Source organism: Plectropomus leopardus, chromosome 14 (genome assembly GCF_026936395.1).
Source record: "Plectropomus leopardus strain MGB_pleo_1.0 chromosome 14, ASM2693639v1, whole genome shotgun sequence".
In the NCBI taxonomy this organism is placed as follows: Eukaryota; Metazoa; Chordata; class Actinopteri; order Perciformes; family Serranidae; genus Plectropomus; species Plectropomus leopardus.
This window is the reverse complement of record NC_142189.1, coordinates 29,347,084-29,465,139: the sequence shown is the minus strand read 5'-3', so window position 1 is coordinate 29,465,139 and position 118,056 is coordinate 29,347,084. Positions and strand designations below refer to the sequence as shown.

Genomic DNA, 118,056 nt, shown 5'->3' with positions numbered 1-118,056 from the left:
TGCAGAAAAGTTTATGATCTGTTCCCCCAGGTTAATTACTTGTTCCCACAAGATGATTAATTGGATACCACAAGATGTTCCCTCAAGATAATTTACTTTGTCACACAAGTTAATTTGTTCTCACAAGATGTTCCCTCAAGATAATTTGCTTTGTCATACAAGTGAATCAATTTGTTCCCACAAGATCATAACTTGTGCAAACAAGATGATAATTTGTTTCTATAAAAAAATCAACTTCTGCAAACAAGATGATTTGTTCCCACAAGATATTTAACTTGTGCACAAGATATTTTGTTCCCATTAGACATTAAACTTGTGCAAAACAGATCATTTGTTCCCACAATATAATTAACTTGTTCGCACAAAAGTTAATTTTTTTCCACCATATAATCAACCTTTTCCCAAAAAGATGATTGACTTGTGATCATAAGATGATCATTTTTTTTCCAAAAGATAACTTGTTCCCAAAAAAGTTCATTTTATTCCACCATATGATTTTTCCCCACATTATAATCTGCTCTCACAAAATGATCATTTCTTCCTGTAAGATAGTTCACTTGTTCCTTCAAGATAACTTATACGTATAAAATAATTAACTTGTACCCACAAGGTAATTCATTTTTCTCACAAAATGATTGAGATATTTTGTTCCCATTAGACATTAAACGTGCACAAAAAATAATTTGTTCCCACAAGATAATTAACTTGTTCGCACAAAAGTTGATTTTTTTCACCATATAATCAACTTTTTCCCAAAAAGATAATTAACTTGTGTGCACAAGATAATAACTTCTTCCCACAAAAGAATGAATTCTCCCCACATAATGATCGCTTGTTCCCACAAGATAATTAACTTGTTCCCACAAGATAATTAACTTGTCCACACAAGATGATCATGTGTTTCCACAAAATTACATGTGCCCACAAAAAGGTATTTTCCACCATGTAATTAACTCTTAACTTGTGCACACAATATGATAAATTGTTCCTGCAAGATACTTTACTTCTTCCCTTTAAGATAATAACTTATAGGCACAAGATGATTGTTACCAAAAAATAATTAACCCGTTCCCACAAGATAATAAAGTCTACCCATGAGAAAATAACTTGTTCCCAAAAGATAATTAACAAGATAAGTTATCCTTTGAACACATGATTAAAAAAAAACCTTTTTAAAGTTAATTGGCTCTGTACTTTAGAGAATCATGAATAGTTTTAGGTTAATTAACCCCATCAAGCTAAGAGGCCCACAGTCTTTTGATTTAACCATTTCAGCAATATGTTGCTTATTGTCCTTGCAGAAGAATCCCTCCTCTATACTCCCTCACACACAGCAGAAATACAGAGGAGGAAAGTATGTTTTTGCTCCTGTGTTTCCGCTGTAGAGCATGAAGTGAAGGCTGCTGGGAAATATGGCCGTTGACATGTTTTGTCTAACTAATTCTGGCATAGCGGAGTACAAGCCGTTGTAGTATTTCTCTCATGTCTGCTCCTGTTTTAGTCAACATTTTGGAAATGAAAGCGCATCACCCAAGCTCGGAGAGACGCTTACATTTGTGAAAAGTTACGAAACCGTCCGGCTAAAAGCAGCCTTGCTCTCAAACCCTACAGGGAGAATAATCAAAGGATGTTTCGCTTTGTTTCAGTAGGCAAGTTGTACTTTACTTTACTTGCAATGTCTTCATCGGGCCTTGATGTCCACGCTGCTATCAAAAAGAACCACTCAAAAAATCCTTATCAATTAACAGCTTTTCACCACTGCTGCCATGCGGTTGTTTGCGGTTGTCCTACCGTATAACCCATTCAGTCTTGATCAAAGAATATTTCAGAATAATCGTGTTTCGGTTTTCCCTTCACACAATGTTCTCTGTGTACATGCGTTACTTCAGGGGGGGAATCGCTGATCAAAGACGTGTTTGTGTATTGTTCAAATAAAACACCAGCAAAGAATTGACAGATTATTTATTAAATTGAGCAGCGTAAACTTGGAGTGACATCATGGTTTCCTGTGCTCCTCTTGCTCTAGAACTGAAGGACGACGCGGATGCTGAAAGTTAAAAGCGGATTAGATCCTGTTGTTTAAGGCTTAAAAAACATTGCTGACTCTTGTAGTACTCAGATTTACAGAAAGACTTCTTATGGAGATAATTATTACCAAATCCTGTCTTACCATCACGCCTCAGCTTTGTCCTCAACAGAGGGCAGCAGTGACGCATAAAAAAACAAAACCCAGAGGGACACTCGACCGCTGCGCACACTAACTTTAACATATACCTTAAGTCGTGGCTTACCATTTCCCAGCATGCATGAGATCAAAACCATCAGTGATCTTCTCAAAGGGCAGAGTGTGAGTCACAAATTCATCCACTTTGAGCTTCTTGTTCATGTACTCCTCCACCAGTTTGGGAACACTGTCGACACTCTTGTATCCTGGGAAAAATGTAAATGAGCTCATTAAACAGAGGAAAGTAGTGATGTGCGTTTAATCAAGCGCTTGCACAAAAATGTTTATTTTATCTACACAGCCACAAAGGACACAAAGTGTGCTTCTGTGAATTTGAGCAGAGCTGTTTCTTAGTGTAAAATAAGCCCTTTCATATTACAGTAGAGCCTCTTTTTTAAAGGCTAAAATGTTTGTACATGTGAAAAAAGTATAAAAGATATTTATAAAACACAAGTTACACAACGAAGCTTCCGCAAATGTGAAAAAAATGAAGGAATGATTGTTTTAAATCTACACCTACACATTTTCAGAGTACATGCTTGTGTTACAGTCTGGCTTAAATCCAGAGTCACGAAGCACTGCAGGAAATTAATGACTCCTTTACTCAGAGCTCATTATGTGTATTCAGTTTGGAATTTCAGTCATCGCAGTTTTATTAACCCTTAAGGCCTGCTTTAATATTACACACTTGTATCGCTCTATGCACTTTTCAAAATCAAGATTTAAAAAGTAGTATACATTAATATGATTTTCTACTTTCAGTGAGGTAACTTTTTTTTTTTTTTTTACCAACATCAGTCCTAATTATAGATATCAAATTTTCAGAATTTTAACCCTTTAAATGCCACCGTTTTGTCATGATGCCACCATTTTAGATAAAAAGAAAAAAGAATTATTTCCAGTATACTACATGCTAAGTAGATTTTTTTTATGGTCACAGCCTGGGATATGTCAATGAATCAATATGTCATTGATTTTTTAGTTTTTATTTTTTGCATTATTAGTTTTTTGTGCAATGTCAAGTACTCATACACATACAGGCCACATACAGACACAAAATGCAATTTTAATCCTTGAAAAAAACCCACCAAAATTGAATTATTTTTGATATTCTAAATGCGAAGTAGTTTTTTGGTTTTTTTTTAATTACAGCTTGGGATATGTGAATTATTTGCAGCAACATTGGTTGTGATAGTGCACCTAGTGGAATTAGCCTGTAGCGGGTAAAAAATAGTAAAAATTTACAAATTCCAAGGCAAAAGCCCAGAATGACACCCAGAAATAATACAGTGCATGTTTTTATGCTTTGATGCTTGTGGGATCAAACATTACAGTTTGAATGGGCTTTAATGGTGCATTTTTTTTTTGCACTTAACAGTCTCAATGTAACAATTTAGTTTCCACGGTGTATTTTAGACGTATTGTAGGAGCTGAGCTGAAAATTCCAAGATCAAACAAAAAAAAATATTTATGCCATAAAATGTATGCCATATGCATGAACGCAGCCAAAATGATCAAAAAATGAAGAATGAAAAGCTCTAAAAATAAAATAAAATACGCCTGACAGTCCCTAAGGGTTATAATATTTGGTACTACTTTCTACTTCAAGTCTTCAAGACATAAGGGAGACGTTTAGACCAGAATGGCCAAACTAAAAACGGAAAAGTCTTTCCTTTGCGTTTAAAAAAAAAAAATCAGCGTTTATATAACATAGTGAGAACAATCCTCGTGTACATGGATCCGCAAAAAATCCCCGAAAACACTGATATGCATGCCAGGCCAGTAGTTGGCGGTGTACCTTTGTAATGACACATTATAGAAGAACACTGCGCACATGCCAGTTGTCATGGTGATAGAAGGGGTGGCATTCTCAAAAAGTAACACTCTGGAACCCAAATTCATAAGTTTGGGTTTTCAGGCCCGCAAAACAAACAGCGACAAAAGTTGAATGTTTTACACAAGAACCGTTGTGTAAACGACCTCAGAGACTCAGGCCGTACATATAGTATAAGTGAACAAATCACTGAACATGCATCGCTCCCTTGCAGAGAAAGTATCTGAGAAGGTCTCAGGCTTGAATCACTCACAGTGAGTCCCTGAACATTCCTCGCTCAACTGAACTTAGAAATGAGCAAATCATTTCAGGAGGTAATTCAGTTTGTCACTCCAAAGATTCATCCTTTTAAACAGAACTGAGATGCACACACACACGTGTGAACTCATGTAAGGCATAAAAAAATCATGTGACAAATAATTCTCAGAACAGCTAGCTTGTTACCTCCAAAAGCGGTGCCTTTCCAGCTGCGTCCCGTCACCAGCTGGAAGGGTCTGGTGGAGATCTCTTGTCCGGCTGCTGCCACCCCAATAATGACGCTAGTGCCCCATCCTTTATGACAGGCCTCCAGGGCTGCCCTCTGCCACCAAGAGACAGTGTGTCAGGACAGTATCACGTAAACCTGGTCCAAATACCACCCCACCGCTACCATAACCTCACATGGATATATGGACATTGCCATATCGGGTTGATTTCTATTTCTTTTCAGAAGGCTTAATATACGGAAGCCCTTAGCGGCAAAACATTGATAGATTTTCTTTCCCTCAATTGTCCCGAGATAACGAGATAAATTTCTAGAGGTCTTGAGGGAGCAAAAGTGTGTTTTCCTGGGAAAGCGAGATAATTTTCTCAAAATCTCAAGAGAGCAAAAGCGTATTCTCCTGAGATAACGAGATCATTTTCTCAAGATATCGAGAGAACAAAAGTGTGTTTTCCCTTAATATCGGGATCATTTTCTGAAGATCTTGAGAGAACAAAAGTGTGTTTTCTTGAAATAAGATGGTTTTCTCGACATCTCCAGATAACGAAAGCGTGTTTTCCCGAGATAACCAGATAATTTTTATACAATTATTAGGTTTTTGAAGTGCTTCTAACAGGTCATTTCCCTTTTTTTTGTTAACTTTTTAAATTTTTTAAATTAATTTTCATGTAATTTTCTTGTACTTTTTAGTTAGGCTATTTCTTGCTAATCATTTCTTTTTTCACTGCCTTCTTTTCATGTCCTTGAAAGAAACCAAACCAATTGGCTCAAATTTCAAAGGGTTTGGCCATATTTATTAAGGTCATGTGGTTATTTAGCATGCAGAGATCAATTATTAATCATGGGATCTAATAATATCATGTGGTTATTATTCCTCCACTCACCATGATTGCCACATTGCCCACACATTCAAAGGAGTAGTCCACACCTCCGTCTGTCATCTCTACCAGCACCTCTTGGATTGGCTTGCTATGGTCCTTCGGGTTCACTACATCTGTGGCACCAAATTCTTGAGCAGTTTTAAACTTATCGGGGTTGAGATCGATTCCAATAATCCTGGCTGCCCCGGCTGCTTTACAGCCCATGATTGCTGCGAGGCCCAGCGCCCCCAGGCCAAACACGGCACAGGTTGAGCCGGCTTCCACCTGCAGGGCGAGGGACAGGAGAGGCAGGCACAGGTCAGCACATTTGTGCAGCTATTAATGACATGCATGGGAGGGAAGACAAGAATTACGTTGAATGGAACACCTTAAATTCATGCTTTGTAATGATTAGTAAATGAGGCAACATATTTTGCATGTGCCTCAGCTGTGTTTTCGCATCACGTAAATTTTAAAGGCACACGCTGGCTCATAAACAATAAATAAAAATTAAACAAATTAAATCCATATTAAAAATGCTCAGAACAGCTTGGTGAAGCTGAAGGCACAGGGGTGTTTTGACCTAATTACTGACAATGCTCACAGTGACAATGTAACATGCTCATGTTCAGTAGGTACAATGTTAATCGTGTTCATCATCTTAGTTTGAAATGTTAGCATGCTAAGAATAGCTGACATTGATTGGAATGTGATTCCTTATTCAGGTATTGGGCAGGCCCCCAATAAAATCGTAAAAAAAAACATAATAGTATAGTATGTTGTCCAAAAACCTTAAAAAAAAAAGTCATCATATAGTATGTCATCAAAAAATAATGGAAAAAACCTCATAGTGTGACAAGACTGAACTGGAACTGAACCCAAATACACGACACCAGATTTAAAAAAATGTCAAAATAAACTTTATTTTATTTAAGGCAGCAGTAAAGTCTTTACACAGGGCAGATGTAAAAATCAAAAGCACTCCAAAGAGGATAAAAGTAACAACAGAAATCTCTCAGATGAGGAAACAAAGCATCAACAAAAAATCACTCCTACGAGGTATCAAGAAAACAAGAGTCCAACAAAGTATCAAATAAAAATAGCTTCCAAAGCTGAACAACACAAATGAGCGAGCAACAACAAAACTTGACTTGGGCATGAATATAGCGCTGGTTCACTGGCAGACAAGACAAGACGAACCAGCACAGGACAAAGGGAGACGCAGACTATATATACACAAGGTAAGGGGGAACAGGTGGAGACAATCAGGGCGGGGCCGACAATCACAAAGGCGGGAAAACACACAAAGGGAGGAAGTAGGTAACGTGAAATGAGAGGAGAGTTAGGATTTCAAAATAAAACAGGAAATCACAAGACAACATAGACACAAGACAAAAAATAACTGAACACAATTTCCTTGACATGACATAGTGTCATATGATAAGAATCAGCGGAAAAAAACATCATAGCATCGCATATTATCAAAAATGTCATAGTGTAACTGCACTATGTCAACCAAAAATCATTAAAAATGATATAATAGAGTGTATCATTGAAAATATAATTAAAAAAACGTGAAAGCGCCCTTGTATATGTCACAAAGAAATCATTAAATACGTCATTGTATAGCATGTTGTCCAAAAACCAAAAGGAGAAGTCATAGTACAATATTTCAGAGAAAATTCATGAAAAACATCAGGGTATAGTATGACATTAAAATTTCATAAAAATTGTCATAGAATAGTATGTAAACTCAGAACCTCGACAAGCTATAACATGTCATTTTCAGCTGTTTTTTTGACATGTCAAAATTCGATGTTTTTGAACATACTACACTGTCATTTTTAGCCATTTTTTTGACAGACTATATTATGACATATTTGGCTGTTTCTTGCACTTACTATATCATGACTTACCATGACAAGCTATAATATGTTGTTTTAAGCTGTTTATCGACATGTCAAAATGTGTTTTTCACCGTACTAAACTATGTTGTTTTCAGCCATTTTTTTTGACATGCTACATATAAGGTTTTTAGCAGTTTTTTAGACATACTATATCATTACATGTCTCAACAAGCTTTGATATGTCGTTTTCAGCTATTTTTTCGACATGCTATATTATGACGTTTTTGGCAGTTTTTTCTACTTATTATACCATGATGTGTCTACACAAGCTACAATATGTTGTTTTCAGCTGTTTCTTTCACATGTAAAATTTGACGTTTTGCAATGTACTATACTATGTCTTTTTCAGCCATGTTTTCGACATGCTATATTATGATGTTTTTGGCTGTTTTTTCTACTTATTAAGCTTTGATGCGTCTACACAAGCTATAACATGTCATTTTCAGCTATTTTTCTGACGTGCTGTATTATGATGTTTCTGGCTGTTTTTTCGACTTACTATACTATTACATGTCTCAACATACTATACTATGTTGTTTTCAGCCATTTTTTCTTAATGTCAAAATTTGCAGTTTTTCGACTTCCTATACTATGTCATTTTCAGCCATTTTTTCTTCATGTCAAAATTTGCAGTTGTCCGACTTACTATACCGTCGTTTTCAGCCATTTTTTTCAACATGCTATATTATGTTTTAAACATGGTATACTATGAAGTGTCTCTACAAGCTATAATATTTCATATTCAACCATTTTTCAACATGTCAAAATTTTCAATCTTTTGACATACTATACTATGTAGTTTTCAGCCATTTTTTCGACTCTCTATATTATGACGATTTGGACCTTTGTCAATCTATACTATGAGGTATTTCTTCAAGCTATAATATGACGTTTTCAACCATTTTTTGGACAAAATTGCTATTTGCTATGTCTCTAATTTGTTTTCAGCCATTTTTTTGACATGTAATCCAAAAAGTCAAAGTATAATGTTGCTCAAAAATAATCCAAAACATCATAGTATAGTATGCAGCTCAAAAAAGTCACAGTGCAGTATGTCAATTAAAAAAATAATCCAAAATGTCATAGTATAGTACATTCATTAAACGTTAGTTCATTAAAAAACCTCATAGTATGATGAAGCTCAAAAATCATTCAAAACGTCATAGTAAAGAATGTTGCTCAAAAATCCGCAGAACATTATAGTATAGTATGTCACTCAACATTGTCAAAAACATCATAGTATAATATGTCGCTCAAAATGCATCAATGTCATAGTATAGTAAGGCGCTCAGTAATCAGCAAAAACGTCATAGTATACTATGCCACTCTAAATTCATTAAAAAACCTCAGAGTATACCATGAAGCTCAAAAATCATTCAAATCGTCATAGTACAGAATGTGGCTCAAAAATCAGCAAAAATGTCATAGTATAGTATGTCGCATAAAAATCAGCAAAACATAATCGTAAAGTATGTTGCTCAACATTGTGAAAAACGTCACGGTATTCTATGTCACTCAAAAATCATCAAAAATGTCATACAACAGAATGTTGCTCAAAAATCAGCAGAACATTATAGTATAGTATGTCACTCAACATTGTCAAAGACATCATAGTATAGTATGTCGCTCAAAATTCATCAATGTCCTAGAAAACGTAGTATGTCGCATAAAAATCAGCAAAACATAATCGTAAAGTATATCGCATAAAACCCAGCAAAACATTATAGTTTAGTATGTCACTCAACATCGTCAAAATCGTCATAGTATAGTATGTTGCTCAAAATTCATCAAAGTCATAGTATACGTAGTATGGCGCTCAAAAATCAGCAAAAACGTCATAGTATACTATGTACTATGTACTACTATGTACTAAAGACCTCATAGTATACGATGAAGCTCAAAAATCATTCAAAATGTCATAGTACAGAATGTTGCTCAAAAACCAGCAAAACATTATAGCATAGTATGTCACTCAACATTGTCAAAAACGTCATAGTATAGTATGTCGCTCAAAATTCATCAGTGTCATAGAAAACATAGTATGTTGCATAAACATCAGCGAAACTTAATTGTAAAGTATGTTGTTCAATATTGTCAGTAACGTCATAGTATACTATGAAGCTCAAAAATCATTCAAAATGTCATAGTACAGAAGGTAGCTCAAAAATCAGCAAAGTGTCATAGTATAGTCTGTCGCTCAGAAATCAGCAAAAATGTCATAGTATACTACGTCGCATAAAAATCAGCAAAACATAATTGTAAAGTATGTTGCTCAACATTGTCAAAAACGTCATAGTATACTATGTCGCTCAAAATTCATCAATGTCAAAGTATAGTATGGCGCTCAAAAATCAGCAAAAACGTCATAGTATACTATGTCACTCAAAATTCATTAAAAAACCTCATAGTATACGATGAAGCTCAAAATTTATTCAAAACGTCATAATACAGAATGTTGCTCAAAAATCAGCAGAACATTATAGCATAGTATGTCACTCAACATTGTCAAAGACATCATAGTATAGTATGTCGCTCAAAATTCATCATTGTCCTAGAAAACGTAGTATGTTGCATAAAAATCAGCAAAACATAATCGTAAATTATGTTGCTCAACATTGTCAAAAACGTCATAGCATACTATGTCACTCAAAAGTCATTCAAAAGACTCATAGTATACGATGAAGCGCAAAAATCATTTAAAACGTCATAGTACAGAAGGTAGCTCAAAAATGAGCAAAAATGTCATAGTATAGTATGTTGCTCAGAAATCATCAAAAATGTCATAGTATAGAACGTTGCATAAAAATCAGCAAAACATAATCGTATAGTATGTTGCTCAACATTGTCAAAAACGTCATGGTATACTATGCCGCTCAAAAATCATCAAAAATGTCATAGTTTAGTATGGCGCTCAAAAATCAGCAAAAACGTCATAGTATACTATGTCACGCAAAATTCATTAAAAAGCCTCATAGTATACGATGAAGCTCAAAAATCATTCAAAACGTCATAGTACAGAATGTCGCTCAAAAATCATCAATGTCATAGTACAGTATGTCGCTCAAAAGCCAGCAAAAATGTCATAGTATAGTATGGCGCTCAAAAAGCAGCAAATACATTAGTATAGAATGTCACTCAACATTGTCAAAAACATCATAGTCTTGTATGTCGCTCAAAATTCATCAGTGTCAGAGTATAGTATGACGCTCAAAGATCAGCAAAAACGTCATAGTATATTATGTCACTCAAAATTCATTGAAGAACCTCATAGTATACGATGAAGCTCAAAAATCATTCAAAACGTCATAATACAGAATGTTGCTCAAAAATCAGCAGAACATTATAGTATAGTATGTCACTCAACATTGTCAAAAACATCATAGTATAGTATGTCGCTCAAAATTCATCAATGTCATAGAAAACGTAGTATGTTGCAGAAAATCAGCAAAACATAATCGTAAATTATATTGCATAAAAACCAGCAAAACATAATCGTAAAGTATGTTGCTCAACTTGTCAATAACGTCATAGTATACTATGTCGCTCAAAAATCATCAATGTCCTAGTATAGTATGGCGCTCAAAAATCAGCAAAAACGTCATAGTATACTATGTCACTCAAAATTCATTAAAAAACCTCATAGTATACGATGAAGCTCAAACATCATTACACATTAGTACAGAATGTCGCTCAAAAATCAGCAAAAATGTCATAGTATTGTACATCGCATAAAAATCAGCAAAACATATTCGTAAAGTATGTTGCTCAACATTGTCAAAAACGTCATGGTATACTACGTCGCTCAAAAATCATCAAAAATGTCAAAGTATAGTGTGTGACTCAAAAATCATCAAAAACATTATAGTATAGAATGTCTCACAAAAATCATCACAAACGTCATAGTACAGAATGTCGCTCAAAATTTATCAACATCACAGTATAGTTTGTTGCTCAAAACTCATAAAAAACATCATAGTGATAATTAATAAAGACACCATTGTATATTATGTCGTTTAAAATTCATCTAAAAACCTCATATTATAGTATGTCACACAAAGACCATACAAAATGTCATAGTATGGTATCTTGTCCAAAAATCCTCAAAATACGTCATAGAATAGTATATCATCCCAAAATTGTGAAAAAAAAAACATCATAGTATAGCACATTGTCCAAAAACTGTCAAAAACGTCACAGTTTAGTATGTATTCCAAAGATCATCATAAATATCCAAGAAAAGTATGTATTCCAAAAATACAACACAAACTTTATAGTATGTCGCCTAAAAATCATCACAAACGTCACATTATAGTATGATGTCAAATGTCATCCAAAAATCATCATAAACATCATAGCATCGTATGTCATCCAAAAATAAACATTAACATCATAGTATCGTATGTCATCCAAAAATAATCAAAAACGTATGTTGCTCAAAATTCATCAATGTCATAGTATAGTATGTCGCTCAAAAACCAGTAAAACATCATAGTATAGTATGTCGCTCAAAATTCATCAATGTCAAAGTGCAGTATGGCGCTCAAAAATCAGCAAAAACGTCATAGTATACTGTGTCACTCAAAATTCATTAAAAAACCTCATAGTATACGATGAAGCTCAAAAATCATTCAAAATGTCATAGTACAGAATGTTGCTGCAAAAATCAGCAAAACATTATAGTATAGTATGTAACTCAACATTGTCAAAAACGTCATAGTATAGTATGTCGCTCAAAATTCATCAATGTCATAGTATACGTAGTATGGCACTCAAAAATCAGCAAAAACGTCATAGTATACTATGTCACTCAAAATTCATTAAAAAACCTCATAATATACGATGAAGCTCAAAAATCATTCAAAATGTCATAGTACAGAATTTAACTCAAAAATCAGCAAAAATGTCATAGTATAGTATGTCGCTCAGAAATCATCAAAAATGTCATAGTATACACGTCGCATAAAAATCAGCAAAACATAATTGTAAAGTATGTTGCTCAACATTGTCATAAACTTCATAGTACACTATGTCTCTCAAAAATAATCAAAAACGTCATAGTATAGTATATCAACCAAAAATCATCAAACAGTATATAGTATAGTGTACCAGTATCATCACTATAGCTTTAAAACTGAGGTACAGTCTCTTAAATCCAGAATCGTCAGCTGGTTATTAAAAATAATAATAAAATAAAAAAAGAATATGCTGACTTTAATTGCATTGCGAATGAATACATTACCTCTGACAGCTCTAGTTAAATCAAACTGGTTACAAGATGCATTTTAAAGGGGTTCTTAGTGACTTCGATGTCTAATCATAGAGAAATTAGGGGCGGCGGATTCACCTTGGCAGTGTTTAGAGCAGCTCCATAACCCGTGGTGATGCCACAGCCCAGCAGGCACACCTTGTCCAGAGGGGCCCGGGGGTCCACTTTAGCCAGAGAGATCTCAGCCACCACAGTGTACTCAGAGAATGTGCTACAGCCCATGAAGTGGAAGAGGCTCTTGCCTTTGCAGGAGAAACGGGTACTCCCATCTGGCATCACACCTTTGCCCTGAGTGAGCCTGGAGAACAAGACATTAGCACAGATCTGACATCTGATCAGACGCACAAGGCAAGAGTTTTATGTTCATCTGCACAGTTGCACATGATTTCACCCTGGACATTTACCTTATCTTTTGACACAAATTGGTTTTGGGATTCTTACAGAACTTGCACTCTCTACATTGTGGAACGTACAAGGGTATAACTGTGTCCCCTACAACAGAAACAACATGTTAGAGCATTTACATGACATGACAACATTCCCTAATGAGGACAAAAGAAGAAAAAGAGAGAGAGAACCTGGCAGGAACTTGGTGACTCTCTCTCCGACGCTCTCCACGATGCCGGCTCCCTCGTGGCCCAGCACTACAGGGAAAACTCCCTCGGGGTCGGAGCCACTGAGCGTGTAGGAGTCAGTGTGACAGATCCCTGTGGCCACGATCTGAAATAAAGGACAGTGATCTGATACATGCTTAATCACCATGACATGCTCTTATCTGCTGTGATGTGGTGAAATCAATCAGTTCATTAATCAAATGATATCAGTAATAATTAAAATCCTTTACAGCTGATATGTGAGAATGTTTTGTAGTAGAGGTTATATTACTGATGTAAAGACTGTATTAAAAAGAGCAGAACTTTCTTGCTCAAGGTCATTTATGAGTACAATAACTGTACAGCAAACTCTTTTCTCTTACAACATATCAGCAGAAATGTCTAAAGGTGCAAAGTGCACTGTAGTGTTGGACTTTAACAGACTATAAGTTAACTTTTAAGCAGATCTGGTTATCATATGGTAATGATGATAAAGACTATACATTGTAGATACAGCAGCTTATCTGAGAAGAAAAGGTAGCAAAATCAATGTTTCATTTAACAGTAATAGTTGTGCAAGAGTGTCACTTTATCCTTAAAAGACAATGTAATGTTGGGGTCGGATATGAGGTCAGAATAAATCATTAAATGGCACATCAAACGGCCTAGGCCACTACCAGCGATGTAGGCTTCGCTTCAACATTTGGGGGACACGTGAAGCAGTTCTGGGGGTCCTCCACTGGAAACACTTATTTTCTTGTGTTCCAGTGAATTTTTTATGCACCAATTTAAAATACATGTTTCTATTTATGTAAAAGAAACACAAAATGCAGGCGACAATGAAAATGAAAATATGAGAATAAAATTGCAAAAGTGCACCTGACACATTTATTAATTTGGATTTAGAAACACTACTAACTGTGTCAGAACCATTATGCATTTCTATTTAATTAACAGACAGTGCTAACCACTGCCCTGCTGCTTGGCACTGTCGCCTCAAAGCAAAAGGGTTTAAGATTCAAACCTGCCAGCCAGCTGCGGTTCTAAAATGAATTCATTCATTCAATAAATTCATAAAAGTCATTTTAGGATCAGTTTTTAATTTCTTTAAATTCTCTTTTTATTTTTTTGGCTTACATGACTTATTTCTCTGATATTTGCATTGTGTAAATAAAGCACTATTGTAACACTTTTGTACAAAACTGGGCCTGAGATGTAGAGAAAAGCACCAAACACGTGTTGGCAGTCAGCAACGGCAGAGAAGTCCATTCAGGGAAAAATCACATAAGTAACAAAGTCCATCCATCTGAGCAGAGTCAAAAACCAGGTGAACAAACAGGAGGCAGGGAAGCATGAACAATGAAAACCTGGCAGCTCAATGGAGGAAACTCACAGGTGAAACACATGAGGTAATCAAAAAAGGTGTGCAAACTCAGGAAGTAAAGGCAGCACCGAACACAATGAGAACATATTTCAAAATAAAGCAGGAAGAGGACCCAAACATCATTTGTTAGTAAACATTTTTATGGTGCAGACTCTGTTTCAGAACATTTAAAAAAAAATAAAAATCTGTTTTTAAAAGTAACAGGGACAACACTGACCATTTCAGAAAGGGGTGGGGACATGTCCCCAACATCCCCACACCTACTTGACTGATGTGTGTAAACCAAATATAAGATCAGTGGTTACACCTTGGAAACAACTTAAAGGTGTGCCTACATGCATGGGCAAGTCATAAGTGCAATGCAGTACTTATACAAATAGTACTACACCCCTACTAAGACGTCATTATCAAAATGAGCATTTTTTTTCACAACTTTAAATAAATATTGCACTTGCTTTACATAACTTTAGATAAGAAGTGTACAGTGATTGACGAGATTGCACCAACCAATTTATCTTGCAGATGCACAAATCTTTAGTTTCAATAATGAATACATCAGTCCTGTTTCATTACCTTGAGGCGAACTTCCCCAGCTTCAGGAGGCGCCACCTCCACCTCCTCTATCATCAGAGGTTTCCCGGCCTCCCACGCTACCGCAGCTTTGCACCGGATGACCTACAAGACAACATCCAAGAGCTTCAGTAAGGCCTGGAATCGCTCATGATAATGGCTCTGTGGACATTTAACCCATTCAGTGCAATGGAGGAAAACATGGTGCAATAGTCTTATTTTACTGTAGAAGTTAGAAAACAAGATTAGGGTCAGATCACCATCAAGTCTCTTATTCTGTTTCTCAATAGGCTGAATATATAACAAAAACTCCCCAAAAAACAATGAAAAAAAAACCCCTTTGACCCTGTTCCCCCCATTGTTTGAAAATATTGCAACAACAGGAAGCCTCAGCTTGCACTAGAATATACAAAGAGCCCTCAAACAGAGACACAAAACTCTTGCCTATTATAGAATGAGCAACAGAGGGTCTGTTTGTCTTTTACGGCTGTTAAATTGTAACAAATGTTCCAATAAATAGCAGATCTAGCCCTGCTCTCCATACCCCTTCTCTTGTACTGTAAACATTCACTGTGTTCTGTAAACACTTGACTGAGCAAAGGAAGAAGTCCTGGCAATTTTAGGAGTGTTAGTCGTCCAGAATGGCTCAAATCTATTCAAACATTAACTAAAATTTAAAGCCAGCGTGTTTACCTTTCCTGCAGTTGCCATGTTGTGTCACCACCGGGCTCTCACTCACAAAGTTAGGTTAGAGTGCAGGTCTTATCTAAGTTAAGACCAGTCACAAAGACGGGCTGTGGGCGTGGAATGTGGGCTGTCCAAACATTTTCTGCTTGTCTTTCCACTTCCTGCAAACCTCATTTCATCCATCCAGTGATTTAACAGCAGTAAAAAGGAACAGTATTTAACAAAAAGCAAAAAAGGTATCATAGATATTGTATATGTAAGTCACAATTTCATGGAAACTCATCCGTAGATTCTAAATCCCAATTATGTGCAATTTAATGAAACATCTGAGTAAGGAATTTTAAGATCAATACTGATATGCACTGATACTGTACTATACTGTACACTGCACTGATACTGTATCCCCCGCTCGCCCTGATCGTGGTCTTGGTCCTGGTTGCGCCAATGCCGTTATCATGCCTTTGGACACCTCCCTATCAATATACGTGAGTATCAACTCCCACAATATCATCACAGAGTGCATTTGATAATTTCACACCTATCATTATTGTAATATGACATGCATATGTTTCTATTATTGCTGTGCCTCTCTCCCCCTCTCCCCCCCTCTCCTCCCCTCTCTCTTTCTCTTTCCTTTTTGCCACAATTGTATTTAATTTGTTATTTACGACATCTATTGCACGTCTGTCCGTCCTGGAAGAGGGATCCCTCATCATCCTCTGCCGCTTTTCCTGAGGTTTCTTCCCTTTTTTCCCGTTACAGGGTTTTTTTTTTTTCGGGAGTTTTTCCTTGGGTGATGTGAGGGTCTAAGGGCAGTGTAAAGCCCACTGAGGCAAACCATGTTTTGTGATAATGGGCTCTATAAATAATATTGACTTGACTTGACTTGACTTGATACCACAAGTATTTATTCACACTATATCATATATACCATATCCTAAAGTTTGAGTGTGATCTGGGCAGGATGAGGGCATAGGAAAATGATGTTTGCCAACTACCCTGACTATTAAGAGACTGCAAAAATTAACTCATTATATACCATCAAATCAATACATATACACTGACTAAAATTGAAAACTTTTGCTTAGCCTGTATATTTGTACTGAGGCTGTGCCTTAGTTCAAAATATATGCTGGGGGAGGGTTATTGTTAGCCAGCAGTCGTTCGTTGAGCAGAAGCCTGGCTTAAAGAACGGTGGTTTCAGTAGTGTTTACTGTGCTGTATTCCCATGCTGTAGGTAAGAGGACGCTGGTTGCTCTTTGTCCTTAACGAGCTAGCAGTTCGGTGCCAATTTGAATTTGTTACTCATTTGCTTGCCAATGTTGTTGTAGCTGATGGTACTAACTTGTCTAATCTGCTCTGCTCTTAAGAGGAGTTGTGTGTCAACTTGGAGCAGGCCATATGAGCAGAGCAGAGAGGCATTTCTGCTATTAGGAGAAAGGTAACACAAAGTGGTGAAGGGGCTAGCAGCTGCATGATCCTTTCTTGCTAGTGGGGCCAGAGAAAGAGCGAGAACTCAACTGGAGCTATGTTTTTGAAGACACCTTGATGGAAATCGTTGCATAAACAAGACAAAGACTTGAGTGACTTTTTAGATTTTTTTTTCTTACAAAGTTGGTAAATAGGGCAAATTTTCAGAGTTAATTTGGCTGTCCTTTGTCTGAGAAACAAAAAGGGGGTCTTGGTAGCCATTTTGAGTGGGCTGCAGTTGCAGGAAAGGCCTTCCCATGTCCACTTTAAAACTGCAGAAATTATGCACTCATCTGTGGAGTTCAGTGTAATAAAAACCAAGTTAGCTGTTAGCTACCTTCCCCAGTTGGTTAGCACAACCATGAGCACAGTTGCAGAGTACTCCCAAAAACACTCCAGCAGCTCTATGTGCACAAGTAACATGACACAAAAAAAATTGCTTTGCATTCGGTGTGAACACTCCATAAGAGTCAAAATGTATATCCAGAGTTTTTGCAAAGGTGTGTGAGATGTCTCTCTTCTCCTGCCTAAGAATAACAATCTTGATTTCAGTTTTGAAATCTATGGAGGCCGAGAGCAGTCAAGGTTTTAATTATTTTATATCTTATTAGATTTAAGATTGAAGCGAGAAAAACACAGTAAATCTGAACAAAGATGCTGCTGAATCAGTTTCTGTTTTCCCAAGGTCACAATAATGAACAACTGGATCCAACCATGGTCTCTTACAGTTTCTGTAGCAAACAGAGAGCAATCATGAACAGTAATTTCTTCACCATAAAACCTCACAGTGCCGAACATCAGCTGATATTTTGTTTGCTTATATGGTCTTGTCATTTCATTTAGTGTGCCTGGTGTCTGCAATATTGGATCCTTTATTATAAATTCTTCAATAAACAGGCAGAAGTTGCTTGGGGACACATCCTGGAGCCCATCCTAGCAAAAATAATTACAGTGCTGTCTACCAAGTTGAAAAAATGTTGATATGATTAGGCTGGTCTGAGTAAATGTGAGGGAAAACAATTTGGACACTTATACGGACACTTAAAACATAGTTTAATAGAGCATTTGGAGACATGATAGACAATGCTGTCGACATGTAAATGCTATGCTTGTGACAAACAACACAATAAAACTAGGACACAAACAAGCATCTACAGACCACTGACACTGATTTACTTCAGGATGACTGAAACCAACACAGTGGGCTTATTGTGGCGAAACATTCAGGACTGTCTGAATGCTGTTGAAAGAAAATAAATGATAAGAATATTACTTTCCTTGTGATGCTGTTTAATCATGAACAGTGAAAAATGTAGGAATTTGAACCTACCATTTACCTTGCTTCATGAGTTCAGTGGCATCGTTGACCTGGTCCAAAGTCATGTAGTGAGTGATGAATTTATCCACCTTCAACTTCTTGTCCAGGCAGGTTTTAACCATCTGAGGCACAGCATCCCGACCCTTGAAGCCTAAGACAGAAAATTACAAAATAGGACCATGAAATCTTATCCAGAATACAACTTGCCAGATAATAGCATACATAACATAAGAACATAGCCATGTAGTTCATTAGTCAGTAGTGTTGGTCATATTTGTCTCACCTCCAAACAGGGAGCCCTTCCATGTGCGTCCAGAGATGAGCTGAAGGGGTCGGGCAGAAAAGTCTTGCAAGTTTGTCCAGCCAACAGTCACGCTGACACCCCAACCTTTCACACAAGACTCCAAGGCACTGCGCTTCTGAGAGAAAAAGCACAAAGTCAGGGGGCTTGGAACCAGAAAACCAGAAAGGTGCTGGTCCAAATCTCTCGATAAAGCATCAACCTCTAGGTCTGAAAAACCAAGCCAATACACAAGTGCCAAAAAGTGCCATTCCTTGGACAGCCACTTGAGGATGCCTCCAGAAGCAAGTCAATCCCCATCAAACCCACGTTAAAATTCTCAACTTTACAGAAGATATAAAGATGTTTACAGCCTGGTACAATAAACATTTCTTGTTTCTATAGCTAATATCAACCTTCATGACAAAAGTACGGGACTTGAATTTTTAAAAAACTCACCTGTAAATATTTTATTAAGAGTTAAAGTTACGCATATTTAAGACCATGGATGCTTTGAGTGACAGGTTGTCTCTTAGGCATCACCAAGGTCTATGTGTCACATTTACCAATTGGTCCTCCATAGCTCCATCCACTCTTCCAAATATGATCACTCTTGGCTCCAAAAAACCAAGATGTTAATGACCAGAATGCTTAACTTTATTCTGCAAAACATCAATCCACAAACAAATGGGTGACATCACAATAGCTACATCCATTATTTTATACAAGCTGTGCTCTGGACTACCTGAGGAAATGTGGGCTGAGTAAATTAATGAATGACTCTAACCTATTTTTCAATAATAATTGATTTTATTTACAATAAAGATTATTGTTTCAATACCTAGGTAACAAATAGGAAGCGTCTCTTCTTTATGTTTAGGAACCAGATTAAATCTAATCTGCCTATGACTAGCCATGATCTACATTCCCGACCCATTCCAGGGAGTAGTCCACTCCTCTGTCAATCATCTCAGACAGCACTTCACTGATGGGTTTCACGAAGTCTGTTGCGCCGAACACCTTGGCCTTCTCAGCCTTCTCTGAATTGATGTCAACAGCGATAATCCTTTTGGCTCCTGCAGCTTTGCAGCCCATGACTGCAGCCAAACCCACAGCTCCCAGGCCAAACACAGCACATGTGGAGCCCGGTTCCACCTGAAGTAACAGTCTTTGGTTATCATGGTTGTTAAGGTCAGACATGTTAATGCTCCATGCAGTAATTATCAATGTAAAAGTTTTGTGAACAATAAAGAACTATAACTTCAAGACTTTGTAGTCTGAGCAAGAATTTCGATACAGAAGTGGGCAACTCAACACAAAAATGTCTTACCTTGTCGTTTCAATCTAAAACAATGATGTCAGTGTTCTGCAACATTCAAGCATACATACCTTGGCATTGTTAATTGCTGCTCCATATCCTGTGCAGAACCCACAACCAATGATACAGACTTTGTCCAGAGGGGCAGCAGTGTTGATCTTAGCCACAACCATCTGGTTAACCACAGTGTACTCAGAAAAGGTACCGGTTCCCCCAAACTGCAGCACCTTCTTCCCCTTACTGGAAAAGCAGGACTCTGGGGCTGCCATCACATCATAATGAGCTTTAGACCTGAAGGAGAATTTGTTTTTGATGTAAAAACCTGAAACACAATTTGAGTGCAGCTCCTGTCAGACTAGATGATTCACTGAATATTAGCAATATGCTTATAATGAAAAATCACCAAACAAAATCAATGAAGATCTAAACTATCTGTCCTGTCGTATCTTTAGACAGCACTTAAAGTTCCTACACTGATAGGAACATGTAGAATACACTGTATCTGTTACCATATGAACACCTAGTAGGTATGAAACCAAAGGATAGAACGAGATGATTTCTCACCTTGATCCGGATCTCGTTGGCCTAGGGTGGGGCTACCTCAACCTTTTCCATCATCAGAGGCTTGTTTGGCTCCCAGGCCACTGCTGCCTAACACTTGATGACCTACAAGGCAGGAACACCACATGAAGTTACTCAGCATGAGATATGACAACTTGGGGACTGTTAAACCATATTAGAAAGGGTTTATAAAAAGAGTCGCAATGCCATGACCCTTTGTTAAAACTCTGAATGCTTTATGTACTCAATTTGATCCCCGGCTCCTCCAGTCAATATCTATCCTTGGGCAAGATACTTAACTTAAATTGCTTGCAATGGCTGTGCTGTATGTATGAATGGTAAACTGTTGGCCAAGGCTACCATACAGGTAGCCTTGGCCAACAGTTTATGCATGTGTGAATGGGTGAATGTGACTTGTAGTATGAAATTGCTTTGAGTTGTCAAATAACTAGAAAAGCACTGTACAAGTGCAGTTCCATTTACCATAAAGCAACATTTTGCCAGCTTTTCACATTTATAAAATGCAACATGCTGCATTAGCAATAAGCAGGTTATAATGTAGCAATACTTTTTGCTATTATTCAATGAAAACACTCATTTAGAGGCCCATTTCAGTGTTGAATCAACTGACTGCCACATTTTAAAAAAGTATTTTATCAAGGGAACAAATGGATTTCATATCCTCCATAGAGTTTTAACAATATGTTAACAATAGGCGATTTCATTGTCTCATAGTTTAAATATAAAGTCCACATATTAGTTAGCTGACTAACATGAGTTTCATTATTAACATTATTAACAGTATAAATGAATGAATATAGGTTTACTAAATAAACCACTGACTTAATGAGTTTGTTCCCTCTCTCTCTCTCTCTCTGTCTCTCTCTCTCTCTCTCTCTCTCCCTCACACACACACACACACACGCACACACACACACATTCACCTGTACTTCAGACTCAATTGAATATAATAAATTATACTTCCAAGGTGCAGTACATTTATGTAAGTATGTTATTTATGTAAATATGTATTGTCTCTGAAGGCGATCTGGTATTTTTGCTTTATTTCTAGAACAAAAGAAGATTGTAGACAACAACATACAAGCACTTTAAAAGATAATAATAATAAGAGGGTAAAACTTAAAGGTAAAAGGAATAATTATGAAAAAAAGCATAATGGATATTTTACATGAACTGTAAGTTAAAATGTGAAAACATAATGTGCCTGCAAATCTGTAACCAGATATACACTGAAAGGTTCATTTCAGGTATAGACTTTGTGGGAAACCCATTCACCCTCCAGCCAATGAATCAGCCCCATAAACATGAGCATAATCTGCACATAATACAGAAGCACAGAAGAATGGCAAAGGAATAATAGTCATGCAAATTATATCCATGAGATACTATGAGGTTACATTTTAGTTAATGGCCTGATTTTCGGGTTGTGTGTGTGTGCGTGTGTAAACAAAGTACAGAGGTCTGTCATATGACTAAGCAAATATTTATTCACATACCACAGAAAACACAAACAGCCAAAAAAAAAAAAAAAATCACATCGCACACATGAGTGTCCACATGCTGAATTATACTCACTTTACCAGCTGTGGCCATTTTTGCTGTAAAGATAAGAGCAAACAAGTGAGAGGACTTAAGAGAAGAGAGCAGTTGCAGGATAGGGGTGGAGAAGAGACAACAAGAGACCGTATTTATGGCTTTATATTGCATCAAATAGTTGGGGGGGTGAGGGGGGGTTGTTTGTGTCAGGGAGGACCAAGTCACTAGGAATTAAATAAAAACCACACCTTTAAAAAAAGAAAAAAAAAAAGGTTAGGGTTGGCTTCTATGCCTGGCACAGGCACCTGAGCTTGCACGCCTTAAGGTAATAATCTCTTGCAGTCGAGGTCTGATAACATTTGGCTAATATTACAAAATGTCATGTTTGGGACTGTTAACAAGCCTGATAAGGTTGCATTGTTTTGATTTAGCAAACACTAGCCATCATAATTTGGATGTAAGGTTAGGCACGCAGTTAAACATTACATAATTGTTATTACAAATTTCACCTGTATAACATTGGCACTTTGGGACTGCTTTTTTAACCTACCATTGTAACCATTTTGCCAATTACTGCAACATAAGCTCCTTAGCCAAACTGCCAACTAACTTAGTGTTTAGGGTTGGGTACCAAACTTTTAAGGGTACTGACTGAATTAGATCAACACTACTGAACACTGATTCATGTTAAATCTGATGGATCAAAATTTGGTACCTGACAGCAGATCTGGGTTACAATGCCAGGCTTGGATAAGAGGTGCAAGCAAAGCATCCTGAAGCCTGAAAGCTATCGATGGAGCCCCGTGGCCACTGTTGAATGCTTCATCCGTCAGCTTCCCAGGGAGCCAAAAAGAGCCAAAACAAACACTGTAGTAATGATCAGCTGCAAAAGTTTTTTAAAATTATTTTAATAATAGCCCAGCATCACTGACACTCTATCACTCTCCAATGCCTTTGCTACCTCTGCTGAATCAAACTCCTCAATCACCAAAGGCTTGTTGGATTCCCAGGCCACTGCTGCCATGCACTTGATGACCTACAGCGCAGTGACGCCACATTGATTACCCAGCATGAGGTATGACAAATACTACTGGGAAATGTTAAACCATATTAGGAAGAGTTTCCAGAAAAAATAAAAAAAATAAGCTACAGTGCCTCAACCCTTTGTTGAGGGTTGCTGTCAGCTTTTCAGATTTATTGTAAAAGCAAGATGCTACATAAGCAATAAGCAGGCTATAATGTTGCAATCTTTTGTGCTATATTTCAAGAAGATTGAAGATTTTGTTTAGGTGAAATACTTAATGTACCTCCATATCTATAACCAGATAGCACAATACAACACAGAAAGGCAATGAAATGCTCATTTTATGTATTGAGTTTGTTTTACACTCATGCAACATCCAGCCAATGATTAGCCTTATATGCAGAAATGTGAACAGCGTACAATTCAGGAGCACAGAAGTGTCATATCAATAATATTCATGCAAATTATATTTTTAATGTTTTGTTCTGTTAATTTTAAATGTGTGCATAAACATAGAGGCATGTCATAGGCAATTTTCACAAGCAATTTTCATCCACACATGGCAAAAACTAAACTAAAATAAAATAAAATTAAAAAACACCACATAAATATGAGTGGCTACATGTTAAATCATACTCGCTTTACTAGCTGTGGCCATTTTTCGATGCAGAGATAAGAAAAATAAAATAAAATAAAAAATAAATAAGAGAAGAGTGTTGAGAGAAAGGAGAGCAGTTGCAGGATGGAAGTGGGGATGACATCAAGAGACTGCAAGATTTTGTACTGTGTTTGTAAAGTCTGGCATACATTTAGATGGGTAAGGACTCTAAACTGTTTTGACTTTAGTGAGAAACTACCATTGGTTGGCAGTTACTGTGGAAAAACACTTTATAGAGTCATGTTATCAGGTACTTGAGTTCCTGGGCAACAAATGTTAAGCCTGTGTGAAATAAACAAACATCTTTACAGACTTATGGACTTAAAAGATACAATGATTCAAGGGAACAGTTTGAGAGTATTGTGAAATATATTTTTTTCCTGACTGAGAGATAGATGGGATTTATTCTACTCCTGAAAATTCTCCCAACTTTTCATGTCAAAGGTCTTTAAGGTAGATTGGAAGTAGATTGGGGTAAATCTCAAGGAGGAGCCAAAAATCCACTCAAATTGCACTGTAAATTCAAAATAGCTGACTTCCGGTTGAGTTAAGGGTATGGTTTTAAGAGACCTTGTCTTGTAATATACAGGCGTGCTGGTGTGTTTGACAACCATATCAAAGGGAACACAGGACAAAGTTAACGGTTTTGTGCTGTGGCCTACATGTCATGGGCAGACAGTGTGGTGTTATTGAGTAGTTTGGACCACACAATCTTCTAAATGGCCCAGCTAACCAGTTTAAAGCAGCTAATTAAATGTTGTCCCCGTAAACTGTGGACATCCCCCCTTAAAAGTTTATTTTGGTCAGTGTGACAGTCTATACAGCCAGAGAAAGAATACTGATGTGAATGCTTCATGTAAGGTTTAATTGGCTGGACTGAGATAAGATAAGATGAAATAAGATCTATGGTATTCCCTCAAAACAAATGCGAAGCAAGGGGATTCATCGGGAAACAAATAAATACATTTTTTTTTTCCTGTTTCCTTTTTTCCTTAAAGGAGAACACAAGACAAATTATCTGTGAGATTATGATAATGATAATAATAATCTGTGATTATCATTGTCCACTTGTGCATGATGCCAGAGCAAGTCAGGATGAAGTCAAACACAAATTTAACTGGCATACATTGTGTGGCAATCAGGCATGGTCAGTTCTGCATATTCTGGCTCACTTTAAAGGAGTCTAATAGCTCTCTGAAGTTGGCCTGCTCAAGCAGCCAAACTGAACTCGAATGAAGAAGGCAGCCATGTTAGCACCTTCAGCAGATGCAAAGTTTACAAGCTCACTTTCCAAACAAAGGAGAACAAAGCCAAGTTGGCAGCAAAATGCAAACTGTGCAAAGACATACACAGTGGCCAGATTTCTCTGGCCTGCGCCATGGGAATACAGCACAGCAAAGACTGCACTGGGACTACAACTCGTCTAAGCTAGGCTCATCCACAATGGAAGACCACTGGCTAACAAGCTGACCAACAAAACAACTCTTCCCTCCATTCATAGACTGGGCATAGCATTAGCCCAACAGTACAAGTTCAGCATGACTGTAAACTTTTGTCAGTGTATGCGTAACATGAATTTAGTTGATGTTTTTCTGTGAGTTTTATAGTTGTAATCACTTTGTAGTCAGGTTATTGGGTAGTTGCCATTGCCAAAAATAATTTGCTACATAGCTATAGCTTTACACAGAGTCTTGCATGCAGCTTAACATCCTTTTACTAACCCTGCACCTTTACACAACCTCCCTCTACTTAAGTGGCCATCTTTAATTCGGCCGTCTTATCTCTCCTGTCATTCATTTTGTCCATGTTTGTTTGCACTCATTCCCACACACACAATTTATGTCCTAGTCTTTAGTTTGACTTATTTAGATTGTAGGTTTGTGCGTTTCATTGTTACTTTTGCTTTAGTGTAAATAAATACCTTTGGAATTCTGCTTGCTGTCTGATTAATACTGCAAGAAAGTGGATGAATAATTAAATATTTCTTATAACCATTTTAATACTTTTAACTACAAGGTCCCAACATCAAACTTAATGCAATGCATCAAAGAATTTTATCACGATAGTTTTGAGACCTAAATGCAATCCAAGGACAACATAAAACCCATATATAATCAAGAGTGTATATTTTGCTTTATGAACACCTGTAATGTTGAGCTTTTCCTTAAACAAACACTACAGTGGATTCTTACAATCTGCTTGTCATCCACTCACTAGTTTCTAGTGTTCAAAGTCAGGCATGTATAGTGCATATAATTATCATAATAACAAAAGGTCCTTTTATAATGTTACATAGTATTATGTATGAGTAGTTTGCTGAGATTTTGTTTAGTATAGTGAATGATTAAATAATTATTTTGCGTAATTGAAAGCAACACAATAATCTTATTGTAGAGACACATTCAGCACAGTCCGGATGCTGTGGAACAAGACAAAAGGGAAATTAGCAGGTTCATTTATCAGTATTGTTGTTGAGTCAAAAATGGCAGCAAAAAAGGTATACAGTACAAATCTACCATTTCCCTTGCTTCATCAGTTCAATGGCATCATTGATCTGGTCCAAAGTCATGTTGTGAGTGATGAATTCATCCACCTTCAACTTCTTGTCCAGGTAGGCTTTAACCATCTGAGGCACTGCATCCCGACCCTTAAAGCCTAAACCACAAAAAAAAGAACATAATGGCTTATCCAGAGCACACCTAGTTAGATAATTGTGAAACATAAAGTCATCGCTGGTTATTTACCAGAGATTTATCAGTTAGTGGTGATGGTCATATTTGTCTTACCTCCAAACAGGGAGCCCTTCCATGTGCGCCCAGAAATGAGCTGAAGGGGTCGGGTAGCGACGTCATTCAAGTTTGTCCAGCCAACGATCACGCTCACACCCCAGCCTTTCACACAAGACTCCAAGGCACTGCGCTAGATGGAGAAACAGCACTAAATCAGTGGGCTTGGAACCAGAGAAGCGTTAGTCCAAATTTCTAGACCATCTGAGGAAATGTGGGCTGGGTAACTTAATGCTTGACACTAACCTCTTCTTGACTTTGATTAGAGGAGAGATTATTGTTTTAATTGTTAGGTTACAGATAGATTACAACTTTCATTATATTTTTAAACCAGATTAAATCTCCCTACCATAACTCCCACATTCCCGGAACATTCCAGGGAGTAGTCCACTCCTCCGTCAGTCATCTCAGACAGCACTTCACTGATGGGTTTACTGTGATCCTTGGGGTTCACGAAGTCAGTCGCGCCAAACACTTTTGCCTTCTCAGCCTTCTCTGGATTGATGTCAACAGCGATGATTCTCTTGGCTCCTGCAGCTTTGCAGCCCATGACTGCAGCCAAACCCACAGCTCCCAGGCCGAACACAGCACATGTGGAGCCCGGTTCCACCTTTAGTACAACAGACTTTTGTCAACATGGCTCTTTAGGTCATGATTGTTTGATGCAGTAATAATAAATGGAGAGGGTTTGCATTTCATAATTAGTGATCACTCATTCAGAGGCTTTCCAATCTAGCCAAGAATTTTAATTGAAAAGCCTTTCATGTACAGCCCCCAGGAAAACATGAATAAAAGCAAAGTGCAATGATTTGCAAATCTCTTTTGACCTGTATTAAACTGAATACAGTCCAAGGACAGGATGGTTAGGATGTGTATATTGTTGTCCTTGAGAGACTGTCCTTTCTCCTTTAGATTTAAGTTGATAGCAGACTCTTGACCTGAGGAGTTGGCTCTCCTGAGTTGTGGTATTCGCTTATGGAGGGGTTGTTTCATTTCCCCAATGTACAAGTCTGTGCAATTCTGGCTGTATTGCAATGCCACATTACTCTGCTCATTATTTCTGGGTGGTTTGTCCTTAGGATTGGACAAGCCTCTGTCTCATTGTGTTGCTGGGTTTGAAGTGAACCAGGATGTGGTGTTTATTAAAGATCTTCCTGAGTTTCTCAAATATTCCTGCAACGTAAGGAATGACAATGTTCCGTTTTTCCATCTCTTCGTATCTGCCCGCTCTGGATCTTTTACAAGTTTTGATGAAGGCCCAGTTGGGGTAGCCACAGTTTTTGTGCGCTCTCCCGTTGTGCTTCTGTTCCTTCTCCTTCCCCTCTTTCTTTGATGGCACAGTCTCTGTCCGATGGTTTAGGGTTCTAATAACCCCCAGCTTGTGCTCCAGTGGGTGGTGAGAGTCAAACAGCAAGTATTGGTCTGTGTGAATGGGTTTTCTGTACACTTCAATGTTGAGGCTTCTATCCTCTTCAGTGTGCACTGCACAGTCCAAAAAGGGCAAACTATCTCCTCTGACATCTTCCCGCGTGAACTTGATGTTGCTGTCCTCAGCATTGATGTGTTGTGTGCAGGCTTCCACTTCCCTAGTCCCCAAACATGACTGTATAAAAGATATTATGAAAAAAAGGGCTTGGGTACAAAAAATTTTCGGAGCAACATGTGCTGCCACTCACACAATGACTTTTTCAGGGATGTCCCTGCTTATTCCAGCGAGACAATGCCAAGCCACATTCTGCATGTGTTGCAACAGTGTGACTTCATAGTAATAGAAACAGGCACTAGACTGGCCTGCCTGCAGTCCAGACCGTTCTCCTATTGAAAATGTGTGGTGCATTATGGAGTCTAAAATAGGATAAAAGAGACTGTTGAGCAACTGAAGTTGGCAAGAATGGTAAAGAATTTCACATTTAAAACTTCAACAATTAGTGTCCTTAGTTCCCAAAAGCTTCGGGAGTTAAAAGAAAAGGTGATTTGACTCAGCAGTAAACACGCCCCTGTCCAAACCTTATTGGAATGTGTCGAGTCATCAAATTCAGAATGAGTGTATACTCACAAAAAAAATTAAGTGTATGACTTTGGACAGTGAAAATCGTGTCTTTGTAGTGTATTCAATTACATCAACGTGTTTTACACAACATCCCAACTATTTTGGAACTGGGATTGTAGTTAAAATTGTCAAATTTATGGGCACTTAACACAAAATGTTCTGTTTGTTTGTTGTTTTTATCTGAAAAAATAATGAGATTAGAATCTGTAACAGTCAAACATACACACCTTAGCAGTATTAACTGCTGCTCCATATCCTGTGCAGATCCCACAGCCAATGAGACAGACTTTGTCCAGAGGGGCGGTGGGGTCGATCTTAGCCACAGCCATCTGGTTAACCACAGTGTACTCAGAGAAGGTACTGGTTCCTGAAAACTGCAGCACCTTCTTCCCCTTACAGGTAAACCTGGAGTCTGATGGTGACATCACATCTACACGAGCTTTGGTCCTGAACGAGATAGTACAATTTTTTGACCCCCCAAAAATCGGACAAAAATTTGAGTGCTTCTCCTGTCCTTTTAGAGCATTCCCTGAATACCTGCAAGATGACTAGGGATGAGTGCTCATTGTGCTTACCACACATCGCACTGGTTGGTCTTTGGACTCTTACAGAAGCGACATTCTCCACACTGGGCGATGAACAGAGGGATGACCTTATCTCCTGAAAGACAAAAAATTGTTTCCATGTGACAGTCAAATAAGCAAATATCCAAAATGTTGTACCACTCCAAACTGACCTGCCTGAAATTCAGTGACTCCAGGTCCAACGCTTTCTACAATGCCAGCTGCTTCATGGCCAAGGACTACTGGGAAGCCTTCCTCATGCATATTCTCCAAAAGGTGGTACAGGTCTGTATGACACACAGCAGTTGCCACAATCTGCACCGAAGATGATGAAGGGCACAGTGTTTATATCAAATGTAACACTAAATGGACCAAGCAGGTTTTTTAAGATAACAATATGCTTTCATGGCTAGTGTGTGGCAAAGTGAGAATAGAAGAAACCAGTGCAGTAAAAACAACATTGTATTGGACTAAAATTTCAAGCAAAACTGGTGTGTCTTCCCCTGTGCCAAGCATTCTGCACTCAACGAGGACATTATCACATTCACATTTAAACCTAGACTACAAGCCCTTCCCATTGGACTCATCCTTCCCATCTGGAAGTCATTGAGTCATTGTTTGCATCAAACCATGGACATGATCACTGAAAGAATGTCTCACATCTATGATGGTTGTCATGCTTACAAAGCTTGTCATGACAGAATAGTGGAATTTATAACAAAGTTGACAACAAGGGCCTTAGTGAGAAAGTACAAACATTCCTGCATCAACTTTCCATGTTTGATTTATGTAACAGTACCCTGGCACCTTTTAACATCTGTCTACCAATAAACCAGGTAGCGTACAAAGAGGTTGGTCTCATCATTTTTTTCAGATAAAAACAACAAACAAACAGAACACTTTGTGTTAAGTGCCCATAAATTTGACAATTTTAATTGTAACCTCAGTTGGTCTTAAAGGTTGGTCAGGTTGGTCTTAAAGGTAGCCTGAACCTTTAACTTTAATTTTTAGGAGGCCTTTATTGCCAAGGTAATTAAATACCAACCCCTCTTAATACCACCTCAGAACTCGGATATAGGTGCACAGGTGTTTGTTTTTATATTTTGCAGCCCAGGAAATGTTCACAGGTTGGTCTTAGAGGGTTTTCAGAAACTTAGGAAGGCCAAACAGAGGGCTTAATGGCTTGGCAGCAGCCAAATGTGGCAGAGACGGTGCTACTTATATCCCTGACAAGTGAATGCTATGTTTTCTATTTTGAAAACTTACGTTACTGGTCCATGATTTTCCAAATGTATCCTTTTGTACCTCTTACATTTGTGTCCTCGTACAGATTCTTTTTATGTGGACATTGGCAAACTAAAAAATGTGTGTGTGCGTGTTCTGGTAGTGGATGTCCCTCACCTTCATGCGGATCTCGTTGGCCTGGGGCGGAGCTACCTCAATCTCCTCAATCACCAAAGGCTTGTTGGGCTTCCAGGCCACTGCTGCCTTGCACTTGATGACCTACAAAGTAGTGATACCACATAAAATTACACAGCATTAAGAATGAAAAATATTACCGAGGTGTAACAACCATATTTGGAGAACTTTCTTAAAAACAAACAAAAAATAAGAGCAACATTACAACTATCCTTTGTTAAATATACTCAATTCACTGGTCTGAGTGAAGAATTAGTGAAGCACCATATGATCAGCTTTTCACCATATCATAAAAACAACATGCTACATTAGCAATAATCTTGTTATAACGTTCTAATCAGTTCTGCAGGCAGGCATTTCTCTGGAAGCCAATTTCAATGTTAAATCAACTGACTGCCACACTGCAAAAAAAGTATCATGTCAAGCAAACAAATAGGTTTCACATTCCATGCAAACAGCAGGGGGTTTCTATGTCTCAGTTACAGCTGCTTCATGTAAAAACAAACATAAAAAGCAACAGGCAAGTTTTTTGACTAACACAAGTTTTATTGTCAACAGTATAAATTAACTTGAGGTCTGCAAGTAAAACATTGAATAAATCAGTTATCACAGCTTGTATAAATCAAGCAGTTTGCCTTGAATTCATTAGCCTTTCTTGGGAGGATTTGTTTTTCAAATAGCATGCCTTTTTTTCCCCCTTCTGGCTTCCTATCCCCTCAGCGTTGCCAATATCAACAGATAACACGAAAACAGGCTGTATGGTTTCAATCTGTGTGCAGAGTCAAAACAGGACATGAGATTTTTCACTGAGGCAGAGACACAGATAAATAGCAATAGACAAAGATGGGGGATTTTGAGGTAAAGATACCCTAAGACTTAGCTAATACATAACAAATAATTCATTGCAGTCAAATGAAGATTTTTTTTACCTTGTTTATGTGACATAATTAAGGAACCTGCAAATCAACTTTGTATGACACCCATCCACACTCCAGCTAATGAATCAGCCTCATATAAACACGTGAACTGCACACAATTCAGGAGCACAGATCAATCTCAAATGAATAATATTTCTGTAAATTATATCAGTGTGATATTGTTACTTTAATTTTGATGTTTTGTTCCATTATTTTCAATGTGTGCATAAATACAATGGTGTGTCATGTGACACAGGGCATCATTAATGCACACATTGCAAAATAAAAAAATAAATAATACATTAAGAAAAATAATGAAAACACTATTTTTAAATTCTACTCACCTTACCAGCTGTGTCCATTTTAGCTGCAAGGAGTAAAGGAGGCGAGTTGAGAATGAAGAACAGCTGAAAGACAGGAGTGGGGAGGAGACAACAAAAGAGTCTAGCTATGGTTTTATACTGTGTCATTATAGTGTGGGAAAGTCAGATGGGCAGGGAGTCTAACTTGTTTTGACTTTAGTGTGAGACTATGATTGGTTGGTGGTAAGTGTGGGAAAATATTTCATGAGCCCCTGCAGCCATGTTATCAGTTTGTAGACTTCCTATACAAATCTAGGCAGTACTGTGGAACCTGTGTGGAATTAACAAGCAGCTATTGAGACTTTCCGACTTACATAAAAGAAAGTGATTTTCGTAATTGCTTAATGGGAATACCATACCATGTTATACCATGCCATATATAACCAACACAACCTGTACTTATCATTCAAACAGAACTTGTCAGGGCAAGTCATGAAATCCACACCTCTCATCATCTTTGCTTTATTCTCAGTGGAGGACAGCAGTGAATGCACCTTTGCCACCAATAGAGGACAGTATCGCATCAGCCTGATCCAAACAGCACCTGACCTCAACCTCACCCTTACCCTTATGTCTTTGACCTATGATCAGTTTATTGTATTTAGAAATTTAAACTTCATAATATTATCAGTAAAGTGAGAAATTTTATTCAACGAAGCCCTTAGCTTCTTGGTCATGATTCAGATGGTTCATTCAGTATACAAAAAATAATTGGGGACATTTTACATGATCGGAATCTTCCGCTCTTGATCCACCTCTTATACTGACTTGTTGTAGTCCTTTGGGTTTACCATATCTGTGGCACTAAACTCTAAAGCTCCCGGATTTTCTGTTGTCGGCCGCATTTTCAGACCTCCAGAGTCCTACTCTTCTCAAAAAGGCTCCAACCAATGGCCTTGGATCAGACAAAACTAACCCACCAGAGTGACTACACCTAAATCGCCTGCCGGGTTATATCCTGAACCTTCTTGCTGTTCAGTGACGGTGCTAAGCACTACACCACCCTGATGGCCTGGGTTTGTTATCCATCCATTTTCTTCCCCTTACCTGGGGCCAGGTCAAAGGGGCAACAGGCTGAGTCTAGTATTCCAGACGTGATTCTCACCAGCGACACTTTCCAGCTCCTACTAGGGGACCCCAAGGCATTCACAGGCCAGAAGAGTTATTTCAGCTCAAAGAAAGGGAAGGACACGGCCAAAATTATTTATAGGCTTTTATATAATAAAAGAACCTCTTAATTAAGATAAGATAATCCTTTATTAGTCCCAGTGGGGAAATTTGCATTGTTACGGCAGCCATGAGGTACAAGATAACCAGCAAAAGAACGGTACAATAGTAAAAAATAATTACAAATATAAAAATATTAAATAATAATAAAAAACAAGGTGTCAGATATTATAAGAAAACAAGGTGCAAAAAAAGTAACATAAGGTTACAAGACGCCAACAACTCAACAGTCTAAAAATATGTACAAACAGTATGTACTCCAATAAGGACATGACTAGATGACTAGGCTTTAAAAGATGAAAATAGATGTAAAGATGTAAAAATAAGTATTTATCTGCTTGATTAATCTCAGTCAAATGGAAATACTAATGTCATGTTTGATAAACTGCTGAAAAGGTGTGTTTTCACTGTTACTCCTAATGCTGCTTTACTGTTAATTGTTTTCCAGCATGGGTAGCCAAGAACAACTTGGAGTGCTCAGAAAGAATCACCTTATGTGCAACAAGATGTGATCATCTGCCAATGATCAAATGCTGAATTACTGCCTTATGCTAGACTTGATTGGCTGTATTGTGGTATGCAGAGCATATTTCGTCAAGCTGCTGCAAAACTAGGGGGTGCATCAAGTAAGTATTTAATACGAAATATAAATTTCTTCCTTTTGGTTTTCGAGCTTTTCTTCAAAGAAGAACAGAGAAAAAGTAATTTACAGAGCAGATATGTAAGCTGTAGCACACAAAAAAGCAATTTGATTGTTATGTCTTATGTTTGAATAATAATTATATTAATTATTTCAACACTGCACACCAGTGAACTTGTCTGAGTAAATCTGACCTTAAACTGTTTGACTGACAAGAACACTTAACAGATTGCAAATTGTATTTTGTGACATGATAGTTTTCATACTCACAGTGTTCAAGTGACATACAAAACAACCTACAAACACATGACATGTTTAGCTTTTCTTTGTATGAACACTTAAGATGATCACAATCTACAGGTAATCCACTGAATAGTTTTAAATGTTCAAGGCATGTGCAGTGTGCATAATTCAAGTATTTGTATACTAAAGACAGTTCATGGGCAAGGCCATAATTTGGTGCCTATGATGAGAGAATTTCTTTAGTACCACTTTGTTTGTAGGTTCCATATAAGAACTTGTAAGTTCCTATGTAGCAATATATGCAATAATTAAGCTTATAATGCACAAATTTCCCTTTCGGACTATAAAATATGTACAAGAATATAAACAGGCTCTGAGTTTGTCTGTTCTGAGCCACTGGTGTTGCTCCATGGAGGAGGACCTGCTCCCCTTAGAGGCCTCATTTCCAGAACTCATCAATTCTTCTTTTCATTATTCATGCATCTTGCAGGAATTAGAGCCACCGTTCCATGAATTTTTGCATGATGAAAGATGAACTGTACCAGATATCTGATATATTACTAAACTTGAATGTCTTGCCTGGACATTTATCATTTTGGTGTCCAGGCAAACCTGTAGTGGTCTTTCTGTCCAAATGAGCAGCAACAATCCCCCTCTTAAAATTCCAGTAGACCAGATAATTTAGGAGACTGTAAACAAGGACATCCAGAATGCCAGATGAATCAAGGCTTCCTGCCTAAAAACTGGAGCTTTAACCTGTTACTATCTCACTTAAGTAAACAGAAATGAGTTTCTGAGGCAACTCAGGGACACGACAGGCAACGACTCTTCAGACTGTTTCAGTCATCAAGATCTACAGAGGCCCAGGATATAAAAGGAACGGGCAGATGTAAATGCCTTTGTAGCGCTTATGGAGAAAAAACTGGGTAAACCATCAAGGTCCAGATCAGTTTGATATCATCAGTCGTTTCACTGGAATTGCTGTGTCACCAGACATAGCTAATGACCTGCTGCAAGCTCAACAGACTAAAGGGTAAGCATCTCAGAAGTTCAGAAGTGAACGTTGTGAGAAAGAGTCACCAACAGGCAAGCTCAATTACAAAATGACAAAATTCAATCTGAAGGCACTCACAAGTATCATGACAAATGATTGCATAAAACAAGCATTAAACAAGGCATTGGTCTTGAGATCTCTTCGGACATGTGAGCATTGCTTTGAAAAACAGAGTTCTTCACACTAAAGATGTCCTATAACATCTACTTGATCCATTACCTTAGGCATTCTCAAATTGAGATGGCTCATTGTTGAAAACTAACAAAGCCACTCATGCAAGAGGAAAGAAATCAGCACCAGTGGTTGAAGACACTGGAGAACACTTTGCACGCATCATTGATAAATGATCCTATTTCAAAACTGAAAGGTGATGGCAAGACATATGGCAAGATATTGCAGGTTCTGTGCTGAACCTGGCGCTGAATAAAGGATGAACCAGCAATCGCAGTGGTGTTTGATGTGTACTGGAAAACATCAGCTGAGAAAGAGATGCAGTTGTGCATCCATTCTGCATGGATAGACAACTGATGACAAATGTATGCTTATAATAAATATAACAAATAAATTTTATCATTGAATAACAAAGATGTATAAATACCCAAAGGAAATCCCAGACATTTGGGCTCTTCTCTGAAATGGATGAGAAATATCTTTTTACTTATCTCTACTGGTATGCTTTAAGACTGAATGCAAGGAACCCTGGCACCAATGGTCATCCTGGCACAAGGTCTGCAAGTATGTATGGATTTACAAGCTCCAAACTGATAACCACCACAAAAAGTGCAAGCTACAAACCCATAGTAGTCAAAGCAGAGATAGAAGTTGTTAAAATGGCTGTCTATGATGACAATAATGACAATGATACCGTAAATACTGAATATGAATACTCAAGAATAAATATCAGTATGCTGGTATAATATTTTGTGATGATAATAACAACAATCATTGGTTAATGAGTTGATGAAAGATGTGAAATACTCCAATTTTATTTCATGTATGACATAGTCTGTTAAAATAGTGTTCTTCAGTCTTGGGGTCAACAGCCAAGTTTGTGACAAAGCAACCACATGGGAGGCATTATCATGTTGAAATGACAGCCCGAGATACAGCCTTCTGCAAAAACCCAAACTAGAATTCGCCACCTTTGGTTGGCACCACTCAGTGAAAATTCTGTTCTGGGCCAGTGGACGGAGTGATGACTTATTTATTAACTTTAGGATCAATGAAGGCAAGATAGTGGTCTTATTGAGAAGAAACACTCAGGACTGCCCGGATGCTGTGGAAAGTGAAAAAAGAGAAATGAGAAGATTTCCTTATCTGTTATCATTAAGTCGTGGATGGTAAGAGAGTATAAACATACCATTTGCTGTGCTTCATCAGTTCAATGGCATTATTGATCTGGTCCAAAGTCATGTTGTGAGTGATGAATTCATCCAGTTTTATCTTCTTGTCCAGGTAGGCTTTAACCATCTGAGGCACGTCATCCCGGCCCTTAAAGCCTAAACCACAGAATAAGAACATAGATAACTGCAGAACATAAATCCACAGCCATTTAGTTACCAGAGATTCATCAGTCAGTGGTGGTGATCATATTTGTCTTACCTCCAAACACAGAGCCCTTCCATGTGCGTCCAGCAATTAGCTGAAGGGGTCGGGCTGAAAAGTCTTCTAATTCTGTCCAGCCAACAATCACGCTGACACCCCAACCTTTCACACAAGACTCCAAGGCACTGCGCTAGATGGAGAAATAGCACCAGTGGTCAGTGGTCTTGGAACCAGAAAGGTGCTGGTCCAAATCTCTGGATTAACTGTTAAATTTGGGATGAGTAACTCAATGAATGACACTAAGCTCCTTTCCATTAACTGCCTCTGGAAAAGTTTGTTCAGAAGTAACACCCCTTCATTATATTCTTGAACCATATCAAATCTAATCTGCATACCATGACTTCCACATTCCCGGTACATTCCAGGGAGTAGTCCACTCCTCCATCAGTCATCTCAGACAGCACTTCACTGATGGGTTTACCGTGATCCTTGGGGTTCACGAAGTCAGTCGCGCCAAACACTTTTGCCTTCTCAAACTTCTCTGGATTGATGTCAACAGCAATAATTCTCTTGGCTCCTGCAGCCTGGCAGCCCATGACTGCAGCCAAACCCACAGCTCCCAGGCCAAACACAGCACATGTGGAGCCCGGTTCCACCTGAAGTAACACAGTCTTCAGTTATCATGGTTCTTTAGGCAATGAAAAGGTTTTTTGGGATTGAAGAGTCTTTGGGGCATACAAAATGTCTCCTTCAGTTGTTTTAATCTAATACAATGATGTAAGCAATCTGTAACAGTTAAGCATACATACCTTTGCATTGTTAACTGCTGCTCCATATCCTGTGCAGATTCCACAGCCGATGAGACAGACTTTGTCCAGAGGGGCAGCGGGGTCGATCTTAGCCACAGCCATCTGGTTAACCACAGTGTACTCAGAGAAGGTACTGGTACCCACAAACTGCAACACCTTCTTTCCCTTGCAGGTAAACCTGTCCGGGGGTGCCGGCCTGAAAAGATAATCTTATGAGGTAAATGACCTGAAACAAAATTTGAATGTTGCTTTTGTCATATTATCGACAAAGACAGATCTATACTTTATATTAAATGGTATCTACAAGCAGAACCTAAAGTGACTACACTGATAGAGATGTGTTGAAAAAAATGTTTTTGTAAATAAACACTTGAACACACTCAAGAAGAATGAAATTAGAGGTTGAGAATGGGAAAGGAAATGGAGTGAAAAGGAGGATATGAGTGCTTACTGAGCTCACCATCCATTGTCACACTGGTTGGTCTTTGGACTCTTACAGAAGCGGCATTTTCTACACTGGGCAATGGTCAGAGGGATAACATGGTCTCCTGAAAGACAAAAACAATGGGTGCGTTTGGAATTGCATATTCTTTCTTATCACTTTTAGTAGATACTATGGCTGCCCTTGCAAAGGACGTACTGTTACATGCAGTATGCACACAATCAGGACATACTACTTCTTCATCATACTGTACCCTGAACTTTCTCTTGAACTCTTTCTCATATAACTGTTACCATGAAGATAAAACAAATAGCCATTCGCCAAACTCAACCGAGAGAGAGGTTAACGCGGAGAGCTCTGCGATTGTTACTTAACAACGTTTAACTTTTAAGTCACTGTGGACTCTAACATTATATATTCATTTTATTAGCCTACATATGCATTTCTCTATCATTATTTTCATTTAATTTTGTTGGTGGCTATCTGTATGATTTTTTTTGTTCACTTAAACAATATATTTTGCTATTATTACCATGTGACTGGTCATCATTCCCTTGAATGCACTGTCATTTATCATTGCAGCTTCTGTCAGCTATCAACCAGCTGTCAAAACGTGAAAAGGCTGCAGCTGCGCAGAGGATTGTGGGTAAGAATAGCCGGAAAAGCATGCTGGCTTGTATACTGCAAAATGCGGCCGGGTGTATTAGGACATCCTGTTACTTTTGGCATACTGCATTTAACAGACTTCATATTGGGACATACTAAATCTTTTTCTGGCGTACTAAATAGTATGGTAGTATGGGTATTAGAACGCAGGGAATGTTGCAATGTCAGAGTCACATTACTTTTAGTCCCACTTTTATAATGGTGTAAATGGAAATATTGACTAAATGACACAGACGGGCCTCAGTTTACATCTCTCATACAATAATACCCCAGATAGTAATATAGCAGTTCTGTTAATGTATGGATTAAATTAACAACGTATTATTAGTTGCAGTAGTTAGGGAATGTTGCAATGTGAGAGTCATCTTACTTTTAGTCCCACTTTTATAATGGTGTAAATGGAAATACTGACTAAATTGATCAAATGAACAACTTATTAGTGTGCTCTAAAGGTTTTGGTCACTAGGGCAAGAACTTTTGGGAAAAAAAACAAAAACACGACCAAGCTCTGTACTCACACACATATGTTGTACCAAATGAAACTGACCTGGCTGATATTCAGTGACTCCAGGCCCCACGCTCTCTACGATTCCAGCTCCCTCATGGCCAAGGACTACTGGGAAGCCATCTTTGGGCATACTCTCATAAAGGTGATACAGGTCTGTGTGGCATACCGCAGTTGCCACAATCTGCACCAAAGACAGTAACCACAGAATGGAAGACAGCAGGAATTTTATTTAACAATACACACAGGAGCAACGTCACTTTGTCGCAAATTGGTATTAATACAGAAGAGTCATGCACTGTCACACATGGATATGTGATAAAGATAGCACAGAGGGGTGCTGCATATCTCAATCTTGTCATGAACCTTGCATTTTTTTAAGTCATAGTACTGGATCCCAAACTTCCTGATGGGCGGCCCCAGGCCATTAGGAACACTGGTGTCACTCGGAATTGTGCGCTCAGCCCTCTCCTGCACTCCAATGTTCAAGCACGGCTCCTTAGCCACCTGTAGGTTCAATGCCATCACGTTTTCTGAAACATGGCTGTCAATACTTGATCATCAACAGTGATGAGACCACCTACAGAGAGGAAGGAGTACTGACACCATGGTGCCAGGACAACAACCTCCATTTCAACATTAGCAAAACAGAGCTGACTGTAAAGGATAAGAAGCAACTGGGAGAGGGACATGTTCCCATCACCATCACTGGGACTACAGTGGAGAGACTCAGTAGCTGCAGGTCTCTCGGAATTGTCATCGGTGGGGATCTGACCTGGACTCGCCACACAACACTTTCCATGCTCAATTTTACATTCTGCAATTTCTACAGGTGGGTGCACCATTGAGCACATCCTGACCAGCTGCATTGCACTTAGTATGGCAACTGAACTACCCTCAACCATGAAGCAACACAGGGTGATGAAAACCACTCAGCTAATTACCATGATAGAAGCTGCCATCCATGGAGGACCTTTACACCCATCAGTAGTTGGAGGGAGTCTGAGATGTAAGAATTTTATTTCCAAAACTGCTTCACTGTAATTGTTGTATCACCAGAGCGATTCCAAAAGCTCTTGCAGTGCTACTTTGACAACTTCAACATGCGTGTCACCTGTGGAGACTTCACCATTGACTGGCAGAGGCTCGCGGTGGGAATTGTCACTGCATACACAAACTCCATGCGCCTGTTTTCTGCAGCGATGAACCTCCTCATCAAGACAGCAGAGAAGTTGCGTCAGGGGACAAAGCTGGCAAGCGGCATCCAGCAGGTAGCTGTAAGAGCGTTCATGGATGACCTCACCATCACGGCAAGATTAGTAGTGGAAGGAAGATGGATGTTGGAGGACCTGGTTGAGCTCACCAAGTGGGCACAGATGGAGTTTAAACCTGAAAAATACAGAAGCCTGGTATTGAGGAAGGAGAGTGTCCAGGACCGGTTCCGGTTCAGAATCAAGGATACCATCATCCCGACAGTTAAGGAGAGACTGGTGAAGAGCTTGGTACAGGGCAAACCTAAATGATAAGCAGAGTGTGATGGAGATGCTTATCCAAACAGACACCTGGATGACATCCCTGGAGAAGAGCGGCCTACCCGGCAAGTAGAGTCACCAACATGGGGTACTTCCCCGACTGCTCTGGTCTCTGCTTGTCTATGAAGTACCTGTCTCCACCGTCAAGGGACTGAAGAGGATGATCAATACGTATCTAAGGAGAGGAGGAGTGTACCCAAGAAGCTTTTGCTCCTTTGGACTGTACATCAGTGGTCGAGGAGTATAAAGCAACAAAGACACGACAGGCCATGATGCTGCGAGACAGCAAGGATGAAAGGGTGCTGCAAGCAGGCATTGTGGTCAGGACGGGCCGCAAGTGGTCAGCCAGCAGAGCACTGACAGAGGCGGAGGATCGACTCCATCATGCTGTTATTGTTAAGACAGTAGCCCAGGGCAGGCTTGGACTGGGTTGCTCAACCAGAACAAACTGAAAAAAGCTGATCCAAAAGAACAACAAAGCATGGTGCAGAGAGAGATCTGGAAGGCTAAGGAGGAAACCTGGCATGTCAAGGCCGTATCCATGAAGAGGCAGGGCAGCTGGACAAGGTGGGAGGGAATACGAGAGAGGGCCCTGACCTGGCAGGAAATCTGGAGCGTTGGAAGGACATTAGATAAAGTTCTTGCTGTGTTGATGTCCCGCCTACTCCATCAAACCTCCACACATGGGGGTTGGCAGAGAGCCCCAGCTGCATGCTCTGCAGAAAGTCAGCTAACCTGGAGCATGTCCTCTCATCTTGCCAGTCAAGCCTGGCAGACGGGAAATTCTGGTAGTGGCATGACAAGATCTTGGCTCAGTTGGCAGATGGGGTAGAACAGGCAGGAAAAAGGCTGAAAGAACTTTCCAGCGGGCCCCACTTTATCAACTTCTCCAGGTCAGGAAAGACTGCAGCAGCACGACGGAAGAGCAAAGGCACCCTGGCCTCAGCAAACGACTGGGAGATGCAGGCTGACCTGAAGAAACATTCCAAATTCCCAGAGGAGATAACCCACACTAGCCTCAGACCAGATATGGTCATTTGGTCTAGGGGTACCAAACAGGTGGTGCTCATAAAGATAACAGTACCCTGGGAAGAGAGGACTGAAGAGGCGTATGAGCGCAAACTCAAAAAATATCAAGCCCTTATCCTTGAGAGTCAGCAAAATGGGTGGAGGGCCTGTAACCTACCAGTAGAAGTCGGCTGCAGGGGCTTCGCTGGGCAGTCACTCTGGAGAACACTTGGACGGCTGGGAATCGAAGGTGTGGCCAGGAAGCGGCTGGTAAGCAACATCACCAGGCAGGCGGAGGCAGCGTTCCGTTGGATTTGGATTCAGTGGGAGGTGAGGTGGCAGAGCCAACCTGTCGAAGTCCCAACAGCATAGAGTGGGGTGGTGGTCAGCAGGGGTAGACCCAGGACGCTGGATCGGCTGTCAAGTCCTCCTGATGTGTCATGGGCTTAATTTGATGAAACATCAAAAGGGAGGGTGCCCATCTGATGACCTGCTGTAGTCACTCAACTCTTGCCAGTGCTGATACCTGAAAGATGGAAGGAGACAAGAGAGCGATGCCACTGGCCCACAGATGGTGCAGGGCAGGCTACCTGTAAAGGTGGGTCGGTTGGGAGAACCATATCGTATTTTGCATATATATATATATATATATATGTATATATGTGTGTATATATACGACAATAAAATCAGAACTGGAGGTGTGTATGTACATGTAGATGTCTCTCACCTTGATGCGGACCTCGTTGGCCTGGGGCGGGGCCACCTCTATCTCCTCAATCACCAAAGGCTTACTGGGCTCCCAGGCCACTGCTGCCTTGCACTTGATGACCTACAGGACAGTGACAACACATAAAATTACCCAGCATTAAATGAAACGTATTGCCATGACTTTTTTTTACAACTCTTAACCCTCAATTCACTATTTTGACTGCAAAATAGGTACAGAAACATATTGTCAGCTTTAACATTGACTGTAAAATTTACTGTAAAAAACAACATGCTACATTAGTAAGATACCCGATACAGAGTTGCAATCCTTTCTGCCATAACTTAAGGCCAACACTCATCTAGAGGCCCACTTCAAACAAGAAAACTGACTGAAACTTTGGAAAAAAAGGCAAGCAAACATATGGGTTTTACATCCTCCATAAACATTTTAATTACTTTATGAATTTATAACTAATTTATGTCAACAGCAAATGGTTTGGATCTCTATTATAAAGCTGCTTCTCTGAAACCAAGTTTAAAGTCTACACAATGGTTATTTGACAAATATAATTTCTATTACAACAGTATTAGTGAATGTGGGGTCAGTAAGTAAACCACTGAGTACACCATTTGTAGAGATTTGAAAAATCCAGTCGTTTTTTGATTTTGATAGAATTCTTAAGTATCTCTTTAATACACTGTGGAAATTTAGACAGACAGAGATAGAGATGTGTGTATATACATATATATATAATGCCGTAAAATACTGCAATAAAATGCAGTTGCTTATCTATAGTTTATTGCATTGATGATATTCATGTACTGCATAATGATAAACTATATTACTGAGTTTCATTGCTTTCTCGTGTTTAGTGTTATTGTTGTTTCAACTACAGCACTCTATCTTTACTGTGTGCACTTTGACACAAACATGTCAAACATATATTGTAAAATTGGACGTATTAATGGACATATTCCAAGAAAACCATCTAATAAAAAAAAACAAACAAAAACAAATAGAAACACCACATAGACGTAAGTACACAAGTTAGATAATACTCACTTTACCAGCTGTTGCCATTTTTGCTGCCAAGACCAGAGAAAACAAGCCAGAGAGGAGTTAAGAGAGGAGAGCAGCTGCAAGACACGAATGTTGGGAGGAGACAAGAGACCCTGGACTTTAGATTTATTGCCAACAAAGTTTGACATTCAGATGGGAAGGGACTTGTTATCACTTCCTTGAACTCCCAGATAAGCAGATCTCGGTAAGAGACTTATACACACGTATGAAAGACTCACAAACACTAAACACTCACACACACAGTAGGTCAAACACACGTCCTTACCTATCCAGACCACTCCATATATCTACAGGGTATAACAGCGATTATTTACTCGCATTTCGCTACCACGGAACACAGTGTAACTTGTAAATATTACAAACACGAGAACACTGGAGAACTCTTAGTTCGTTTCCAGCTCACAGTACATCATTTTTACGTTTCACAGCACCGCGGTGAGAGTTCAACTGTCTTCCGTTAAAAAGTAACTTTTGACCGGAAGTTTATGGTAAAACATTAACACTTCCAGTCCATGCTTCAAAATAAAAGCAGCAGTGTTTCCGCTTTGTTGATTTTTTTTTTATTTTTTAGAACAATAGAAGAATGTTACCAACAGCAGCTTTTACTAACTTTATTGTAATAGTACGTGATTCAGCTTGATCTAAACAGCGATTTATTTAGCTTTATTATTACCTTATATTATTTAAAATATAAAACTTTATTGTAGCTTAAGTTTATTTAGGTATGCAAGCCAAGTTTAGCATTCCATCTCAGTGACAATGCAATTCAAAGTGCTCTTAAGGTAACACTGTATAGAAGTGCATTTAAGCAAAATAAAAAACTTCATTAAACAGCAAAAGCATAAAAAAAAATAAAAACAAGCCAATATTATTTTTGACTTGCAGTTTATTTTATTATAACTATTTTTTTTAAATTGAGATCATATTCCAACCATGCAACCCTTCGCAAAATGGAATAAGCAGAGTACACCTGAAGTATAGTGCATCTGTTTGTGATCACCACAAAGACCCAGCAGTGCTTCTACTTCATTGTCTTAACAATAGTTCAGTATATTGGGATATATGTTTTTGTTTTTTTGTTTTTTTTCTGAGCTTGATGACAAGATCTAAACCATCTCCATATCTGTACAATAAATATGAAGCTGCTGCTTAGCATAAACTGTTAACCTTGCCCTGATCGGCATATAATTCCTCATTAAGTGGGGAATGACTGTTTGCACATATCTCCAGTCTTTACGCTAAGATAAACTAACCAACTGCTGACTCTTGCTAGGAAAGTGAATAAGAAAGAAAGCAAATAAGTGTATCTCAAAAAAAATGTGAACCATATGTTAAATTTAGCCACAGTGGTTTGCGATTGGCAAAGTGAGAAACTGTCACAAGAAAGCCACTTAAATGAAATTTGGAATATGACTTCAAGATTTTGCAAAAAAAAAAAAAAAAGAAAAAAAATATCTAAATCTCACTCACTGTATTTCACTGTCTTATAACTTTATTTTTTTTTCCTCACTTGTTTTTTCCTTTTTCCTTTTTATGTCTACAGAATGCTTGTGCACCATGTAAAGCATTTAGAATTGCCTAAGTGACTGAAAGGCATTTTCAAATAAACTTGCTTTGTCTCACCAACTCTATCATTCTCTCAGCAAATCCAGTCTCACACCTCTCACCCCATCTCAGCTTTGTCCTCAACAGAGGGCAGCAGTAACTTGCAATGGACAAAACCGAGAGGAAGAGTAGACCGCTACATAACAAACAACTCCAAAATATTTCTCAAGTCAAGACTTTCCATGTTCCAGCATTCATGAGAGCAAAACCATCAGTGATTTTCTCAAAGGGAAGAGTGTGAGTCACAAATTCATCCATTCTTTGCTTCTTGTTCATGTTGGTCAGTAGAGACAAGTACTGATGTGTATTTTATAAGGTGGCTTCATAAAATTATGTCTATGTGAGGGCCCAAGAGTCACTTTTGGCGGCACAAAATCACTGTTAATGCTGAGCCGCACTCTTTGCTTACATGAACGGCACAATTGAAAAGAAAAAGGCATTACTCAAATACTATGAGTTACAGTGATTTACATACTCATCTCTAAACAACAAAATCTTGACACCTAAGATTCCAGTTCCCACCCCATGATGACGCTGTTGCCTCATTATTTATAGCAAGGCTCAAGGCTGACCTCTGCCACCAAGAGACAGCAGCATATGAACACATAACCAAAGAGCACCTGACCATTACCTTAAACTCACCCTATTTTTTTAAACAATGTTCAGTGTAGAGTACTGATAAATTCTAATTTAGACCAGGACCTCATTAACTTGTTTGGTTCCCCATGTGTCAACTGTATCTATGTTTTAATCTCTTGCTTCAACTTTCCTTCTGTTGCAGCCTCTTGGCCATGTCGTCATTGTAAAAGAGAATTCGTTTTCAATGAATTTATCTAATTACAGAAAAGTAAAACAAAATAAAAGACAGACACATATCACATTTCTTTTTTAAATACATTTATTTTCACAATCTTCACATAAACCATTGAATATGTTGAGTGCAAGGTTGGGCATCAGATTTTGCCACAACTTCCAAATATCTTGTTTCAGCTATCAGTTTCATGCTACAAACTACCCCACCATTAATCTCTGATCTTTATCACAACCAGTCTTCCCAGTTCGCATTCCTATGTTTCTCATCTCATCCATTCAGATCTTTAGCCATTGCTTTTCACCCCTTCATAACCACCTCTGTATAGACTCCATTAAGGGGACATTTCTGTATAGCTCATGCCAAAGACTCCTTATTTTTCTTCAACTTTCCTATTGTGCACTATATCAATAGATTAATTGTATTACTCTTTAAGAAATTCTTCCATTTAACTATCAGCTGATTTAAATGATTTGGGGTTCACTGAAAGCACCGTAATGGTCTTCATGTGGAGAAACACTTAGAACTGTCCGGATGCTGTGGACCAAAAGCAAAACAGTAGTTAGATGACTTGCACTGATGAATTCTTCATTTGTTATAGCTAGTTAGTATATCCTGAATGGCAGATAAAGTATAGCAGTGTAAATCTACCATTTGCCATGCTTCATCAGTTCAATGGCATCATTGATCTTGTCCAAAGGCATGTTGTGAGTGATGAGCTCATCCAGCTTCACTTTTTTGTCCAGGTAGGCTTTAACCAACTGAGGCACACCATCCTTAGGCTTATATCCTAAACAACAGAGAACAGACATTATAAAATAAGAGAAATGCAGGCTCATCATTAATACTGTTTAAAGGATGCAGAGGTCAAGAGTACAGCGTAATAGGTACTATCACAGGACAGGTGTTGGTAGTAAAATGAGGGGATGTACTTACAGCATAGCCTGACTTGGTCACCAGTGACTTGGCCCCACCCCTACAATTAAGCCTGATGACTGTACCATTTACTAACAGGCTATAGATATAAAAAAATGCCTTTGGTTACCAGTCAAGAAGAATTCAACTAAAACACAAGAAACTTGTGCTCCAGAAAAGGATAAGAACTCAATGAAGATTTTAGGGTCACTGATCAGCAATTATGACTTAAATATAAAGGCCAGAGAGCAGTAATAGAAAAGAAAGGAAGAGGAGGCAGAACCAGGCTGGTAGGTTTGAACGGACTAAAACCACCCTTGCCAAATCGGGCTGAAAGCTCTGCCACCTCCCCCTCCTCCCCGTCACACAGACAGGGATTTCAACTGAGCTAGTTATCACATGGCTATCACAGCTCAAACAGCAATGCAACCTTCAACAGAGCCGGGCTTCGCTTATGTGAGCTCCCAGTAGTGACCGTGCCGATGCTACCCTCACTGGCACATGCATCACACTTGCCTTACAGTTTGAGTTTATGCAGGCTTCAGGTATCGACAGTATCACATGGCCATCCCAGATGCAAGGCCATGCTACTATTTGGCTACCACATATACAAAGCTAAGCCAAGCAAACACATGGCTATCCCCCAAGAGGCTAAACTGAGCTAGCTAAGCTGGCTAGGCTGGCTATCACAACCCAAACAGTAATACCACCTTCAACAGACCCAGGCTCCATTTATGCAGACTCCAGGTAGTGACTGTGCAGATGCTACCTTCCCTAGCACAACCATCACAAATGCCAATATACTACAACTCACATACAAGACTCGAGCCAAAGGAAATAGAGATGAATTGGATCAACAAACAAACAGCATGGTCTCAAACAAAGAGACTCAAACAGCCCACTCCCACTCCTAAATACCCTTACACTTCCTGGATTTTCTCCTGAGGGGACTGATTGGTGGATCTCTCCACCTGATCTCAAGGAGTTGTCCATTCAGTGGGTCCCCCTGCTGGTCCCCAACTACCATTGTTTCTCCAAATCCACTGACTGGATTTAATTGCCTCATCTGACATTTCTTCCTCAAATTCTATCCCCTTACTCTCAGTTCCCCCAGGAGAGAGGTAGCTGATCCAGCTATAAATCCCCTACATCCCAATTCAACTGAGCGAACCCTAGCTTTTCATCCTTTCTGCTCAGCTTCTGCCTGCAAGTCGATGTACCTCAGTTTCTTCCTTTCATAGGCTTCTTCCACCAAGGGATTGTTACCTCAATGAAATAAACGATCCATTGACTCACCAACCACAGCAATATGTCAGGCCTCAAATTAGTACAAACTATTTCCTGGGGAATAACACAATAAAAATGCGGGCCTTAGCTGAAACCCAGATGATTTAAATCCACTTTCACTGGTGTTCATATTACTTCTATTACTATCAAGACCTTGCCCTCTTGAAATTGACAACCAATTCAAAATGAGGAATGACTACTAGTGACTATGACCAATGTGGTGGTTTGTGTTTTTCCCCCGACCCCCATTCCGTTCCTCCACCATCTATTCTCATTAAAACCCTTTTCAACTATCCATCCACTCTACCACTTCCAGCGTAACCAACTTCCTGAATAACCTACGTGTTTCGGCTACACCATCTTCCCTCCCCCACCCTGCTAGAGAGCCCTTTGTTCATCCCCCCTGAACACTAAGCTGGGGATTTGGGTTTGTGTGGCCGTTTTTTGCTTCAGTGTTCTTTAGTTTTTGATCAAAAGCCCTCCAGTTTTCCTTCTTATAAATCTAAGGTAGCGTATGTTATGAACTTGTTCAGGGGTAAAGCTGCTCAGTGGGCTACTGCGTTATGGGAAAGATTCCCTGGTTTTGCTTTCATTCGCGGATTTCCCTACTGAATTCCACAGGGTATTTGATCATCCAGTACAGGGTCAGGAAGCAGCTCTCGTTACGTCAGGGCGCTAACTCCGCCGTACTGGCTTCAGAAAGTGGGTGGGATGAGTCAGGTGTGGACGGCGTTTTTTCAAGTCCATAGGCGCAGCAGCCAGCCTTTCCTTGTGTTACCACCCATAAACAAACGGCCAGACAGAGCGGGCCAATAAAGATCTGGAGGCGGCTCTGCGTTGTGTCGCAGCTCACCATCCAGTTTCCTGGAGCACCTTCCTGCCATGGATCAAATATGGCGTGGCGTGGCTTCCAGGTGCTGGAGCTTACTGCACATCTCCTCACCTGCTCCTCATCAGCAATCCCCCCTCTGCAGCATAAATACCTCGGCTTCACCCCTGTTCAGCTGACATGGAAGGTCACTCACCGAACGTCACCATGTGATGAGCTCGGAGTGGGAATGTGTCGCTGTGAAGAGTTAAAGTGGTGCCATTAGTGGGATGGTCATATTTGACTGACAGGCAACTCACCTCCAAACAGGCAACCTTTCCATGTTCGTCCAGTCAAGAGTTGAATGGGTTTTGCAGAGAAGTCGTGCATGAGTACTGCACCAAGAATTACGCTGACACCCCAGCCTTTCACACAAGACTCCAAGGCACTTCGCTAAATAGAGAAACAGCAAGAAGTCAGTTGCCACAGGGTTTCAAACCAGCTGAGGAAATTAGTGCTTTAATACTTGGATAGTACTCATACTATTCTTGAGGAAGTATATTAAATATAACCCCTCATAACCCCTAATATAAGCCCTCTTGAAGATTTTTTTTTTTTTTTTTTTTACAAAGTACATCAAACCGTTATGGAAACCTTTCTATCTCCCTACCATGACTTTCACATCCCCGACACATTCTATGGAGTAGTCCACTCCTCCATTCGTCATCTCAGACAGCACTTCGTTGATGGGTCTACTGTGATCCCTGGGGTTCACAAAGTCGGTCGCACCGAAGACCTTGGCTTTCTCAAACTTCTCTGGATTGATGTCAACAGCAATAATCCTCTTGGCTCCTGCAGCTTTGCAGCCCATGACTGCAGCCAAACCCACAGCTCCCAGGCCGAACACAGCACATGTGGAGCCTGGTTTTACCTAAAGTAACGCAGGTTGACACAAGTGACACTCTTTGGTCAAAGTGGCTCTTTAGGTTGGACTTTTTAAATCTTAAAACACCAGCTCTCCCTAAAACCATAATGTCAAAGGCAGTTAGAAAGTTTAATTTCCAATGTCTGATATTTAACTGTGGTGTGGTGGGAATTCATTATAGATAGATAGATAGATAGATAGATAGATAGATAGATAGATAGCTTTGTATAATACATGCTGGAAAATCCCCAACAATTGAAAATAAATACCTTAGCAGCATTAACTGCTGCTCCATATCCTGTGGGGACCCCACAGCCAAGGAGACAGACTTTGTCCAGAGGGGCAGCTGGATCAATCTTAGCCACGGCCATCTGGTTAATCACAGTGTACTCAGAGAAGGTACTGGTTTCTATGAACTGCAGCACCTTCTTCCCCTTACAGCTTAATCTGGAGTCTGTTAATGCCATCTCTGTGAAACGATCACTTGCCCTAAGTAGAAAATGTATTAAAATGAGATTACAACTTGAGATCCTATTTTTTTTTCCCCCAAACAATCTTTTCTGTGTCTTCATCAGGTAACATCTAAAGTTCCTCAAATGGGTCTATAATCATATGACCACAGGCTGGGTTAATGAAATGAAGAGAAAAGAAGAAAAAATGATCTCACCATCCTTTTTCACAAAGGTTAGTTTTGGGATTCCTACAGAAGCGGCATTCTCTACACTGGGACATAACCAGAGGAATCACCTTGTCTCCTGGAATTCAAAAACAATATTGGAATTTTAGGCCAACTTACAAATCAAGAAATCAAATGTGAAAGGGGTTTGTTGAGCTGGATGGCACAAATAGGCCATGGTTTACCCATTGCTGGCATTGCTGTCACAAAGTCTGACAGGTTTGAAAAAAAAAAAAATATATATATATATATATATATATATATATATATATATATATATATATATATATATATATATATATATATAGATATACTGGTTAAATTATACTACTTAAAGTGTAAGCTTTAACTGACCTGGTTGAAATTCAGTGACTCTATGCCCAACACTCTCCACAATGCCGGCTCCCTCATGGCCGAGGACTATTGGGAAGCTCTCCTTGGGCATAGTCTCAAAGAGATGAGACAAGTCCGTGTGGCACAACCCGGTTGCCACAATCTGGACCAAAGATAATGACCACACAGTGAAAACAGATACTTCTTTCCTTTGTGCAGTTGGCAGTGTTGGGCATTGACTAATGGGTGTTACCAGTTATAATTTTACAATTATTTACTAGAGTGCATGCTGTACATTACAGGCGGTCCTGAAGAGAAAAATGCACAGGAAAGTTTCTGGACACACTTATTTTGTAGCCAGCAAGGTATCATGTTGTTTGGCACGCTCGCTACCAAACAACACAGTGCAGAAAGACAAGAAAATACAGATTATTTTAACAGTGCTAACAGTGTGTATCATGACCATACAAAAAAAAAGTTAAAAATTAAACATTTATATTTTGATGCATAATGCCAAGCCACTTGGAACTAGATCGATGGTGACTCGTGTATATAATGAGGTTTTAATATTGTATGAGCAAAAAATTGTTTTCTGAAATTAGACGTAAAGCCATTGTCCTGGACCCAGACTCATTACTATAAGCTTTTCAATCAGAATTTCAGGGATAGTCTACATTGAGGGAGAGAGAGTTTTAACTTGTTATCATGCCTGTACAAGCTTCAAAATCTTATTTAACGTCTGAAATTGGTGACATGAGTGTCGTACTCTAAAAGCTGGTACTCCAAAATCAAACAAAACACCAAAAAGACCAAAAATCAAGGTGTTGGAACATCCAACAAATTTTGATAAAGGATGTCACATTATTACACAGTTGTTAAAGTGGCAATATTTAATGAGTGCACTATGACTTGTTTCGGACTTTAAACTTAGCTTAAATTTTGACTTAGGGCTTGATATCGGATCTGAGTGCAAAGACTTGGGATTTATTTGTGACTTGCAAAACAATGGTCCACCTCTGGTATCGACAATCGTTACCTACCCCAACCCCTTCAAGTGTCCTTGTAATGTCACAGGTCAAGTGCAAACAGCAACAGGGGCTCCAACAAAGTCATTTATTTGGGGTGGCCCACAATGATTAAAATATCTTCAGCCACCCACTGATTTTTTTTATTTTTAGAGTTGACTGTTCACTAGGAGCACTGTTGGAATATATAACCCATTTAGTTATTCATTGTACCTCTTGGAGCACAGAACATACTGTGAGCACACAGGAAGCAGTGGAATGTCAAGCGCAACGAAAGTGAAACTTCACTACAAATTACAAATCAACTTTCCAACTGCATATCAACTCCTCAACTGCTGCAGAGAGAAAAAGAACTTCTTTCTGTGCTGCTTTCACAGACCCACAAAAATGTCAGAATTTAGAAAGGGGGCATATAACTTATGGTTTCATTTGATACCAGTATCATCAGTTAAGTATAGCAGCTTAAAGATAAGAATGTCAGCTGGTGATTAATGCTATTTTAAAAACAATAATGTGTAATTTACGAACCTTAATTGCATTGCAATTAATGATACATTAACTCTGACAGCCCTAGTTTAAAGATAACATATTGTTCAAAAATAATGTTACAGTTGATGATGTCAGTAAACATTTGAATGAATATTAAAGAATGTAATGCAAGTAAGGACATAATTATTTAATTAGTAAGTGTAATGTGATTACTGCATTTATGTAGAAGCATTACATTACTGCGTCAATGACAAATGAAAAGTGATTGTAGTAATGCTTTAGTTTTTAACATGTTAGCCCCAACACTGTCCACTGCACATACAGAAAACACAAGTGTGATAATGTTACCAAGGATTTATGTTAGGTGAAAAAGTCCTAAAAGTCCTCAATAACCTTTTTACTGGTACAAACAATCATTCACTAACCTTTACTTAAAAATGCAGTGTGACTGTGTACATGTGTGAGCGGACTTCTCTCACCTTGATGCGGACCTCGTTGGCCTGGGGTGGAGCTACCTCAATCTCCTCTATCACCAAAGGCTTGTTGGGCTCCCAGGCCACTGCTGCCTTGCATTTGATGACCTACAGGGCAGTGACAACACGTGCAACGTCACATCAGTGGGTACAGCAAAACTAGGATAGATCTTCAGAAAGATGCTTTCTAGAAACCCTTCAAGTCCTGCATTTTACTATGCTTGTTGAGCATTAGATGGAATGCTACTATTGTCTGAATGATGATTTCAAGGCAAACTTTTGCCTAAAGGTATACATGTTAACAGTGGTGTACAGTACAGTCATGCCCAATTTAGGGAGATAGATGCCTCTGAAAAAGCAAAGCTCACATGAATTGCAACAGTATAACAATATCAACACAAGGTATCCTGCAAAATTTTGGGCTGGCAAATTTGGTATCACTTCTTAAACCACTGAGTTAATCAGTTGTTGTCACACTTGATAAATGAAAAAAACATTTTTCATTTCACTGTGGAACTGGAATTTTTATGACACAAATACTGTTTTTTCAGGTTAAAAATAATAATTCTAAAATGGATTGAGTGAAATAAACAAGCATGTGCAAAGACAATAGTTAAGCCAAATATGTTGAAGGTGTACTAGTATGCAGGATTTTACAACAAAACAATGTATAAACACTCAAAAAATGTACCAACTAAGTCATTGCTTATGACCAATGCAAAGTGTGATGCGCTGTATTTATCTGCAGGCACTCTGTCCTCTGTCTGTCTTTTCTTCATATTTTGCTGTGCAGGTGAGATCAGAACTCTCTAAAAAGATTGTGACCAGGTCCCAGATTATAAACAGCAGGCATCTCAGACAAAGCTACGAAAATCATGGACAAAGTGTCCAAAATGAGTGTAAGTCAGGCGTTGGATTTCTATTTAACAGTATACCTTAAATGTGAAGTTCATTAGCATTATATTTTTGTTTTAATTTTCTACCTCTAAAAACTTGACAATACTTTTACACATAAAACTTAATAAAACATCACAGTAATACATAGGAGTAATCCCATATTGCATTATGTACCTACCTTACCAGCTGTGGCCATTTTTGCAGCAAAGGTTGGTGTGATAGTGCAGATGAAGTTGAAAAGAAAGAGAGTCAGAACTGGGGAGTGACCTTTGATTTGAGGCTTAAATACTGTTGTCCTGTGTCCTCTGAAGACATTATTTCAGTACAACCAATAAAATCTTGCGTAAAGCAGTATACTTTATTATTATACAATAATGCATGTGCCATTTTTAAGATGACATTTTCTTTCAAAAAAGAACATTTGGTTTGTTGTGTTACAGGGTTTTTTTTTGTTTTGCCCAGTTTTACTATAAAAGCTTTTCAACTCTCTGGTGGACCTATTTCTTTGGGGAGTACGAGTCTAGGTGTATAACAATGAATTTGTGAAGGTAATCACATATTTGACCCTGTGCCCACCCTAAAATTTTTGGTTAAAAATCCCACCTACCTACACCCCCGCTGTACTTTACATATTAAGTTATTATAACAAATATTATCCATCAAAAATGTCTTAAAACTATGAAATACTTCCTTGATACCACACCTGCAAAGAAAACCTCTGAACAGTTTGACCAGCCATTCAGGAGATAGGACCCCTCACAGCTGATTCATATAAAACTCCTACCCCACTGAAAGACTTATCTTCATAGGTTACTACAGTATGGTGTTCTTATAGTCAGAGAGCTTACAAACAAACTTTTCCACAACTTCAATACTTTTGGTCCAAAATTAATAAGTATGCATATAAGGTGATTTTGTCCTTAAACATAAATTTGCAAAAAATGCACAAACTGCATTTTTTTCCCCATTGGAAGTCAAAATGATCATGTTACTAGATTTTATATTGTATTGTGTTTAAAGTGACAAAAGTCATCTAGTCAAATAGTTTTACCCACTCAGCACTCAGGAACGGACCCTCATGTCTATAGAGCCTGTCAGGCTTTATGGTCTGGCAAAAATCTAGCGCACCACTAGGGAAAAAATAAAAAAAAAAAAAATTGGGGGGGCAAGAAAATTTTGTTTTTTTGGTGACAAAAAAAGTTGTTTTCTTTTTTTGAGGCAATTCAGGAGGAAAATAAGGATCATTTTTCTAAGTGTTTCTTTTTGTAATAATCATTTTGACAACAAGAGGCTGAAGCGCACCACCAGTGGACTTTTCATGTCTCTCTGCACAACACAACATGCATCTCTTATTATTCAAATTCTGATATATGAGCACTTTAATGTTAAATAAAAGTTATGGTCACAGTGGTCACTGTCACTTGCAGCACTAGCATCAAACTTCCCTGTGAAATATGAAACAATTAAAAATGAGCTGAAGGGCCTGAGTGGTGATTTAGATTTGGTGATTCAATAACCAGCATCCATGCATGTTGTGTTTAGGGTGCAAAGACAAAATCAATAGTCCCCCGGTGGTGCGCTTCAGCCTCTTGTGGTCAAAATGAGTATTACAAAAAGAAACCCTTAGAAAAATGAGCCTTATTTTCCTCCTTAAAATTTTTTTTTCTTGCCCCCACTCAATTTTTTTGTTTTCTTGTCCCCCCAAACAAATGTTTTCTTGCCCTTCACAGCTTCCATAAATAAGTCAGGGTTTGCAGTAGTGGTATGTGGGTTTCATGGGTTGACCTGCAGTTTGGGTGGAACGGGCAATGCTTGTTGGAAAATATTTCAAATTTCTGGTCATAACATGACAATGCAGCATTCTGATTAAGTTGTTTACAGAAACACTGTTATATAATATAATGTTATAATAATAATATATAATCCAAAAATCCCTCCTCTTTCTGTCTCATTCTGTAACACAACAAGCAGCTTTCTCAATAGTGCTGCTGTTTCAGCTTTTGATTAGGAAAATCTGTATGCCAGGGATACTCAGTCCCACATATTATATCCCTGTCATAACATCCTGTAAAAATATTTCCCTCTGCAAATAGTCTATATAGAAATGATCTCTTCTACTAGGAGAAGACAGTAGCACATCAACCTGATCCAACCAGCACTCGACCATTATTTCAGCATTACTTTAATGTTTTTGGACTATATTCACTGTAGCTTATTTGTAAATTTAGACTTTAGACAAAGACCTCTTGGATTGGCTTGCTGTCCTCCTTTGTCTCACTACACCTGACACTGAATTCTGGAAAAATTTCAGACTTATCAGGGTTAAGATCAACAATGAACTTGGCTGCTCCAGCGGCTTTACAATCCATGAGTGCTCAAAGTCCCTACCACCCAAGACCAGATACTGTACAGACTGTCCTGGCCTCCACCTAGCCCTTAGCTGTTTTCAGTTTATAAAAAGGAAGGATACTTAACATAGTTTTAACCTAAATACAATACATACTGAGGAGTATATGCTAATAAGTTAATAGTGTTTCTAAATAACTTCATACCTGTATGACTGGAACAATCAGACTGACATTTAGTTATCATTTTATGACAAAACTTAACTATGAACTCAACCATTTTTGTTGACCTAAACTTATTATTATAGGGGAATATATTAAAGTAGGTGAATAATGTAGGGGAATACACTGATGTAGGTGAATAATGTAGTGGAATACAATGATGTAGGTGAATAATGTAGGGGAATACAATGATGTAGGTGAATAATGTAGTGGAATACAATGATGTAGGTGAATAATGTAGTGGAATACAATGATGTAGGTGAATAATGTAGGGGAATACATTGATATAGGTGAATAATATAAGGGAATACACTGATGTAGGTGAATAAAATGATTGATGGGAACAAATTAATGTAGAGGAATATATTAATGTAGGTGAATAATGTAGGGGTATACAATGATGTAGGTGAATAATATATGGGAATGCATTGATATGGGTGAATAATGTAGGGAAACACATTGATATAGATGAATAATGTAAGGGAATACATTGATGTAGGTGAATAAAATGACTGAGGGGAACAAATTAATGTAGGGGAATATATTAATGTAGGGGAATAATGTAGGGAAATACATTGATATAGATGAATAATGTAAGGGAATACATTGATGTAGGTGAATAAAATGACTGAGGGGAACAAATTAATGTAGGGGAACAAATTAATGTAGGGGAATAATGTAGGGGAATACAATGATCTAGGTGGATAATGTATGGGAATGCATTGATATGGGTGAATAATGTAGAGGAATACACTGATGTAGGTGAATAATGTCGGGGAATACATTGACGTAGGTCAGTAATGTAGGAGAATACACTGATGTGGCTGAAAAATGTAGAGGAATACACTGATATAGTTGAATAATGTAGGGGAATACATTGATGTAGGTGAAAAATGTAGGGAAATACAATGATGTAGGAGACTAAATCTGGATCTAACAAAAATCTAAAGGTTGATGACATACGAGTAAATGGTACAAATTAAATGTTTCTTGTGCACTCAAAGATGAGACGTGAAGACAATAATTAGAGTTAACTTTCTTATAAAAATAAATCAAAGTATCACAATTTATAAGGGCATTCACGTTCAAGCTCTTACTTGTGTCAACATTTTGTTCCAGTCACAGTGCAAGTCATATTTGCAAACTGATGATATGTGATCATAACAACTAAGAGTGCAAAGTTCATGATGGGTTATAAATATTTTTTATTGAAGCAGATAATTACATGCTTTAAATTATTAGCTGAGTTGTTCAAAGTGTGTGTTGTGTAGCAGGCTGCTGTCTGGACTACCTTAGGTTGAGTTACTGCTTTACGCAAGATTTTATTGGTTATACTGAAGTAATGTCTCCAGAGGACACGGGACAAATATAGAGTTGTTATATATGCTGTAGCAGACAAAACAAATGCAATTTGATGACAATGGGACTTTGATCAGAATTCAAGCAGGATTTAGGATCAACTTTAATTTCAGTTCTTCATAAACCACTTTTGAGAAAAATGACAATAAATCTATCTTGTACCTTGTAATAATGACTTAAACACTGCCTGCCAAGTTAAGCAAACATTAATTTAAATGTGATAATCTTAGCTATCTGAACTAAAACTCTAACAACAACACAAACAACACTAGGACACACACAGGGAAGCCACAGATCCCATCTGTCAAATGCCAACACAAGATTCTTACAATCTGCAAACTGAATAGTGCTCAAGATCAGGCACGTATACAGTCTAAATTTTGATAGATCTCTTTGTTAAGAGCTTGAATATTGTGTTGAGCTTTGTTCGAATATAGTTGCAGACACGATGTTCTGGAGAAACACTCAGGACTGTCCGGATGCTGTGGGACAAAAACAAAACAGAAGTTAGAGGACTTCCATGTATCAGTACTTTATCTGTGTAGCTTTTTAGGAAATCCTAAAAGGTGGAGAATATATATAAGTGTAAATGTACCATTTGTAATGCTTCATCAGTTCAATGGCATCATTGACTTGGGCCAAAGGCATCTTGTGAGTGATAAATTCATCCACCTTCACCTTCTTATCCAGGTAGTTTTTAACCATCTGTTGCACACCATCTTTACTCTTAAATCCTGAACAATAGAGAACACACACACACACACACACACACACACACACACACACACACACACACACACACATAATAAAATAAGAGCAAGTAAAGTATTATCTTATTAATACTGGCTAAATGATTGCATAGATCAAGTTTACACCCTTTTGGTTATTACTACAACACAGATGATTGTTGTAAAGTGAGAGTATTCAGTTACCACTTACCAGAGGTGCGGACTTGAGTCATGACTTTAGACTAAATGGTACAAAATAAAAAAAGACTTGCAAAGACTTAGCCTTTTGACCTAAAAAAAACTTCCCCCACGCCTAAAGATTGAAAAGTATGTTCTTCAAAAAATGAACCACATATCAGTTCATTTCCCGAATCAGCTAACATTATCGCTTTTTATTTCCAGCAAGTCTACGCTATTTTGTCTTTGTAAAATAAAACATGCAGTGGTCAACAAAAAAACAAACTGCAGTATGCAAAACATGCTTGTCGAAAGTTACAGATGGAGATTCAACAACATCCAACAAATTACGTGAATGTGAAAAATGTCTACAGTTGCCAGTCAAAAAGAAAAGGATGATTTCCTTACTCGAAACCTAGATGAGATCAACCTAGTTTTGCTGATGCTCATATTATGGCAGTTTCTTTTATGACCTACTCTCTTGATGACCTGTGACAGTGAAAGTTAAAGTAGTTTAATTATTTCGTGCGGATGGTCATATTTGACTGACGGGCATCTCACCTCCAAATGAGGAGCCCTTCCAAGTGCGTCCAGTGATGAGCTGAACTGGTCGAACAGAAACATCGTTTATGTTTGTCCAGCCAACAATCACACCAACACCCCAACCTTTCACACAAGACTCCAAGGCACTGCGCTAGATGGAGAAATAGCACAAAGTCAGTTGCCACAGGGTTTTAAATCTGCAGAGCAGATGAGAAAATGTATGCTATAAAAATTAGATATCACTTCTTCTTGGGAATAGGTGGGAAGAAGTGACACAAACACAAACTTCTCTACCTCCCTACCATGACTCCCACATTCCCAACACATTCCAGGGAGTAGTCCACTCCTCCGTCAGTCATCTCAGACAGCACTTCACTGATTGGTTTATTGTGATCCTTGGGGTTCACGAAGTCTGTTGCGCCGAACACCTTGGCCTTCTCAGCCTTCTCTGGATTGATGTCAACAGCAATAATCCTTTTGGCTCCTGCAGCTTTGCAGCCCATGACTGCAGCCAAACCCACAGCTCCCAGGCCGAACACAGCACATGTGGAGCCCGGTTCCACCTTTAGTACAACAGACTTTGGTCAACATGGATCTTTAGGTTAGACTTCTTAATTCTTAAAATGCTGCATCTCTCCAAACACTATGGTCTCAAAAGAGGCCAGTATGGTTCATTTCCAGTGTGTTATGTTAAACAGAGTGGGGTTAGGAGAATTAGTTACTGCAGGTATTAGCTTTCAACAATACATGTTGGACTACCCCAAAAGTCAAACATACACACCTTAGCAGTGTTAACTGCTGCTCCATATCCTGAGCAGATCCCACAGCCAAGGAGACAGACTTTGTCCAGAGGGGCGGTGGGGTCGATCTTAGCCACAGCCATCTGGTTAACCACAGTGTACTCAGAGAAGGTACTGGTTCCCATAAACGGCACAAGCTTCCTCCCCTTACAGACAAACCTGGGCTTTGGGGCTGCCATCACATCAGGGAGATCAACAGCCCTGCACAGTTAATTTAATGAGAGGAAAGAAAAATTTGAGCCTACATTTTTGCCTTGAACCCTTTCTATTATAGTATTTGTTAACGTGAGCAAAACATGGCAAAAAAGAAAATCCAAATAATCAAATAATATGCCCCATGTCGTCATCAGACAACACCTGGTGCTCCCATGACATACATGGACGGAAATGTTACTACACCCCCACAATGGGTCTATAACATTATGAATACATCCTTGAGTACTGAAATTAAGAGATAAAAATACAAAGATAAGCTCACCATCCTTTCACACACTCGTTGGTTTTGGAACTCTTACAGAAGCGGCATTCTCTACACTGCCAGATGAACAGAGGAATGACCTTGTCTCCTGAAATAAAATTTAAAAAAAAACAATGTTGCCATGTGACAGGAATTGTAGGTCATCTTACAAAACAGAAAATCAAATGTGTAACAGGTTTGTTGGGCTGGACGGCAGAAATAGGCCATGGTCTACTCATTGTAGCACTGCTGCTGCAAAGTCTGGCAGTAAAACAAAAAAGCTGTTAGACAAATAAAACAGTTGAGGTTGTAAATTTTAACTGACCTGGCTGAAATTCAGTGACTCCGGGCCCAACACTTTCCACAATGCCGGCTCCCTCATGGCCAAGTATTGTTGGGAAGCCATCTTTTGGCATACTCTCGAACAGATGATACAGGTCTGTGTGACACACTGTGGTTGCTACAATCTGAAAAGAAGACAACAACCACATATTGACAACACTTTTACTCGTTTCTTTTGAACAGTTGGAATTGTTGGGCAGTAAATTAGTTGCTAATAATGTTCTAATTATTTAGTAAAGGTACCCCAGGTTCAGTCCTGGGGTAAAAAATGCAAAGAAAACTGGTATAATAAACCATCAGTTTTTCCTTTTCAGGAACGGTGCCCCAGGAGTTAATTAAATGCACATTAAATCATATTTTTTTTTTACATAATCAGTGATTAAGCGGTTACAGACAGTGAATGAAAGAATAATAAAAATTATCCCATATGGCCATTTTAATACTATGAACCACAAGTTCTCAACACATTGCTGCATTATTGACAAAAGTAATGTGATTACAAAGATACATTACTTTGTAAAGCGTTACCTTCGTCACTGTCCATTGCACATCAAGAAGAACAGTTTAGTTTGATGATGTCACTAAGGATTTTTGGTCAGTTAAGTCTTAAATCCTCCAGTGAACTCTCACTATTACAAACTACATTCACTCATTAACACAAAAGTTCAGTAAGACTGTTTACATGTGAAAGTGGATGTCTCTCACCTTGATGCGGACCTCGTTGGCTCGAGGCAGAGCTACTTCTATCTCCTCCATCACCAAAGGCTTGTTGGGCTCCCAGGCCACCGCTGCCCTGCATTTGATGACCTACAGGGTGGTTACACCAGCATGAAATCGCACATGTCTGAGTACTGCCACAGTTAAAGTATATCAGGATGGGTTTCCGCAAGGTGCTATTACAGTTTTATCTCACACAGGCTCAGCCCAATACTAGACTCTTTGGGTAATACTCCTCTAGTTACAAGTATGCATTCACACACTGAGAAAAGCATAAATGTAGCTGGGCAATCAGGAAACGCCCACCCAAGTATGTGCAGACGCTACAAGGAGGAAGATTTCCATGTCTGACATTTCGTTCTCTTCAGCAATAGTGAATAGCACACTGAGAAGCTTCCTCCATTGATGGCGTAGCCGCTTCAAGGACCTCATCATTACCTCAGCGCAGACCAAGTGGAGGAGTGGAATGCACAGCCCTCATCAAATGCACTAAACAGCTGTTTTTGTGCATAGTGATAGTGTGGCCGGTAAAGTCCTGTCCAAGAAACACCTTGCAGGATGGCTGTGCGAGTTCACTGACCAAGCCTCCAGGTGGACAGACGCTCCGCGCATGATGTGGCAGTGTCAGCAGCCTTGATCAATGTGACAATTGACACGTTATTTTTGGGGTCTATGCTTGCTGGAATGACAGGACTGGTAAAAACGGTCGTTATGTTTAGGATTTTCTCAGTATGCAAACGTAGAGGAATATTACCCAAAGAGCCCAGTAGAGGGCTCCACCAGTGCTAATAGAACTAGGGTTACAATATTGTAACCTCCATTTGCGGTAACCTTTCAAGGCATGAATTTTACTATGCCTTAGTTTAGATACATTAGATGAAATGTTACTATCCTCTGTACTATCATGTCAAGGCATGTTTCCATTGCAGTTCTACGAAATATGGCTTTTTCGAATTGCCTGAAATACCACCTCTTGCGACCGTAAAACCATTTTTGTGATAAATGCAGAGAATTAAATGTAATTAAACATACATTTAATTAGAACAGTGGAATTTAATGATTGACATACTGAAAAACTGAAAAAGCAAAGAAACTCCAAGGCAAACCAATTCATTTTTTTAAATTCCACTGTGGATCTACAATGAATTCCTATGACAACAAATACATTTTTTTGCAGAACAAAATAATGATTCTAAGATGGTTTGAGTGAAAAATGAGCACCTGCAAATAGAATATATACGGAAAATATCTTCACGGTATACTTTGCAGGATTTTCCTTAAAAACACAATGTATAAACTTATACAAAAGTAATAACTCACAAACATCACTCTGAAAAACTCTTTAAAGCATTACAGTTGTACATAAGAATATTCCCATATTGAAACACGTCCCTACCTTTCCGACTGTGGACATTTTTGCAACAAAAATATTTCAATGTCTTGAAAGTTCCAACAAAGTGGAGAAAGTTAGAGCTTTAGGACAGCAGAGTGACAGGGACAGACTTTGGATTTGAGGTGCCGAAAAGGGGCAGCAGCGCCTAACAGGTTAACCCTTTAGAACCTAGATTGATATCAGTTTTGTTGACACCTTTCACAAGAATTTAAATCTCTGGGACCTGAGAAAAGTGGTTTGATTTCTTTCAAAAACATGGGAAAAGGGCAATGAACTACTTGGAAAAAAAATATCACAAATTACAGGAAATTTATAAAAGATAACAAGAAACTGACTGGAGAATTAGCTAGATTAGTAGATTTCAAATATGGAGTGAAATATCCAGTAAACTATATTCATAATTCTTATAATTATATATTTAAAATTAGAAAAAAAAGAAAAGAATATACACACACACACACAAACAAACACACACACACATATATATATATATATATATATATATATATATATCTATATATATGTATATATATATATATATGTGTGTGTGTGTATATATATATATATATGGCAATCTTCTCATTTCAGTTGTTTTACATTTGTTAATTTATTTCTTAATATATTTTTCTTATAACATTTAATTTCTTTGCAAATTTCTATGCAATTTCTTGTTTGGCTGCACATAGCCTTCTCCTCACATTTTTTAGTTTTGCAAAATCAAGCCAATTTGCCCAGGTTTCAAAGGGTTCAGCACTGCTGCAAGATAAAGCAGGTTAGTTATGTTAAGTTATGCAAACATTTGCATTGGCACGGATGAAAGTAAAATGAGTCAGAGGTGATCAATAAATAAAAACTTATGAAAGTTCCTGATTACATGGCTGGGCTGTGGAGGCTGTATAGAGCTGGTTTTGCCAAAATGTATGTAAATCATGCAAATGTCCCATTTTTAGTGAGACTTTCCTTGATAACCCCCCTTTTTTTTTTTTTAATGTTGTGTATAGAAATAAATTGTTGTAGGGGAAATATGATGTAGGGGAGTAAATTAATGTAGAAGAGTAAGTTAATATAGGGAGATAAACTGATGGAGGGGTATACATTTGGATTTAACAATAGGCTCAAGGTTAATGATGTATGTGTTATGGTAGAATTATAGAATTATGATGCAAGTCTTAACAAGTGTAATCCTTATTCAGGGAAAAGAAAATAAGTTGGTGTTTGTACAGTGTTGGTTTTGGGATAAGCAAGCATTGATTTAACTATAATGGCCAGAGAAATCTGAAATAAAATTGTTTGACCTACAACATCACAAATAATCCTAGAACACAAACAGGGAAGCCACAGATCTCATCTGCCAAGTGTCAACACATGATTCTCACAATTTGCACATAATCCACTGAATAGTGTTGAGTGTTAAAGGTCAGGCATGTATACAGTCCAAAATTTCAGAGATGTCTTTATTATGAGCTTGAATGTTGTTTTGAGCTTTGATACAAAAAGCTGCAGACACAATGGTCTTATTCTGGAGAAACACTCAGGATTGTCCGGATACTGTGGGACAAAAACAAAACAAAGTTAGAGGACTTGCAAGTATGAATTCTTCATCTGTGTAGCTGGTTAGTAAATCCTAAAAGGTGGAGAATACATAGGACTGTAAATGTACCATTTGCCATGCTTCATCAGCTCAATGGCATCATTGACTTGGGCCAAAGGCATTTTGTGAGTGATGAACTCGTCCAGCTCCACCTTCTTGTCCAGGTAGTTTTTAACCATCTGTGGCACACCATCCTTACTCTTAAATCCTGAACAACAGAGAACACACACATAATAAAATAAGAGCAAATACATTCTTATCTTAATAATACTGGCTGAATGATTGCAAAGATCATGTGTACAGCCTTTTGGTTATCACCACAATACAGATGGTGGTTGTAAAGTGAGACTATTCTGCTACCACTAACCAGAGATGTGGACCCATGTGACATTTGACGACTTTAGACTCAACAAGACAAAAAAAAAAAAAAAACCTGTCTTGGACTTTAACACCAATGATTTCTGACTTAATTTGGACTTCAGCCTTTGGTCTTAAAAATACTTGATGCCTTCCCCCAAGCCCAAAGATTCAAAAGTATGTTATTTGAAAAGCTTGCCGAAAATTCAGTTAATTTCCCAAATCAGCTATCATTGACACTATTCATTCTTAGCAAGTTCACGCTTATTATTGGATATGTCAGTTTGGGCTTACTTTGAGGCTTTGGCGCTGGTCACACCAGCATGTCTGGCTGATGGCCCATCTAGCTAAACCATAAAAGATCAGCAAGAAGTGGGCTAGGACCATTTAAGACCATCTTCAACCAGCTAAAACCAACTAAAACCAGCTACCGTCATAAACTGCTTTTAGCTGTTTTCTTTCCAGCAGGGAAGTTAAAGTTTAGGACTTGGGACATGAGTGCAAAGACTTGGGACTTGTGAACTAATGATTTGGTCCCAACTCTGCCACTAGGAGTGATGGCTCTACCAGCTACTGGCAGGACATACAAAAATGTCTTTGATTGCCAGTCAAGGAGTTAAGGATACAGGTAAACCCAAACCCAAAACCTAGATGAACTGAACCCACTTTTGCTGTTGTTCATATTACTATTTAGACCTGCATTATTCAAACTGACAAGCAATCGAAAATTACAACCTGTTGACTGTTGACGTTAAAGTTGTGTCATTAGTAAGTGGGGATGGTGATATTTGACTGTCAGGCACCTCACCTCCAAATAGGGAGCCCTTCCATGTGCGTCCACTGATGAGGTTAATGGGTCGGATGGCAGCGTCGTACATGTCTGTCCAGCCAACGATCACGCTCACACCCCAGCCTTTCACGCAAGACTCCAAGGCACTGCGCTAGATGGAGAAACAGCGCAAAGTCAGTGGGCTTGGAACAAGAAGGGTTTGAAATCTACAGAGCAGCTGAGAAAATGTATGCTTGAACACTTGAATAACATTTGGGAGGGAATCTACACACCGAGTCTTTTTGAGGCAGTTAACAGTTTGTTCAAACCTCTCTATATGCCTCACCATAACTCCCACATTCCCGACACATTCCAGGGAGTAGTCCACTCCTCCGTCAGTCATCTCACACAGCACTTCACTGATTGGTTTATTGTGATCCTTGGGGTTCACGAAGTCAGTCGCGCCGAACACCTTGGCCTTCTCAGCCTTCTCTGGATTGATGTCAACAGCGATAATCCTTTTGGCTCCTGCAGCTTTGCAGCCCATGACTGCAGCCAAACCCACAGCTCCCAGGCCGAACACAGCACATGTGGAGCCTGGTTCCACCTGAAGTAACAGTCTTTGGTCAACATGGCTCTTTAGGTTGCACTTCTTAATTCTTAATTAAGTCTTTCACCCTTAAAAATGCGGCTGTGGTGTGGAGGGGATTCACTACTGCAGGTATTAGCCTCCAACCGTTCATGGAAAATCCACAATCGTCAAACATACACACCTTAGCAGTGTTAACTGCTGCTCCATATCCTGTGCAGACCCCACAGCCAAGGAGACAGACTTTGTCCAGAGGGGCAGCTGGATCAATCTTAGCCACAGCCATCTGGTTCATCACAGTGTACTCAGAGAAGGTACTGGTTCCCATAAACTGCAGCACCTTTTTCCCCTTACAAGTAAACCTGGACTCTGGGGCTGCCATCACATTATGGCGATCTACAGCCCTGAACAGAAAATTTATTGAAAGGAAAATACAACTTGAGAATCGATCTTTGCCTTAAACCCTTTCTGTCAGAGGATGCAATGACTATTAGCTAGTGTGAGAAAAATATGCCAAAAAATGAAAATCCAAAGATCCAAACAAACTGTCCAATGTTGTCATCGAACAACACCTAAAGGTGCTTTAATGAGCATTATGACAAGGAAAGAAATGTTACTGCACCAGCCAATGGGTCAATAGCCTTATTAACAAAGCCTTGATTACTGACAGTAAGAGATGAAAAGACAAAAGATTAACTTACCATCCTCTGACACACTGGTTGGTTTTGGGACTCTTGCAGAAGCGACATTCTCTACACTGCCAGATGAACAGAGGAATCACCTTGTCCCCTAAAATAAAAAAAAAACCAATGTTGTCATGTAAAAGAAAGTTTAGGCCAACTAACAAGATGATAATTCAAACGTGAAACAAGTTTGTTGGGCTGGATGGTGTAAACAGGCCATGGTCTACCCATTGCTACCATTGCCGGCACAAAGTCTTGCAGTAAAAAACATAAGTTGTTAGACAAATAAAACAGTTGAGGTTGTATGGTTTGACTGACCTGGCTGAAATTCAGTGACTCCAGGCCCAACACTCTCCACGATGCCGGCTCCCTCATGGCCAAGGACTGCTGGGAAGCCGTCTTTGTGCATACCCTCAAACAGATGATACAGGTCTGTGTGGCACAACCCGGTGGCCACAATCTGCACAGATGACAACAACCGTACAGTGACAACACTGATGTATGTTTCTCTTGAACAGTTGGGTGTTATGCTTTCTTCAAAGTTGGATTTGCAACTCAAATCATAGCCAAGCAACAGCAACTTTTTTTAGGTCTGTTACCCATATGTATAACATAAGGTGCAGTCATTAGCATAACTGGCTAACTTAACAAAAGTAAAAAAAAATCTTAGTTTAGTATAGTAAAGTTATTGTCAGTAAAGTCTCAACATCTTAAATAACCTACCAACTACATTCATTCACTAACCCTAACTCAAAAGTGCAGTAAGAGATCCTTGTGTTCATGTGTAAGTGGACCTCTCACCTTGATGCGGACCTCGTTGGCCTGGGGTGGGACTACTTCAATCTCCTCCATCATCAAGGGCTCGTTTGGCCCCCAGGCCACTGCTGCCTTGCACTTGATGACCTACAGGGCAGTGACACCAGCATGAAATCTCACCTTACTGGGTGCACCCAAACTGGAATGGGTTTCTGAAAAGCAGTTTTTTTTTTTTTGGAAACCAGGGTTCTCACACCTTATAAACATTAAAATAAAAGAAGGCTTTCAAAGCCCAATTTCCTAAAATTCAAGGACCCAACATGGCATAGTTTGAGACATGGATCAAGGTTAATTACTGCAGCAACACTGAGAATTTTTATCATGAGAAGTAGTGGGCTTTACAGGATTTCACAGACAACAACAGGCAAACAACATCAACATTCATGCACAAAATATATAAATTCAAGCACTTTCTATGACCTATGACTGTCTATTTTCCAAAACTTTTCAGGCTTCTATTTTTTTCACCCCTTATGTTCACAAACCTGAAAAAAATTTCAGGAAACCATGTGAACCCTGAGTAACCCTCTAGGCCCTGCATTTTAGTTCAGCATTAGTTGAAATGTTATGTCCTCTGTATCATAGTTTCAAGGCAAACACTCAGCTAAAAGCACCAAATTCATAATGCAAATGATCGCCATAACAAATAAATAAATTGGGTTTCACTGCACAGCTATGAATTAAAAGTTAACACGAGTTTCCATTTCTTTGACACAGCTGCTCCTGAAACAGCAAACCTCACATGAACTTCAACAGTTTAAAGTCCACGCATGTTATCTGGCAAACAAACACTGAATTCGAACAGTGTAATTTAATGCTGCGTTGACATTTTTAGTATCACTGTGTAAACCACTGAGTAAATCCATTGTGACCACGCTTTATGCTTGAAGCGGTTTCCCTTAAATTTGTTTTTGTTTTTTTTTTAATTCCATTGTGGACCTAAAATGAATTCTTGGGCTCCCACAATGATCTCTTTTGGCTTACTATTGCCCTCATCTTTGCCAGTATCCACAGTTTCGCAAAACTGTCTGCATAGTTTTGAATTGTGTGCAGAGTCAAAAGAGGACATGCAATAATTCACCGAGGCACAGGGGGTCAGGAAGACAAAGGGATTGTTAGATTTTTTCATTCAACCTTTTGTGAGTGAAAAAAACATGCATGTACAAAGAGGATTACACTGCACATAAGAGCACTGAAACATTTCACCAAACATGATATTTAAGATTTTTTTAATATTCAATATTAATATTAATGTCAAAAACTTGAACAGATTGGTTCAAGACATTAGAAAAAGAAAATGACCAGAAAACAGTGTTGCAAAAGAGAAAGAGAGAAGAAGAAGAAGAAGAAGAAGAAGAATTATTATAATTATTAGAATAATTGAAAAAAGGGAAGAAAATAGAGAAAACTCTATTTTTCTATATGCAACACTTATTACTATTATTATTATTGTTAATAATAATAATAACTATTTATCTACACATTTATTAATTATTTAGTTACAATTATTTTCATTTTCATTGTGTTAAATTTCAGTTAATTTTCTTTTAACACTTGACTTCTTCCCATGTTTTTGAAAGAGATCAGGGTTCTTAGGTTTCAGAGGGTCAGCTATAACACCATACTCTGGAAAACCCATTAAAACATCACATTTGTACATAAGAATACACCCATATTGAAATATATACCTACCTTGCCAACCGTGGACATTTTTGTAGCGCAGCGGTGTGTCAAAGTGTGGAAGGAGTTCAGAAAGATAAGAGCTGCAGGAGCAAAGACAAGAGGAGGAGAGATTCTGGATTTGAGCTTTAAATACTGCTGCAAAAAACATGCAGTGATGAAAGAATTCAGATGGGCAGGAACTGATTGTACAATGAGTCACTGGTTATCAATAACTGCTAAAAAAAAAGAAAAAAAAGAAAAAAACTGTCAGCGCCTGATATTCAAATCTGGGCAACATATGTGGAGGCTGTATATTTCACCCTTAATATGAATATGTATTCAGTAATTTAGGCAATAGGCCATGAGAAGAGTTTTAGAACAGTTGTTAGGCACTAGATGTGGAGCCTTGAGCAGGGATACTCACTTTTGCAAAACAACAGGAGGAAAGAGGCCAGTCGCAGCAGCCCCATACATGTTTTTAGGATTTTAGGACATTTAAAGGATAGGATGTTTCCCAGATTTGAGGACATTTCTGGCCTTTAAGGACGTTTCTAAAATGTTGGGACATATATTATTTTTTTTTTAGACATTTCTAGGATTTTAGGACATTTTTAGAACCTTTTAGACATTTCTAGGATTTTAGAAAAAAGCAACAACAACAAAAAAAAACAAAACAAACAAACAAACAAACAGCTTAAAACAGCTGCATTCTGTTAAGGGCGTCTGTCCTGTTGCTTCAAGTGGAGTAACCCATAATGCGTTACTAACTACAGTGCCAAACCGTTTTACACAAATGCAGTATTTTACTGTTGGAGATTGGCTGTAGATTAACAGTGATTACTTACTGGTAGGTACAGTACAGTGATTTTTAACAGAGGGGACTTTTTTAAAGTGTCACACCCCAGCTCATAAATAGAGAGGAAGTCAAAACAAGCTGGCTGACAAGAATAATATTTTTTTAAGTCTACAAATTTCTAAGTCTCTAAGTTTCAAAGTCTCTTTTATCCAGTTATATGCTCTGTACTTCCTTAACAAATGCATCTAGACTTAAACCTTATTATTTAAAAATTCACTAAAAGTGAAACTTTTCTATGCTCTTTTCAAAGCCAGACCAATACAAAGTTATTTTTTTAATGCATGCGTTTTGGAAGTATTGAGCATGTGACTGAATAAATAATATTTGGATTACACAGCACAAGTTGTGTGAAAGTTTGTAAATGAATGGTCCAACAGAGGTTTATTGCTAAATGACAACTCCAATCAGGCAATAAATTAGTATGTTCACCATTTTAGAGGCATGCAAGAAGTTCTCTTTTTAAATTCAAGGTAAAAGGGCATGACTAATTCATATGTACAAGTAAATCATCATTTTTTGGTAGAAGTATTTCTTTAAGATGGCATATTCCTGAATTAAAACAGTACTTTTCATGACATTTAAAATATTATCACTATACTCTCATGACTTTTGTATCCACCCTCAAGTCCCACACACCTACTCCCACTCTGTACTTTAAATATTGAGTTATTACTGAAACAATAAGGCTAGGTGTGTTTAAGATGGCGCCAGCGTCCTGACCTTTGAATCCACCCATTCCACTGGGTTCAAGTTGACTGATTCCTATGGCATTGTGACGTGAAACTGAGGTTGGCATGCTGTGTAAAATATGAGCAAAAACAGAATGCAAGTGTTTGGACTTTTTTTTTTAACCTACATTCAATAGAATACAGTACAGAGACGAGACATTTAATGTTCAAAATGATAAACTTGTTTTTTTTGTAAATCTTACACTTGTTCTGAGTTTGATGCATGCAGCATGTTCCAAAAACTGTTGCGACAGGGGCAACAAAAGACTGGTAAAGTAGTGGAATGCTAAAAAAAAAAAAAAAAAAAACATCTGCTTGGAACATTTCATTGGGAATCAGGAATCAGGGAACTGTTAACAGATGTAAGTATAATGACTGGATTTGAAGAAGGCTCAGCTGTTCACAGGCAAGGATGGTCACTTTGAGAAAAAACTGTGTGGGCAAATAGTCAAAAAGATTTCTTAATGCCCGGTGGCAAGGAATTTAGGATTTCAACATCTAAAAACCATAATATAATCAAAAGATTCAGAGAATCTGGACAAACAAATCCCTGCATGTAAGGGACAAAGCTGAAAGACAACATCAAATGACCATGACCTTTGACCCCTCAGGCTGCACTGCATTATAAAAACATGATTGTGTAAAGGACATCACTACATGGGCTCTGGAAAACTTTAGAAAACCATTTTCGGAACGCAGTTCGTCGCTGCATCTACAAATATAAGTTAAGACCCTTCCATGCAAAGTGAAAGCCATGTATAAATAACACGCAGATACACCGTTGACTTCTCTGGACCCCAGCTCATCTAAGATGGACTGAGACAAAGTAGAAAGTGTGCTGTGTTCAAATTGTTTTTTTAAATCATGGACGTCATGTCCTCTGGGCTAAAGAGGAAAAGGACCATCCAGATTGTTACCAGCACCAAGTTTAAAAGCCATCTTTGATTGTATATGGGGTTGTTAGTGCCCATAGTATCATGGGTAACGCTCACATCTGTGAGGGCGCCATTAATGCTAAAAGGTACACACAGGTTTTGGAGCAACATATGCTGCCATCCAGACAACTCATTTTTCAAGTCCCTGCTTTTTCCAGCAAGACAATGAGACATATTCTGCATGTTACAACAGTGTGGCTTCATAGTAAAAGAGTGCAGGTACTAGACTGACCTGCCTGCAGTCCTGACCCTAACCCTGTCTCAAACATTTTTGGAACGTGTTGGAGGCATTGCATTCAGAATGCGTGTATATTTACAAAAAATAACAAACGATATCAGTTTGAACATTAAATGGCTTGTCTTTGTACTGTAGTGAATGGAACATTTTCGAAAGGATTTGCAAATCATTTCTTTCATTATTTGCTTTTTTTCACAGCCTCTTCAAAATCAGTGCCATTGGTGGAACTAATGCATTCGTCAAGCAGTGCACCAGGACCAATGAGGACTAATAACAACAATTTTGAGTGCTAAAGACAAGCTAGATGCTGCAATTGAGGTTGTTCTAAATTGAAAAGAGAGGAGAAAAAAATGAAAAAATTAAAGAGAGGAGAGGAGCAAAGTATGTTTTACTTTGCTCCTCTCCTCTCTAAGAACACAGGAAAAAGGGTATGTTGGCATGCCTAAACATCAGTGTGGACTTAAAATGAAGTTTGACTCACGCAGATACGTTGGTCCCAAGTGACTGGTTAGGGAAAATCATTCTTTGCCATGGAAATCTGTTAGAAATTTATGTTTGATACCAGGCAATCAAGCATGAGCCTTAACAAGATTGAAGGCAATTCAAAACAGCTTTGTTTTTATTGTTTTAATGATCTACTGATATCATCGACATGGGTGACACTTTACATGTTAATAATTTGCTGATATGTTGCAAATAGTGCACTTTCTATGATCAAATGCATGGCAATTAGTCAACACAGAGAACACATCCAGTGCTAATTATAAGTATTGTTGAGGACAAAGTGGTAAAAGAAGTCAAATGAGACCGTAAAAGATGAACAATCCAAGTTATGACACTTATAATCAGAATTCTTAGAAAATCATTTGCTTCAAAAGGCACTATATCAGAAAATAATTATCTCTGATGTGTGGTAACTTGCACTCAAACGTTGAGATGATTGCCTCTATTAATGGCACACTCAAGCGCTTTCAAGTGAAGCTGCCAGTAATAGTGACAACCATCGTTCCCAGGTTACTCTGTAGTAAACAAAATATTCTGAAAAGCTCCTTTTCTGTGAAACGATATAAACTTTGTAAAAATAGCGGGACCATATTCCATCTTACACCAGCAAAGCTCAAAGACTGTAAAAAAAAAAAAAAAACCCAAAACATTAAGCTTTTCACACCTTTGCATCCAGAGTGGTTCAGATCATTACCACACATTGTAGTATTCACAGACTGACACTCAGGACCAAATGGATTACATCTGGTTATTCTCAATCAAGTACTAATCGTTCTGAAGGTACTCTGGAGGTCTAATTTATATTAAGAATAGCATCATTAAGACGTCAGACCAAGAGATCTCGGGGGTTTATATTACTCCATTTTTATATTAAAATATGCTCTAAATGCCTACTTTTTGTAGCCTGGTAAGACCAACCTGCTGATGAGAGCTCAACATTCTTTCTCTCTCTGTATCAGTCTGGACCTTCAGCCAATCCAACATTAGCCAAAGCCTCTTCTACACTATCACCTTGGACTATCACCTCCCAGACATCATCATACGTGGCCGCTCCCAAGTATAAGGGGCTTGCCTTTCCATTTTCGCTTGCATAACACGCCTATGTCGCCTTCGATTGGAAATAATGACGGCTAGTGCGGTGGCTGCAATAGAAATAAAGCTGCTAATGTTTTGAACATCACATCACCAAGCTTCTTGGAATGTTATCAGTAGAGAGAGACGTCGCATGGCATTACTCAATGGAAACGCAGTCATCTTGCAATTGTGTCGAATTTATTTGTGTTTTAATTGCGAAAATATTGCTAAGTTTTGTGCAAATCTGTAATGGAAACCTGAAAATTGACTTGACTGATGAATTTCTGCAATTACTTCACGTATTGTAGTTTTAACTCTATTAACCTTAGAGTTAGCAGGAGCCACTATGACTATTTTGCAAGCAGCTGCCTATATGTTACATCATCAACTAACACAGTCCCTGATTGGCTTCTTACGTTGTCAAATACGGTGCAGATCCCTGATTGGCCCTGATTGGATTGTAATTTCCACCAAACAGGTGGCTGTGAATCTCGACCACTACGCAGAGCGAAAAAGAATGTTGAGCTCAAGGTATTAAAATGATCTCACCAGGCTATGCTTTTAGTATCACTTGATGACTTTCCTGTGTGCAAATGTTTAAACAAAATAAAATACATTCTGTAACTATATAAGTAACATTGTAACTCTTCGCTTTTACCTAACAATCATTTGTAATTCCACGATTTAGGTATTGATACTTTTTCTATCGCAAGGAAACTAAATAATACAGACATCTCCCATTTACTGTAACAGATAAACGCTAATATGGAAGAAAAAAAATAAGAAACTCCCTAGAGCCCACAAAGACATGTTAACTTTCTCTGGAATGAAGTGATTTTCATGACGACATTCAAAAAAGTCACATCTAGCAGAACAGTGTATATCATCAAGCACCACCGGCTGTGGTGCAGAGCAGCATCAATGACTAATTCTTACTGTACATGCATTAGTATGAGGAACGAGTGGTTACACAATACTTGTCAGTGTGCATACATGCAGGTGTGAATGTATGCATGTGGAATTTCTTTTTACAGCTGCCTTCATTTAGGGAGTGTTGTTGTCCCAAAGCTCAGTAGCACAATGTAAATATGAACCAAGATATCAAAAGACAAGGGGTAGAAAAGCAAGGTAAAAGTGCTGTAACACACACTGACCAACACCCAAAACCATGCGAGCAAGCACGCACACCCATCCCCACACACACACTGATTGAAAATATTAATGACTTCCAAATCACAGCACAAAGATAGCACTTTGTTAGACAAGGCATTAAAACAACATTATGAGACAGAGCAATGAGGTTATCACTAATAAGCACCCAAGAGATGGAGAGAAATGATGGATATTACAACCAGCGCTGAATCACATCCACACTTGTCTTAATGGTTTAAATGTTCTTGTCTGGAGATTTAAGTACTTCCCATTTTTTGCACTGCATGGAGTGACTAACTGACCCTTTATATTTTAGCTCTAAACAAAAGAATTGGACCAACCCAATCACCAGAAAAAAATACCGGCATTGTACCTTTCTACAAGCCATGGATACTTTACATGTGCATGGTTTTATAGCAAATATGTTGAAATTTACATTTCAATAATGCTGTGGTTACGGTGTGGTTAGGTTTAGGCACCAAAACCACTTGGTTATATTTAAGAAAAGATCATGTTTTGGCTTAAAATATCCAGCTCTTGGGGCACAATTCCAGCTGGAAATGCTGTGATGTCTTGGTTACAAATCCACTGGAAACACAGCAATGTCATGGTCAAAATATAACCACTTTTCTTGGCACCATCCCTGCTGGAAAATCAGTGATGGGTCACTTAAATAACCATGTATGAGGGCTGAAAAGCTGCTGGAGACACAGAGACAGGTCCCCAAAAACCACCGATATTTAGCGGCAGAAAAACTATTAGAAACACAGTAAAGCATCCCTTCCAACCACCCATACTTGGAGCTGAAAAGCTGTTGGAAACACACAGTCAGATCCCTTTAAAAACACACGCTTTGGAACTGAAAAGCCACAGGAAACACGCCGATGGGTCAAAAAAAAAACACCCATGTTTGGGGGCTTAAAAAAAAGGATAAACAGGGACAGGTCCCTACAAAAAAAAGCCACTATTAACTTTTCTTGGCACTTCCCCTGTTTGAAAATCAGTGACTGGTGGCTTAAACTCCCAAGTTTTGGAACTGAAAGGGTGCAGGAAAGAGTTCAACAGATCCCTACAACACCTAAAATGCGGTAGCAATAACTCGACCAAAAAAAAAAGCTAGTTTTGTTGTTTGTTGGTCTCACACTGTGGTCTGGTGGTCTGGTGCTTGGTAGGTGTCCAGGTGATATGCCATCAACAATCCCCTCCACTGCCCTATGACCAAGTCAGCTTATCTCAGCTCATCACTTAAGTTATGAATGATGTATGAAACAAATGTTAACATATTAATTGCTTGCAGAAATGTACAATACCAGCATTTTCTTCTGAACACCAGGCTGACTGGACTGTTATTTGGCAGATATTCTTTGAGTCTTTGAATAAAAAAGTAAGAATAAAATGAAAGTCACAACTCTGTGAGTCATGCTAAACTTGATGTTTGAGGTCACCCAACATACAATAAACTGTACAAAGAAGTTGGTCAAGTTAAAAAAAAAACCAAAAACCATATAATCACACTGAAGGATGCCAGTGATAGTGACATGTAACATAGCTGTGGGAACGGAAAGCCAGCAAAATCCATGTGTAACAGACGATTAGGGTTTTATGTCCCCATTCAAGTGTCAATAGATATTTTGCTAGTCTGTTAAATACAGCTTTTTATAGTTTATCCACTGACAGCCAATAGATACATTAATATAACCTTTCTAAGAGATTTGTGTACTTTCTATATTATACTTCATGTGTTTGGAGTACTGGAATTTAATTAAGTTTTAATTCAGTTGAATTTAATAATATACTTAAATGTTATCACTGGAAAATAGTACTAGTTACAATGTAACAAAATCATCCAAAAATAAAAATTCAATTACTGAACAAAAGGTCCAATGAAATATTTTGCAGACAGATTAATCTCCTGTCGATTTGTGAGAATTACACTAAATATAATGTTCTTCTTGTATTTGGAATGGATGCAGATATGCCTGCTGATTTTGATGGATTTTACTAATACCAGAAACAATGAGTTTAAGAAGATATCAATCTCTACTTGTTGGAGCTCTGAGGCATGAGGTTTTTCCTCTGTGTGTTGTCAGTTTACTCTCATACACTACAGTAACATGGCTAATGGCATGGCTGCAGTTACATCAAATTTATTTCCATTTTGGCACTGTTGCACTGACCTGGAGCTGGTGTTAGTTGAGGAAAATAAAATTCTCAAGATGTAGTTAATAACCTTTTGTTTTCATGGTTTTTAATGCTAATTATTCTTAGCTTTTGTAAGTTAATAAAAATGTAACTATTACTGATCTGAATTCAAAGAAATAGTTTCACATTTCAGGAAATGTGATTATTTGGTTTGTTTTAAATTTAGATATGGTAGATACCACTAGGCTTGGGCGGTATCAGGGTATTTCGGTATATCAAGGTACAGTATTTAGAAATTCCAAAGGTATGTCAATATTGTCATAAATACAGACGCTCCTCTTTATATTAAACTCCTTGTATATAGTGCACAGCATGCACCAGTCACTGGTCTCTACTGGTGGAACAGGAGGGAGAAGTTACAGGACTGTAAACAGCCATCAGCCAGAAACAGCAGAGACAGACCATGGGGAATAACGGCATGTTTTTTTACATCTCACTTGATGAATTAAGGATTTATTTTGATAAACTGGTGATTGTTGGGACACTCGACTTACTAACTAGAATACTAGCAAGATATGTTTTGTTTTATGATGGTGTAAGCACCACACGCTTACATCATATATCGTAAATCCCGTTGAAATTTCAGGAAGGTATGAAATATTGCATACCGCTCAACCCCAGATACCATTCTAGAACCAACAGGTTATTAGCTAAGCTTAGCATAATGGCTTTAATCAGGGGCATGTGATGCTTCTGTGGTACTGAAAAATTTGTGGTTTTATGATGAGTTTCAGGCTGGAACCATATTTCTTTGGGCCACACAAAGCCACGTATGTGTTGGCTGTAGCTTTCGATTTACCATTGAGTCATGGCAATGGAATTGATCTTCTCATTTAACCCTAGAAAGAAAGCTAACAAACAAATATTTCCAAAAATGGGCAACTTTATAAATCATTGCACTGAGCAGTGTAATTTCTGCTGGTCAACATCCTCTGGTACTGTCAACACCACTGTTGGTAGAAGTGGTTTACCTAAAGGAATGTTTCACCCACAGAATGACCAGTTCTATAACAATTACTCACCCTGTGCGGCCCTGAATTTGTAAAGAAAACTTTCTTTGTCTTGCATGCTAGAATTTGTTTTGATTTTTCGTTCACCAGGAAAATTCGTCATGCATTGCAGTAAAAGGGGAACTGTTGTAAACAACAGCAAAACATCCGTTTACAAACTCTCACACAACTTGCGCAGGATAATCCAAGTCTCATTTATCCAGCCATATCCTCAGTGCTTCCCAAACACGTGCATTTTCACTAAAGCCTTACTATTTAAAATATTTTTGTGTGCACGGACAGGGAGCGCACCTTGGCAAATTGTCCATGTGTGACACTGTTTAGTATTTTAGAAGTGTTTTGCTGTTGTTAAACATGCACCTCCATGACAACAATTCATCAAGAATTTTCTGTTTTTGGATTCTTTGTTAACCGTGGAGGCATGTGAGAAAAGTTTTCCTTAAGATTTCAAGGTAACACAGGGTGAGAAATTAGTATACATGTGGTAATTTTGTGGAGTACAGTATTCCTTTAACTCTGAAGTTCTTTATTTTAGCTGTCTTGAAGAGCCAAGGATGGACTGATAAAGATGTTATTTGAACAAAATGTCGGCTGGTTCAAAAATGTGTGGAGAAGGCTGGTGCAAAAAGCAGCACAGCCTCTAGGTGTCATTAACCAGGACTTTTTAGAGTAGTCATACTCCATTTAAAGAAATGGGAAAAAGTTGTACCTGTTTAAACTTACAAAACCACTTTCTAGAAAATTAGAAGACCCCTAGTAAAGTTTGCACCACCACCAAAAAGAAAGTCTGTAAAAATGCCAGGTGGATTTTGGGGTTCTCTGAATAGTATAAGGTATATATTATCCAATGGCAGCCAGATCTGGATTATTAAATACAAAATCCTATTTCACTAGGTACTATATCTTGCTTACAAACTGACTGAGAGGGTTGAATCAGGTCACTAACCTGGTCCTGTGCAAACATTGCAACATCCAGTGCTTTCTGCGTATGGCAATAATCACTGATCTGAGCAGCGCTGGATGACAGAAAAATGCCTTTTGTTTTATGCTTAAAAGTAACTTCACTTTACCCCATTAAAGTCCACTTTAGATTAATATCATGAAAAACCCAGCAGCTCACAATTTCAGAGACATTAGGAAAGTTGGCATTTGTCCACTTCACAAACACAAGGCTTCGCATAATGAACGCTGCAAGCACTCCAGACATACACACACATTTGACACATATGCACGCACACAACTAAGATTCGTACGCACAAAATGATAAAAGTAATAAAAAAGAACATGGGGAAAAAGCAGAAGTGCTGTTTTTCAGTGTGTGCACCACAAGTTCTGCATGTCTATGTAAGGCAAAGTAGAATTAGATGATAGTTTTAAGTGTTTTCCATTTGTTGGGGGGGTTACATTATGGCAAGCGAGTGACAAGGGGCACCTGTGCACATCTCGGTCCTTGTGGAAGACTTGTGATCCATCTTGACCCGTTCTGTATTTTGGGGCGGTTGTTGTGGTTTTCACCCCACTTAAAGGAGAGGAGTGGTTCATCAGTCGTCAATGTCCTCATACACATTATCGTCAAAGGGCCGCGCCAAAGACGGCTGTATTTTGTGTCGGGAATACTTGAGCTGAAGAAGGTCTCCTACCTCACAGATGACACTCAGCGCCTGTGGAGACATTTATACAATAAAGAAGCTGTCACCATGAAGGGCGATATGGGACTGGAGGAAATTTAAAGCGGCACCAAGCGAGATTTTTATGGAAAAACACACCTGTCGTCCTTAAATCACAAACTTGGACTGAAACAGAAAACGCCTCTGACTTTAATGCTGCAGATGGACCCAATCTTTCCAATTTTTCAGTCCTATTACTTGGCTGTGAGGTGACGCCACCAGTAGGACATCTTCTTATGGCACAGGAGGCAATGAGTTCATACAGATTTATTACAAAGACAGCAGAAAGTCTGGCAAAAGTTCTGGCTGAAACTCTTCACCCAGAAAGAAGCTATTCATCCTTAAAAGTGCAATATTTATGAGTCATGTGTTTAAAACTTTTTTAAATTTAAAGCAGTCGTATTGTCAATAGTAACATGACCAAAAAGTGCTCTTACTTGATTACGGTGTTTTGATGGAAGACACAAAGACCCTGGCTGAATGATGGTTTTGTGTATTTGAGTGTGCATTAGTGTAGAACAGCCCATAATTAGACTGATTGGATGGTTCAGTTGACAAGTCAAAGTTAATATGCACCTTGTGGCAAATGGAAATAAAATGTCACAGACGTACTTTGAGTTTGAACTATTACCTATGAGCTAAGCACACAGATGCAGCTCATGTCAGCGGTCAACCACATTGCAAAAGCTGCGTTGAAAAGTTATCCATGCTTTCACTGTTTGACATGCAACGTGTTTACTGTTTTCTAATTTGTTTGGTATGTGATGCAATAGGTCCAATAGCAACTAGCTCTAAGGGGGCATATCTCCCCCTACTGTGGAAGTCTGACATACTCCCGTCAATAAATCTATTGTCCCCCAGTACTTGTATACTGGAACAAGGACAAAAGGACAATTAAATGACCTAATTGAGCTTAAACTGTAGTTCAACTTAACTGTGCATGTAAACGTACTAACTGTTGTAGTGGTGATTGTAAGTGTCCTTTAATTCTTAACTCAGTGTAGATTAGCATGTTTTCACATCTGTTTCATGGTTTGGATATTAATGTGATGTGGATGTGTGTAATGAAAGGTCTTCAGAAGGACAAAAGTAAAAGAAGTGAGGTTTATGTGTACTTGTATGGGTGTGTTTGAATGAGACGGCAAAACTGTGAAAGTGCACCAGCGGATAAAAGAGACACCCGAATCGACATGACACATCAAAGTACGACTGCATGGTACAGAGAGGAAGGCTAACAAAGAGAGATTTTAACATCATGACAGATAAAAGCACTACACCACTACAATACTCCCACTCCCTGTCTTCATTTGATTTCCTCTTTTTTATTGAAGAGCAAAAGGAGGAGTGGGTAACAGCCTCAGCACTTCCTGGAGACACAGTATGCATCTGAGCCAAGTGAGCCACAAGGACAGCCCAATTAGACAGGAGAAGGTTCACCCACTGTGTGAAATGAGCTATATTTATGTTAAAATCAGAGACAGCCTGAAGTTTATACAGAGACTGGAAGAAGGCGAGCAGGCAGTAAGCTCAGTATCGTAGCAGAGGAGCCCTCGTCGGGAGGAGTGGGAGGTTTTTTTGATGTGCTGCCAAGAGCGATCAAAGCTCAACAGCCTGCACTGACGTAGAGCAGCACAATGAGGAAACAGCAGGGTTAGAAACACAGGGAACATACTATACATTTATCTGCAGGCCAGGGAGGGATTCAGTCTGACTAAAGTGATCTCTAGAAGACATCTGGGGTCATAAGAGATCATAAAAGTGTCCTTAAAACAACAGATAGTTCCCCGCCCATTAGACTGAACCTCTTTCCTTTGGTGCTATCATGATCTCTTTGCTTGAATTCAAACAAACCGAAGGTCATTACCCCGACTAATAAGAAAGCTGGAATGTAAAGGAGTGATACTGTATACAAAAATCAGCCCGAACCTCTATCAGCAACTGAGATAAGCTTTTCAAAATTTAATATAAGCACTCACACCCTTATCTTTCGTCTGGAGTCAACAACTTGTAAATCTGGCTAATAAGCTACATGCTAGAACATTTTGATAAACAATGCTGCGTGTACAAGTTATGTAATTAACCACAGCCCCCTAGACCTGTATTTAGCTCTAAACCCCAGTAAGATTAAATTAGTAGTCTGGCAGTTCTGGCAAATTTAAAGTAATAATCTCAAACATTTTAAGTCACTATCTGTCCACAAACTAGTTTAATACAAAAATGACTGAGCCTATGGCCTACTGATGAAAGTATTGCATTATAGATATATTTGTAGTTCAGACAAAACCATTCTTATTAAAGAAATGTTTATCTTTATTTGTAATATATTTTGGCAGTTTAGCTCTGTTCTGGGCCCTCTCTGCCCTTCCATGTGCTCAGGTGGAAAGCCAAATGGAGAGCAAGCGAACCCCTCTGCCCTCCACACACATGACAAGGAAATGCTGTATTAAGTTACTACTAATAGAAAGTGAACATTTCCTACTGCTGCAGCTTCACATTAAAAGCATTTAAAGGGTAAAACACGAGTTGACTTTCATAATTAAGTAGTCAAAGGAAATGCAATATGTATATCAGTGAGATTAGCACTACAGCTACGACCATGTTAATTCTCAGCATTGTTTGACAGCAGATTAGTTTGAAATATTGCAGGGAGTTATGAAACAGTCAGAAGCACCCACAGTGAGCTGTTAGATGAAGAGCTGCAGGCAACAGGCTGCACACTTAGTGCGGTAACTTTAGCCAACTTTCACTGTACCCTGCTGTCTGCAGAATCATTCCATGTGCAGCATAAAATCAGATCACAGTTGTTCACAGAATGATGGAAAAAAGTCCAGATTATTGCCTGACAATGTTATTTTGCTGCCCCAGAGCTCTGTGACCTGTAGTGTTGAACCACATTTGCTGTTACCACCAGAAACTACAGGTGTAACCAAATCAACCAGGACCGAAATCTTTACCACTTAAGTATTTTTAAAAACCCGGAGCGTTTTCTTCGACTTCAGTTCTGCCCACATAAGGAGAAAGGTCAGTGTGGTAGCAAGATCTGGCCACACAAGACTAGTCAACATCAATACACTTGCTACTACAGATCTTGCAGCCTACAAATACTTTTTTCTTTTTCCCAAAGAAAAGCGAGGCAGGTTTTCCACATGGAATACAGGAAAACAAGGCGTGAGTGTGTAGAAGAAGACCAAAGGTGAAAAATACTGAAAAACACCAGTATCACTAATGAGAGTTAACTGCCATGTTTGAGGCACCCCTCACTGAGGACAGGCCAACCAATCAGAGGTGAGAATCAGAGCCTTTTGTAAAGAACTAGATTGTCCTGTTGATACAATTTACTGCAGATAAAACTAAGCTGTATCCTGATTTGAAGAAAGTTTTCACATTTTCCATTAAAATGCTACAAAAAATAAATGTTTGGAGTGTTTGTGTCATCAATTAACTATTTCCATGTTTAAATAATGTTCTTAAATTAAGCTCTAATTCTTCACACAAGCACAGCAAACATTTAAAAGCCAGTTTTGACAAATTGACAAATCTGGTTTCCCATCTGTCTAAACATATGTTACTCAGCAGTGAGAGTGTTTAGTTACCCTGTCGAGCATGTCTTTCGTGTGGGCGGCTGAGATGCAGAAGCGCGCCCGGGACTCGATGATGGGCGTAGCGGGGAAGCCAACGACCACCACCCCGATGTTCCTTTTCAACATCTCCCTGCCAAATGCTCTGGTGGAATGAACATGAACAAAGCACAAATAACATGAGCATAAAATACGTGTTCTAAGAAGACATAAACCTGAGAGTTGCACCCCTATGTCTGTATAAATATGCGAATGTGATACAAAGTTATTGTAATAATAATAGCAACAACAACAATATTAATAACAATAATAATCAAAACAAAAAAAACATTAACCAAAATGGTGAAAACATTTGAAAAAACAGGCTTCTATTTTTAATTTAATGTCCCGCCAGAAAATAATAGCAGCTAAAATCATATATGGATATATATTAAATTGGCCACTGAAAAAATAAAATTATACATGTAAAGTTGAATTCAAACAGTGTCTCCAAAGTAAGTTTCAGACCAATGAATAAACCTTGATATGTTCAGAATCCTAAAACTTTAACATCTGATATCCAATCATACTATTCATCACAATGTATTGATCCAGGGGGGAGTTAGTGCAATAATTCAAAGCAAATAGTCTGCAGAAGCAAATAAGATGCACAAGTACTTGAATTTTAACAGCTACTGAATAGTTAACATTGAAATTTAAACACCACTGAATTCATATTTTTGAAATATTGTACATTAAAAATGTATACGTATTTATATCTTCTGAATTAACCGCTTTGAAATTTAAATGTGAACTTTATTGATTTGCTATTTCAAAAGCTGAGTTTAAGTTTGTTTTTCCAATGTTCACAAATTCACATCCAAATATTCAAGTTCCATTATTACAAAATAATAGATTTTTCAACATGAATTTTTTTGGTCTGAAGTTCACGGAATTCATCTAATTTGCGCAACCTGAGTCCAATTATTTGAAATCTGAATCTTTACGGTTCGGATTTGAATTTGTTTTCACATTTTAATTTAAAACTGGAGAATTTAGAACACATACATTCAGATGCACAGTTTCCAAAGTTCACATTTCAGAGTTATGATTTCAGTAGCATTTCAATTTCAATATTGAGTATTAAGTGGCTTTCAATACTTATATCTCGTCTAGGCCTCCATACAAATCAAAGCTGGAGGCTCACCCTATCTTGGCGGGCATGTAGAGCATCATGGGTACGACAGGTGAGTCCTCGTTGCCGTAGATGATGAAGCCCATTTCTCGAAGCCTCTTGCGAAAATAGACTGTGTTCTCTGCAAGCTGTCGCACACGTTCACAGCCTTGGGATGAGAAGAAGACATCTTGAAACACAAGAGCTGACTGCAAATGCAACAAGAGTAACTACACTTCTATTAAACTTTTGCAAAGGATGCATTTTTAATGATCATTCAGTAGAGTTACAATGTGCTGAATACTGGTTATTTTATCTGTGCTGAAGATCCTTCATCTCTATTCAGAACAATTCATGGAAGAAAATAAAAAGAACAAATGTGGAAAAATACTGAATTGAAATAAAATGTGTATGAAGTTTTGGAATTAAACATGAGTTTTCTTTGCCAGGTTTTATCTCTCTGGTTGGAAAAATAACGAATACGAAATTATTCAGAGCTTGATGATGCTTTGAGAAGATGAAGAAAAAAAGAAGGTTGACAAGCAGCTGAAAACAATCACATTTATGAGATGAATGTGGGAAAACATCTGAGTGTTACAGCATCCAGGCACCATGGGGAGATCAAGTTTTTAGTTTCTCTGTATTGTTTTCCTTCCCCCACAGGAGATCAGGAGATGCACTGCGTTCTTTGAAAAGCTAGGTTTGCAAACTACAAACACAGTTAGTTTGCTCACAAATTCAGTCACAAAAAAAAACTATTTCATGCAGATTTTGCATATAGAGCTATAGTGTGTTTTTTCTGACCATACAAATGATAGTGTCTATTCCAACAACAAACATGACAGGTTAGAATTATTGCACCAGGGTTGAACGCTGCCACGAAAAAGTCATGTTTCTCTCACAGTTTACATCCGTGTCTGTGAAAAAATGGACGCTTCACAGACAACTTTCCCTCAGAAACACATAGGATCTCTACAATCAGCACCATTTCAAGGTGGATACCAAAGAAAGTTTTCTTTTTGGCTTTAGCTGCAGGTGGATTTCCCGACGGCACACAAACACAGCAGCATATAAAGAGAAGAGGTACAGGGATGATGAGAGGGTTTGACAGTCACTGAGTGTTTACAGGGGTTGTTTTTTATTTGTTTGGTTATTTAATATTTATTTTTGATACTTTATCTTTCTATTTATTCTGGAAATAATAATAAAAAAACAAAGATATTTAATTTTTTTATGTGGGTATATATATACACATTTAAACCTATAATATGTATATATATTATATATAGAATATATATTATAATTATTATTTCTTTTTGTGTGTCTGTTTTTGTATAATAATTTGTCTTTTTTTCACGTTCCAGATAAATAAATCAAAATCAAGAAGCGAGTAGGCCGTTGTGTTCACACATGAATATCTATCATTTAATCGTATTGCAGCCGTTGTAGTTGTATAATCACACAGGCTGACGTCACAATTTTGCAATTTAAATAATGACTCAACATTAGATACTATTTACTCCATCTGAAATGTATGCGGCTTCAGCTCTCAGATAGGACTATGGTGGATTTTATTGGTGTACACTGACACCAGGTGGAAACTCATAACCACTACAGCAGCTGAGATTTTATTCATTCAACATTTACAATAACAACAGCAACACTTGTCTGATAGTTGTCACTCTTAGTATATTTTAAAAGACAAGCTGAAAGTATCAGATTATGAGATTTATTAAGAGTCTTTGTGAGCTGCTTCAACCATCTAATGTTCTAAATATCTGACAAAAGCTGCTCCTCTCTCCTCAGACATGTTAAAAAAAAATGAACCAAGGGTGATTTTGCAATATTATGCTGTCATTTCACCATTATTCAGAGTCCACAGATTATCGGCCTGGCTGATTAATGGAACCGTTATTCAGCATTTTGCCAACTGTCTGTATCTGCATTTTATTTCAATGATCCCAAATAAAATTACTTTATTAAAAAGTACAAAGAAAGTGTCATCATGGGAGGAACTTTTATTTTGTAAAACCTAAGGGAGTTATTTTTATTTATTAATTTTTTATTTAAATTTTCACTTTACTCTATTTAAAAAAAACGTTGCTGGGATTTTGCTGTATATGATGCTTAACGTCTCAGTTTTGATTAAAAATTTACTGAAGGCATTTAAACAACATTTTTCAATTGGAGTTTGTTATATTCCATTCTTAATAATGACAAAAACATTTTCATTTTTATCAATTTTCAATGTTATTTACTACTAATAATCGGTATCAGTATCAGCCATGAAAAATCAGTAGACCCCTAATAATTATATCAGTGGCATAAAATGGTCTTAAAATGACAATAATAAAACAAACACAAAATTAGTCACAGAGCTCAGGGGGACCAACTCATTTAAACTCTGTATCACCAGTGAAAAAAAAAAACCTTTAATATTGTTGCACCACTCACCTATTGTTGTGCCATCCTCTCCCATAATGCACTTCATAGAAGTGATGATTTGCTCCACCACAGGAGGAGACATGGAGGTGGCGTAGACCGCACTGTGGGAATGGGAGCGCAGGTACTCAATAAGCTCCTAAACCCAGCAGATACACAGAAGACGTAAGAGCTTGTTCATGAAAAGTTTTTCACTACAATCTCTAAAACTGCAATAGGAGAGTTCAAGACTTTTTGTAACCATGGCTTGGCTTTCTTTACATTTACTGCATGCTTTAGTGTGAGAATAAGATCCTTATTCACTGCATTTGCATTCAAAAAAATAGTTATGATCATTAAAATGTCAAAAGATCATGGAGAAAATACAGTTTTGCATTGATTGTAAAAATATATTAAGTCTCTTGCATTCAATACAAATTGCATTTTCTTGCAAGTAAGTTGATAAAAATGTATTGTATTTATAAAAATTATAAAACTGAAACTCAGTTCACTTGTATCTACTGGTCAATTCAGATCTCTGATCACCATTAATTCTGTCACAGTCTGCAACTGTCTTTAATAATTCAAGAAAAAAATATTGTTTCTAATCTTGTTTTAATATTTCATTTATTTTAACTGTATTGTTTTACTTGCTTTTAATTGGTTAGATGATTCTGTTACTCTTCTTATTGCGCACATTCACTTTTTTCTTTTTTGTGTGATGTATTTTTCTCATCGTCATTGTCAATGAGAGCTTGCTCTCAATAACCCATCAAGACTAAATAAAGATTGAAGAATTCTTTCAAAAGCATTAAAAGAGCGCAATGAGCAACTAAAAAAGAAATGGCCAAAAAAATAGCACGAAATTAGTAAAAAGGTACAAGAAAATTACCTTAAGTTAAGCAACAGACAGACATAAAAATTACCTTAAGAAAGTGCTACAAAAAAAGAAAGAAATTAAAGAGAGAAATAACTTTTAAAAAGTATTTTCTTTCTGTAACAAAATTTAATAATAAGGTTCTCAGTTTTTCCCCTTAGATTTTTAAATAATATTTAATGAGCCCCCAGGGATAATTTTTTAAGGCATTTTCTTGTTACCTTTAACTCTTTGTTTGTTTTTTGCAATTTTTTTTTACAAAGTTGCTCATTGCATTTCCCTCTATTGCAATTCTTTCTTTTCAAAATATTGAAAATAAACATAACCAATTTTCTTTTATTTCAGTGCTTGTGAAAGGCATCTGAACGCAGCACAAGATCAGGGTATTGAGGGTTAAACCACCATCCATCTTTTCTGTTTTGTTTTTTTAAATACAGCTTATTAACACTTTACTGTAATCTACATCCTGCAACTTGATGACACGTTCTTAGATTCGTGGCTCATGCCTTGGTGCTGGCTTTCTTAAAAAATGAAACAAGTCACTGTGGGAATGCAGCAGAGGTTGTGGGTGACACGAAGAAAAAAAAGTTGTTTAGGTCTTGAAGTCAAGATTTTTGTGAACCTCACCTTTTGTTTTGACAAGTTAATGATGCTAACATGTCAGGAATGCAGCAGTCATGCACTGCAAGGTTGAACATCCACATAACTGAGGTGACAGGTGACCTTTTTATCACAATCTGAATTCATCACTTGACACAGTAACACCTGATCTTTAGAGATTGTTTACAAGGGGAGCATTCTTTGGAAGATTGCTGTTTAGCCTCATTCACTAACCCAGTAAAAACACTGATAACCATCTATGTCTTGTGACTACAAAAGCTTGAGATCAGCTCATTCTCGGATGCCCGTCTAACCTCGAATCGTTCTTTATAACCTGCCTTCAAAACCAAAATGAAACAGCAATAAATTAAACTTCCAGTCCTCCATCCTCACCCTTTTCCCTGCGATGTATCCCCCTGCAGCACCAAAGCTCTTGGTAAATGTGCCCATCAAGACGTCCACATCGCAGGGGTCTAGGCCAAAGTAGTCGACCACACCTCTCCCTCTCGGCCCCAGGGCCCCTATACTGTGGGCCTCGTCCAGGTAAAGGTAAGCCCGGTAGCGCTTCTTCAGAGCAATCACCTCTGGCAGGCGCACTATACTGCCCTCCATGCTGCAGGGAGGAGAAGGCAAAGGAGAAGGTGTTATATCAAGTGTCAAGCAAATGTCCAGCTGCAATGATACTCAACTTACAGCCTGCTGGCCAAATCTGGCCCCTGATAGGGTGCAGAGTGCCGGGCGCCCCCCCACAAACATTTTCTATTTCAGCATAGAAATACAGTGATTCACACTAGGAATTGGTTGTAATGTGTACTTTTGGTAAACATAAGGTGCCAGAGTATATACAATAGCATCAAAGTAGAGTTTGTTTATCAAAAAAAAGAGTGCCTGTTGAGAATCCCCTGCACCCCCTGACAGAGGTCCTTGTTAAGCCCCCAATGTCTTAAAATCCTTGAAACATCCCAAAATTGTAAAAATGTCCTAAAATCCTGCAGACATCCTAAAATCCTAGAAACATCTGAAAATCCAAGAAATGTTCTAAAATTCTAGAATGTCTTAAAATTCTAGAATTTTTTTTAATCCTCAAAATGTGGTACAATACTAGAAATATCCTCAAGTTCTAGAAACTTTCTAAAATCCTCAAAATGTCCTAAAATCCTAGAAACATCCTAAAATCCTCAAAATGTCCTAAAATCCACGAAATGTCCTAAAACTCTATGAATGTCCTTTAATTGTCCAAATGTCCTAAAATGCTCGAAATATCTTATAATCTTAGAAATGTATGAAAATCCACAAAACGTTCTAAAATTGTAAAAAGGTCCCTCAATGCTCGAAATGTCTTAAAATCTTAGAAATGTATGAAAATCTAAGAAACATTATAAAATTGTAGAAAGGTCCTAAAATCCTACAACAACCTAAAAACCAAGAAATTTTCTAAAATCTTAGAAACATGCTAAAATCCTTGAAATGTCCAAAAATCCTAGAAACATCATAAAATCCTAGGAATGTACCACAATCCTAGAAACAGACTAAAATCCTTGAAAGGTCCTAAAATCCTAGAAATATCTTAAAATGCTAGAAACATGCATGGGGCTGCTGAAACTAGCCCCTGGCCTCTGAAATCACAGAAACGACCCAAAATCCTAGAAACATCCTAAAAATCCCACATATCCTCAACCTTAAAACATCCTACAATCCTAGAAATGCCCTAAAATGCTAGCAACATGCATGGGGCTGCTGCAAAGTTGTGCCCCAAGCATCTATTTCTGACATTTGTTCCCCATTCAAGGTCACAGTAAAACTGCTGGAACCTCTCAAATGTAAAACAGACTTTATCTGAATGACAACTGCACATCTCAGATATTATGTTAACAAATACAGATATGCTCACTTAAAATGATGCAACAATGTCACAATGTGCATGATTTGCCTGCATGTTGTAGCTGCAGATTGTTATATAGAGCAGCTTCTTGCAGCAGCCTTCTTGAATAAAGAAACCCATCAAAGTTGCTCAGTGTGTGTACAACCAGTAAGAGCTAACCAAGCACTGAATCAGCTCTGGCAACCAGCAATCCAGTCCCAGGAGTGTTGATAGTGCTGAATCTACTGGAACCACACGAAGCATAAACAGAAGATAAGAGCTGCTTTAGGACGCCTGTTTCTTGCATGTGTTTGTGAGCGACTCCTGACATGCATGCTGTGAGTGATTTTTAAGTTAGGGGGAGAAAATACAGGCAAAGAGGGTGAAACTTTACCAGCTGATTACTTAAAGTAGAGCTTTTTTTGTTAATATTACAAGTTATCTAAAATATTATGTTTAAATATGCAAATGAGGCATCATATGATGAAATACGCACTGATTTGCACATATTTCCATGACAAAAGCCTGATCACTAAATGAGCCAGGTTTAAATGTCTTGTGTCTCTTGATTTTTCACATCAGAATCAATGTTTTTATTGAGGGAATGTTGGATATCTCTTAACTTTTTTATTCTAGAAAATATTAACTTCAGCCAAAAATAAATGTTTTGCCATTGTTTTAGGGATAAAGTTTTCTTAAAATCAGACTATGAAAGATATATGGATTTTTTTGTAGTTTTTTACCAAATTTCCTTTGCTATTTCTTCTTAAGTTGCTCATTGCCAACCCAAGCTGCTTTGCCCACGTTTCAAAAGATTACATTTTCTCAACAGAAATCGGTACTTAAATACATCTAAATGAGTATTACACTGTATTTTATGAGTACTGTTAACATCTGGGGTGTCTCACCTTAAAAAAGAAAAGTAGCTTGAAAAGTATAGAACTTAAAGCCAAAATCAGTTACCGGTGCACAAAATCTGATAAAACTACTGCTCATGCTATTACGTTAGACAGTTTTTATGTTGAAACCAGGAAGGAAATCATGGGTGAAAGCTGGTAACGCCTAGTGTTGCACTGCTTTGGGCCAGTGACACGAGCAGAGTTAGCAGTGAATGCTGTACATATTGATGTCCCTGCCCCTGGACTCACTCTCAGCACTGATAAAACCTTTTTTGTTGTGGCTTTACCATTTGTATAACCTTGAAAGACAAAGCTCCAAAGGTCAGAAACTTATCAAAACAACAAAAAGATGCTGTACAACAAAACTTCAAAAGCCTGGAAGGTTTTATTAAGCATCTTTCTTGTGAGGAAAATGGGTACCTGTAAATGCCCTCCACAACGATGAGGATCTTCTTCCATGGTCTGTGAGTCCTGGGCTGCCCGTGAACTATGGCCTCTCTCAGCTGTTTCTCAAGGCTCTGCATATCTGACAGGAAAATAAAAAAGGAACATTCAAAATGGCACTTGTGGTAACAACAGTGGCGACAGGAAGAAACCACTCACAGTTTAAGCTGGAAAATCATTAGAGAAATACACAGTTTCTAAACAGCCACAAACAAAGTGTGGACAACTCTATTAAATATAAAGTGATTTATTAAAAATAATAATTAAATAGTCAGTGAAGTTGCTTTTGTTTTAAGACATTAGCTATAGTTAGCTCCATTTTAGTGAAAAAATGATAACCAGTCACTTTGTTTTTACACCATTCAAAAACTAAAAACAATATGCACTTGTGAATTAATTTGTGGATTTGATTTGTCTGTAGCTGACAAAAAATACAATATTTAACAAGTTACTGAACCAACTTACCAGTTGAAACAGATAAGCAACTGGTTCAAAGCAAAGACTGTATATACAGATGGACAACATGACAGCTCCCCAAAAACGTAACTTTTCACTCTCGATCATCCTGCTGAAGTGAGGTTAAAATATCCTGCCAAATCATCTGTCCAACCAACCGTGAGCAACTCCACTGAATGCGAGCGCATAGATTGGCTGTCACAGCTGCCAATCATGGTGGAAAAACTCATTTTCGTATAATTTAATCACTCCTTAAAACTGAACTTATCATAAAAACAAACACTTGAACAAACATCAGGGTGATGAGAACTACGTTCAGTGACAGAAATAAGAGATTTTTTTCTAGATTGAAAAGTTATACTTTGGGGGAGCTGTCATGTTGTTCATCAATATATACAGTTTGTGGTCATGACCATGGAATACATCACATAATATCGTCAAATTCAGATCTAAAATTAGCAGTATGGCCTATCCTGTTGGTTTAGCAACAGGATAGGCTGGTTTCTAAACATATATTTCAGCCTGTTTTGTTTAAACAGAGGGACTCTAAACCACCTGTGGGCCGGCAGAAGCTTGTATTCTCTGTTTAGAAGATGCGAGGGCTCAGCAGAAATGCTGTTAGCCTGTCTGAGCGTGCTCTTTTAATGGGTTGCCACAGTTTGGCCAAAAAATTGATACTGATTGTATCATTTCGTTTTAAGTTTCACAGATAGGTAGCTGGGCCAGGCTGCCCTAAAGAATACCTCTTCAGTGTGAGCACTGTGCGTGCATTGTGACGTATGTCTACCACTGATTTCATTAGAGCGATAAGAATTACTACACAGTGGCAAAATACAGCATATAGAAGGATATATAAAGAAAGAAAATCATTGGAGGTAAATAATTGTTGATGATAAAGGAAATTAAAGTTGAAGAAGGAAGCAAAGAATAAAGAAACTGGGGGACTGACAAACTCAATTAAAAAATAATAAATGGATCAGGTAGGAGACAAATTATAGGAGAACCTATTTTGTAACTGAAGACTCACTGTTGTGTTTGAAGACTCTGATGGTGGATCCGGAGAGTCTGGCTCCCAGGACCAGAGAAGCATGGTTCAGTTCATCACTCAGAATCAGACAGCCCTGCAGGACACCAAATAAACATTAACATACAGAAAACCATTCAAGATTCTGAATTATTCACTATCACTTTCTGCACCAGCTGTATCTTACTCCCTAGAAGTTGCATACATATACTGTAGCAGAGGAATATGTGTGAGGTGTTTTAGATGTGGAACAGCAGAAGGCACATTTTTAAAAATGTATTTATATAGTTTGTTTGATAGTGACAATGTGAATTAACATAGTTCAACTCCCGCCTTTTACAAACAAGCTGTAGTAACTGATGTTTCACATACAGAGATTATAGCTGTTGCTAGTTTCCAAATCCTGTCCCTAGTTAGGCTTTTAGTACAGACGAAGAAGAAAAAAGAAGATGTCCAGGTTACATATAATAGTGTGCATAAAATAACAGTAATGGTAAAAAAATGGTAAATATTTAAATCAAGATTATATAGAATTACAACATTCAGTTACAGTAACAGAAGAAAATACAAATACCAATGTTATATGCAGTTATGACACTCAACTAAAAGATAAAAAAGAGTTAAAAATGCTCACATTTCTGATTTTGCTTCTGCCAACCTTTGACACTTTTCTTTTTTTCAGTTGTGTTTAACATTTTAGAGCTTTTAATGGAAAAGGCTGACTGCTCAAAGGAGATCTTACAATGTGCGATTTTACAGTTGTCGCTTGTTGTGCCGCTGGTGTTCCTACCACTGATACATTTACAAAAAATATCTGGTGCTAAATTTTAAAGGCATTTAAAAATCACTTTGAGGGATGAGAATTTTAGAAAATTATCAAAACTGATCATGTTACTTGGTGATGTGTGAAAGAAAAGCACTTTCAGAGAGACATTTGTGATACATGTACATGTGATACATTTCAGAAAAAAACATTTGTGATACATGTCTTCTATTATAGGCGGCTCCTTTCCACTAGAGCCCGATTCATGTTTATTTGGTGAACTTACTCGTCTAAATTTCAGCAGCAATACTGTTGTTAAATTCACCAAGATTGCACATGCTGTTTAAAAAAAAAGTAAAGCTCTAACATGGAAATCAAACTGCCATTTAACTTTGTCAAAATGCCGCTCAGAAATTAATGCATGTAAACCTTTGGAGAAAAATCACATATGTTCGGAGAAGCAGATATGATGAATTTATCAAGATATGGCAACTTTATATTGACTACATAGACTCTCACAGTTTGCAATTAATCGACCCCGACTTGATGCAGACTCAGTACCATCAATGTTTTTGTATACCTTGTGGACATTTATCCATTAAATGTCCCTTATGTTAATTCTTTTTGTGTTGTTCTTTTCCATGTTTAATTTCGTTTATCTGACCTTGTTGACATGTTCGGCAAGGTAAATACGTCATAAAGGTGAGGGGACGAGGAAGGAGAAACTTTTTTTTTTTCTGGTTTTGTACTGTCATTTTGTCTCCTAAATCAGAAAAAAACAAAAGAAGTTATAAAAAAAAAAAACATAGAAATGTGTCATACATCTATTTCTAATTTTATGAATCAGAAGTAATGTTACACATACAGGCTTACTTACAAATCACTTCAGTACATATTTTTTATTACATTGAGAATGCAGCTTTATTGATTGCATATTTTTTTGTATTTAAGGGAAGCCATTGAGTGACTACTGTGATGTTGAAAATGTACACCTTTTTACTGATAGTGTTGCATCATTTCACAAGAACAAAAGCATTTTTAAAGCTGCAGTCTCACACTATCCGCTGCTTGTTTCCTCTCACTGGTGGAAAAATGTGGTGAGGTATCTACCTGCCAAACAACACCAGCAGCAACGTGTCAAAACAAACTGCTCTGAACTCTTTGTTGCGATTCAGTCTGACACCCAGGCGAGCCACCGCGCCAACAGGAAGTGTGTAAACAGAGGGTGCTTCAGTGTATGTGTACTTAATTCTACTAGTGACCTTTGTAATGTTACGGAACGGTTTTGTTAAAGCGAAATCGCAAACCTTAGAATTATAAGGTTCTATCTGCAATTCTGAGCAGTTTTTAGATATTGAGCTTCAAAGTTTTGAATGCCAGAAAAGCTACAAAGATATGAACCATTTTGTTTTTATCCAGAAAAAGTCAAAAAATGCACATAACTTAAAAAAAAAAAACCTCACATAATGTTAATAAACTATCACAGAACAGACAGAGAGGAGAAAAAAGAAACAAACTGCTATGACAACATCAAGGTAGTCTGAAAGGGGAACAAATAGCAGCCCAAAGACTGCTATAGAGACAAAAAAAGGAGGGAAAAGTGTGCTGCAAGAATAAGTCGCAGCTCTGCCAATGTAACACTGATCCCCTGTGCTCTTACCTTGCCAGCCAGTGCTGGTATGTTCATGGAGTTGGTTGCAAAGCCCATCCCAAACGCCATGGCTGACTCCACGCCCAGAAACTTGGCCACCAGTTTCTCCATCTCCTCATGTCTATCCAGGTTACCTTAGATACAGGAGATCAGCAGAAACACCACTCAGAGCCTCAAAGAGCTATGCTTACATAGGCCAGGCTGCTTGGCAGAAGTTACGGTTCGACAATTTGGGGAATACGCTCACTTTATTCCTTACTGAGATTTTACATGGTATTGGGTTGCATATAGAAATTATGTATAAAGAACCAGAAATTGTTGTTTTTGCAGCTAAGGTTTTATATGGAATAAATGATGTAAGATATAATGGGTCACACTGTGAGCTTAAAGGTATGGTGTGTAGGATTTTGTGGCATCGGAACTACAGTGGCCAATAGGCTTGGGCAGTATCATGGTATAACAGTATGCCAGGGTATTTAGAAACCCCGATAGTGTGATTTTAAACGCAGTCAATACAGCTGGCCTTAGCCCTGTGTAGAAAGAAGCTTCATCAGTTCTACCACATCTGTAAAAATCTGCCGACCATATGACCTGTTTCACCTTCTCCAGGGTGATCTGAAACTTATCAGACTCTTGGACACACTGCTTTCAGATTTTCTCCATTGTCCTGGATTTCATTAGAACTGAACCTAAAGTTGGATATCTATCAGGATAACAGATTCTGCACTGTTCCAGTTTCTAAGAACTTATTTACAGCATAATTAATCTGTATATGAGGTATTTTAAATTCATATTTGTCCATGTTTTGATTGCAATCTCTGCAGTTTTTTAAATTTGGCTACTTTCATAGTTTTGTTTTACATTTAGTTTTAATCTGCTTTTTTGACTCCAGTTCAAATAGATGGCTTCTGCTCCCTGAATAAAAGGTTGAAGGAGTAGTTTGACATTCTTGCAATGTTCGGATTTTTTTTTTTCTTGCGAAATCACGGTGTTATTCTCACAATCTAAGATTTTTTTTCTTCACTGCGGCCCTAGAGCTCCTTCGTTCAAAAGAAATACAACCAAGACATCACAAAAAGGCGTTGTGCTATTTGCACTGCACTCCCTGGTTAGATGGAATGTATCATGTTAGTTTCACCATACCACTAAACAAACTGGTCTGTGATGATTTCTTCATTGTGGTGAATTCATCCCTGCACATTCCTGCTGTTCAGATATCAAAGGTCACGGGTGTGTCCGTGTTTTGGTGCGTGTTCGTACCGATCTCCTGCCTGGTGCTCGCAACTCCGACACCGTACTTGACGGTGACCTCGGCTGCAGACTCAGCACAGGGACCCGTGTTCTCAGCGAAGCCGAGGTAATTATACGAGCCCAAGTTAATGACATCCTGCACGATCCGACCGGTGTAACTGTGAGGGAGAGAGAGAAGATAATCAGACAGAGGAAACAATCAATGGGAGGAAGCTAATGTTTTTGCAAGTCTATTGATACAGTTAATAATGACTGGTGCAGCTAATTAAAAACCAGATTGGGGTAAAGTGAAAGGCTCGGACGCAGGAAAGCTCTCTTTGTTATTTGAATCTTTACAATCTTTATGGCTTCTGCCATATTGTTTGATGCAGCTGTCCCCTAAACACCAGAAAGAGGAGTGAAGATGTAAAATGCAAGTTTGGAGTGATTTTTGCTTTGGACTTGAAGCTTCCAGTCAACAGTTGGATATAGATTTATGGAAATTTTTACAGTGAAATTTTTTAATTTACTATTCAAAAAAAATAATTTTCTGGTCATTTTCTTTTCACCTTTCAATGTTTTTTTGCAATTTGTGGGACATTTCTTGCCAAGTTGCTTATTGCCCTTTTTTCTCATGCTTTGGTAAAGAAATCAAACCAGTTTGCTTAGGTTTCAGGGTTAGATAGCTTGTGAAAGGCATCTCAGCACAGCACAAGAAAACTGATATCCATTCAGGTTTCAAGGGGTTAACAATATGAAATTGTAAGTTGTCAGCTCTGACCAGCTAGCAGGTGCATAACTCTGCTCAGTGATGTTGTACACTTGTAAAGTTACCTGGTCTGCTTTCTATAAAATAAAACGTGTCACCCGTCCTCGTAAATGTGTCGGTTTTAATCCTCGATCGGCCCATTAACCATAGAACTCAGTTCCCTACGCTGTTCACCCAGTAAAGCCAGCTCAGCCCCATGTGTCCCAGTACCTTGAAATTAAATTCTGCATTGATGTATTTACAGTCTTAAATTAAAAAAAAAGTGCATGTCTTTCTCACTCAAAAGTCCAGTTGTAGTCATAGGAGGCTCGCTCCATCAGGTCCATTTTGGCCCCGGGGACGCTGCAGATGGGCCTGTTCCAGTTGTCTCGTATACGCATGTAGAGGTTTCTGGTGTAAAAGTTCTCAAAGTCCTGGTAGAGGGGCACAAAATCCTACACAGGAGTGGACAAAGAGAACATGATAAGGAGGAGTAGAGAGTGGTGTATCTGCTCAGAGGTAAAGGATGTAGGCACACCATTCTTATTTTATTGGTGTAACAGCTGTGTGTTAGTTGTAGTTTGGCTGTGTATTTATGAGGCCGTGTGGCCTGGGTCTCTCGGTTATCCAAGACAAATTTCTCCTAAGGGAGACAATAAAGGCTAATCTTAATCTTAATCTTAACTACGAGCGCCTTTAGAGCTGCACACCATTTATACTTTTGGAAAGCTTTAAACTGGGATAGGCAGTTTTATTTTGGCATCATTATAAAAAAATCCCATAATAAACTTCGAGCATATTTTTCAAGCGTTATTATTGTTTTAGTTTTGCCTTTTCCAGATTTCCGCCTGCCCCAGCTTTAATTGGGGGGGGTTCAATCTCTAGAAAAAATATCTTAAATTTCAGAATGACTCAGGAAGCTCATTTTCCTCGTTTCTTGGAGGAAACGTCCGTAGGATATCCTCGAGGTGATTTAATGACTTCCCCAACGTCTATCCCACAAGCTTCCTCTCCTTAACTTAACCAAATACTTCACAACAATGAGCCTCACTATCAAAAGTTACATAACAGGTTGAAAACAATCTCAGTGGTCAAGGACATGTTCCAAATGTGCTGAAAACACCCCCATTAGCTGTGCGTTGACAAAAAAAAAACTGAGAGGAAATATTTTAACGCTGTATTGAACTCAGTGATTTTGCATTTTATAAAGGAGGAAATTCTGTCTGATCTGCTGAGTGTTTTAGCATATGCACAAATACTTTTTTTTTTCCAATTTATTTCCTGTTTGTAATATCACTGCAGTTGATAAGATTATAAAACGACATGAGGTTTTCTTTGCTAAATGTACACTTTCTCTCCAAACACCAAGCTTCAAATGTTTGAAATATGAGAGCCCAGAGCCTCTGGTGTTGTTGTGTAAAAAAACAATGCTTTGGTTCAGCTGGTTAAACGAAAAACAAAACGAATCAAGTATTTTCTTTCCATTCATTATCACTATTGTTTCTACAGGCACAAGGCAAACGGCCAGTCACCAGGCAATGTGTGCTCAAACCAGTCCCATTCAGCACCTGAAACCCATCTGTCCTCCTTTTTCCTCGACAGTAATTAAGCTCGGGGCGCCATCACTGTGCAACCGAAACAATCATAAAATTCCAGTCATTTTAACGTAAGTAAAGTATGTTGAGTGCAATGAATGCGTGTGCTGTTGGAAATCATGACAGCATGTTGATCAGCTGTTGTTGGGAAAGGGAAACTCCCAAGAACACAGGGTAGGGCTGGGTAATGTTAACAAAATTACAATACTCAGTCACACCAATACCAAAGGAGCACTTGTTTTTCCACTTTATTCGATATCCATAATGTAAATAAAAGCATTTTGTTGTGTAAAATAGACACCACAGGAATGTAGTGTCTAGCGCCAAAACAAAAATCGATACGCCCGGCGCTGCTAACACCTTTAATGAGGCGCGCCGTGTGAAACGGTGTGACGCGTCGACGCATGTTAAGTGAATCGACGTATTCACATAAACGTTTACATCGATTACGTCGACATGTCGCCCCAGCCCTAAATACTACAATGAGGTTAATGTGATATTATGTTTTAAAACGGACTAACAGAGCCACTATTGTTTGACAGGCCTTGTGCGTTTTACTCTAAGGCAAGGCCGGTGGTGGTAACATGGAGATCATATTTCAGCATAGGTAGGAAAAGGGAGAGCGTTTTTTGGGGAGTGAGAACAGACGTGACAGAGTTAGTCCTTCAAGAATACTGACACTGCACCAATATAACAACAATTTGGATTTGAAGCTGATGAAAGGGCTGATCGAACTGGCTGCAAGTGCTGTTTAGAAGTGTAACTATTTATTACTAGCCAGTTTATTACTGGCTTTAAAAGCACCTTAATGTACGAGGAATGGCTGATTCAAGTTGAAGTGAAGTTGAAATGAGGAACTGTCTATGCGGTGCCTCATTATGTCATAACAAAAACCTAAATAAGGTGGCAGGGTTAGGTTTCTGTACTGTACTTTCTGCTGGGACAAAATATCATTATATTCTATTGAGGAGCTGCTGCTAAGTGAAGTGGGAGACCTGGTAAAATCTGGTAAACTGGTGTGAAATTTGATATTTGGTGCAATATATAATCTGTTAGAAAATGTTTATACCGGCCCAACCCTAATCTGAAGACACTATAGAAGTGCAGTGCAGATTCATTTACACTTTACCTCACCACACTGTATGGGTTGTAGCTGCTGCAGTAATCACATCTTGCATTAAACTGAAGAATGCTTGTGGTGACCGTCCATTTTATGCTAGATCTGGGTACAACAGCGATCAAAATGCAAGTATAGTTTGTATGAAGATGTTTAGATACAACCTATACTTTAAAAAGGTATAGAGTTCTGTGCAAAAATCAGCACCAGGGTCACAGTTGGTATGTTAATCAGCAAATACAACACCATATTGTGTTTGCGGCTTCTCTCACCTTCTGTTCCTCCTTCTCCCTGGCGATGTGGCACCTTTCGATCTTCCAGTGACGCAGAAAGTCACGGAGGTAGCCGAAGATGGTCAGGATGCCGTAGCCCATGTAGGTAAGCACTGCCACCAGCATGGGCGTCTCCTCGAAGGACTCGATGAAGGGCCGGTTGTACAGGCCGCCATGATGGGATGTTGCATGGACCTGGGAAATGTGAAAACCAGAAAGGCAAATGAAATTACCAAAGGCCACTTTTCATCACATTTTCTCAAAAATAATAGTATCTTTCAGTGCATGTTACTAGTTCTTTATATTTGGGCTCTACTGATATACTTTATATGCTGATACATGTAATCTGCAAACAGGGTTCCAACACATTTTTAAACAATTTTCAGAACTATACAGCCAAACATAATCAAACACACACTTCCCAGACATTTGCAAATTAGCAAAGTGCTAGCGTTGCTAACTTTATAACTGCATATACTCATAGACCACAGTAACACATACGAGTATTCCACAAAAGGTCAATCAGTTATACGAAGAACATATTTTGTGCAATTTTAGACATGTTGTGGTATTTTTCTGAAGATATTTTAACCCCTTGAAGTAAATTGGCTTGATTTCTTTAAAAAACATAGAAATAAGACAATGAGCTACTAAAGAAAAAATGACCCCAAAAAAACTAAATGACCTTTGAAAAAGAACTTAATTTTATATACTGTTTTTCCCTTGCTTTGCCCTTTTCCCCCAGGTTTTTGAAAGAAATCGCACCAATGTGCTCAGGGTTCAGAGGTTTAAATACTTGTGAAAGGCATCTGCAAGCAGCACAAGAAAAAGTGACGTCGCTCCAGGTATCAAAGGGTTAAACTATAAGCCAAAACAATGTATATTCAAAACTTTTTCAAAACATTCTGTTGATGCCGAACCATTTCAAGGCCTTACGTTTTCTCTACTTTCATAACATTTTCATGTGTAAATATGAAATGTTAAAAACCCAGATGTTCTAGCAGTATTATGCTGTTCTTTTAGAGCTGAAAAGCTTAAAAATTGACAAAATCTCCAAAGTCTTTTAATTGAAAAAGAGGTTATTGCTGTTAACGTTAAGAATTTTAAAAACTATTTCTTGGAGCGTCACTTTTGATGACATATTCTGGTATATAAACATTACAAAATATGTTTGCTGTTGGATTCAGTAAATAGTGCAAGGGCAGGTCACGAGTTAAAAGGAGCAAAAACACAAAGTCATTGTTTAACACAGCAGGAAGAACCAGAAGTTAACACCGTCTCCATGTATACAAGGGTAGCCTGTAAAAAGTTGCAACTTATGCAAACACCTTGGCTTTTGCCTTAGCTGGAATAAAGTTTCACATTTGGAATACCCTGTATAGAAATGCACAGCCTGACTTCCTGTGACTTCCTCTCCTTTTGTCCTTGTGAGAAAAACTTGTTATAGTTGGCCGAGGTTTCTGTAACTCACTTAAAGGTGACTTATGTGCAGTCAAAGTGTAAGTGAGGGGGAGATAAGAAAGTATTAACTCTGGTGAAACTGTACACCAACTGTAGAGGAAAGAAAACACTGTGACAAATCCCAGGGATGGAAGATGTGACTGCCAAATAAGGGAAGAGCTGCTTGTGTTATTGTTAATCTGTGTCGTTGGAGCTGAGTGACCTTCTCTGCATTAATAAACTTTAGATGTTTAAGGAAAAGTCAACAAGTTTCTTTTACAGAAACTCACTACTCACACGTTATGCAATTTCCCCATCATGCGCGTCGCAGTGCTCATGGCTATTAGGCTCTACATGTGACCGGTCATGCTTCTCTCTCAAATGCCTTACAGAGTAGCTGCGCTGACATCTGCATGAACTGCAATCAGCTGAGGTTCAGTCACCACCAGGAGCTCAGTTTCTCAGTCTAACAGGCAGGTTTACTGAAACATCAGCAGGGCAAACCCGCTGCTTCTCCACAACCACGATGTGTGGTGATGACAGTAATCTGTCAACAATGTGCCTCTACTCAATGGTTTTTTCAGTCATCGTGCTGTGCAGCCAAATTTCACTGGATAAATTATAAATCCTTCACACACAGCAGTTGGGAGAGATTTTTTGAAAAAAAGGGAACATTCTTCATTTTGATAAGTTGTGCTAAGTTCTATAATAGCATGAAATTGCCAGGCCAAAAAGAAAAACCCAATTTATCAGCATCAGGTAGTAACATGATGTTTTCATAACAGCATTTTTTTTTGTAAAAAAACAAAAACAAACAAGAAAAAAACAACAAAACAAAACAAAAAACTTCTCTTGTTGTAACAAGAAAAGTTAATTGTTACCAGATGAGAACATCTTGGTACAATGTGACAATATCTTGTAAAACATGAAAAATATCTTTTTATAACAAGAAAAGTTTCTTGAAAAAGAAAAGTTTCTTGTTATCACATGAAACATCTCATTATAACAAGAAAACATCTTGGTAAAAAAAATAAAATATCTTGTAAAAACATAAAGAATATCTTGGCATAATGAGACACTTTTCAAGTTTCTTGTTATATAAAGGGACAATATCATGTAGCATGAAAACATCTTGATATAATGAGAAAAGTCTTGTTCGTTTTAACATTGTGTTAAATCATGAAAATATCTTGTATAAATGTGGAAAAATATTTTGTTATAAAAGTTGGATATCAGAATTTTTGCTAAAAACTATATACGCTGATAACTCATTTGGTTGAGAACTGCCGATATCAATATCTCCACGCCTTCCCCCCACCTAATTTTAGTGATAATCTGGTCTATTCTGTGTGGAATTAACAGCATATTATGCATACTATTATTATGACAGCCCAACAGCAGATGGAGACATGAAATACAATGTTTTTAAATGTATGTAATATTCACTCGTGCAAAATAAGAAAAACACATCAACTTAGGGTTGATATTTTGTACATATTTACTTTATAAGTAAAAATAAATAAATAAATAAAAACATTGGTTTGTAATATCTGCAGAAATCAGCATGTTGGCTGGTATGGCATGTTGATATTTCATTTTAAAGCCAATATCGGCCGATACCAATGACTATTAATATTATTGTGCATCACAATTTTAAAAATTTACTTTTCTTTTTATAAAATGAAAAGTTTCTTATAGTGATGCATGATATAGGATTTTTTTTTCCAGTATCAGATATGCAGATATATAACAACTGATATCTATAAATCCACTTTTTTTCTTTTGCTTCCTAATTTTAGTGAGTGAGTACAGTGTCTCTTCTGTAGTGGAATTAAGATCAAATTATGCATACTCTTATTTTGATTGCCCACTAGTAGACTGAGATTGCTTATCAATGTATGCAATATTCATTTACAGAGCAAAATGAGAAAAAGCATGATGGTTGATTCTGATATTTTGATATTTCATACATAGTTTCTCATTAAACATGGAAATATCTTGTAAAACATGACAAATATTTGCCATAAGATGAAAAAAAAATCATGTTATTACCTGATACTGATCAGTTTTTTTTTTGGTTTTGTTTTGTTTGCCTACTTGCTTCTGTAAAATTTAGACTAGACAAACTCCATAACACAACATATCCATGAGTATGAGTGCTCATGTGTGTAACAGCATGTAATCACATTCTCTGAGGGGACATGTTAATTGGGACAGTCACAGAGGGTGCACCCATGGGTGGAAATTTCATTAGCCTCTCAGGAAAAAGCTGTTTCACAGCATGCATGCACCCTCAGCGGACAGCTTTAACCGAACAGGTGCACTGGTTTACTGTCTCCTTATTAATCACTCACGCTTCATAGTTTCTCTTTGAGTTTATAAAGGGAGTTACCCACTTGAAGAAAATGGAATTTTTCCAAAACTTTAACAGCCAAATATTTAATACTCATGAGACTGCAGCCAATAAACACACCTAACATTTGTTAAAGTTGAGACTACAAGGAGTAGGCAAAATACTATTACATTTACAAATAAAAACACACTCTAGGATTAGGAAACTTTCAACTGATAAGGATACAAGGTGCAAAATGTCTGCTGTCATCCAAGCAGAGAAATGTAAACTGTCCTAAATAGAGTGGCTCTGCTAGTGTATGTGCATCATTAGAAACTCAATGATTTAAAGCATTTTTTTAAATTATTAGGAGTCATATCATCCTCAGTTGCGTCATAAAACGAAGGGGGGCTACAGATAAACTTCTTCCTGGATTCGGCATACATATCAAGCACTCAAATGAGTCAGAAATTAAGTGCAAAGTCAACTTTCAAAGTTGTCACACCCGCCTTTTTAAGCAACCTTCCTCCTGTGAAACAACTGAGGGGGCGATGGGAGCGCAGTATGAACCCATTCATAAAGTTGAGATTTTAATATATTCAGAAGTTGTTTGGTGCAAATATGAATATGCCGAATTAAACAGCGTTTCTTAAAGATTTAGACAAGGCTTTTCAATCGTGTTTTGGGGAAGTATATAACATTAAAAATGAGCGGAAATTCTTAAAGCTAGAGTATTTTTAATGGGGTTTGGTAATTGTATTCGATGACAACAAACTGTCAAATATAAAGCAGCAGGAGTCGGTCGTTATGAAAGCTGTCAACGTGTCATATCTTAATAACGCATGAGTTGTTGAAAATGACAGCAATGAAATTATCTTCCGGGTGTATCCGGGTCTACATAGCCGCCTACGTAGATGCTTTCCCGGCTGTGCCAGCCTCTCCTCCCCGTCCCATCCCGGGCCTCACCTCCTCCTCCTCGGACTGGCAGTGGTGCTTGCGCTGCCGTTCATGGCAGCTGTGGAGGCTCTTTACCAAGCCGTTTCTGTCCGCCTTCAGTCCGTTCTTCACGCGCTGACACACGTCCCCGTTGGCTGGCTTGGTCGCGGGGCTTTCGGTCATTGCTGGCCAACGATTGTGAAGCCGCGACGGTAACTTGCATGTAGGAACACGGCGCCTGCCTGCGGTGCAAGGCGGTGACAGTATCCGAGCTGGGAACGTTTACAACCCACACCACAAACTCTCTCACACTCAACAGACACAGACAACACGCACACACCGAACACACACTCCGTGGAACCTGAAAATCCAGACGCTAAATACCGGAAATCAACGCCCATAAATATTATGGGAGCGTGCGAGAGGGGGCGGGGCCACGCGTTTGACATGATCAGAGGGCGTGGCTTTTAACATGAACTTGTTTGAATCATTTTAATTTAAATGATATAATGTTATAATGATCATTTTAGGGTCATTACTTCTATTGTTGCTCATGGCTGTCTTCTCATGTCTCTGACAGAATTCAAGCCACTTTGCCTAAGTTTTAAAGCGTTAATATCCAAACTAAAATCAAATTGAATTCTAATTAATAATAATAATAATAATAATAATAATAATAATAATAATAATAATGCTAATAATAGTAATAGTGCTTGAAAATTTAAAACCAAGACATCTCAGCTATTTGTTGAGAATGCATTGTACGTAAATGCAAGGTTTGTCTCTCAGAATTATATAGTAAAGGTGTCATTCTGTCATACCTCTCTGCAAAGCCAGACAAGAATCTTTAAGTAAGGTAAATCCTACTTTATGATAGAAAACAAACAAACAAACATTGTTCTCGTCATGATTTTGTCTTTACATTCCAGTCATAGTCTAAGTGTCTTGTGGAAAATCAAAGTTGCCCCCTCCAGTGGTTTGAGATTGTAAGAGTATCAATAGGAGACAAACTGTGATTAGCAGTGGTCTTTAGGTGGACTGATGACCTCCTTTGCACATCAAGGACCAACGGTTTTGACACGAGGGCCCTCAAAACTACTTGAAATCTTAAAGAAATTTCTATTAGCAATTATGAAATGTTGTTGTCTTTAGAATTATCTCTACATTATTACTCATAGATGGATAAACAGCAAAAATGTCTATTTCCCGTATATGAAACAACACTAGATCCTCTCCGAGCTTATATGAAATGAGATATGAAAAGCTAACATGACATCTGCGCTATTAAATACATTTAAAATCGCATTGAATGATTTAAAAAAAAAAACGATGACAGCAGGAACCGATGACAGCAGGAATAAATGAAGAAATGAGTTTGTGTGTTTTGATCAGCTTTACTTGATGCAAACATAATCCATAATATAGACTGAATTATGATTTAACATCACTCCCTTCATTAAGACACTCTGCTTAGAGTGTAATTCCGACCTAAAAACTCAGAAACAACAGAAACAACAATCTTGTCAAACCTCACCGTGAAAGCTTCATGCAGTAATTACAATGTGTTGAGAAAAGAATGTGGAAATATTCTGACATATTTCGGACCTTAATTACTTGTTACCAACTTCCTAATAACTACAACTGATGCATGTTTACTTGTTGTATATGGGGGCCAAATGTTTTTGCATGGAGGCAGGTGCATCACAAGCTGTTACAGTCAAAACACATGCAACAATGTCACACAAGAGTTTTTAAACTAAAACCAGCATTTCCAGGTGGTAAACAGCTTTGGAGTTTGGTGAACCATTAATTAGTTTTCCATTTCTGATTGTAATGTTTGTAAAATGAAGTTTTATTTTGCCTGAGTCAGTGTTTAACACGTGGTGATTGGGAACATGCAGCTGTCTAATTAAAAAAAATATTAAGTATGTACTAATTTATTTTTAAAAATGCCTGCTTTTATCTTTTTATATGCCACACAAGCATTAAATATTTCTTTGTGTCGGCCTCAGTAGCCTATCATTTGAATGAACGTCAGTGCGGGACTTGCATATGCAGGCCTTTCCCATAATTGTCTCTCAGTATATCAGTGTATTAACTGCATGTTGAACTGCATGAAGCTCAAATCAGTCAAATAATAGCTGATTGAAAAAAGGTCAGTGAAAGTAATTTACTTTTGTTTGCATTTTTTGACATAATATACTATGACGTGTTTTGCATTTTTATGACATAATGCATGGCATAATGCCTTTTTGACATGCTCAACAAAAACTTTTTTTGCAGTTTTTATAACAAAATGTACCATGATGTTCTTTGGACATACTATACAATTTCTTAAATGACACACTGTACTATGACTTCTTTTTTTTTTTTTTTTTTGCATTTTTAAGACATGCTAAGACTTTTCACATTTTTTTTTACATAATACATCCTTTTTTTGTTGCATTTGTGTGACATACTATACTATAACACTTTTTTTAGATACTATACGATGACCATTTTTGCATTCTTATGATTAACTATCCTGTGATGTTAGTTTACTATACTTTTTTTGCATTTCGATGACACATTATGACTGTTTTTGTATTTAGATGACATACTGTACTGTGACTTTTTTTTTTTTTCATTTTTATGACATCAACTGGGACATTTTTTGGGACATTTTATACTATGACTTTTTGCATTTTCATGACATACAATTTTACAACTTTTTTTTGACATACTATACTGTGACACTTTTCTTTGATTGCATTTTTATGACACTGTCACTTAGTTTGCATTCAAACACTTCTCAGCAACGAGCCATGTGTCACATGTGTTCTAAATGGAATCCCTGATAGACCCGTGGTTGGTAGGCCAGGTTATGCATGATTTTGTATGAATGATCTAAATCTGCAAACTAACGGGTAATTAAAGCTGTCAAATACATGTAGCTAAGCTAAAAGTACAAACTGCCTGTAAAGTGTGGTGAAGCAGAGCAGTAAGTATTATGGCTGTTGTCCTGAGTGAACAGCATGAATGTCGGTGATACAGGACAACATGTCTGCCAACACAACTTCAAAAATGAGAAGTCTGGTCTAAACTCTGTGTTTTTCCTGTCACATATAGGCCATGATAAGACCTCCTGTGGTGTTCTTTTATTTCCTCCTCATCATGAGTGATGGCCTTGCAGCAAACAGCAAACCCCGCAGGAGTGTTTCCTTCCAAGGTAAGCCATCTGATGTAGATGTACTGGCCTAAAAATGTTGGCACTGTACATTTTTCTGCAAACCAAGGATATGTGACATTCATACATTTAATGATGTATTTCGGATTACATGTATATGAGCTGAGTTTCTCATAAAGAGACGGAGCAGCAGACCAATGTTTGAAACCAACAAAGGTGGGTATTTTTTTGACAAGAGTTTTGGACATTTTGGACATTATTTTAAGTCAAAACATGATATTATTAGAACCCTAGTGTTGTTGTACATAAACATAGCCACATGTTAACCAAAGTGTTGTCAGAGCAAAAAAAAAAAAATCATAAAAAAGCAGAACATATCTGCGACTGAACTGGTGTGTAAGCAAGTTTTTTTTAACTCTTTGAAACCTGTGCAAATTGGCTTGTTTTCTTTCAAAAACATGGGAAGAAGGCAATGAGCAACTTAAAAAGAAATGACGCAGACATGTTTTAAGAAATTTAAAAAAAAGTAATAAAGAAAGTAATTAAACATCACCAACAAAACCTAGAAAGTTAGGCTTAAATAAACAACAAAAAAAACCCAGCACATACACAAAAAACAAAAGCAAGTTAATGACCTGAAAAAAAAGTTTATTGTTGAGCATAATTTCAAATATATAATTCTAATAATAATAGATATAGTTTTCTGAACTTTTTTTCCTAGCTTCTAATAAAAAATAATTTTCTAAGCTGATTAATTTCTTTCTTAATTTCTTTCTGTCAGTTTATGTATAAGGTATAATTATCCACAGAGACTGAATAATAAGAATAATACAAAGGACAGCATGCAGCAGCAAAAATAATTCAAAAAAAGGTCTATACAGTATGAAAAATAACCCTCTTGACAGCTGAACTATAATATAATAGATGGATGTGAGCCGTGACCTCCAGCTCCTGGTACTTTTGTCTGCTTCAGACATGAACTTGAAACAGTTCAAAGAGTCTGGCTTTGGCAGCTTGAGCTCTTTGATGATAAGAGAGGACGTCGGCCAGCTTGTGGCCGGAGCCAGAGGGAAGGTGCTCGCTCTCAGCCTGGATGACATCACCAAAAAGACCAGTGAGGTAAGACCTGTGTTAAGGCTTTTTGGGCTGCTGTACACTCTGAAAATGCACTTTTCTTGTTGTTTCTGAAACAAAGTCATGAGTGCAGGAATTAGTTCTTGAGTTTTTGCATTCCCAGACACATACAAAGAAAGATGTACCTGTAAACAAAAATAACATAAAAAAACAGTTTTTGTATGTAAGATACCTCTAAAATCTATTTCACAATACAACGAACATCCTTTATATCTCCACTTACATTAAACACGAGCTTTTTAGTCATCCCCAATTCTCTTTTCTTCCAGGCTAAATGGACGGTCCGCTCAGCAGACAAAGCTCTCTGTCAAATGAAGGGAAAGGACACAAAGGTATAGTGAGAAGTGAAAATTTAATGAATTTCATCAGCTATTAGTGCAGTTTTTACCATCACACACAGCTTGCAGTAAACAGTTTTATTCATGTTCTTTGTTCTTCACACAGGATTGTGATAACTTCATCAGGACTCTACACACAATGCAGGACGGTAAAATGCTTGTCTGTGGGACAAATGCTTTTACTCCTGCATGTGACTACATGGTAAGCCACTTTAGTTACAGATATCTAATGCCATACCTGTGGGAATAGCTGCTGTGTTGTGCGCTGTTTGGGCATAAAATAAAAACTATTGTCGTTACAACCAAAGCTCGAAATGTCACGACCTAAGGTAGAAAAACATGACAGTTCTGGAATAAGGGTTGCCGCTTGCCAGAGGTCTCACCATCCACCGTCCCATCCCACTCCTGAGGAGAAAATCACCTCAGATACCTGTAATGGAAACTGTTTCACTTTAGAAATATCAATGTGATGCGAATGAAACATGCAAATGTAACAAATCTCTGCAGAAACACACAAATCCAACATTTTCACTGGGCTGAGTACAAAGACTGCAAACAGATTTTACACTTATGGATTCAGCAAGCAAGAAATGACGTGTTCATTAGTAAGCTTCAGAAATGCTAGTAAGTGGATTTTGTTACTTTTGGACAGAGCAGGGCGAGTTATTTCCTGCTTTTTGGAGACTTTCTGCAAAACTAAGCTAAGCCATCTGCTGACTCTGCCTTACAGAAATGAGAGTGGCGTTAATCATCTTATCCAGATACTGACAAGAAAGTGAATGTGTAACCTATTTTTTAAAAAAATGGAACTGATTGATTACTTGAGTCTTGTGTACATTACTGTCCTCTTCAACAGACTTTCACAAATGGAAAATTGTCCTTGGAGGGAAAGAAGCTGGTGGGTCGGGGGAAAGTTCCTTTTGACCCCTACCAACGCTTTGCTTCCCTTATGGATGGTGAGTACAATATTTACAGCAGCTCAATCGCCAAAATAAATGTTTTCATTGTACATTTCTGCTAACCATGGATACACTACATTTGTATGTTTTTACTGTATGTAGGGGATACATTGAAACTCTCAGTTTCTGTGACAACAACCCTGGGGTTATCATGTGTTTAGGTTAAGGCACCACAGCCGCTTGGTTATGGCTAGGGAAAGATCATGTTTGGCTAAAATTTTCAGTTTTAGTGGTGCAAGCCCATCTGGAAACATGACGTCTCAGCAGAAAACAACTCGCTAAAAAGCAACTGGTTTTGTTGTTTATAGTCTTGAATGGTGGTCTGAAGCTTGGCAGGGGTCCACCCAAGAGTTCACCTCCACCTCCCTACGTCAAAGTCGGCTAATACTTCACTTCTTTAGAAACATACGATGTGGTTTGCAGGGTTACCGTGCCAACTTTCTCTTTTGGTGACTGGGCTCTTCTTAGCACTTCGTGTTATTTTTTGTCATGGATATTTCCGTTTAACAGAAATCCGACTGTAAAAAGTAGAGTCAGAAAAAAAATGTTGGTTGGTAGTTTTGACAACCGCTGTTTCCTTTACACTTATCAGGAAACACTTTGTATTCGGCCACTTCCTCCAACTTTCTGGGCACAGAACTGGTGTTTCAGAGACATGAACCAAACCCTCTCAAGACTGAAATGAAACGCTCCTGGTTCAACGGTAAGCTGCTCATACATGGGCACTTGAACAGTAACATAATTATGCAACATAAAGTACAGTGAGACTGATTGATGAATTCTGAAAATACATTGTCACTGATTTGGGTTCAGAGCCAACAATGATCTCCATAAGCCTTGCAGAAGCAAGCAAAAATAGCATGGACGGTGAAGACGACAATGTCTTCTTGTTCTTCACTGAGAGCGCTGTAGAGGAACGTCATGACAACATCCAGGTGTCGAGGATTGCCCGTGTGTGTAAGGTATGTCTCTCAAGTCATCTGATACAGAAGATTCAAACACCTGCACTAGCTGAAGTGTAAGTAAGCTGATACTGATCGATGGGTTTTAGGGTGATTTGGGAGGCAAAATGACCCTGCAGAGAAAGTGGACTTCTTTCCTGAAGGCCCGTTTGGACTGTCCATTCGGTGATGCTGGCTCACCAGCTCTGGTCCAGGATGCTTTCCTTCTCCGAAACCAGAATAACTGGAGGAACAGCATCTTCTATGCCACATTCACCTCCAACTCGTAAGTTGCATTTCTCCACAATATATACCTCGTTGCTTATGATGTTTGTATATAGCTGATGTTGAATGATGGCGTTCTAAATGTGGTAGTAACAGGAAATCTCTTCTGGATCCGTCACAGGGAGTCCTCAGGTGCTTGTAGCTTGTCTGCTGTCTGTGCATACAAGCTGTCAGAAATCAGCCGTGTGTTCAGCGGGAGGTTTTTGACTGAGAGAGATACTGGGAGCTGGGACACATACACAGGAGAGGAGCCGTTCCCTCACCCTGGTTCAGTAGGTATCAAGCCAAGAACAATTTAGGGCGTGCGATAACACTAGCCTTGTTTGGTCTTGTTTAATAAGAACCCATGGTGACACACACTTTCTGAAAAATTCCATATATAGCTTTATCTTTGACCCTAAGTGACATCTACCGAACATACTGGTGAAGTCATGTGACTGTGTGTGCACTTGTGTACCCACAACATCACTTCCAAAATGGTGGTGTGCCCAGTGAGCACATGTGACAGAACTCGCTAATTTTCAAAACCTTTTTTTTTCTGTAAGCTTTCACCCAACTAACAATTCTAATGCTTTAATAACAAGTCATATGTGACATTTAAGCTGCTGTGACCACATTTCTTGAACAAACTAATATAAAACATATTAGATAGATATCGTGCTGACATATGTGTCACATTGGGCTTTTTAACTCTAAAATGGTCATGAAAAACCTCATGATGCATTTATCACAATAAAGACAATGGTAATGAGATGGTAAATTCATTAAGCTGATTCACTATATTCATCTAATAAATGTTCAGTTTTATCTTTGTAAACACAAACGGCACCTGTTGGAAAAGTGAAGCAATGCGTGATACTTGCACCGATTCAATTGGCCTTTAAGTGTGAACCCCCTCTTGAAGAACACTTCATTATTATATTGAGTTTTATTGAAAGATGTATTTAGATGACACTCGTATCCATCATTCAAGTCTCATCTGATAGCATCCAATATAATGTGTTTCTGTCTTGTCCGCTCAGTGCATTAACAATGAACTGCGGGCCCAGGGTGTGATGACCTCTCTGGATCTCTCAGACAAAACCTTGCTGTTTGTGAAGAACCATCTTCTGATGGAAGCGGCCGTCACACCCATAGCTGGCAAACCTCTGCTGGTCCGCACAGGGACACGGTTTACCAAAATTGTTGTTGACCAAATCACATCACCGGACGGACAACGGCATCAAGTTATGCTTATTGGCACAGGTATGCAACTAATGTGTGCAGACACTTGCACCAAAAACACATGTAAAGTGGATTTATAAATGAATTCCATGTTGGATTGACTCTCCTTCCTCAGACTCAGGCTGGCTGCAGAAGGCGGTGAGGTTTGATGGCGAGGACGGCCGCATCATTGAGGAGCTGCAGCTGTTTCAAACTCCTCAGCCTGTTAGCTTTCTCCAGTTCTCCTCAAAAACAGTAAGGCTCAAGTCACTAAGGTTGTTTTCCTCATTCAGATGCAATATGGTTTCCATCAAGACTTGAGTTTAACCCTTAAACACCTGGATCGACATCAGTTTTCTTGTGCTGCACTCAAATACCATTTACAAGCATTTAAATCTCTGAAACCTGAGAAGATTTGTGTGATTTATTTAGAAATATAGGTGGATGGGGCGTCTGGTGGCTTGGTAGATTGTGCAGGCACCCCATGTGTAGAGGCTGTGTCCTTGCAGCAGCAGCTGCGGGTTCAGCTCTGGCCTCGACCCTTTGCTGCATGTCATTCCCTCTCTCTCTCCCCATTTCACACTTGTGCTGTCCTGTCAATTAAAAGGCAAAAACGCCCCCAAAAAATCGAAAAAAATGTAAAGCGCAAATTGGCAGGAAATGTTCCACAAATTGGAAAAAAAAGAATATTTAATATCTGATAAAAAAATATTATCAAAATATAGGGAAAATGTTCAGTTAACTATATATTATTTAGTTTTATAATTATACATTTAATATAATCGAAAATATATTAACATCATTTTTATAAGGATTTTATTGTTTATTCATTTATTTTTACTTTCTTTTTTGTCACTTATTATCAGGTAATTTTACCGTTTTATTATTTTCTTTCTTTATTTATTTATTTTTTTATTTTTACAAATTTCTAGGAAATCTTTACTCACTTGATCTTTACGGAGTTCTAATTTAACTTGTCGGGAGGCAGCTGTGACTCTGGTGTGACCTGTGTGTCTGCAGGGCCAGCTGTACAGTGGCGCCAATACCGTTGCTGTTCAGGTTAATGTAAGGAACTGCAGCTGCTACACATCATGTGATGACTGTCTTCTTGCTAGAGACCCGTACTGTGGCTGGGACAACATCAGGAGACAATGTGCATCAGTTGTTGGTGCACCACTTGGGTCTATGTAAGTCAAATCTTCTATGACCTTTTACCTCCAGGAATGTGTTTCATACAGGAGCAATTCTGTGCTGAGAACTTCATACTGAAAGTGGTATTTCTCTCCTTGCAGAATACAGAGTTTGACCAATGGAGATGTCTGGATGTGCCCGATGTCTGAGTGTAAGTTAACCCTTTAACCTCTAGACTGACATCAATTTTCCTGTGCTGCAGTCAGACACCTTTCATGAGCATTTAAACCCCTGAAACCTGAAAACATTTGTTTGATTTCTTTCGGAAAAGAATGCGTCCTCAGTCTGACTTGAGTCCAAGACATGTGACTTGAGTCCACTCCCCTGGCTCAAGCTTGCACACAGGGAAGTAACTGATACACAAATGGTCATTTTGGGGTTGATGTATTCTTAAAATAGGGACGCAATACATTGCGTATTATCTATTGAGAGATAAATATTAGAGGAAAATCCGAGGCTTTTTACATGGCAACAGTTCTTGCATGAAACGTTAAACTTTTGTTGCAGTTTGGCCTTTCATTCACACAACAGCATTTTGGGGGCCTGAAAATACAAACTTTTGAAATTGGGTCCAGGGTGTAATCTTTTGAAAACACAACCCCTTCCCATAAACTGAAAATGTGCGGATCCTGTAAGAATGGTGACGTCATGACCACACTTCATGCATGTGCGTGGTGTTCTTCTTCTATGGTGTGTCATTACAAAGTTACTCCACCAACTACTTGTCTGGCATGCAGACTACAGTGTTTTTGGTTGTTTTTGTGGATCCGTTTACATGAGGATAGTTTTCACAATGTTATCATATGAACACAGATTTTTTGGAAATGCAAAGTTAAGACTTTTCTGTTTTTAGTAGGACAGTTCTCATCTAAGCGTGGCCTTAGAAAATTCATCAGGTCTGAATTAGTTTGATTTCTTTCTCAGTGGAAAAGAAACCTGCTGTTGTCCACCTCATCACCGAGACAGCTCAGTTCCTCCCATGCTACCCTGAAACTAACCTCCCGATCAGCTGGCGTTTCTCTGACAGCATCCTCCCTCCTGGTCCCCGTCACACTGTCCTCAGCCAGGGTCTCATCATCAGACCCTCCTTCTCTGACTCTGGCATTTACACCTGTGAGACGGTAGAGATGGTGAAGGGTCGAGTGCACCGGAGGATTGTGGTCCAGTACTTCGTCCAGGCTCAGGACACTAACGCACTCATCAGGACGATGAAGGCAGCTGTGATCACTCTGGCTGTTTTCACCTGCGTGCTGATGTTGCTCATATGCAACGCCCTCGTGATCAGAGAGCTAAAGGCAAGAAAACTAAATCACATCGGTTTTGGCAATGAAATCAACAACAACAACAACAACAACAACAACAACACCAACACCAACAACGCCAACAACTGTATGATCACTGTGGGGCTTTTCTGTCAAGGTGACCAGACTGTGGACCGACACATGGAGGAAGGGCTGGTATACTGTGACCAGGCAGAGGAGCAAAATTAATATTTTATACCTATGCTCATCCTCCCAGAATGCACTGTGGCAAAAGAAGATGAAGAGAAGGTGCAGGGAAGATGAGGGCAATGGCTGCACAGTTATTGAGATCACAAAGTGACCACTCCTTGTATCGTATTGCATGTTTTTTTTTTGTTTACTATTTTTTTTTTAAAAACACCCACAAAAAATAAAACATAAAAATAATGTCATAGGTGAGTGATTATTCAGACTGCAGCCTTCACCTCATTATTGTATGGTATTACATAATTATTATTAACCCTTGGGGACTGTTTTTCACATTTTACGCACTTTTCATTCTTAGTTTTTTGATAATTTTGGCTGTGTTCATGCATGTGACATCAGTGTTGTCAAGACTGCATATTTTTGTTTAATCTTGAAATTTCCAGCTCAACTCCAACAATAAGCCTAATTCAACGATCGTACGAAATCATAATTGTGTAAAATATGTTTTATAGCCTGATTTTTAAAAGCTCACTTTGTGTTCAGAGACATATCATTGGCCATGATAAAATTAAAAAAACAAACAACAAAACAAAAAAAACTACTTAGCATGTAGTATATTGAATATATATATATATATATATATATATATATATATATATATATATAATCTTAAAACATGGTGGCATCATGAAAAAACGTGACATTTAAGAGGTTAAAATTTTTGACACTACTGTAATGAATATTTGATATTAAAGATTTGGACAGATGTCGGTTAAAAAAAACAACAACAACAAACAAAAAACCAAACAAACAATGAAAGTAGGGAATAATATTAATGTGCAATAATTTTTTTTATCCGGGGTCGGGTCGTGGGGGCAGCAGCCTAAGCAGAGAAGCCCAGACTTCCCTCTCCCCAGCCACTTCGTCCAGGTCATCCCAGGGGATCCTGAGGCGTTCCCAGGCCAGCTGTGAGACATAGTCTCTCCAGCGTGTCCTGGGTCTTCCCCAGGGCCTCCTACCGGTGGGACGTGCCCTGAACACCTCACCAGGGAGGCGTTCTGGAGGCATCCTAATTAGATGCCTGAGCCACCTCATCTGGCTCTTCTCAACGCCGAGGAGCAGCGGCTCTACTCCGAGCTCCTCCCGGATGACCGAGCTTCTCGCCCTATCTCTAAAGGAGAGCCAAGCCACCCTACGGAGGAAGCTCATTTTGGCCGCTTGTACCCGCGATCTTGATCTTTCGGGCACTACCCAAAGCTCGTGACCATAGGTGAGGGTAGGAACGAAGATCGACCGGTAAATCGAGAGCTTTGCCTTTCGTCTCAGCTCCCTCTTCACCACAACAGATTGGTGCAGGGTCCGCATTACTGCAGACGCTGCACCCCCGCCTGTCGATCTCCCGCTCCATCCTTCCCTCACTCGTGTACAAGACCCTGAGGTGCTTAAACTCCTCCACCTGGGGCAGGATCTCGTCCCTGATCCGGAGGGGGCACTCCACCCTTTTCCGGCTGAGAACCATGGCCTCGGATTTGGAGGTGCTGATTCTCATCCCGGCTGCTTAACACTCGGCTGCGAGCCGATCCAGTGAGAGCTGGAGGCCTGATGAAGCCAACAGGACCACATCATCTGCAAAGAGCAGAGACCCAATCCTGAGGTCACCAAACCGGACCCCCTCAACACCCTGGCTGCGCCTAGAAATTCTGTCCACAAAAGTTATGAACAGAATCGGTGACAAAGGGCAGCCCTGGTGGAATCCAACCCTCACCGGAAACGAGTTCGACTTACTACCGGCAATGTGGACCAAGCTCTGGCACCGGTCATACAGGGAACGGACAGCCCGTATCAGGGGGTCTGAAACCCCATATTCCCGGAGAACCCCCAACAGGACTCCCCGAGGGACACGGTCGAATGCCTTCTCCAAGTGCACAAAACACATGTGGACTGGTTTGGCAAATTCCCGTGCACCCTCAAGGACCCTGCCAAGGGTCCAGAGCTGGTCCACAGTTCCACGACCGGGGCGAAAACCACATTGCTCCTCCTGAATCCGGGGTTCGACTATCCGGCGGACCCTCCTCTCTAGTAGAGAAGCTAAGGAGTGTGATCCCCCTGTAGTTGGAACACACCCTCCGGTCCCCCTTCTTAAAAAGAGGGACCACCACCCCAGTCTGCCAGTCCACTGGATGTCCACACAATGTTGCAGAGTCGTGTCAACCACAACAGCCCCACAACATCCAGGGCTTTGCGGAACTCCGGGCGGATCTCGTCCACCCCCGGGGCCCTGCCAC

At 38.5% G+C, this 118,056-nt stretch overlaps 9 protein-coding genes across 12 annotated transcripts; 1 reads left to right on the top strand and 8 right to left on the bottom strand.

The window, feature by feature from the left end:
* Window positions 1-1,947: 1,947 nt before the first annotated feature.
* Window positions 1,948-18,745, bottom strand: LOC121953487 (alcohol dehydrogenase class-3 chain L). 2 transcript variants are annotated; one of them, XM_088087076.1, is made up of 9 exons: window positions 18,607-18,745; window positions 15,123-15,224; window positions 13,151-13,292; window positions 12,977-13,064; window positions 12,651-12,870; window positions 5,424-5,684; window positions 4,503-4,638; window positions 2,292-2,430; window positions 1,948-2,047 (listed from the first exon to the last, which is right to left on the bottom strand). In XM_088087076.1, the coding sequence occupies exons 1-9, from the start codon at window positions 18,607-18,609 to the stop codon at window positions 2,023-2,025; spliced, it is 1,116 nt and encodes a 371-aa protein (XP_087943202.1). In that variant the 5' UTR covers window positions 18,610-18,745; the 3' UTR covers window positions 1,948-2,022. The 2 variants fall into 2 exon arrangements, with proteins under 2 accessions (XP_087943202.1, XP_042356556.2); XM_042500622.2 differs by lacking the exon at window positions 18,607-18,745 and adding an exon at window positions 15,813-15,950.
* LOC121953632 (alcohol dehydrogenase 1-like) lies at window positions 18,313-23,501 on the bottom strand. Its single transcript, XM_088087077.1, has 7 exons — window positions 22,350-23,501; window positions 20,757-20,858; window positions 20,264-20,483; window positions 19,808-20,029; window positions 18,878-19,013; window positions 18,614-18,745; window positions 18,313-18,516 (listed from the first exon to the last, which is right to left on the bottom strand). The coding sequence occupies exons 3-7, from the start codon at window positions 20,459-20,461 to the stop codon at window positions 18,500-18,502; spliced, it is 705 nt and encodes a 234-aa protein (XP_087943203.1). The 5' UTR covers window positions 20,462-20,483; window positions 20,757-20,858; window positions 22,350-23,501; the 3' UTR covers window positions 18,313-18,499.
* A 156-nt stretch (window positions 23,502-23,657) lies between these two features.
* On the bottom strand, window positions 23,658-32,227 carry LOC121953486 (alcohol dehydrogenase 1-like). 2 transcript variants are annotated; one of them, XM_042500621.2, is made up of 9 exons: window positions 32,072-32,227; window positions 30,793-30,894; window positions 29,565-29,706; window positions 29,404-29,488; window positions 29,056-29,275; window positions 27,128-27,388; window positions 26,779-26,911; window positions 26,509-26,647; window positions 23,658-26,411 (listed from the first exon to the last, which is right to left on the bottom strand). In XM_042500621.2, the coding sequence occupies exons 1-9, from the start codon at window positions 32,195-32,197 to the stop codon at window positions 26,378-26,380; spliced, it is 1,242 nt and encodes a 413-aa protein (XP_042356555.1). In that variant the 5' UTR covers window positions 32,198-32,227; the 3' UTR covers window positions 23,658-26,377. The 2 variants fall into 2 exon arrangements, with proteins under 2 accessions (XP_042356555.1, XP_087943201.1); XM_088087075.1 differs by having other exon boundaries at window positions 32,077-32,130.
* Window positions 32,228-36,210: 3,983 nt separating this feature from the next.
* LOC121953889 (alcohol dehydrogenase 1-like) lies at window positions 36,211-43,998 on the bottom strand. Its single transcript, XM_042501147.2, has 10 exons — window positions 43,815-43,998; window positions 43,532-43,605; window positions 42,488-42,589; window positions 39,263-39,404; window positions 38,068-38,155; window positions 37,608-37,803; window positions 37,194-37,454; window positions 36,856-36,988; window positions 36,614-36,752; window positions 36,211-36,529 (listed from the first exon to the last, which is right to left on the bottom strand). Exons 2-10 carry the CDS (start codon window positions 43,547-43,549, stop codon window positions 36,496-36,498), a joined length of 1,113 nt encoding a protein of 370 aa, XP_042357081.2. The 5' UTR covers window positions 43,550-43,605; window positions 43,815-43,998; the 3' UTR covers window positions 36,211-36,495.
* Window positions 43,999-46,034: 2,036 nt separating this feature from the next.
* Window positions 46,035-54,030, bottom strand: LOC121953643 (alcohol dehydrogenase 1-like). Its single transcript, XM_042500832.2, has 9 exons — window positions 53,972-54,030; window positions 52,903-53,004; window positions 50,931-51,072; window positions 50,568-50,655; window positions 50,170-50,389; window positions 49,646-49,906; window positions 49,296-49,428; window positions 46,617-46,755; window positions 46,035-46,502 (listed from the first exon to the last, which is right to left on the bottom strand). Exons 1-9 carry the CDS (start codon window positions 53,987-53,989, stop codon window positions 46,430-46,432), a joined length of 1,176 nt encoding a protein of 391 aa, XP_042356766.2. The 5' UTR covers window positions 53,990-54,030; the 3' UTR covers window positions 46,035-46,429.
* A 3,515-nt stretch (window positions 54,031-57,545) lies between these two features.
* LOC121953506 (alcohol dehydrogenase 1-like) lies at window positions 57,546-63,375 on the bottom strand. 2 transcript variants are annotated; one of them, XM_042500666.2, is made up of 9 exons: window positions 62,880-63,373; window positions 61,472-61,573; window positions 60,750-60,891; window positions 60,446-60,533; window positions 59,949-60,168; window positions 59,470-59,730; window positions 59,186-59,318; window positions 58,315-58,453; window positions 57,546-58,201 (listed from the first exon to the last, which is right to left on the bottom strand). In XM_042500666.2, the coding sequence occupies exons 1-9, from the start codon at window positions 62,895-62,897 to the stop codon at window positions 58,093-58,095; spliced, it is 1,212 nt and encodes a 403-aa protein (XP_042356600.2). In that variant the 5' UTR covers window positions 62,898-63,373; the 3' UTR covers window positions 57,546-58,092. The 2 variants fall into 2 exon arrangements, 1 of the variants encoding a protein (XP_042356600.2); XR_015778704.1 differs by lacking the exon at window positions 57,546-58,201 and having other exon boundaries at window positions 59,462-59,730; window positions 62,880-63,375.
* A 941-nt stretch (window positions 63,376-64,316) lies between these two features.
* On the bottom strand, window positions 64,317-69,527 carry LOC121953396 (alcohol dehydrogenase 1-like). The gene is made up of 9 exons (XM_042500466.2): window positions 69,374-69,527; window positions 67,667-67,768; window positions 67,184-67,325; window positions 66,884-66,971; window positions 66,367-66,586; window positions 65,940-66,200; window positions 65,633-65,765; window positions 64,537-64,675; window positions 64,317-64,424 (listed from the first exon to the last, which is right to left on the bottom strand). Exons 1-9 carry the CDS (start codon window positions 69,389-69,391, stop codon window positions 64,391-64,393), a joined length of 1,137 nt encoding a protein of 378 aa, XP_042356400.1. The 5' UTR covers window positions 69,392-69,527; the 3' UTR covers window positions 64,317-64,390.
* Window positions 69,528-72,691: 3,164 nt separating this feature from the next.
* On the bottom strand, window positions 72,692-105,487 carry LOC121953796 (serine palmitoyltransferase 2-like). Its single transcript, XM_042501018.2, has 12 exons — window positions 105,137-105,487; window positions 100,399-100,593; window positions 97,715-97,869; window positions 96,697-96,845; window positions 95,446-95,570; window positions 93,026-93,119; window positions 91,519-91,624; window positions 88,732-88,951; window positions 86,895-87,021; window positions 84,474-84,609; window positions 83,303-83,432; window positions 72,692-79,703 (listed from the first exon to the last, which is right to left on the bottom strand). Exons 1-12 carry the CDS (start codon window positions 105,287-105,289, stop codon window positions 79,584-79,586), a joined length of 1,710 nt encoding a protein of 569 aa, XP_042356952.1. The 5' UTR covers window positions 105,290-105,487; the 3' UTR covers window positions 72,692-79,583.
* Window positions 105,488-108,217: 2,730 nt separating this feature from the next.
* On the top strand, window positions 108,218-116,055 carry LOC121954149 (semaphorin-4E-like). The gene is made up of 14 exons (XM_042501490.2): window positions 108,218-108,314; window positions 109,246-109,391; window positions 109,676-109,738; window positions 109,851-109,946; window positions 110,601-110,700; window positions 111,296-111,406; window positions 111,517-111,665; window positions 111,755-111,930; window positions 112,051-112,201; window positions 112,952-113,174; window positions 113,269-113,387; window positions 114,153-114,319; window positions 114,425-114,474; window positions 115,248-116,055. Exons 1-14 carry the CDS (start codon window positions 108,218-108,220, stop codon window positions 115,811-115,813), a joined length of 2,214 nt encoding a protein of 737 aa, XP_042357424.2. The 3' UTR covers window positions 115,814-116,055.
* Window positions 116,056-118,056: the final 2,001 nt, after the last annotated feature.

Bases quoted from the DNA above. Each gene is read 5' to 3' on its own strand.
- LOC121953487 (XM_042500622.2), bottom strand. The intron at 13,065-13,150 runs GTTCTCTCTCTC...TTTCTGTTGTAG, and splicing joins AGTCACCAAGTTCCTGCCAG to GGGACACAGTTATACCCTTG. The intron at 5,685-12,650 runs GTGAATCCGCCG...CTCGCCCTGCAG, and splicing joins CTGCTCTAAACACTGCCAAG to GTGGAAGCCGGCTCAACCTG.
- LOC121953632 (XM_088087077.1), bottom strand. From the start codon at position 20,461: ATGGCAGCCCCAGAGTCCTGCTTTTCCAGTAAGGGGAAGAAGGTGCTG. The intron at 20,030-20,263 runs GTATGTATGCTT...CTGTTACTTCAG, and splicing joins CAGCAATTAACAATGCCAAG to GTGGAACCGGGCTCCACATG. The intron at 18,746-18,877 runs GTGAGACAAATA...TTTCTGTCTTAG, and splicing joins GAAGGGCTCCCTGTTTGGAG to GCTTCAAGGGTCGGGATGCT.
- LOC121953486 (XM_042500621.2), bottom strand. From the start codon at position 32,197: ATGACACAGTATAAAACCATAGCTAGACTCTTTTGTTGTCTCCTCCCC. The intron at 29,489-29,564 runs GTCAGTTTGGAG...TTTGTCTTTCAG, and splicing joins AGTCACTGAATTTCAGGCAG to GAGATAAGGTCATCCCTCTG. The intron at 27,389-29,055 runs GTGTGTATGTTT...GTTGTACTAAAG, and splicing joins CAGCAGTTAATACTGCTAAG to GTGGAACCGGGCTCCACATG.
- LOC121953889 (XM_042501147.2), bottom strand. The intron at 39,405-42,487 runs GTGAGAGACATC...TCTTTGGTGCAG, and splicing joins CCAACGAGGTCCGCATCAAG to ATTGTGGCAACTGCGGTATG. The intron at 38,156-39,262 runs GTCAGTTTCATT...TTTGTCTTTCAG, and splicing joins AGTCACTGAATATCAGCCAG to GAGACCATGTTATCCCTCTG.
- LOC121953643 (XM_042500832.2), bottom strand. The intron at 46,756-49,295 runs GTGAGTTGCCTG...TCTGTTGTTTAG, and splicing joins GAAAGGTTGCCTGTTTGGAG to GATATAAGCCTAAGGATGGT. The intron at 46,503-46,616 runs GTAGATTTACAC...TTTGGTCCACAG, and splicing joins CTGATGAAGCATGGCAAATG to CATCCGGACAGTTCTAAGTG.
- LOC121953506 (XM_042500666.2), bottom strand. The intron at 60,169-60,445 runs GTGAGCTTATCT...TTAACTGTGCAG, and splicing joins AACGAGTGTGTGAAAGGATG to GGCTGTTGATCTCCCTGATG. The intron at 58,202-58,314 runs GTACATTTACAC...TTTGTCCCACAG, and splicing joins CTGATGAAGCATTACAAATG to CATCCGGACAGTCCTGAGTG.
- LOC121953396 (XM_042500466.2), bottom strand. The intron at 66,972-67,183 runs GTCAGTCAAACC...TTTTTATTTTAG, and splicing joins AGTCACTGAATTTCAGCCAG to GGGACAAGGTGATTCCTCTG. The intron at 66,201-66,366 runs GTGTGTATGTTT...CTGTTACTTCAG, and splicing joins CAGCAGTTAACACTGCTAAG to GTGGAACCAGGCTCCACATG.
- LOC121953796 (XM_042501018.2), bottom strand. From the start codon at position 105,289: ATGACCGAAAGCCCCGCGACCAAGCCAGCCAACGGGGACGTGTGTCAG. The intron at 95,571-96,696 runs GTACGAACACGC...CCTGTATCTAAG, and splicing joins GAGCACCAGGCAGGAGATCG to GTAACCTGGATAGACATGAG. The intron at 84,610-86,894 runs GTGAGTGGTGCA...TCTCATCCCAAG, and splicing joins AGAGGATGGCACAACAATAG to GCTGTGAACGTGTGCGACAG.
- LOC121954149 (XM_042501490.2), top strand. From the start codon at position 108,218: ATGATAAGACCTCCTGTGGTGTTCTTTTATTTCCTCCTCATCATGAGT. The intron at 108,315-109,245 runs GTAAGCCATCTG...TGTCTGCTTCAG, and splicing joins CAGGAGTGTTTCCTTCCAAG to ACATGAACTTGAAACAGTTC. The intron at 113,388-114,152 runs GTAAGGCTCAAG...GTGTGTCTGCAG, and splicing joins TCCAGTTCTCCTCAAAAACA to GGCCAGCTGTACAGTGGCGC.